This window comes from Lytechinus pictus, chromosome 16, assembly GCF_037042905.1.
Source record: "Lytechinus pictus isolate F3 Inbred chromosome 16, Lp3.0, whole genome shotgun sequence".
Taxonomy (NCBI): Eukaryota; Metazoa; Echinodermata; class Echinoidea; order Temnopleuroida; family Toxopneustidae; genus Lytechinus; species Lytechinus pictus.
The window spans coordinates 7,735,530-7,879,708 of record NC_087260.1 but is presented as its reverse complement, the minus strand read 5'-3'; the positions used below and the strand labels follow the sequence as shown (position 1 = coordinate 7,879,708).

At 36.3% G+C, this 144,179-nt stretch overlaps 7 protein-coding genes across 13 annotated transcripts; 5 read left to right on the top strand and 2 right to left on the bottom strand.

Annotated features, from left to right (window-relative positions):
* Positions 1–5,743: 5,743 nt before the first annotated feature.
* On the top strand, positions 5,744–10,825 carry LOC135157115 (uncharacterized). Its single transcript, XM_064111636.1, has one exon. The coding sequence runs from the start codon at positions 5,897–5,899 to the stop codon at positions 6,878–6,880; it is 984 nt and encodes a 327-aa protein (XP_063967706.1). The 5' UTR covers positions 5,744–5,896; the 3' UTR covers positions 6,881–10,825.
* A 3,274-nt stretch (positions 10,826–14,099) lies between these two features.
* LOC129278551 (uncharacterized) lies at positions 14,100–32,648 on the bottom strand. 5 transcript variants are annotated; one of them, XM_064111327.1, is made up of 13 exons: positions 32,503–32,648; positions 31,387–31,451; positions 29,377–29,574; positions 28,220–28,539; positions 26,548–26,653; positions 24,739–24,786; positions 23,336–23,547; positions 22,524–22,613; positions 21,591–21,744; positions 18,943–19,131; positions 18,131–18,427; positions 16,418–16,620; positions 14,100–14,640 (listed from the first exon to the last, which is right to left on the bottom strand). In XM_064111327.1, the coding sequence occupies exons 4-13, from the start codon at positions 28,520–28,522 to the stop codon at positions 14,482–14,484; spliced, it is 1,761 nt and encodes a 586-aa protein (XP_063967397.1). In that variant the 5' UTR covers positions 28,523–28,539; positions 29,377–29,574; positions 31,387–31,451; positions 32,503–32,648; the 3' UTR covers positions 14,100–14,481. The 5 variants fall into 5 exon arrangements, with proteins under 5 accessions (XP_063967397.1, XP_063967396.1, XP_063967398.1 ...); XM_064111326.1 differs by lacking the exon at positions 31,387–31,451 and having other exon boundaries at positions 32,499–32,599; XM_064111328.1 differs by lacking the exon at positions 31,387–31,451 and having other exon boundaries at positions 32,503–32,599.
* Positions 32,649–33,300: 652 nt separating this feature from the next.
* Positions 33,301–44,228, top strand: LOC129279075 (E3 ubiquitin-protein ligase TRIM33-like). Of its 2 annotated transcripts, none has more exons than XM_064111246.1 (2): positions 33,301–33,555; positions 40,643–44,228. In XM_064111246.1, exons 1-2 carry the CDS (start codon positions 33,534–33,536, stop codon positions 42,553–42,555), a joined length of 1,935 nt encoding a protein of 644 aa, XP_063967316.1. In that variant the 5' UTR covers positions 33,301–33,533; the 3' UTR covers positions 42,556–44,228. The 2 variants fall into 2 exon arrangements, with proteins under 2 accessions (XP_063967316.1, XP_063967315.1); XM_064111245.1 differs by having other exon boundaries at positions 33,332–33,642.
* A 7,813-nt stretch (positions 44,229–52,041) lies between these two features.
* On the top strand, positions 52,042–86,423 carry LOC129278909 (inactive ubiquitin carboxyl-terminal hydrolase MINDY-4B-like). Of its 2 annotated transcripts, none has more exons than XM_064111705.1 (13): positions 52,042–52,395; positions 61,784–62,007; positions 63,503–63,601; positions 65,032–65,151; positions 68,092–68,186; positions 70,512–70,701; positions 71,841–71,906; positions 73,053–73,123; positions 74,350–74,494; positions 77,036–77,134; positions 78,236–78,416; positions 79,378–79,459; positions 80,319–86,423. In XM_064111705.1, exons 2-13 carry the CDS (start codon positions 61,888–61,890, stop codon positions 80,365–80,367), a joined length of 1,317 nt encoding a protein of 438 aa, XP_063967775.1. In that variant the 5' UTR covers positions 52,042–52,395; positions 61,784–61,887; the 3' UTR covers positions 80,368–86,423. The 2 variants fall into 2 exon arrangements, with proteins under 2 accessions (XP_063967775.1, XP_063967776.1); XM_064111706.1 differs by lacking the exon at positions 52,042–52,395 and adding an exon at positions 58,168–58,316 and having other exon boundaries at positions 80,319–83,588.
* Positions 86,424–90,049: 3,626 nt separating this feature from the next.
* On the top strand, positions 90,050–101,917 carry LOC129279235 (acetylcholinesterase-like). The gene is made up of 9 exons (XM_064111703.1): positions 90,050–90,715; positions 92,095–92,254; positions 92,855–92,932; positions 94,109–94,227; positions 96,568–96,729; positions 97,661–97,954; positions 98,841–99,199; positions 99,786–99,976; positions 101,237–101,917. Exons 1-9 carry the CDS (start codon positions 90,323–90,325, stop codon positions 101,329–101,331), a joined length of 1,851 nt encoding a protein of 616 aa, XP_063967773.1. The 5' UTR covers positions 90,050–90,322; the 3' UTR covers positions 101,332–101,917.
* Positions 101,918–103,186: 1,269 nt separating this feature from the next.
* On the bottom strand, positions 103,187–120,477 carry LOC129278619 (tripartite motif-containing protein 2-like). Its single transcript, XM_054914764.2, has 7 exons — positions 120,067–120,477; positions 111,423–111,887; positions 110,394–110,660; positions 109,006–109,731; positions 107,125–107,394; positions 106,244–106,516; positions 103,187–105,320 (listed from the first exon to the last, which is right to left on the bottom strand). The coding sequence occupies exons 2-7, from the start codon at positions 111,846–111,848 to the stop codon at positions 105,036–105,038; spliced, it is 2,247 nt and encodes a 748-aa protein (XP_054770739.2). The 5' UTR covers positions 111,849–111,887; positions 120,067–120,477; the 3' UTR covers positions 103,187–105,035.
* A 3,810-nt stretch (positions 120,478–124,287) lies between these two features.
* LOC129278917 (mucin-2-like) lies at positions 124,288–142,255 on the top strand. Its single transcript, XM_064111592.1, has 11 exons — positions 124,288–124,413; positions 127,523–127,553; positions 128,179–128,348; positions 129,361–129,469; positions 132,192–132,274; positions 133,271–133,292; positions 134,705–134,751; positions 137,767–137,818; positions 138,536–138,790; positions 141,113–141,238; positions 141,960–142,255. Exons 1-11 carry the CDS (start codon positions 124,372–124,374, stop codon positions 142,253–142,255), a joined length of 1,233 nt encoding a protein of 410 aa, XP_063967662.1. The 5' UTR covers positions 124,288–124,371.
* The last annotated feature ends 1,924 nt before the right edge of the window (positions 142,256–144,179 follow it).

Below are 144,179 nucleotides of genomic sequence, written 5' to 3'. Positions count from 1 at the left end.
CGCAGCGCTAGCTAATAATTTTCGACAATGTGACCTGAATGGGGATATTTTGAGAACATTATGGAAAACATGAAAAAACAGGTACCTGATAAATTGAATTTTGCGAGCGCGCAGCGCGAGCAGAAAATTTTAATATTCAGACAATAAAATAGAATTTTTTACAGAGCAAGTTTAAAAATTGATTTGTAAATCAAACAAAATAATGAAAGTTCGATTTCCGAGCTGTAATATGCCTTGTATATTGATTTCAAAACTTGGTAATTTTAGCTCCATATTGAGCAAGATATGCAAATCACCTAAAAGGCAATGCGAGCGCGAAGCGCGAGCGAAAATTTTATATAGTGACATGAAAGATTTTTAAAATTATTTCCCAAGTCTTCCCCTCATCTTATTTTATTCACTCGTCTTCCTCCTCCTATGTTTCCCCTTCTTTTTCTCCTCTTTTCCCCCCTTATAATTATAATACACTAAATGTTCCACCTAAACCTAACATCGAATGCAGTTTCAGAAAATTCTTTCAAATTATTCTTTTAAAAATGTACTTATTATGATACTATATGTCAATTTTCACCTCACATTAGCGTCATACACTATTACGTATATAAATGCATTTCTATTTTCATCTTTTCTTACTTTTCATGTGGAAATAACTGAAGGGTATAAGATTATAGTATAATCTTATACCCTTCAGTTATTTCCGGATAGTATTTGTAATCCAATATTCTTGTGTATGATAACCCTTACTTATATTTTCTTTATTGTAATATACAATTCCCTTATCCCTCTTAAACATTGATGTTACGTTGTTATTATTTGTAATGATCTTAACCCTTTGATATTTTATAGTTTTAGACAAAGTACATGTACATTGATTATAACTTGTTTTTATTTTCCCCAATTTTCTATATATTTCCTGTAATGCCAAAATTAATTCATTACTATCATATCAGTGGTTTTTTAACAGTTATACAATTAGTAGTTTTATAATCAGTAACTGTTCCGTTTTGATAACTTGAATATTTTAGTCTTATTCATGTTATCATTTAACTAAAAATATTTGTTTGTTTATGTTACCAAGCATTGTTATTTTTTACTCAGATTTTTACTTTATTTTCATGTATGATATGATGAGTTTTGTTGTTCTTTATGTTTTCATCAGGTCATTGATGAAAAACATTTGATGCTGATCTTTTGTACTTGAATAAAATATGTTCTAATAAATGAATGAATAAATAAATAAATTTTCAGCTCGCGCTTCGTGCTTGCGTTAATTCTTTGGTTAGATTATCTCGTTATCTTTTTCATGATTACAAGAACTGCTTGGAATGTTTAATTTTCATTTCTTTATTGAAATGTCCAAAACTTTGAGCTTGCGATTAGCGCTCGCAACATCTCGTGCGGGATGCTCTTTCACCAGTAGGCATAGGCGGCGGAAGCGGGGGGGGGGGGGACCTGTCCCCCTAAATTTGAGGTGGGGGACGATCCCCGCCTAAATTTTTTGTTAACAACCTTTTTTGTTGCTTGCTTGCTTGTCAAAAAATGTTGCTCTGGTCCCCCCTAAAATTTTTGGCTTCCGCCATCAATGTCAGTATAGGCCTATGGACTAATAAAAACTTCAGATTTGAATTTTTTCAATCCGCGTAAAAAAAAAACCTAAATATAAAATAATGATTAAAAAATCACTTCAAAAAGGATTTGCTCAACTTAATTATTACAAAACACACAACGACATCTCACAAATGATAATTTTATGGTGAAAATATCACCAAAAGGTCAATTTTGACATATAGGTGCCCCTTTTTTGCTTTGCCCCCCAAGAAAAATACATTACATCGCCAGCACTGGCTTAAATCCCGGGGGGATGGGGGGGATATATCCCCCCCACTTTTCGAGGAGGGGGGGATAGCCTGTACAAACATCCCCCCCCCCCCAGTTTTTACGAAAGAAATGAAAAAAAATCACAAGAGATAATTGTTTTATTGGTGAAAATTCTTCCTAAAATACCGCTTAACAAATAAAACAATATTATTGAATCATAAAATGCAAATAAAGAGCCAGTTCACCATTTCCAAACGAAATACTTATGTACTTATTATAACATTGAAGAGAAACCCCCGTTTCTTCCAATTCATCAATGTTGGGGTCTTTGTGAAGGGATTAAGATGGAATGTCAAAAAATTTTGAATGTTATCTCTAATAAAACCATTAAACCATCATGGGGTAAAAAAGATAATAATATTGGAGGGTATTTGCCATATGGACATACAGTGGCGTAACTACGGGGGGCATGGGGGGCACATCCCCCCATCGGCTGACCCCCCCCCAAAAAAAAAAAAAAAAAAACGGGGAAAGTGGGAAAAGGAGAAAAGAGGGAGAAAGGAAGAGAAGCGAAGTGGGAAAGAAGAAAATATTATTCATTATAATGTTATATCATATTATAATTATGTTATGTTACATTATACATAAGAAACATTTTTATCATAACTTTATGAAACATGATTTGCCCAGGGCCTACGTCTTTATTGTTCCTGGTGCTCGCATTGTCTGTTTAACGAGATATATAATCCTGTTGTACTATAACATCCCGTTTTCAAGTCAATAGAAACCAAATATATTTCCTAGCACTTGAGTTATCGTTGTTTTACGTAGTTACATATGCTTCTTTTTCATGACTCAAAAAGTGATTGCCTCATGTTAAGGTCTTCGTATGTATGAAACATTTCCTGTCCGTGATTACGTTCGCATTAGTGGATTGGTGAGATATGTCTGCTCTTCATGAATTCCTAAAATCAGTCCTTAAAATGTCCCTTCTTCTGATCTGAATATCAAAAATTTTCAGCTCGCGCTTCGCGCTCGCATCATTTGGTTAATGAAATACGTATGGTCCTAGTTAATTCCTACAAAGAAACCTTAGAATGCCCCACTTCAGGTCTGAATTATCTAAGTTTTCAGCTCGCGCTTCGCGCTCGCATTGTTTAGCGAGACAGGTACCTATCATGATTACATAAATTTGATTATAATGTCCCTTTTTAGGTGTGAATATAACAGAATTTCAACTCGCGCTTCGCGCTCACTTTGTTTGATTAGTGAGATACATATCCGTTTAATGACATTGTCCTTAAAATGTCTCTATTCGGTCAGTATAACTGGCAACTGAGCGCACTCACTCAGTGATTCAAAATTTTTACTGGTGCCCCCCCCCCCTCCCCCAATGCCGTGACCCACGGTACGCCACTGTGGACATAATTATCAATGACAATTCCTTGCATATCTAAAAACATGATTGCAAAAAAATGCCAAAATATTTCAATTATCCCCCCCACCCATCAACACGGATTTACGCCAGTGATCGCCAGTAAACGATTCTAATTTATGCAGCGTTGGACCCCAAACTAACGGCACTACAACATTGCAAAAAGTAGCCATATAGGGTAGTTAAAACATATCTGGGAATGTTTTTTAAAAATCTTCATCTTGTTACGAATAACGTATATTCAGTGAGGTAGTTTTATGGCGCCACATTTTGAAACACACAAAACTGTTTTATCGTCTTAATTTGTTCATATCTACTTGAGATGGAAATGGAAATTGGCCATGAGTGTATTCGTCTTTTGAAGCTTTGATTATTTACATTTCCATTTTAAATGTTGCTGTAATGTTAAAGCTATCAACCATCAGCATTCTGATACATCATTGGGGTATTTTTCTATGCAGGCGAAGATATGGCAACCTACATTTCACCTTCCCTTTAAAGGTTATTGATTTTTTATATTTTTTGCTATTTTACGTCGCTGTTAAAAAAAAAATGATACCACAATTTGAGACCTAGCAGTAATCTAGAGGGTCAATGTGGTGTCAAACCCTTTCTGTGGTGTGAGTTGTACGAACTCATTTTTTACAGGTCCTTGCTCCTGCACTGACCGCACAGAAGCGTTGTTAGCGCTAAAGTAACAGTCCGCTAACAAAATGCCGTGTTACAATCGGGAATGTGGCCGCGACGCCTTATGTTACAACAATGCATTAATTTCCTTCATATAAATGAAAGTTTTGATCAACGAACGTAGAGGGCAGCAACACACAAGCGTGTCGCTATAAGGAAGGTCAACTCGATACGCGCACGCAGCTGAGCTGCGCGCGTATTTTATTGTTCATGCCAACGAAATCAAATGCCGATCCAATACAACAACAAATTAATAGTAGCGATCAAAAAACGAATATGAAAGAATATGACTACAACAATATCAAAGATAACTTAAAAAATATGTTGAGGAATATACATACATATAAAAACATACTTTGATATTTAAAACTTTACAAATATAAGTTTCAGGAAACTAAAATCATTACCAAATCGGTGATTGTTGTTATCAGCGATTTCACCAGACGGCTGTATTAGGTGATGTGCGTCGAGACGATTTTGTGACCACTCGCAAAGCATTTCGGGATTGAATATAACCACCTTATTTTCTCTGAGCTCTTCGCTGAACCCATCATCACAGTGCAGCTGCAGCGCAGCGCGCAGCCAATGCAATGCATCCGATGCATGGGTTGTTTTTTCGCCGTCCATGCCATGGTCTCGGACTAGAGTTGAAATTTAGACCCGGATTTCGGGGATACAGCGCCTTTATTTCAGATTTATAGACTTAAAAGTCAAATGACATTTAAAATTTGAAATCTAACCTTGAACAATCATCGTTGATAAACATCAGCCCTGAAGCCATTACACTTCAAATCAGGCCAGGCAAATTAGACGTCATATACCGTGTTTACACTTAATCGGCATTTGGTTCTGAACCAAATGCCGATGCAGAATCGGCATTTGGATTGCGTTTACACGTTGTTACAGCTCGCGGTTCAGAACCGCGAGCCGATGCAAAAACCTGAAATGATACGCATACCTACAATATACGTCATAATAAAGACAACGCTGGATCAGTGCGCTTACAATTACGTCACAATGGTAAAGTAATTGAAATGCGCACAAATTGCCGGTGCAGAATCGGCTTTTTGTTTACACGTAGTAAAAAAGCCGATTCTGCATCGGCTCGCGGTTCAGAACCTACTACTTTGGTGGTGCAAATTGCCGGTTCTGAACCGCGAGCCGATTCAAGTTGCTCGCGTTTACACGCTATGAAAAAGCCGATGCTGAATCGGCTCGCGGTTCAGAACCGCGAGCCGATTCAAATGCCGATTAAGTGTAAACACGGTAATTGTCTAAGTTGCTAGATCTATGACGAGTCGCCTGAAGCCCCAGCGCATCATCAACGTCACTAGCTATCTGCGCGACCGGCCCAGACTCGGCGCACCCAGGCCAGAAAAATGACCTCGATTATTATACGGTGGTTGTCTATGCATTATTAGTGGTGCAGCGAAATTCAGCAGAAGAAAATAAGAGATATGAGGTATCCTCGTCACAGGCTTAATATTTCAAAATGAGGAAAAAGTCAAAATCATGATTATTTAAGCTAAATATTTTCTGTAAAAATGAAAGTAATATTTTTAATATTTATACCCAGAATAACCGATCTAATAATTGTTCATTAAAAAATATTTGAAATTAACAAATGAAAAAAAATCAACTCGACAAATTTCCCAAAACCCCACCTTATTTTTTAAAGTGGTCACAAAATTCGAGCGGAGTTGACCTTCCTTAGAGCAACACGCTTGTGTGTTGCTGCCCTCTACGTTCGTTGGTTTTGATTTAACGAGGATTGAACAGTCCAGTTGCCGTAGTGAGCGGAGTTGGAGGCTTGGGTTACCATATAGCCGTTCCCATGGTGACATGCACTCATTTTCATTCATACTCACCTTATTAACACTACGTTACCGGGTAAGAGACTAATTTCAATTTATCAATAGGCCTACAGATTATTATGTTCTTGTAAAATAAGTAATTATGGCGAATAACCTTTCGATATCCTCGGGCGAAGAGGATTATTTAGCAGCAGCGAGTAATAGATTTAGGCAAGCGCCAGATGAATTAGTGGTATCTTCCGATGATCATACTGTCCATGATGAGGACAGTTATGATGAATCGAATTGTTCTTGGAAAACGGCGATCAATAGAAATTCTATCCGATCGGCTAAGAAAAGGGCAAGGGTTAGGAGCAATAGCGATAGTACTCTAAATACGAAGAACAGTAAAATGCCTAAATTCTCTACTCCCACGCATTCAAGCAGGAGGGTAGTCATTGTTGGCCTTGAAAATAAGAATATTTGCAGAGCAAACCCAGTACAGGTGTTCAAAGAAATTCATAATCTGGTAGGCAATCTGAATGGGAAAGAGAAAGTGAAAAATATGATGATTTTGAAATGTGAGAATGACATACAAGTCAGGAAATTGTTGGAACTAACCAAGCTTGCTGGTATAGACGTTAAAGCAACGCGTTATGAAGATAATCATGATTTTACAACGAAAGGTGTTCTTCATAGAATAGATACACAGATAAGTAATGAGGAAATTGCAGAAGTATTGAAAGATCAGAAGGTAATTCATGCTAAGCGTTTTATGAAGAAGATCGATGGTGAAATAGTACCAACCCCATCAGTTCTCATCACCTTCAAAGGCAAGAATAAACCCGAGACAGTGAACTTTCTGTATGAGCTTAAACGTGTGGACAACTTTAGTCCACCGGTGCCAAGGTGTCACAAATGTCAACTTTTTGGGCACATGAAGGAAAACTGCAAGGGTAAATTGCGCTGTGTGAGATGCGGAGGGGAACATGATTTTGAAGAGTGCCCACAAAAGGAAAATCGAAAATGCTTTAGATGTGGAGATAAACACTCGGCGGCGTATCAAGGTTGCAAAATTTACATAGAGGCAAAACAAATACAAAAGGTTAAATTGAAGGAAAACATATACATACGCACAAGCGACTAGGGTGTATCGCACTCAAAAAAATGAAATAGTGGAAGAGGAAAGTAAGACCATTAGAACTAGCGACACTAAAGAAAACACTCAAAGGAAACTAAAGAATGTTGGTCCCATTTCAAATTCAATGGCATCTGACCACGAATCAATCCAACAATCAAAGATTCCGCGCCCAATCCGAGTACAAAGGAACAATGAAGGAAGGCGGGAAAGAGATAAGGAGTCAGGGCAAGGAACTGAGTCGAATAACCAAAAGAAAGATACCGTCAACACATTAATGAGTGTAGCACCCCTGGATTTCATTATGTTTATTCTATTTGTGATACGTAAGTTACCACAGTCTGAAAACGATGATCAGTTTTTGGAATCTGTTGTACATGCTAGTCGTAATTTCTTAAAGACAGACATAACATTGGAAATGGTCAAGTGCCACCTTTAATAAAACAGTCTGTCTCTGATCTAGTAATAGTCCAGTGGAATGCTCAAGGCATGGTTTCGCATGGGTCGGACTTTCTAACTTCTCTTTTTGATAATAATTTATTGGGTTCCAACCCAGACATTATTTGTATTCAGGAAACATGGTTTAATGATTTTAATGTATCGTTCATTCCTAATTATTTTTGTGTTTGTAGAAACAGACAGGATGGTAGGAGAGGTGGTCTGGCTATGTATTTTAAAAAGGACATCGCTTTCCAGGTTATGAAAGTTCAAGAGTTAATCGAATATCAAAGGGTAGATATTTTTTCAAAGAAAGGCATTATTTCCATTATCAATTATTATAATCCCTGTAAAAAGATTGAACTAGAAGAATTAAACTTCATGATTAGAAATGTGCCAGGGAAGCTTATATTTTAGGTGACTTTAATAGCCACAATCCTCTATGGGGGAGCAGCAAGCTCGATTCCAACGGAAAAACTGTTGAATCTTTCATGGAGTTTAATGATCTAGCATTACTCAATGACGGATCACCAACAAGACTAGACCCGCACTTTGGTTCTTATTCCATGTTGGATTTATCTATAGTCTCCAAGGAACTAGCTTGTAGTATGGAGTGGCAAGTATTGACCAATAACTTTGGCAGCGACCACAATGCAATCGTGATCAAATTAATACAGACAAATAACGTAAATATTAAAGAAAACGCAACTATAGGTTTTAGATGGAGTTTTAGAAACGTAAACTGGGAAGAGTATAGAAAAGCAATTACAAATGAATTACTTAATCTAAATTACAAGAGACATTACTCGGCATGTAATTTGGATATTCAAGGACGATATGATATAATAGTTAAGGTAATCTTGAATGCTTCGAAGAGGTGTATTCGTCGAGTGCGAATAGGAGGAGAAAACAGAGGTAAAATAACTCCCTGGTGGAACGAAGCATGTCAAAAAGCGGTGGCGGAGAGAAATCATATTAAAAACAGATTACGAAGATATTATGATAAAAATGATGTTCGACTATACTTGAAAAAGAAAGCATTTGCTCAGAAGGTGCAACGGCGAGCACGATATGACTATTGGTCTAAATACTGCGGTAAAATGAATAGATTTACAGATATCGGAAAAGTATGGAAACAAGTAAAAGGAATGAGAGATAGCGCAATGAACACTCATATTTTCCACAATTTAATCGTTGACGGCAATATCATTAGTGAATCTAAAGATAAGGCTAATGCGGTCGCCCGTTTTTTCAAGTCTATTGACAGATCTTTTTATAATAATGATCATGATGATGGTGAAAATGAAGATAATTTATGTAAAGAAATGTCGAATGATGACTGCATTAATGACGATTTTAACATGAATGAAATGAAGAATGTTTTACAAGATTTGAAAAACTCAGCGCCAGGTAAGGATGATATTCATGCGATTATGTTAAAAAACTTACCCCAAATAGCGCTTGATGTCATATTAGATCTGTACAACGACATATGGAAAACTTCACATTTCCCTTGTCAGTGGTATGAAGTTGTTCAAATACCTATTTTGAAACCTGGAAAGGATCCTAGTTTAGTGTCGTCCTATAGACCAATTTCTTTATTATCAACCCTGTTTAAAGTCATGGAGAAAATGATTAAAAACCGTCTGAATTGGTTTTTAGATAATAAGAAGAAGTTAAACCCACTTCAATCAGGATTCCGCAAATATCGTAGCGTCAAAGATCATTTAGTCAGGATTGAAACAGATGTTCATTTAGCATTGAAGGAGAAAAAATATACCGTGGCAGTTTTTCTAGACCTGGAAAAGGCGTATGATTCGTTATGGAAAGGAGGTCTCTTGAAAAAATTGTCAATGTTAGATATTAGTGGAAAATTATTTTTCTTTATTAGAGCTTTCTTAAGAAATAGATATTGTAACGTGAAAGTTAACAATAGTATGTCAGACAAGTATGTATTAGAGCACGGAATCCCGCAAGGGAGCTCATTAAGTCCTGTCATTTTTACATTGATGTTAAATGACTTAAAGATTAAAGAAAGTGGAGTAAAGCTATCATGTTATGCAGATGATATCGCGATTTGGTTTACTAGCTCAAACTTAGATCTGGTTCGCCAAAAGCTGCAAGAAGCCCTCCATGAAATCGAAATCTGGTGCTGGAGATGGAAATTAAATATTTCTCACACAAAGTCTGTAGTTTTAGTTTTTACCAATAAACAAAAGAAAGATATTACTTTGAAAATAAATGGGCATGTTTTGCCTCATTGTGAGCAGTTCAAATTTCTTGGTATGTGGTTAGACTCAAAACTAACTTGGTCTTACCACATTAATGCGATTATTGATAAATGTAAGAAAAGATTAAATTTATTACGTTGCGTTTCGGGTACGTCCTGGGGGAATAGGTATGACATTTTGATGATGATATACAAAGGTCTTATTTTATCTGTTTTATACTATGGAAGTGAAATGTATGATTCTGCCTGTACATCTCATAAGAAAAAGCTTGACTCTATACAATATAGAGCTTTGAAAATCATTACAGGAACGATATACAATGTATCATTAGAGTCTTTACAAGTTTTGACTGGTGAATTACCGTTGTATCTTCGGAGAAAACTGTTTAATGATAAATTTAGATATTATTTGTTGTTTAGCACTTTATGCCATCCAAGTAGAGAAAGTTTCATTGAACATACGAACAGACACGAATGGAAGGAAGGGGAAAGACCTTTCAAACTTCGAGCCTGTAGTGATGAGGTACTTGTAGAGAAGCAAGACAACTTATTAACAAGAATCCCGGAATGGCGTTTGTCCCGCCCCCCTGTGTCGTTTTGTGCTCATCGTATAATTAGAAAAAAGGATATGCTAACGGCCGAGATGAAAGCTATCGTTCTAGAAAGAATTGGAATTGTGTGGAATGGTTATTTACATATATATACTGATGGATCCAAACAGGAAAATTTTAGAACGGGGGCAGCATTTTATGTTCCTCAATATAAAATAAAAAAGTATTTCAGGTTATCCAATGTAAGTATCATGAGAGCGGAACTCCTGGCCATTTTAATGGCACTTGAGTGGTTAGAATCCTTTGATAAACCATGTTCAGTTGTAATTTTTTGCGACTCTTTGTCAGCGCTGAATGTGATTGATTCATATTTCATAAAATGCACCATTGTTAATGAAATTTTATTTAAAATTCATAAACTCTGTATGAAAGATATCTGTATTAATTTTGAATGGATTCCCTCACATTGTGATGTTAACGGCAATGAGATCGTCGATAAAGCTGCCAAGAAAGGAGCCGCGAAAAATTTTGTAGACATCGTTTTACCAAACACTATAAATGAACTCACATGCTCACGCATGACATTTTATAAAAGTGTCTGGCAAGCAGATTGGAATGCGTCTAGAAATGGTAGATTTTTATATGCTATTCATGATAATGTTTTTAAGCAGGCATATAGAAAAGGTTTTTCTCGGAAAGAGGAATGCCTCCTTCATCAAATCACAGTAGGTAAGTGCAAATTAAACTATTATTTCAAATTAAACAGCACTCTTCCGGCCTCTGTGAGGTGTGCAAAGAATTTGAGACTATTGAACATTATGTTTTATTTTGTTCAAAATATGTAAAGGAGAGACGCATTATGTTTAATAAACTTAAGATGAATGACCCGAATCTTAAACAATTGTTAATTAATCCCGATTATACACGGGAACTACTATGTTTTATATATGCCACTAACCGTTTTTACAGTTAGGTGTGTGTCCTTTTTTTTTTTTTTTTTTTTCTTTTTCTTTCTTTCAAACACAAGAAGGATTACAAAAAAAAGAAAAAAAGAATAAGAAGGACGTGTAATTGTATGTGATATCACATTTGAATTGTTATTTGACGAATATTTTAAGAAATTCTATAAATATGTAACTAGTAGCCGATTGGTTAGCTGGTGTGCCCTTTTTCACGAACAATCATTTAGCACGCGCGATATTTAATTTCTCTATTTGTATTGAAGTATTATTCCTCGAAGATGTTTAATCTTGTAGGACCTACTAATATAATAGGTGGATGGGTGACTAATCTATATTAATATGTCATATAATCGTCACCAATGGTCTAACGTCGTATGGATCTCCTTTGCCGACGACGTCCTACTTACGAAAGTGACTGGCGCGTATAATCTGGAGAGATTGAAGAGCGCCATCATATTCAACAACAACAACAAGTCCGAAAGATGTGACTGGGCTTTCTGTTACAGCGCTCCGTTAAAGGAGAATGAAACCCTTGAAACCAGCTGAATCCATATCAAAGAGAAAAATCAAAGAAACATATTGTTGAAAGTTTGAGGAAGATTGAATGAATAATAAGAAAGTTATGAGCATTTGAATATTGAGATCACTAATGCCATGTAGATCCTCCTATTGGCAATGCGACCAAGATCTGTGATGTCACACACGTACAACTCCCTCATTGCTTTAGTACTTATTTCACTTATATTCTCACTTTTATAGAATCTATCACAAGGTGAGGTGTTCTCTTTATGAGAGGACAAGTACAGAGGTTTCACAACATTATATCATTGATGAATCGTTTGTCATATGATTAGAAAGAGCAAAAAGAGATGTTTTGGGGTATATTTTCAGTGTCCAAAAGGGGAGAGTTGTTCATCTGTGATATCATAGATCTTGGTTGCGTTGCCAATGGGAGGATCTCCATAGCATTAGTGATCTCGACATTCAAATGCTCATAACTCTTCTATTGCTAGTCCTATTTTACTCAAACTATTGTTGATCTTATTCTTTGATTTTTCTGCTTTCACAAAAGCTAACTTGCTCCAAGAGTTTCATTCTCCTTTAAGTTAACAACGTTTCTATGCGGTCGGCACTGGTCTATACAGGGGCATACATTTTTAGGGATGACGCAGGCTGCTGGATTCTTCTACTCTCCCCTCACCCTTATTTCCATCCACTGGCGGATCCAGGGGGCACAGCGGGCACATTCCCTCCCCCTTAAGAAGCAAATTAAAATTTGTAATGTAAAAATGCCATTAAAAAAGAGGTGTGCCCCCTCTTTTGAAATGAAGACCTTGTGTTTTGTTTGTTTTTTTTTGCTTGTCATTTTTTTCGGTACGAAATATCCTTAATTTGTGATTGAATTTTTTTGTTGGCGTGTAAAAAATTTTCCCCCGAAAAATTTGCCCTCCCCTTTTTTTGGAAAATCCTGGATCCGCCCCCGTTTCCATCTGTGATATTGGGACACGAACAAAATAGGAAGAGGAATGAAAAGGAAATGGATCGGGAAGAGCTCACTCTCCCTGGGGGGGGGGGGGGTATAATGAATCAATGCTGGTTATTTTCTTCAATATCGTTTTCAACCTTTTACCGTGTTCGCTGATGGTGCACGGGGACCCACATTTTCGACTAAACTGATACCTATCATGTTTATGGAAAAGGGTATTCCATTGTCTTTGTCCGTCTATCACTCCCACTTCGATCGCTTTGTCTCTGATCTATTCCAATCATACATACAGGCCGAAGAATATTTTCATAAAGCAGCCACCCCCCCCCCCCCCCCCACACACACATAATTTATCTTGCTCTTTTTGATTTGGGATGTCTCTCATAACCGTCAATCCTCTCCACCTTTCGTAATATTAACACAAAGTTTACCATAAATCAAATACAACATTGTTTTTATCCTTGTCTCAAACCTGAAAGACGGCCCACGAGTCCTCTCTATTTCCTTCACACAGAAGCGCACATGGTTTTTCCGTTGTGAATACAAACAAGATAACAAGCAAATGGTCGAAGCGACCAAGACTATTCAAGGGGCGTTTCCTTTCACATTGAAATCAAAGCATCTGCTGCTAACTTCTGGTTATTTTTTTTGGTTTTGTTTATTTTAGCGTTCATTTTTTTTCTCGAAATAATTGGTCAAAAAAAACAAGTTTAAAAACAAAAATTATTGTGGGCATGCAACAGCTTTTTACATTATTTTCACCCACTACAGGTGCCATGAGCCTAATTACATCAGGAGGGCTAAAGATATTCGTTCGACCCAACCCATTCGATTTTTTTCAATTTGCTATTGCTGATTGACAAAAGTGTATGAATATGATTCAAAATCTAACACTGATTCTAGAAATGGTAGCTACAGAACTTCCTTTGCCCAAATTGGGAAGATATATCAATGATTTGGAACTATTTTTTGACTGGCGGAAGAATTGGGGCTATTTTACTGTTTCAGTTGATGAATTTGATCCCATCATAGTTATCTTCATAAATGGCGATTTATTTTTTAAATGAGCTGGCTACGATACCCTTCTCTGGTCAGATATGGAATGTCAGATATATATCCTATCCAAAGGTAGTAAACATTCGACCCTCTAATTTCACATTCAATTTTTATGAATTTTTCAAAAGTGCCATTTTAACACACAAGTCTATGGGGAATGTTTTACGCGCGTGACGCCTACAATCATTTATGATGTAGTAACAGGCTTTGGTGGCGCTGTTCAACACGGAGTTTAATTAAAAGCCGGAAAAATAAAGATTAAAAGAAAATAAACGGAAAAATGCTACCGGTGTTTTAATTTGCCATATTGATATATTTCAATTTGTTTTGATCTTATTCGGATCAATTAGATGTTAATAAACGTTAATGATCGATGCGGCCGGTCTTCAAATTCATCTGCAATCGGATCTTAATTAGACATCATAGCAACACTTCAGGAATGTATTTGTTACCGATTTCATAAAAAAAAACCTGGAAAACAATGAAGGACACAAAAACCGTAAAGTCAGCGTTTTAAAGTTTTAATCTTCCATAAATGATTTCCTTTGTGAGTTTATTTAACGGGATCAATAATTGCAATAATAATGGTCATAGATTTCCTGTACTGGTCTTCACACTTCATCTGGTATGGGTTCGTAGTAGCAGAAATCAAGAAGGATGTTGCCATCATAGTCACCGGGATAAGGATGGGCGCCATAATCCTTCACACTTCATCTGGTATGGGTTCGTAGTAGCAGAAATCAAGAAGGATGTTGCCATCATAGTCACCGGGATAAGGATGGGCGCCATAATCCTTCACACTTCATCTGGTATGGGTTCGTAGTAGCAGAAATCAAGAAGGATGTTGCCATCATAGTCACCGGGATAAGGATGGGCGCCATAGTCCTTCACACTTCATCTGGTATGGGTTCGTAGTAGCAGAAATCAAGAAGGATGTTGCCATCATAGTCACCGGGATAAGGATGGGCGCCATAATCCCAGTCATCATTACCTTGATCATTGGTATCCCATCGAAAGTACTCTTCCGTGTACGTCATTCCAACAACCTGTAAAACGGGACATAATTTAGAAGTTAAAGGCAAAGACTAACGTGTAGACATGTTATTTAAAAAAAATCAAGTGAGATATGAAATATGTATATGAATGCCTTTCTATCAACCTAAAAACTCTGAAACCAACAAAAACATCGAAAGAAATGCTTTTGATAGGTTATAATTGAAGATTTTGTATAATTTCTATCGTGCTGATAATAATTCAAAACAGTTGCAACGGCCGAGTTAAAAAAAACGTTGTCTGCCTCCCTCTGTGATAAAAGACCGTGTAGGTCTGCCAATCAAACTCGCAGTTCCATGTTGTATCATTAAAGAGAGAGAGAGAGAGAGAGAGGGAGAGAGTGATATCGACTCTCTCGTTTGCATATCACTAAGTTTTTTATCTAACTGTTTTGTGAATAAAGAAGAAACCTTAAAATGTCATCGCTTTTTTATTTGGCATCCGATTTTTGATGAAATTTTCAGCGTTAATTTTTGTTTATTTCTTCTCTAATGATTCCAAACAAGATTTTTCTGCGGTGGACTTGACCTTTAAATGAATTTGGACAACTTAGAGAATGACGAGAGTTGTTCTTAAATCCTCATGTACGATTTTTTGTTTTTGTAACTGTCATTGATATTGTTCCTCCCTATCGACTTTGTTATGAGATAGACTAGATCATTAAAAAGTTGTTAACCGAGTCAGTTTGTTGCTACCATGAATATTGTGTAGATGTGTTGTGGTCTTGTGAATATATCTACGGACTAAAGATATCAAAGTTCAGAGTTGGATTCTGCAATAACGTCCATTTTGCATGTCTACTTTTGCTACACTCGACCCAGGTGCTAAAAAACGCTACACTATCAACAAATTTCGCGCTCTCATTAGGTTTATTACATCAATAAATACGATAATAACATTTTCATGAATTCCTAATAATTGAATTGTCCATTTTTCAGAAGGGAATATCGACAAGTATTATCACGTGCATAAGAAGATGAATAGGAAAATAGTCATCACATGATGACAAAATGTCCTAAGGATGTCCCGGTCCAAGGCATAAATAAAAACGGGTCTAATAAATGTTTTCCTTTGCTAACCGAGTGGTATAGATGTGTGGAACAGTCTCCCAGAAGATATGGTCACTGCTTGTTCAGTAAATGCGTTCAAGAATAGATTAATTAAGCATTGGGAGAAGATTTTCGAGTGTTTTTCATGGAATTTGTTGCTGTCTACCCCTCCCTGCCAACACAAGTAGTGCATTTTGTCTGAAGTAGAGCAGCAATGGGATCTCTAATTTGATCGATGAACGGGCTTAGTCCTACAACATCGTTGGAGTAAACTATGAACTAAAAATATCAGCTCGCGCTTTGCGTTCGCATCATTTATCAAGTGCGTTCCATATCCACTTCACTATTTTCCTACACAACGCTTGATACAGTGCTTAAATTGACCCCTTTTCAGATCTGAATATCAATTTTTTTAGCAAGCGTTTCACGCCCACATAATCGATTTTTACGATTTGAAAAATGTATTTAGCATGCCCAGATTCTAAGTTTAAATTGGGTTAAACTTAATTTCTAATTCAAGACATTCCGTAGGATATGAGCTGTTCCAAGCAAGCTTGGAACAGCTCTATTATTATTATTATTATTATTACTATTATTATTATTATTAGTAGTAGTAGTAGTAGTAGTAGTAGTAGTAGTAGTAGTAGTAGTAGTAGCAGTAGTATTAATAATATTATTGCTGATTATTATTTTTATCAAAATTACTATTATCATTACTTACTTCTTGACACTGATGAGTGAGTTTGTGAAGAAAGAAAGGTTCATCCACGGGAAGATAGATAGGGTTGTTGGTGAAACCATCGTTACGGCAGCAGTAATTAATAAGGGTATTGTGATCAAACTGACCACTAGGCATATCCCCAGCGAAAGTATTATCATTACCAGTGTCCTCATCATCCCAAAAGACGGCTCCTTCTTCCATTCCTTTAAAAGGTCAAATGTTCAGAGGTCAATGACTTACATGTGAGTATATTTATGTAATTTAATATTAATTAATAATTTTATTTGAGGGGTCCATGATTTACAAGCACAGCTTCACAGTGGACCTCTCCATTTCCAGCATGTTATTTTCAAACCAACGATATTTAATGATCCATATTAAGTTTCAAATGTATAATTAAGATGAATATATATGTATATTGCGTTACATGTTTCTGTATTACATTTCAATTGTTATAACTGAATTTATGATGGATTTTGTATACTGTTTTGTTGGAAATGAGAAAAAATAAAACTGAAACTAAAAACTGAATATTCAGGACCCCATCTTACAAAGAGTTACGATTGATCCAATCAATCGTATAACTCTATGGAAATCCACCTGTGTCATTTCTTTTCTACAGAAAAACTTGCAAAATGTCCTTTGTAAACAAAGGAGAGGAGAACACACCAAATTGTCAAGAAATCAATGAACTTATGGATTTTACATTTATATCTAGATTTTTTTAAATAAACAAATATGCATTTTATTTGTTGACTTTTCTGGCTTTCCATAGTTACGATTGATCAGATCAATCGCAACTCTTTGTAAGACGGGCCCTGATATATATATCATACACCCTCACATAATATCCCCCATTTATACGAATCGTCGATATTTATTATTTTTTGTTGTTGTTAGTTACCTTCCTTTGTTGTTGCAACGTTTTGTTATGAATCATTCAAATGTGGCATTACATGGAGTCATTTCAGTACGGAAAATATTATAAACTTATTAATGAAATTCTGAAGATGAAAAGAGATAAAGTCAATAAATACTAAACGTTCTTTTCATGTGCCATGACTTGTGAAAACATTCATTATGCAAATGGGACGATATATATCTATTATAGATATATATTGTCCCATTTACATAATGAATGTTTTAACAAGTCATGGCACATATTATGTATGACAGGTTAGATTGTACATGGTTTAATGAATGCAACATGGAGGTGTTTATTATTTGGTTTGTTCATCATGTCGTCGGTACGTTTACACTGGTAAATTAAAATATTAAGGATGAAGATCGAGTATTTTTAAATCTTCAAACGTATAAATAGTTAAGGTGCAAACAAGTACAACCCCCCCCCCCCCGGGGGATGCTCTATTATCATCTTAACATTAACTTGGTGTACACGATAGCCAGCACGCAGAAAGCTTCTGCTACTAATGTGGTATTTCGGGTGACATAGCGTGTAAGTCACTACAACACGCGCACCGATTTCAAAACTCTTATAAAGTGATAAGACTGGTCATTGTTTCTGATTATACGGAATCCATGAGGGCCATTGAGAGATAGTGGATTCGTTGGTTTTAGTTATGTTAGCATGAATCTACCGCAGATAGTAAGAATACTGTGGTAACAGTACTCAATCAAACTCAAGGTTCCCAAAAGCGGGAGGTAAAATAAAAGTTGTTAAGGCGAGGGTTGTAAGCAACTTGATTGATTTACCATTAGGACAGTATGATCCCTTCTTAGCCACACAGTACTGGCCGGGCTGGAAGGACCAGTTAAAGATATCCTTCTCCGCCACGGTCTTAGAGCAGAACCACCATTCCATGTTGTTACTCCAGAAGCCACCACTCAAATGGAAAGGATTACTCCAGTAATTGCCTGGTGCTACGTCCTCTGTATCGTGGAAGCGCCATCCCTCGGCCCATGTGAAGTGGGCATTTGGACATCCAATGATTGGTTTAGGTAAAGTGTAGGTACCCTTCGGCCAGGCGATCGGGATGATAATTTCGGGATCTTAGGAGGAAAGTAATTGTGGATGAACACGATGAAGTATAATGGCATGTCATGCGACTAAGAGAGAAATCGCCCGAAAACTATAAAGATTACCTCCTTTATCTAGAATATTTATACATGAAATTAAAAGACGTTTCCTTTCATGAAAGAAAGATCTTAATCCACATAGGATATAAGAAACGACACACAAGATCATCCACAGTGCATCTAAGTTTTTTTATGATTATGCACTGTAAAAAATGTGGTGTTAAAACTGACACCAGTGGGTGTTAATAGAGGACCGCACCCTCTGGTGTTAAAATTACACCCTAGAGATTGAATATAACACCAAATAGTGTACATGTAACAACCAAAGGTGTTGCAATAACACCTATAGGTGCTAAACTAACACTGTCAATTTAACACCGGTGTAAAATAACTGGTGTGGTCCTCTATGTACACCGGTTAACACCGCAGTTTTTGCTGTGTGTAGAATACAGAAGGGGGTAATGGTTTAGTATGAAGAAGCTTATTACCAACTGTCTCTTCCGCTCCTCTCCAGTCTGCGTAGTTATTTAGAGCCATCTCCATATTGAGTTGAATAGTATCTCTATTACTCATCCATTCTACTGTACAAAGCCTGCCCTTTATGTAGTCTGAGTACTGTTGCCAGTAGTCTTTGTCGAATACCTCATGCATTCCAATAAGTTCCACAGCGATCGGTTCTATGTACACAGAACGAATCAATATCCACTTTTTAATCAATCATCTGTGCATACGAACGTATTTTGATATCTTTTAGTGCAGGAAACAGACGAATAATCATTGTGACAATAAATAGAGATGTATGGTATTAGACTTCCAACGCTCTTATAATTCAAGGATTTCATAAAACTACTATTTCACCCGATGAACATAATTATTTCTGATTTCTGATCACTGTCAATTGTATCATAAAGCCTGCAGTTTAGATTGATTTGTAGCATCACAATCGCGCAGCCAAGATTTAATTTTTCTTAGGGACGTGTGAACTGCAGTGCCAACATAGAACGCGTAAGGTGCGCATTACCTTTAATCCGATCCAATTTATACCGTGTTTACACTTAATCGACATTTGAATCGGCTTTTTCATAGCGTGTAAACGCGAGCAACTTGAATCGGCTCGCGGTTCAGAACCGGCAATTTGCACCACCAAAGTAGTAGGTTCTGAACCGCGAGCCGATGCAGAATCGGCTTTTTTACTACGTGTAAACAGAAAGCCGATTCTGCACCGGCAATTTGTGCGCATTTCAATTACTTTACCATTGTGACGTAATTGTAAGCGCACTGATCCAGCGTTGTCTTTATTATGACGTATATTGTAGGTATGCGTATCATTTCAGGTTTTTGCATCGGCTCGCGGTTCTGAACCGCGAGCTGTAACAACGTGTAAACGCAATCCAAATGCCGATTCTGCATCGGCATTTGGTTCAGAACCAATTGCCGATTAAGTGTAAACACGGTATTAATTGACTTTGCTGTGATTATGAAACGTGTCCGCAAAAGATGGCGAAAATGAGAATAAGCCCTCTTCCCGCGCAAAGTTGAAAGTTTTGGGGTTTTTTTTTCATGTTCTTTCAAGGAAAGGGGTATACTTCTTTTCATATTAAATGCTTCCCTTGGTAGGATCAGATTGAAAAAAGAGCGCGAAAATACTGTGGAGCGAGATAGATGTATGGAAATTGACATTCCCTTCTCAAACGAAGCGCAAAAACCTCTGTGAACCTCGAAAGCAAATGAAGATGTGTAATTTCTTGGACTTATATTAAGCGCTTCCATAATGTTTTTATTATTACAGGACAAGTCCACCCCTACAAAAAAAAATCGATTTGAATGAATAAAGAAAAATCCAACAAGCTTAACACTAAAAAAATTCACCAAAATTGGATGTAAAATAAAAAGGTTGTGACAATATAATTTTCACGTAATTGAAATTAAAGGGACTGATGATGTCACCCACTGCACTATTTCTTTTTTTTTTCATTACATGAAAAATACAAAATATTCTGATTTTCTCCTCATTGTCCTGTGAATCAAAGTTTTTATTCCTCCCTGAACATGTGGATTTACCATTGTTTAAACATTTTATGTTTCAGTTAAGTTTTCCTTATCATGCTTATTGTCAAATCTGTAAAAAATTGTTGAATTCAAACAATAGAAAATAATAGGAAATGGTGAGTGAGAGACATCATCAACTCTCCCTTTTACATATTCACTGAATTGTTCTTTTAACTATATTCTGAAAAATAAGGAAAATTTTGAAATGTCATAACTTTCTTATTTTCCATCCGATTTTGATGAAATTTTCAGCGTAATGTTTATCTGTTTTATTCTTTACTTATCAAATCATCATTTTCATGGTGTACTTGACCTTTGATAAACTTAATGATATGCAATGTACGAATTGCATGAAACCATTAATAATGATAATGGTATTGTTTTATAAAGTGCACACACCGTTCGTAGATGCTATAGCGCTTTCCCGGTAACAGTTCATTATAGACAAACTACAAATACAAACAATCTTAACGCAAAATTCAATGCAAAAGATACAAAGAATACAATTTTTCATCACTCACTAGAATTCTTAGCTACATATTTTAAGATGTAGCTATAAAAAAATGCCTCTCCCCTGCTTGTTGCTCCGTTCATCTACAATTTAAGGGACAAGTCCTGTCAGCTCACTACTCACTTAAGCTCTTGCAAATAAGGGACCAGCCCCCAAAGGAAGCAATTCAGACCAAAGAGTGATGATAAAAGAAGATTTGGAGTGTACATTACATGATATACAAAAATATTTAATTTCTTATCATATCTGGGTTATATAGTGTTCGATGCCGTTACATGTTGAACAAGTGCTTAGATGCACATCGAAGGTGTCGTGCACTTAATGCTGCAAAAAATCTTATTTTTGCTCGATCGATATGATCCCCTGCAAACGGATGCCCCATTAACTGAATATATCATTGTAGGCATAAATCCCCCTATATCATGTTGTTAGTTCAATTGCTAATGCTCTCTAGCTAGATACCACATTTATTAATTTGCTGAAGAATTCTTAAATATGGGATTTTTTAAATAAATTTTTCTTTTCGTTGATTTTTCATTTTGTCGAAATATTTCTTTATCCAGCTTCCGAATATACCTGGTAGATCATCGCCCCCACTGGTGAAGTTGGAGATATGACTTCCAAACTTTTGTCCAGTTGACAGGCCAGTCTCAAAGATCTCTGTATTAACCTTCAATGCTCCACGGTATCCGGTGATTGCTTTGGTGCGAAATTGCACACTTTCCTCAACCTGGGTCAACAAGAAAAAACAGTACAAAAGTTTAAATTCTTTGCATACGCTTATGTCCAAAATTTACCAACAAGGGTGGGGGATGGGGGCACTCAGCTATTCGGGGAACATGGGACGGTTTTGACAGTTGGCAAGTGGGGCTGAACTAGCATAAAGAATCACAATATCTATGGGCCTATATTATAAATAGAATAAAAGCAATACTAAGACAGAAGAAAAAATTAAGCAAGTACAAAGTAGAAACATTTTAACGACCGAACCTTATTGCGGCGATCAATTTGAGATCTGTATTCTAGAAAGACATGATATTTCTATTTATATGATACGGATGGATTTGACTCGCAACACAGTACAATATAGGGCCTAGATTTATTCTTCGCGGCGGACAACTATCCAGCTCTATCTGTGTATTACAGGGAGCTTGTGAAACACACGCGACGACGGTAGATAAAGTGAAACTGCGAAAACCGATTCGCAGTGTGTGTTATAATACCTAGTCCATTTTGTGACGTCATGAATAAGGACCTGGCATCCTTAGACAGAAATCAAACTGATACATGTAGGCCTATACCGCATGATCTATGGTCCTTGACGGTTATCACAGGAGACCGGGGGAGAACTGCCCCGATCCGATTTCGAATTGTGTACGTTAGCCTACGGGAGAGGGTATAACAGTGGGACAAAATATATGTATAAAAAATAATCTATTAAAAGTAATGAATTTTAAAATGCCATGCATTCTATGGCAGTATGGAATTTCAGTATTGATTTTTACTCACCTCAGTTCGGGCGAAATGGACGAAATCTTCTCGGCTCTCTGCAAAACGTACGGTTGTCTTCGAACCAAGGTCAACCTTTGTTACTAAATGCTGGAGGGCAAGAAAGACAAAAAAGGGTGACTTCAAACTTTGACCTTTGGAAAGTTTATATCCACCATGACAAGAAATAGGCCTAGAAGTTTTACATTTGTATTTCGGGTTTCCAGTTATTTCATTTATTATCAAATTTTTGTTACAATAACAAACACATTATAAAAAAATGAAATGTATAGTGATCATCAATACTAATGAATTTACTATTTTGGGGGGCAAAAAGCGGGTATATACATTGGGCGAAACCGTGTACACTCCGCAACAGCTTTTCGGGGGCCATTCGGTGTCGATGGGGGAAGGGGGTCTCAAGATGTATAAACTAACAATTTGATTGTCTTTTTTTCAGATATTCAAATTTATTGTCATTCAAAAAGTAATTAGCACTGGCATATTCTGGCTATTGATAAAAACAATACAAATATATGGAAACACAGTTAAGGACAAAATGTTTGGGGTTGGGATGCAGCCACTACCCCCCCCCCCCCCCCCGGCCCCCTCCACCTCCAGCCCATGCTCCGGCCAAAAGAAAACGCGGTTCTTATGAAAAAGCACCTCCTTTTCTTTCAAAGGGATAACAGTTTTAGTTTACTGTAAACTTTTCAAAGGCAACTGCTTTCTTTTTAAGGTAGAAAAAAAAATTCTTTTACGCGCCCCTATGGATGAAATCCTGGAGCCGCCCCTAAGTTGTTTAAGATATTATAAAGTATAAATGTACATACCGTTCCCCAACTGTCAATGAACTGCATGTAAGTTTGTTCGTCGTACGCCAAAGGGAGATTACAAGCGGAGTAAACAAAACCAATATCAAGTGGGTACTGTTCATAAAGGGCGAGCTCACTGCGATACCGGGCTTGACCCATGTTGCAAACCGTACGATCCTCGTAATATACGTAACGGTTTTTCTCCACACCGCGGTTGACCTCATCGTAACCTAATTAATAAGATGATGATATATTTTTTTCAACGATACATTTATTCAAATCACATCTCTCAAGTTTGCTAAATAGGTACATGGACATGTGATCGGAAAAGTGAGACAAGAACCAAGATACTATATGTGTTAAAATAATCTAAATGTGTAAGTGGTTTTATAAAATGATGTTGGAAGTAATTTTAATGATAACATATGACGAACAAAACAAGGGATACGATTTAACAAAAATTTACATTACAGAGAAAATTCCTATCACGTTGATTGCCTGAAAAATATCAACAATACACAATATTAGCTATCATCTCCCCTTCCTCTTCTTGTTATTGTTGTTGTTGGAGCCCTCTAAATATGGCGTCGTTTCTTTTACACTATCCTCCGCGCTCTCTCTCTCTCCCATCAGTACAAATCATTTATCACTTGCTGATAATTTATAGTGCAGAAGATGACCGTTCAGGCGATGCTGATTTTGTTAGGAATCTTGTATTTCACACAGTTTATATTTATCAGTTGATAAAATAACATTAATAATCATCTTTAATCAGGAGTGCAGAACTTTTATTCATTTATTTATTTATTCATTTATTTATGTCATTTACTTTTGAATTATTTATTTTATATGTATTTTAAATGTGCTTGTCATTTTTTTCATAACAATAATTACAGCATTCTGGAATCAGAATCTCTTTGTCTTTTTTTTTCTTTTCAACATTTTCTGGCAAATATCACCTTTATTCGGAAGTAAAAACCTTATAATTTGTCATTTATTTATCTATATATATATTTATTTATTTATTCATTCATTCATTTATTTATTTGATCATTTAATTATTTGTTTTTTCATTTATTTTTAAAATCTGCTTGTCAATTTTATAATAAGAAAAATCACATTCATTTTTAGTCAGAACCTCTTTTTTTTCCTCTTTTTTTTCAACTTTTTGTTGGCAAATTTCACCTTTATTTGGATTTGTGAAAACCTTAGATTTTGTCATTTATTAATTAGTTTATTTATTTATCTATCTATTTATTTCTTCATTCATTCATTCATTCGTTCGTTCATTCAATCATTCATTACTTATTTATTCAGGGAGTTTGTCGAATTCTTCTAAAGAAACAAAATCGTTTCCAGGCCCCTTCTTTTGATCCATCAAACAATCGATCGATCGATCAATGTTATAGTCATATACTTACGTGAACTTTTTGAGAACTTGTGTTTGGAGAATATTGAACCAACGCGACCTGTAAATATCAAGCCACAAAAAAGACAAGAATTACAATCAAATATAACAAATACTTTTATCCATAAGATTAAGGTAATTTTAATAGGGGCTCAATTCAGACGATCTGAAAACGAAGTGAAGGCATGAACTGGAAGCATAAACACACCCTAAGTCATTTCGAGAACTTTACACATGATGTAGGCCTACCTAAAACTACTCTCGTAATTTCACCTTACAAATTTAAACTGTTTTCATCTAACTCCACTCGCTGACTCAAGCAAGCCTTCTCTCACTCGTCTATACGCAAGCCCCTCTCCAAACTCAAGCCAGCCTTCTACTCAAGCCATAGGCGTTAATCCTGGGGTTGGGGATACAGCCCCCCCCCCTTCTGAGTAAGTGGAATTAGCATGTAAAATAATTCACCGCATGTTTCAAGGCAGAACGGTATAATACTACTACTAATGCGTTTTGAAACCGCGAAATTTCTCGCGAGAATTTATTGCCTTTTCTGTAAACATGCATGTCAACGCATCCCGTCACAAGCTTGAGCTTTTACGCCTTTTTCTATAACAATAACTTGTGTATTATATTCTTTATGTTAAATACATTCAACCGAGTGAGGTTAATGGAAGTGGTAGGAATTTATTCCTTGAAACGCAGCGCGCGTAACCGTGACAGCTGTTCTGATTTGATGGTATTTTTTTGTCAGTAAATATTAATGTCGAATTTTCTAACACACATGTGTGTGTATATATATATATATATATATATATGTATAACATCATTTTAGGAAGGGATGTGTGTGTATGTGTGTTAACGCATCTAGTTTAATTTAATTCAGCCAAATTCGGGGGGGGGGTTACAATTACTTTCATCTATTTTATATATTTATTCCGACGTTGTCTCAATGCAATTTTTATTCTGAATTCCTTCCTTTCAATATTTTTACGCTCTTATTGTTGTCCTCTTAAAATTGTATGCGTGAACCAAAATCTTGTGTTATATGACAGTTTACAATCATTGCATATTGTGAAAACTTTTTTCAATAATATGATAGCAGCCGAATTCATTTAATTCATTCATTTTTACGCCACTGACTCAAGTCTCTCATATTGCCTTCTACTTAACATTTCTCCTTGTTGTTTTACATTGCTTTTAAGGACTACGCTCATTTTCGAAAAATTTTCTACTTTCTAACTTCCATTTTCTCGCCTTTTCATCTCTCTACCTTCTCTAAATCTTTAGACATTGTGTTTCGTAAACCACTTCCACCATGCAAACCTTTAAAAAAATGCTATACGGAAAAGGACACATATTCGTGGAATTCAAGAATAAATTGAAATCATCGACTATTATGGAAGACACAACTTTAAGGCCCTAAAAATTGAATTAAAATTGAAAATCATGAAAATCAAAGCATAATCCAAACAAACAAAAGTATGGATTATAAAAGAAAATATTCGCAATGTTCAAAATGGCTGTTAACTACATGGTCACGTAAGTCTGTCTAAGATTTGTCATTATTTGAAATTGCTTTATGTATGTCTTGTACGTGTCACCGAAGGAAACTGAATATGGTGTATTAGAACACCGCAGAATACGGATTTAGGGCTTTTAAACACAGGGGGCCCGTAACACAAAACTTAGCAATGATCGTAGAACATTTTTCTACGATTGATTCCATTGACTACACTGTACAATCAATCGTGAAAATCAAGCGTACGATCAATTGCTAACCTTTGTGTTACAGAACCCAGAACATATCAAAGGGTATACAAACCTGATTCTTTCACGTCTACCGAGATTTTCTCAACATAGGTCTCTGTGCCGTAGAAAGTTTGCTGAGTCTGGGTTGTAACGCAGCTGGACCGAGGAGAAAATACAACCTGGAAATTGAAAGTTAATACAAATTTAATTTCATTGAAACACATACTAAAGAAAGATCTGAATTTTCAACAACAAAAAAACCACCAGAATAACCAGATGAGAATATCTCCATTACAAGCCAGTACGTCAATGAATGATGAATCTTTTGCTATCAATAATGATGAATATTCTTCTAATATAGTGGTAGTGGTACTGTACTGAATAGACAATCGGCGCCTCATAAATGCGCTAAAAACTATTATTATTATCTATCACCCTCAATTTTTATATACATAATATAGAATGAATTGATGATGCCGAAAAAATGTCTCTGCTGGGAATCGAACCCGGGCCCCCACCTTTGAACGCCGGTGCCTATGTGAGAAATTATGCATGTACAACAACTTTGGCAACTTTTGTATTTAAATATGTTGTGAAAGAAATGAATGAAGAGAACAATGGTAGGCGTAGCTTTAATCAAGGTTCCCCAGAGCTATCTGGCAGCTTGTCATTGATCAAAATTCCCCTTCACCCGACAAAGGAAATTTAATTGGTAATGTTGAATATCTGTTTATCTGACGGCCTATCGGATCGGGGTCGCCCTAACCACTAGCGTACCTAAGGGGGGGGGGGGGCAGGGGGGCAGACTGCCCCCCCTGACGAGTCACATCTCATGCAGGGGACGTATCCCTGCCCCCCCCCCCCCCCTCCCTGACGATTCACAAATGATAATAAAAACAGACGTGTACCCCCTTTTTTTTAACCTGAAGACCTTTTTTTTTTTGCTTGTCCAAATTTTTTCTGGTAAGAAATCCTTTTTCTTTTGGGTTGAAGACCTTTTTTTTTTTCAAATTTTTTAGCGGACGAAATATCCTCCAAAAAATTTGCCTCCCTTCTGGAAAATCCTAGGTACGCCAGTGCCACTAACCCGCCTCTGTGGTCTAGTCTTTGGGTTTAGTGGTTAAGGCACCGGCGCGCCAGCTTTGAACGCCGCGGCATTCAAAGCTGGGGGCCCGGGTTCGATTCCCGGCAGAGACATTTTTCGGCATCAACAATTTTTCCAAAGGACAGATAGCTCTAGCTGGGAACCATGATTTAAGCTACGCCTACCATTTTTATATATATATGTATACATATATATATATTGTTAATGACATTGTTTTTACCATTCATGTTTTTATCATTATTAAAATCATCAATTGATTAATAATTATTAGTATTTAGTAATAAAGTTTATAACATCATCTTGAAGACTTGTTCGGGATTCTTGAGAAAGGTTTTGAAAAATGCCAAATGGAACTAATTTTAGACTTTTTTACGATAATTCAAACAAGGTGAAACATTGTCTTAGTGAAAGTAGTAAGAAAACAAATTGCGATGTCCTGGTTTGTAAAGAAATACATGTGAATGGTCTAAAATAGCAGTTGGAGATGAGGAATACGTCTGTAACACATTAACTATGGAACAAAGTTGGTAAAGTAAAGAATTAATCTAAATCCTAGGCATAATAAACAATCGATGCATATTCAAATATTAAAATAATTTTAACAACCTTTTTTAGATAAAAAAAATACAGTATAATGTACCTGGTCTGGGACTACGTACTGCCGATCCGACGTGAGCTGGTTATCCTCATAGGTGAGTTTAAGAATTGGCCTTGTCACTAACAAACCTGGATCCACTCCACCGAGGTAAATATCACCACCTTCAGGGTTTCCATCAATGATGTTATACCCCACACCAATGAAGTTTCGAATACCGGTTGGTGTAGGTAGTGGTTCGTCGTCAACGATGTCGGGAAGGCCGTCGTCGATGTCCGATAGCTCACCCGTGGGCACTGCCACCAGGAGGGCTGGTAGAGCGCAGATGATAGCCAGGTAATTTAGCATCGTTGGACGTTGTTTGCCTGAGACGCACAGCAAAGGGTCCAGAGACGAATAATATATTTTGTTTAAAATGATGAAAATTTTTCTTATATTTACTACACGTTAATTATAAAACTGAAAGCGCATTTATAGTCTAAGATCCTTTAGGTAGTCTTGTATAATGGTGTCACGTTTTGAAATGAGTCAAAGACGAACTGGTTTTTTTTTTTCTTCCTACAACCATGTTTACCTTTCATCATTTTTGTTTGTCTTTCTGCACCATAGATTACCCCCTTTAAAGTATAACGATTGTTAACATTATAAAGATTATTCGTTGCTATATGAAAGTGGCCTTATCATTATAATTGATTTCGAGATTTTTGAAAGTCTATACAGTGAAAAATCAAAATATGAAAAGTAGAGACTTATAAAACTAGACATAATCAGCTTATTAAGCAAGTATCGAAACACATACAGAAAGTAAAGAGATGAAGAAACGAGAAGTGAGATTGTAAAAATGAAAAATTTTCTTCACCGTAATGATACATGTATGAAATAGTGATATAATTCAGTATTATACATTACGGGATTAGTGTATTATAATTAATACGTATCGCAACCGATTGGCTAAAACATTCGACTCATGATGGTAAGATTGAGAGTTCGAATTCAGGTTCGAGAGCAATTCATGTCTATACTGTATAATGTCAACTACTATGACTGATGAGTTTAACCGTAAAGTGCTTTCTAATAATGATAATAATAATAATAATAATAGTAATAATAATAATGATAATAACATAACCCTATGGTAGCCACTTCAGTTAGGAAACTGCTCTACCAGCGGGCCCTGCATAACATAATATGTTTATTATTACCCTTCTCCAATCTAAATATGCTGAGCGCCTACATTGTAGCAAGAAGGCAGAAGGTCCCATTTTTATAAGTCTTTGGTATGACTCGGCCGAGGATCGAACCCACGATCTCCCGTTCATGAGGCCACTGAGCCACCATGTCTGGTTCTATGCGGACAAGTTTGGTGTAATTCGGAGGAAAACTTGGCTGTCGAGTTCTCACTGGAATTAACGAAACAGAAACAGAGACAAATATGAAAATATTATTATTTTGAGACACTTACCACAATACTGAATCCCGAATATTCAGGTACCAGTCTGTGCTTGTGAACATTTTAATTCCATTTTTATATATTTCCACGCGGATTATCTTGTTTTGTAACAATATCTCTTCCAAATATTGGGACAAGGGATCAGTCTACCATTGATGCCATGATTGTGACGTCAAATAAAAAAATCCATAATGATTGTCTTTATGGTGTCTGTATTTTAGATGATGTAACTAATCTCGTCTTATCTTTATCCGGATTAATTTCATACCTTATCTCTTACACACAGAAAAACAAAAACGGTATTTACTAACCCAGTAAAAAATTCATGTGTATCAACCACTGTTTCATTAATTTTAAAGACCCAGACCGGAGCTAAAAATGAAATAATAAAACATGAAAAAAAAAATATATATGTATATCTAAAAAGTACAAGAATGTAGGTTTTATGCATATTCATTCTAGGTTTCACCTGCCTCAAGACCGTGACGTCATGTGTCAGAAGTGTTGTGTTCCCATTATAGGTTTGTACAAAGAAAAAAATAAGTGATTTTTTTTTTCTGCCTTTCATGTTATGAACTCATTGGGGTTTTTTTTTTTTTTTTTTTTTTTTTTTTTTCAATTTGCAGAAGAAAATGGCACCGACATTATTTAGTGCTCAAATGGTTGGAAATCGACTACTTTTTCCTATTTTTGTGATTTATTTGTTTGGCTTATGTAAAAAACAAGTCCAAAACTGTATATTTCATCAATTCAAGCGTGAAGAACTACATATTTATGATTTCTCTATACGTGAAAGAAGTTTAGTAGTTTAATAGCTTTTGATTTTGAGTCACTTCAAGCGAACGTGAAGCGCAAGCTGAATTTTTTTATATTCAGACCTAAGAAACGAGGCATTATAAACAAAATTTTGTAATCATGATACGTACCTGTCTCACGAAGCAAACAAAACGAGCGCGAAGCGCGAGCCGAATATTTTGTATATATATTTACCCCCAAACGGACATTTTAAGGACTATTTTTCCGGAATTCATGAAGAGCATACACATTTCACAATAGTCATCTAATGCGAGCGCCAAGCGCCTGCTATTTTTGTTTAATTACACCTAAAGACATGAATCATTTTTTAAAGTCATTGTTAATGCGAGAAAATATATTTGGTGTATATTGAATTGAAAACGGGATGCATTATATAATGCAATTTAATCCCCTTGAACAAGATTATCTTATTCAACAGACAATGCAAGCACCTGAAGTGATGAACATGTACGCACTAAGCAAATTATCTTTCATACAGTAATGAAAAATATGTATTACAATATAACATAATATAATTTGGTATACAATAATTTTTCTTCCCCTAACATGCCTAATACGCTTCCCTTTCTTTCTCCCTCTTTTTCTGCTCCCCCTTTTTGTCCAGCCGATTGGGGGGGGGCACGTGCCCCCACCCCCCCCCGTAGTTACGTCACTGGATTACAATTCGTTCGGCACCTGGCCTTCCTCGGTATTTATTTGCTGGCAAAAGTAAAGAAGCAAATTCTTGCGATGTTGAGTTGTCTACCGTGACCTCGGAGAGGACTATACCTTATCGTCCAAAGCGATTACCGTAGGGGAGGGTAGTCGCGTATTGGAACAGCCACTTTGTGCCTACTGTATGGTTGTGTCTGCAGGTTGTCACAGAGCTGTTGATAGTGAGTCTTATGCAATTAAGGACCAAATAGATAATTGAAAATAATGATATAAAAACTTGTTTTTGTCTCACCTGCATAGCAGAGTGAGGCTATAGGCGCCGCTTTTCCGACGGCGGCGGCGGCGTCAACACCAAATCTGAACAGAAGGTTAAGTTTTTTAAATGACAGCATAATTAGAAAATATATGGACCTAGTTCATGAAACTTGAACATAAGGGTAATCAAATATTACTTAACATCCTGCCTGAGTTTCAAGTCACATGACCTAGGTCAAAGGTCAGTTAGGGTCAATGAACTTTGGCCATGAAGTTTTGGTATCTGTTGAATTACTATCATAACTTTAAAAGTTTATGGATCTGATTCATAAAACTTAAACATAAGAGTAATTAAGTATCACTGAACATCCTGTGCGAGATTTAGATCACATGACCAAGATCAAAGGACAATGAAATTTGGCCATGTTGGGGGTATTTGTTGAATGACCATCATCACTCTCTAAGTGTATTGGTCTAGTTCATAAAACTTGGACATAAGAGTAATCAAATATCACTGAACATTTCATGCGAGTTTCAGGTCACATGACCAAGGTCAAAGAACAATGAACTTTGGCCATGTTGGGGGGTATTTGTTGAATGACCATCATAACTCTGAAGATGTATGAATCTATAGTTCATAAAACTTGAACATTTCATGCGAGTTTCAGGTCACATGACCAAAATCAAAGGTCATTTAAGGTCAATGAACTTTGGCCATTTTGGAGGTAATTATTAGATTGCTGTCATAACTTTCAAATTTTATAGATTTTACCGCGTGATGCAGGTGAGACTCATGTGCCTTTGTTGTTCAGTTTTATGAATGTGTATAATGGTTCCAGGCCCTTTCCCTAAGATTCGTCAATCCAGACATCCAATCAAGTTCACAGAAAGGCCTACTACTAGTGGTGGGGCTTGGGACAACTAAGTTTCTCTTTTTTTTCTTTTCTTTGTTTCAGTGTAAAATCTTGGTTTATTTTGTGAAGTTAAAAATGCATGGTGAAGAATACATTATAGATATTAAAACTCATATTGTACTTTAAAAAAAATGTAAAACCGAGTATGCCTGCATCACTGCATGTCCCTGTGTCAGAATTAGATAGCCTACATACCCCCCCCCCACCCCACACACACACACGCACACCCACTTACATACTGTTACAATGCAGATTCAGCCAATATGAAAAGGAAGACATGAGGTGTGTGATCAAAATCCATTATAATCCACTGCAAGTCATGACCAGGTCTTGTATGGTGACTTGAGGTTATTATTGTCTGTTTTCCTTTCGACTTGAAGATGATGATGACACATAATATAGATTTCCGTATTTATATTACATATTTCCTTGTCTCAAGTTTCACATGAACTGCTATTTGGCCTGCAAACACATGGCTGTTCTAATACGCGACCACCCTCCCCTACCGTAATCGCTTTGGACGATAAGGACTATAGGACACTCTGAGAGGTCGAAAATCAATAGATCATGTGTTCTTTCTATCGGAGGTCATATAATACAGATGTTTAAAGAATGCATCATGGATAAAGAGTTTGTATCACCGTAAGAAAAAGCAAAAATATAAATTTTGAGGGTATTTCATAGTCCATCAAAGGGAAAGTTGTTCACACTTGACATCACACATCCTTGTCGCATTGCCAATAGGAGGATCTCCATAGCATTGGTGCTTGCAATATTCAAATGCTCATAACTTTCTCATTATTTGTCCGATTTTTCTCAAACTTTGTTTGTTCTTATTCTTTGATTTTTCTGTTTCGACACAAGCCTACTTGTTCCAAAGGTTTCATTCCCCTTAAATGTTAATTAGAATCAGGCCTACAGCGTACAGTAAAGCAAACAAACAAAAGGGGATAAATGACAATAGTGAACAGATAGTAGCTATTGACTTTGAACTCATTAAGGGGTATATTTCAGTTCTATATAGACGATTTTAATTTAATTCTATCATGTCTATTCTCCATCGGTACTATCCCGTGCGTATGCCCAAGCCGAGTGAGCGCGCAATTTTGTGATAAATTTTGACGTTATATTCAGAAAACAATATATTTCACCCTTCGCTTTCTCTATTTTTTTCTTTGCCGTGATTTTTTTTTTCGCCACTGAGGTCAAAGGTAAGAGAAGTGGGAAAACCCAAGCCTACAGCGTGATTAGCTGATCAAAGATTGCTTATATGCCAGCACTGAAACAGACAGGTAATGTGTCGTTGACTTTTTGCAGCATTGAATTTTCAAATTTACGGACTCATAATATAAGCAGTATAATCTTTCAAGCAACAAGCGGTATGTATATGCACATACTAATCACTTACTTAAAAGATTGTGTCTTAATCCTGATTAAGCTTACTTTGTTTAATAAGTAACGGACCATATTCTTATATCACAACAATATAGGACGTTTAATAACCATAAACCATACGTGACTCCATCTGTTCGAATTATCAATATTATTGCTTATCGGTGAAAGGACATTGATCACGATCATCGATTTAATTACTTTGATCATAACATAACGAAGGCATAACATGAAAATAATCATCTTATACTGCAATTGCTGATTATTTGGGGGGGGGGGAGGGGGTGGCAAAGCTATCATAAAGGGTATTGCAACCTGCTTTCATAGAAAATGGTACAATCGGGTAGTTAGACAAGAGATATATTGGGAAAATGTGAATCCTAGAGCCATTTTGGGGAAAAAGTTGGAAATAGGTTTATTTTACATAATTCAAATGTGGTTAATCTGATGAGACATGTCCCCAAGTCGATTTCTGATGCTTGACCACCTAATTTGCATAAACAAAATGGCTACCAAATTGACAATATTTAGTCATTTTTCTACAATATTCTTTTATATATATCCACTTTCACAGACATGGAGAATACAAAATCTTGCATGCATAACAGTTACCATGCAGACAAATTGGTTATTCTATTTGGAGATTAATTAATCATGCAAATTTATGCATATTTTGCAATATTATGCTATAATTTGGAAGCTTCAGCTCAAAACTTTATCATTTTTGGTACAAATAGCATTCCCGTCATTAAGAATAATTGTACGGCCTTTAAAATATAGTACCACATTCAGTGCTTATGTATTTTATTGTTCTTTGAATTTCTTATGTATTTCTTTGTATTTCTACCATTTGTTCTGTACATGTCTTGTTATGAGGTATTTCAACAACTGCTTATAGACAAATACTAAGCTTCAAAGATTAAATGATTCGAGTGTTAAGTGTTAATTTGTTTTCAGGAATAAACACACACACCCACCTACACCCACATCTGTATCCAAAAGTAATAAGCTTGCAGGGTGCATTAGGCGGTTCCATGACATTTGCTCCGGCGACAATTGCTCCGATGGAAAATCTACACATTAAGCAAAACATAAAACCTAACCTCCAAAACTAAATAAACCCTAATCGTAATATTTACATTATTCTGAACCAAAAACTCTATCACAATCCTAACTCTAATCCTATGCCTTTTGAGATATTAAGACCTGAACAATTGTCGCAGGAGCAGATGCCGTGTCACCCATTAGGCACGCCCAATATAAAAGTACACTGATGCTGATCCTATAATCAGGACAGTGACCAAATTTCATAGAGATTCAACAGATAATGCAAATTAATAAACTTATAATCATGCTAAAATTGTTTTTTTAAACAATTAGATGATTAGATAGTGCAATCTATAATGTCAATCGGATTAAGTATCATACTTTTGTTGTAGGAAAATAGTGTTCAGTTCCCATCAGATCTGCAATCATTACAGCTAACTCTGCAAAGAACAATTTTTAATTAAGGCAAGGGGTCTGTATTACCGGATCACTCACTCACACTGGCGGATCCAGGGGCACAGCGGGCACGTGCCCCCCCCCCCTTGAGAAGCAAAATTAAAATTTGTAACGTAAAAATGCCATTAAAACAGAAGTGTGCCCCCTCTTTTGAAATTGAAGCCCTTTTTTTTTTGCTTGTCAATTTTTTTCGGGTACGAAATATCCTTAATTTGTGGTTGAAAATTTTTTTTGCGTATCAAAATTTCCCTCCAAAAATCCCCCCCCCCCCCCTTTGGGAAAATTCTGGATCCGCCCCTTCTCACTCATTTCCTTGATCATTACCCTGCATGTTATGTTTTTTTTTTTTTCTGAGGATACATTTAAACGAGTCAACTATCAAAGTGATAGCTGAAGACTAGAGATTCTAGAGCAAGCTATTATATAGATTGGGGAATAATAAAAACATGGGCAACAATAAGCAGGTTTCAAGCCAAACTTGTGCTGAACAAATGTTCACATCGCGTACTCTGATTGAAAAGTGTTAGGGATACCAGTGGGCCGTTTCATAAAGCTGTTCGTAAGATAAGAGCGACTTTAAGAACGACTGGTGAACCTTTCTTACGCGCTAAACCATGACCAATGTATATACCATTTACCACAAGAAAGGATCACCAGTCGTTCTTAAAGTCGCTCTTAACTTACGAACAGCTTTATGAAACACCCACAAGTTTCCCATTGCAATGACCTTTATTGATTTCAGCAATGCATAAATTTGATAGCATAAACAGTGTCATAGCTGAAGGTGCTCACTTCCTTCGGTCTCCCGTAAACCATGCTCCCTACATTGAACACAATTTGAGAGTTGTTGGTGTTGTGAAAGGAGAGAAGGTGGTTTTAATGACTGGTTTAAGGTACTTACAGAAGTGCGTCAAGGTTGCATACTTTCGCCGATTCGTTTCGTCATGTGCAATGACTTTGCTTATGAAGAGTGTAACTACAGTGCGTATCAAAAAAAAGTTTACACTTTGAAAATATCCTGTAAAATTATAAATTTGTAATATCCTGAAGATTTGTCCACATTTTAACATGGGTACAGATCCATTTAAGCAAATGACGATATAACTGTCGAAAAATATTTCCGCTTGAGTGAGCACGACTTACTTTTGAAAAGTTAGTGAAAAATGATTTGCGCAGAATTTTGAAATAGTTATGCGAATAAAAGTAGACCTTAATCATGAAGAACACGTGGAATTTAGCTAGTAAAATTGATTTGAAGATATCTTTTACATTTTTTGACTTGTTTCCTTGCCCAAAACACTTCGAAGAGTGCATTTCGCCCCATCCCACTCCCCCACACACCGAGGCCATCGTGACGATATTTGTTAATCATTGCCAAGCTTGGGAAAAGTGTGGAGAAACAAGTATTAAATGAAAAATGAAATGTAAACCCCACTTTAAATGATAAAAACTTAGTGAAAAAATGCTGGAGATGTCTGATATAAACTTTTGTTCAGATTCAGGTATGTCCTCAGATCCAGCTGGCACAAAAAGGGTATTAAGGTTGTGCTTACTAAGTGTTGAAATTTCAATTTGGATGGCAAAATTGTTACAAAATGCTTGAATGTATCCGTTTTATTTCAATTGACTAAAAGTGCAAGGGAAATGTATGAGAAATGTTTCGCATACAGGGTAAGTTTGATTTCGCCTTTCCCCTCGACACAGTGTGAAAACGAGCATTTCTGCGCAAACAGATTTCTGCGAGCTTTACAAAAATGGACAGTGCTCACTCAAGTGTAACATTCTGACAAAACTTTTACTTTCATTAGATAGATGAGACCCAATCCCAAGATTATATGTGAAAAAATTACCCAAATGTTGTATATTTTTTAATTCCCAGGGCTTTTTCGAAGTGTAAACTTTTTTGATACGCACTGTATAGAGAAAGGGATTTCCTGGATCTACATGTATGATCGAGGAAATTCCCTTCCTATAGACTGTCATGATGATATTGCAGAACCACAGGCAACCTATCATAGCTAAGAAAGCTACTGGATGAAGTTGGGGATAATGCATGACAACAAAAAAAGTGGATTGACAATCACCCACTAGAAGACCAAACATGTCAGGAACCTATCACCCTTCAAAATAACCTTTTTATTAGCTAACAGGAAAATCTGCTATCATAATATGATGATGTCACCTATTTGTAGTTCGATAAATGACCAAGGGTATACACAGATTGGAAAGCTGCGCTACGGGAATTTCAACACCTTACAAAATCTGGTCAAACAGCAAAGTCTCCCTCAAGATTTAAAGGTGTGTTTTTCTCTACGGATCTGTAATATGACGATTGAAAATGTCTCAAGAGCACAAACTTGATGACTTGGGTACGAACTGCTTCCGCAAAATACTTTTTGAAGGGCTTAAAAGGGCTTCTTGCCTTAGCAATAAAGCCATCTTGTGGAACCCCTGAGGGAGGAGAACTGGCAATTTTTCATTCAGCAAGACCCAGAAGAATACCTATGTGAATACGAATGACTTTATGAACTGGTAAAAAGTAGAAACAACTGGAGGAAAGAGGACAGCAGCAGGACTGCATTCGTAAAATAGTATGTGGAAATGCACATGCAACCCCTCAATGGAGTCCAATTATCAAATCTCGGCTTTGGCAGTACATACACTCAAAATTATTGGGTAAAAATGATCCATAGGGTAAATATGTGTCTAAACAACATTGGGCATTTCTTTGGGGCATTTTTATTTATCTAGTGTGATGAAAATTTTGCCCATTTTAAAGTAATTTCTGCTTATTTTTTAACCTTGGCATGCCTAGTGGACAATATGCTTCCTGCATTGGGTAAAATACTGCCGGCGAATTTGGTTGGACACATAAAGCATGCTGGTTAAATTTTACCCAATACTTTTTTTACAGTGTAGAGTAAACTGTTCATTGTGGAACTTAGACTAAAAAAAATTGGTTGTGGAACATTAAAACATTAGAGTCCGGCTTTTAAATTGTCTACTTGACAGGCTAAATAAAAAAATAGTTGCTTTCAAATCTATGTGGGTTTAGTTCTGAGAGGTTTTAACAAATAGGGACAGTTTGACCAGAATAATGGAGAAAAAAAAGAAAATTTCATTTTCAGCAGAATATTTTTCACCCCATACTGCTAAATAGACACTAAATGTATGTAATCAGATTATATTGGACGGCAGAACATACACATCAAAGGATATTAAATGCAACTGATTTGGGTTAAACAATAATAGGAATGGGGAATTACTCAACGATTTTCTTGATGTATTTATTATCTAAAATTCTAAATATGAATGAATTGTTTTATCAATATATTCAAGAAATCACAATGCAGTCAAACTGAAATTGTATCAATCGATAAACACCTTCGCTTTGAATAGAGACATGTACATGAAATTCGTAGGATCACAACCAGTGTGCCTTTAAATGGGAAGGCCCACCTTGCAAACATTTTACTTCGTATTCAGATGCGGGTGTGGGCGTCGGTGCAAGTGTGTGTATGTCCCCGAAAATATACTAAGGTTGTTGTAAAAAAGCGTCATTAAATAATTTAATCATTGAAACAATTCATTTCTTTTGTCTTTGATAATCAATACTTTAACAGATCTCACTATATCAAAACATGTGAAAAACAAATGGTATAAAATATACAGAAATAAATGAGAAATTCAAAGAACAATAGAACACATTATAATGCTGTGAATGCTATCTGTACCCAAAAATATTAAACATTTGAGCTGAATTTATCAAGTAATATCATGCATGATTTTGCAAAATATGCATACATTTGTACCATTAAATAATTATACATAAAAATATCAAATTTTCACAAATAATACATATTATTTACGTAAGATTTTGCATTGTCCACATTAATCCATGAAAAATTAGACCCAGTATTTTTTTAATAGAAAGAATCTTGTAGAAAAAAGATCATAAATGGTCGATTTGGCAGTCATTTTATTTATGCAAATTAGGTGGTCAATACATGAGAAATCATCTTGGGGACATGTGTAATCAGATTCAGCACATAGGAATTGTGAAAAATGGCCCTGTTTACGACTTCTTCCCCAAAAATGTCTCTCGACGTTTATACAGGCCTCGATCTCTTCAAAATAGCTCTAATCTATAATAATGTTGGTTAGAAAACACTTCCTTACTGGCATACTGTTAAATAAGACATTTCAGAGAGAGAAAAAAGTTGCAATAAATATGAAATATTAAACAATCTATATAATAAACATTATTTCAAGTATAATAACCCCGGGGGGCACTTCCATTGACGAGTGGATACCATGCGCGACCATGGAGTCTCGAAAAGCACCCTAAACACGTATTTTCCATATTCTGAAAATGCACCCCTTAACAAGTATTGGCGTGTGAAACCCTAATAATAAATAATAATAATCCGCATTTATATAGCGCTTAACACATCGGAACGACGCCTCTAAGCGCTTTACAAATATATTATTACCGCGGTCATCGGATCCTTGCATGCCCGCATACAATATATGCACCTTCTCCACTCCCTGGGGAGCATTCCAACAAGAGTTCCAAGACGCAATTGCTAGGCATACTACATAGGCTTTCGCATCCTACCGGGTACCCATTTAACACCTGGGTGGAGAGTGGCAAATTGTGGATTGACGCCTTGCCAAAGGGCGCTAGGCCATGGTGGGATTCGAACACACGACCCTCTGATTACAAGGCGAGAGTCAGAACCGCTACACCACGGCGCTTCCACCCTACCCTTAACAAGTATTGGAAACAAAACGATACTATTGGCAATTCCCTGAATTGAACACCTGAACAAGTACAGCGATATTTCAATTTTTATGTCAAGGACGTCGGTCGTCGGTTTTACCTTTACCTACATCATTGGGTTTAGTACAGCCCCACCTCCCACACCTCGCGCAAATCGTACTCTAAACACGCAGTGTTGACTCTTGGGGCAAAAAGTACATCCTTTATAAAACATTTTAGTCTTAATTTTTTATACCCTCGCAAATTTGATCATAAACACGTAGCTTTCCTAGCGAAAATAGATACCTTTTTTCATTATTTTAGCGTTTTTGACACCCTTATTACGTTACGTACGTAACGTGCCCTATCTTGAAAAAGAAATCCATTTTACGTGTTTTTTGGGTCGCGCATGGTATCCACTCGTCAATGTTAGTGGCCCCCGGGATAATAACTCAAAATATAACAAATGAGATATCATAAAAATATATCAATTTCTACTCTACAACTTTGCAACACAATATTTTTGTTATGATCAAGCAGTAAAAAGTTATAGCAAGTTAATTTAGGAGACTCAGGGACGTACGGTCTACCAAAAATGCGCATCCCTGAAATAATATGTGGCAAAGACAGGTTTTTAAAGTGGCACGTAAAGAGTGAAACTACATCAGATGGGAAAGGAGTACAAGAAAGATAGTTAATCACTGTTCAATATTATCTTACAGAGGTCAGACCGAATGTTAACACAATGGCGGATGAAGCGAAAGTCACACACTCTATGCAAAGCCTGACGTGTTTGTTATGTGTTGGCACAATCATCGATGCTACAGATCTTTCTTGCGGACATTCATTCTGCAGAGCATGTTTGAAAAGGTACGACGCATCTTATCCAGAACGAGACCACATCGTGTGCCCTGACTGCAAGGAACTCACACGGTTATCAGACAATCGAATCGATGGCCTCCCTTCCAATTCACCTATCAACGAACTCGTTGGAGAGCATTCCCGCAAAGCGGATGATGACATCACAGGAGCCAATCCACAGTGCAACACCTGCGAACTTCAGGAAAATGCCGTTTGCTTATGCAGTTCATGCAACAACTTCATGTGTGAGCAGTGCCTTGAATGTCATCAACATCTGAAAAGAGTCTTTGGGAGCCATGATATTATTTACTTTCAGGATACTAACAGCAATTCACCATGCGGACAGTACCCATCTCGGTTTTGTTCGACTCATATTTTAGAACTTAACAGCATCTTCTGTGAAAAATGTGTCCGATATATTTGTCTGAAGTGCGTATTTAATCACCGCGATCACAATCTGAAAAAGAGTGATCAATTTGTTAGTGAACTGAGGGAGAAAGTTGAAGACCTCAGTGAACGAACTAAGATGAAGAAAGCACGTTTACAAAGGAATATGAAACAAACAGTATTGCAAATGCAAAATGTGCAGTCACTTGTGAAGGAACTCAGGGTAGCTGAGTACGATGCGTACAAGGAGAAGGAGAAGAAATTGAGAGAAAATCACCAAGTACTAGTTGCGGAAATAGATGCGCTGGAGCAGGATTTTCTTCGCAATCTAAGCTCTCTGAAAGAAAGTGATCGGCAGAGAATTAGAAGCATTTGTAGCAAGGCATCATTGATCAACAGTTGCATAGTCGGTTGTCTTGAGACAAACAGTTTATCTACTCATGCCTTGTTTTGCGAAGAGCTAGAAACCATGTTGGAAACGGGTATTGATGACGATACTGCTGTAACGGTTGCAGAGATGGCAAAGAGATATACATTCCAGTCCTTGAGAGAGGATAACACACTGGAACTTGGTCATATAACCATGACATCATCCCCCACCCAGTTGCATGTGACAAAGTCCGTCAGTCTTTGTGGCCAAACGTGGGGAATCACCAAATATTCTAGCGAGGACATCGCTGTGGGGTACTGGGGTGATCACTGTGGTATTGATATTATTGATTCTTCGGGGCATTCGAAGCAGTATCGCAAATTTCCACCTTTTGTAGAATGTTGCGACTTGGTGTTTCAAGAAGATGGCACGCTGTACGCATCAACTACCAAGAATGAAGTGTGTATGTATTCGGCAAAGGGTTATTGGGAATCCACGATTGCAATGGAAAGTGATGGGTATCTCCTTGCATTAAACAGAAGCCCGTCAGATGAAATACTTCTCACTAATGGGTCAAATCAGATATACATCTATGATTCGACGGGTACCAATGTAGAACATACAGTGCAAACAAAATACGTTACCCTACAGGTATCTGGAACAAGTACTGGTCTTGTGGTGGCAAGTTGTTCCCGTACAATAGAACCTGATGTGGTTGTCGTATACGACAGAAACGGCAACGGTGGCAAGCTCCTAGATGCTCCTAAGAATAGCTGCCTCTACCCTACAGTTGACCAAGAGGACAGGGTGTATATAGCAAGCGTTAACTGTGAGACTGGCAGAATGAAGATCACCCGTTACGTCATTGAAGGTTTGGACCTTAGGGAAACATCGGAGTTTATCCACACTGACTTTGTTCTTCTACAGCATGGATGGTGTTGTCTTGTAGCCCTGTCTCCAAATAATCTTGCATTTGCCTGTAATGACAAAGTTCACTTCATAACTGTTTCGATTTGACATCGATGTAACAGGTTTCTTGATGATTATTTGGTCGTCTTCAGTCCAGACGGAAAAGCTCTTGTTTTACGTAGCCAGAGGTTTGTTCTTGAGTGATTATAAACTAAGATTGAAACACTATCGGACGTGTTAGTTTTAAAGCCTGATTTTAGCTTTGGTGAAGACTCAATATAATTTGTGAAATGTACCAAATCTTATTGTATGTAATCTTATAATTGCAAATTTGTTATATAGACCTGGCTTAAATTTCATGCGGTATGATTCATTAAACACAGAGCTATGAGCCTTCTTTCAGAACTCATCAGAAAACCTCTCAATCCAAGTTTCGTTATTACGTTGAATAAAGTATGTAATCCAATTATGTCTTCATTCACTCTTATTTTATTTCCTTTTTGAGATTTGGGCCCATGACTTGAGGGCCCATACCTAAATTTGAAATGATAAAGGTTTAAGAAAATTGACATGATATTTTTAATTGAACATTAAAACTTATATACTTAACAATAACGACAAGGAAATGAATTAAAACATGCATGATCTGATATTGAAAAAGTTCCGTATTTTTCCACTTCGAGCTAGTTGATACTTATATTTACTTTATGTACATTCATTCTTTTCACGAGCATTTACGTGTTGAAAGATTCATTTTATGTACTAAATTATGGCCCATCTGGGCCCCGTCTCACAAAGAGTTACGATTGATCCAATCAATCGTAACTCAATGGAAATCCATCAGTGTAAAAAAAAAAATTTACAGGAAATTTGCCAAATGTCCTTAGTAAACAAAGGAGTATACACCAAATTGTCAAGAAATCAATAAATTTATGGATATACATTCATATCTAGAGATTTTTTAACAAACATGCATTTAATATGTTGCTTTGCTGGCTTTCCATAGTTGCGATTTATCGGATCAATCGGAACTCTTTGTAAGACGGGCCCCTGATCTGCCTTCAACTTGATGCCCGTCAAGTCGCAGGTATGTTCGTATAGTGACGTGCACGTTCATGTGGAGGAGAACTCGACGGACAAATATTCTTATCCTGACTACTTAATACAAAACTTTGGTAGATAGGTTTCCTGATGTGTAATAAGAAAGTGTTTATATTTTGTAATTATTGGAGTATTTGATGTAAAATTTCATGCAGTTGTAAAAAAATCAATTTTAGTTTACGGTGCATTTATATAAAGAATATAATGTTGTAATTTTAATATTATATGCATCTAAAGTGATATTAACATTTTTGTGGGACACGCTTTATACTTGATTATCATATAACATTCATATCTTGAAAAAGAAAATTATAGTAGCCATTTTATCTTTTTACATCTGACGTTTATATCAACAAACTAGAGACGAAAATTATATCCTGGAATTTTCAGCCCAGTTCATGGTTTGGAATATGTTTTATAACAAACAGAAAAGAAACACCACGAGGGCAATATATACGTATATGAATATATAATGTAACCAGAAACCGTCACGCCTTAACTTAATTCCATTCACTAGCAAGTGTTATATTATCTCTTCAGTATAGTAAATGATTACTTCTTGTTTTCTTCATTGTTTTTTTTCCATCCATTAGAACAATTTGAAACATAACATGAATTAAAGTTCAGACCTTTGTAATGTATTTGCTTATTGTCCTCCATATCTATTTCCTTATTGTCCTCCATATAAAAAAAAATTAGAAAAGTTTGTTTACAGTAAAACTATTAACTCTTTGAAAGTACACGATATTTTCTCCGATTACCAGTTTGGCTTTCGAAAAAAAACATAATACTGAACATGCCTTATTAAATTTCATTGACAAAGTGGCACATGCTCTCGACAACTCTTCACATATGGTAAGTATCTTCCTGGACTTCTCCAAGGCCTTCGACACAATCAATCACAATATATTATTACGTAAACTCGCTCACTATGGCATGTATGGGGTGCGTGGGAAGGCCTTGGAGTGTACGGAGTCCCACAGGGTAGTCTGTTAGGTCCTTTATTATTTATAATTTATATTAATGATTTTTGTAAGTCATCCGATATTTTTTCGTTCATATTTTTTGCCGACGATTCTAATCTTTTCTATTCTCATAAAAATCCAAATACACTACTAAATACAGTAAATTCTGAGCTAGAAAAGGTTACTCAGTGGATAAGAGCTAACAAACTGTCCCTTGATCTAAAAAATATATGTTATTTAGTAACTCCATAGACACACTGTCCGCAAACATTGTGTTTGATGATACCCCTTCAGAAGTTGTTTCGTTTATAAAGTTCCTAGGCATAACTTTTGATAACAAACTTTCGTGGAAATATCATATTGAAAATATTGTAAATCGATCTCACGCAACATTGGCATAATAAATAAACTGAAATTTCATTTTCCACCACGAACCTTATTTATGCTTTATTCTTCTTTAATCTTATCATATTTGAACTATGGCATTCTTGTTTGGGGCAATACCCACCAAGTTTTATTAAACAGACTTCTTATATTGCAAAAGAAGTCTCTCCGTATAATTAACCATTCTTCATTTCTTTCACACACAGACCCATTGTTTGCTGAAAACAAGCTGCTAAAAATAAATGATCTATATCTGTTTCACTTAGGCCAATTTATTTATAAATATAATAACAATTCACTTCCTCACATATTTGATTCAATGTTCCCTCAAAATCGTTCATTTCATCATTACCCTACGAGACAGTCTAACGAGTTTCATTTACCTCTTTTTAGAACACTGTTAGCTAAAAAAACATTTATAAACGATGGCCCGAGATTCTGGAACTCCCTTAGTGAAGATATCATTAATAGCCCATCCCTCTGTTCTTTTAAAATGAAACTTAAAAATAATTTTCTGAAATCATACAGGTCATCATTTCCTCAATTTTGAATAATCATATCATTAAATTCACCATTTCATGCCTCCTTAACTTATTTTCTTTTTTTTTATTATTATCCGCGCGTTGAAGTCCTGCTCTATTATCTTTCTTTATCTATTTTCCCTTTTATTTTCATATCCCTTGTGTGTGTTTCCATTTGTCTTGTTTCTTGTTCTTTGTTTTTTGTGTGTGTTCTGCTGTTCTCTGTTTTGTCACTTCCGTGTCCGTCTTCGTAGGCAATTCTGAAATAATTATATTTAAAGGGGTCCACACAATACAAGCACTGCTTTTTAGTGGATCCCTCCATTTTCTCAGAATTTTATTTTATAATGTTTACGATATTTCGCTTATATATAATAATCTGTTTTGTTTTACTTTACTTACAGATAAATATCATATAATGTACATGCCTCAATTTATTTGTTCTGTATAAGTTCATTGTAATTATTTCGACCACATTACTTTGTGTTCTGTTGAAAAAATGAAATAAAATATGCCTTTCACTTAACAATTTAATATGTGTAATTATCATAGATCTTGAATTAAGGGTTGCTAGTAATCTGTATCACAATAATCGTTACAAAATCCAAAGTAGCATCATCGAAAATAAAGTCTAACATTTACCCTTTCATGATTGTCTTGGTGAGAATAGGCACGTGCGTTATAAGTTCAAAAAATCACAACAATTGTGCAAATTTTGACTAAAGCATGAAACTTTCACAAGTAGTAGTATATGCCGTAAGATTTATGTTAAAGATGGGAGGTAAATTTGTAAATGCCATATTTTCGGCCATTGCCATGTTCAATGGTCATTTGTGTTCGATGGAGTTATTTTTTAAATTATCATATGAATGGTGCTATTTGTGAATAATAATTCAATTGTTTTCTTCAAAGACAGCACTAACGTTATATTGAAAGACTGGCAAAGGCGTTCCACTTGTCTCCTTATTCTTGGTCGTGATTTTTATTGGGCCCATCCCCACCCCCACCCCCCCCCCACACACACATTTGTACTTCAATGTCATCAGAAAGCCCTCATTGTAAATTTCACTTAAAGTATGGGGTATATGCCCTTATACAAACTATAGTCCCTCCCCAATTAAAGGTGCCGGTTGCGAAGGAAACTAGAAACATAACTGAACATGCTGAAGGTGATTACACCCCTGTCCTAAGGCGTTACAATCGTAATGCAATGCAGTTTCCAAAACATTTATAAAATTAATCTTGCATGTCTTTACCCCGAGATGAATATGTGTGCCAATTGAGCACTGGCTAAAAACTGGGGAATTACTTCGATCCGCAATGAGTTTTCCTGGCTTTTTGGCCATAGTATGTGGTAATCATGGCAACACAATTTGTGACAAATGCGAAAAGTATGCGTTTCCTATTTCTAGCTCTAGACCTATGTGTGTACCAAATCTAACAAGCAAAGGTTGTATAAATGATGAAGTAGTTCATGTTTTACAGATTAATTGTCGTAATATGCTGTTACCATGCATGGCAACGCAGTTTGAAAAATGAAATTTATAGGAGGTTTAAAATCTTAAATGCTATATTGCATCATAACCATTTAATATCATTGGTCCATAGCCATCATATGTACTGGCTGCTAATGAAAATACGTTTCCTAGCAACCGTTGCTATACTATTTAGAATTCATTTAGGCACCACCCCTGAAAATGTTTAAAATGTTTCGAATGTTATTTTGATCATGACTTGTGTGCCATGTGTCATGCTTTTATCACAATCTTAAAATTTTTTCACCAATCGCCTAAATGTTTAATAGCAGTTTATATATAGTTTAAAAATATGTTATATACTTTTATTAAATCAAATAAGATTTAATTCATTTTAGTTTTATGTAATTTCATTTGATGATTTTTTCTGTTTTAATATTTGAGTTTTATTTTGTATTTTCTTAATCAGAGTCCATTTATCGCTCGAAAAATATACGTTTATAAACAAATATTTATTGGCTAGTAATTCGATATCAAGCAGAATTGCAGAATTAATTGACATCTAATCTGAGAGTGAAGATAAAGTTACGAGAAATGTATAAATCAATGACTACTTCAGTGGGCCTAATCATCAGGGTTTTTTGTGTGTTTTTTTTAGAACGCTGTGAAGAAAATATTAACAAAAACATGAGATTGCATGTAAACTTTTCTCAGTCCAATAATCCATCATAGAATATCTTGTGAAATATTATTCTCTTTTATTATTTTAATATGACTTTCTTTCATTTTATTACAGTTAAATATATTGTAAATATATATCTCCGTGAGATTAAATTGAGGAAGAGAGACAATAAAGGCTTATGCTCTTTCATAGAAATAAATTATCTTTTATGTACCCTTTTGGTAGGCTCATGGATGTGTATCACTTCGCACCATAGTAAATATAGTAAAATAATTTGTGCCATTAAAGGGATGTTCCGGGCTGGAAATATTAATATAAACAGAGTAAAATGCACACAGCAAATGCTGAAAATTTCATCAAAATCGGATCACAAATAACGAAGTTATTGAAGTATAAAGTTTAGCAATATTTTGTGAAAACAGTAATATGCACTTTGGTCTTAGATATTCATTAGGTGGGCTGATGACTTCACATCCCCACTTTCCTATTTTATTACATGAAATCATAAATGTTTCATTTTTTTTTTTTACATTTGTGTGAATGATATGTCTTTCTTATAATGAAATAAGTTGCAGCAATAAATATCTAATGCACTAAATCAGTTGTCAATCCAATTCTTTTAGTTTTTGGTAGAAAAATTTGAATAAACCTATTTTTTTCATAATAAAATACAAAATAACAAGTGGGGATATGACACCATCAGTTTGCTCAATGAATATTCATGAAGGCATGCCTAGAACTGTTACACCGGAAAATTCAAAATTTTAAAATTCCATCTTTATTATTCCTCATTTTTTGTCCGATTTTGATCAAATCTTCAGTGTTTTGTTTGTCTGATTTGTATTGATAGTTCATGAATGAATCTGGGTGGGGTTGAAATTGATTGTGATTGATTGTGGGTGAAGGTGTGTGTGTTGGGTGATAGGGTGGATGGATGTATGCGAAGTCCTCTAATGTGTCACGAGGTTTGCAAATGGTTCCAGGTTCCTCTTCTCTTTCTCAATTTAACTTAATTTGTAAATAATATTTGTTAATAAATTGCGTAAAGAACTGCCATTGTCACTCTTTTTTTTTTAAAGCTTATTATATGCAGCTGGTCGTATTCTTATCAGTTTTCGAATTTTTTTATCAGTTTTGATTTATTAATTTTGATGTAACTTTTTAATATTTTCAGGACCTTGATGTAAAACAGTGTTTTTATACTGATCTTGATTTCCTGAATAAATGTATTTCAATAAAATAAATAAATATTAATCTATAACAAACTATTCAAAATCCCCTTTTCATGACAATTTATCAAAGATTTCGGTTCGTGATTTGCGCTCGCATTAAGTGTTTCTCTTCATTGGGCTTATTTGGCTTATTAAATAATAAAATAAAACTTTTCATAAATTCCTAATATCGTCAAGATTCATTTCGCGCTTAGGAAGAGCAATAGGAAGATGAACATTTTCATATGATGACAAAATGTCCTTAGAATGTTCCAGTCCTAGGTTAAAATAATTTAAAAAATATCAGTTCGCGCTCGCATCATCTATTACGTGCGATCCATATCCAATTCACAATTTTCATTTTCAGTGCTTGTATAGTGCTTAAATCGACCGTTTATCAGATCAGAATATCAAAATTTTCTGCTCGCGCTTCGCGCTCGCATTATTAATATAGGAAGATATCCTTTTCATGATTTACAAAACATGAAGAGAGTGTCCCGTTTTTAGGTCTAAATCTCAACAACAAAAAATCCGCTCGCGCTTCATAGCGCTCGCATTGTTTAAAGGAGAATGAAACTCTTGGAGCAAGTTAGCTTTTGTGAAAGCAGAAAAATCAAAGAATAAGATCAACAAAAGTTTGAGTAAAATAGGACTAGCAATAGAAGAGTTATGAGCATTTGAATGTCGAGATCACTAATGCTATGGAGATCCTCCCATTGTCAATGCGACCAAGATCTATGATGTCACAGATAAACAACTCTCCCCTTTTGGACGCTGAAAATATACCCCAAAACATCTCTTTTTGCTCATTCTAATCATATGACAAACGATTCATCAATGATATAATGTTGTGAAACCTCTGTACTTGTCCTCTCATAAAGAAAACACCTCACCTTGTGATAGACTCTATAAAAGTGAGAATATAAGTGAAATAAGTACTAAAGTAATGAGGGAGTTGTACGTGTGTGACATCGCAGATCTTGGTCGCATTGCCAATGGGAGGATCTACATGGCATTAGTGATCTCAATATTCAAATGCTCATAACTTTCTTATTATTCATTCAATCTTCCTCAAACTTTCAACAATATGTTTCTTTGATTTTTCTCTTTGATATGGATTCAGCTGGTTTCAAGGGTTTCATTTTCCTTTAATTATATAGGATCCATGATTACAAAAACTGCTTTGAATGTCCCTTTTTTTTTTTTTTTGATTGTTCTAATATTATATCGTCTTCATGGTTAACTGCAAACAGTCACTAGTTGGCTTAACAAGTCCCTTTTCGATCAGGCCAGAACGTCGGACCTAGGCCTAGTAGAAGTTTCTGCTCGCACTCGCAGTATACGCATCTTGTTCAGGATCACAAACATTATCCAGAATCAGGAAAAAAATATGCTTATGAAATTTTTGATGATCAGCTCGCGCGCTTCGCGCTCGCACTACTGGCTTACTAGTTTAAATAGGGCTATTCTGAGATTATATGTTTATATGTTAGGACTACCCCCCCCCCCCTTCAAAGAAACAAACAAAAATCAACTTCCGGAGCGGTCGATCGGGGGAAAATTTTGGTGGAAAATGCAGCCCCCCCCCCACCCCTATCGGGCCCCTATTGCATGGCGAAAGCTGCATGGATCCACCCCTGAATAATTCCTCTTCCCGGTACGAAGATAACAAGTTCATAACATTTTGAGAAAAGAAAAGGGCATTCGGCTTGGAGTGGCATGTCTGATAGGCCTATGCCTAACAATAAATGCTTAAATGATCTCTTGAGCTTTCTCAGACCAATTTAGTTTCTTCAACAACCTTATGCGGCTAACCTTAGGACCCCGAACTAACGGGTTATAATGATTGAGCCTTCTCTGTTCTCGCCTCTATCCAATGGAATAAATTACCATCTTACATTGATAATGGCAACTCTTTCGATCAATTCAAGACCTTGCTAAAGACCAACCTATAGCTATTTTAGCTGGATATCTGTTGTGGGTATTTGGGAGGTACTCAACCTCGTTTCATTTTGTTTTGTTTCGTTCTTATTAATCTGAGGTTTGATAATTTATTAATTTATTGGTTTTATTGATTACATTTTTATTATTACATTCCTGATAATCAATTAATAACCAGAAAATATATGTGACAGTTTGAAACACCAAAAAATGGACCTATACTTTTTGGGGGTGATATACCAACCGTGCTCTACTATTTATACAAACCGCGGGATCCAAACTCGAGGAAATATTCGTCATATCATGAAGGGTATAGTATCCTGAAATAGCAGAGGTATTTCTAAAATGGGTCCATGTAATATTTTCAGCTAATTAGCATCAGTGCACCGTCTTACAAAAATTTACGATTGATCGGATGTCAATCGTAACTCTTTGTTAGACGGGGCCCCGGATCTATGACAGGCCAAGTGTCCGCCAGTATATTTTTAGTTTCGTCGAATTCACGCCATTCCGTACACAAAATATGTTTTTATTCAGACGAAAATCATTTTGTCATGACGCAGTTTTATTTCGTATACGAAAGTTATTTTTTCTCACACGAAATGAATTTCGTCGAGACGAAATGTAATTGCGTCTACAAAATTAATTTCGTACCATACGAAATGAATTTCGTTGAGACGAAATGTAATTGCGTCTACAAAATTTATTTCTACCAAACGAAATGAATTTCGTCTCGTAATTGCGTCTACAAAATTTATTCTGTACCATACGAAATGAATTTTGTAGACGCAATTACATGTCGTCTCAACGTGACAAAAAATAGATTTCATATACGAAATAAAACTGCGTTTCGACGAAATGATTTTCGTCTGAATAACAACTTTTTTGTGTACGGAATGGTGTGAATTGGACAGAATTTACCGTCGGATACTTGGTGCGCCATTTTGTTTGATCAAAATTTATTTTGTTAGTACGAAATAAATTTTTGTGGACGCAATTACATTTCGTATGGTACGAAATATATTTTGTGGACGCAATTACATTTCGTATAGTACGAAATAAATTTTGTGGACGCAATTACATTTCGTCTCGACAAAATTGATTTCGTGTGACAAAAAATAAATTTCGTATCCGAAATAAAACAGTGTCATGACGAAATGATTTTCGTCTGAATAAAAACATATTTTGTGTACGGAATGGCGTGATTTGGACGGAAAATACTGGCGGACACTTGGCGCCCCATACGGATCTGCCGTACGTTAGAAAGAATGTAGGGGAGGGGGGAGGTAATCACCTGCACCTCGGCCACCAGCCGCGGCGCGCCGGAGATCGGAACTAACAGATCGGAAGGAAATTTTGTACCGCGCCGCAACTTGTGTCATGAAATACTGTAAATCGCTACTTAAACTGTTGAAACTGTTTAAGCCGAAAATGTTTTGTATCACGTATCGAGCACTGTAATAACAGCACTTCTGCCAGGGTAGAACGGAAGAAGAGGATATAAATACAGCCTTGACAAATTTCCCTCGAACTACTCCAGCTCCATCGCCTCGGACCACCACCTGTGCCCCGATCTTCATGGGGGTGACTGCCGCCCAACAGCAGCCAACTTTTTCTGCAGTTGTTGAGCCCAGGCCTAGGAGGGATCGTTTCATCATTTAAATTCAGGTTGGTATGCGCTTGACTTGCTCCACCAAGTGGTGAGTCTATGCAACATCCACAAATTTCACATGCACAACGCCATTAAAAACAAGTATAGTATCAGTTTTCAGGGGCCGCGGAAGTGGGGGGGGGGGGGGGCTTCAGCCCCCCACTTTTTTCCAAAACCGTGTACAAAAACGCAAAAATGACCATACAATTGTGATTATTAGCATGGTCAGCCCCCCCCCCCATTTGAAAACCGTTCCGCGGTCCCTGAGTTTTAGCTTTACCCGATTATATCATATTTTTTTCAGTTTTTGCATGGGCATGGGGATCATTTTAAATGGTACAGGCATAGCCACAGACAGTGCTAAAAAAATATTTTTGAGCATAACGTTAACACAGTGGGCCCCTCTGAAATGCATGATCGAGCGCATGTGATTTCATGATTATCCATAGACATCAGTTTACTTAAGTCAGAAATGTAAAGATGCTATATTATGTTCTGAATGAAGCCTAGTCTAGTCAAACCATCATTTGTAAATATTTGAATGGTACGCGCCCTTAAACGCAAGATAACATTTAAGTGCTAAAAAGCGCTTCCCCTTTCAATGTTCTATTGCGAGAATAGTGAACAGAGGTTTTGATTGCAGTTCCATCCAGGTGAGTTGGAGTCCTAAAGGAAGGTAAAGTAATATAAAAAAGGGGGAAAATATTGAGTGGAACCGGAAGAAGGCCTAGTCATGCTAGTGTAGGTAAGCCCTACACCAGAAGTCTCAACATCCTTCTTTTTTTTTTGGCAGAGGCATCATATAGAACTCTTTCCTGTTTTTGTCAATTGGGGTTTGAGAAAGTGTACATGTAGGCCTACTGTTTTGATATGTAGGCTACTGAATTATAATATATATGATGTGGAACTACCAACTATTGTTTCATAATGTTTATATGTACATGTTTTTTCTTTCGTTTGTGTTAAACTCTTCTAGGCCCACATGAAATGTTTATTATTGTACATTGTAATATTTTTGTTATGATATTTATCATAGGAAACATTGAACTTTACATTTATTGCAGGTTCTAATTTTCAACATTTTCAGAATCTTCATTTTAATTTTTAAGAAATTAGGCCTAAATATTGGATTTTTAAGAAATTTTAATTTTTAAGAAATTAGGCCTAAATATTAGATTTTTAAGAAATTAAAATGAGACTTGTATGTAAATTCACAGGAATTTCAAAATGAAATTAAACTTTCAAAATCATGCTTCTGTGTGAAGTCACACATGTGACCCACTTCTTTTGACCTCTGACCTTGAACCTACATATTGGAGACAGCAAAAAATATTTCCAAATAATAGCGAATTAAACATGTTAATGTAATATAACCTTTGAATTAATAAATCTCTAAAATTTTTAGATTTATAAGTAATTAAAGTCAAGATTTGTCATGATTTTGGTCAAACACGTGACAAAGAATGGCCGCAAAACGTTACTTGTGAACATTTGATTTGACTGCATTGGTGTAGCTCAGTTGGTTAGAGCACCTGTTTCGGTTAAGATTGGAGATTTCAATGTGAAAGGTTCAAGACTTCGAGTACAGCTCATGCAGAAACATATCTTGCTCTATGCAAGCTAGGCTCCACACTCTACCAAATCATCAATTTCATATTTTTGGTGGCCGGTAAAGCAAATTTAGTGGCCCTAAAAGAAAAAAAAAAACAGAATTTATCAAAACTTTGGTAGCCCAACCAGGCCACTAAGTGTTGGCTTTAACAGAATTGTTGTGGCCCGACTCTCATTTTTGGTTGCCCCAGGCCACTGCTAATGTCGTGCCATGTTAAAATAGATTTTGTAATATCCTACACAATGCAATCACCAAAAACTTTTGTATGTGTGTGTTCTTTCTCTACATTGTTAATCAAATCAATCTATTATTCACCTGTAAATAGTGGGTTAAATATACAGTACTACAAATTTTCAAGTGATTGAAAACTATTTTTTGCAAATTAAATTGTCTTTATTTGCATCAATGCATTGATAAGCATTTCATGATAAGTTATGCAATTTTCCACCACATCCTAAAAGATTTGAATGTCCTTGTGTGCGATGAAATATTGACAGAGCCAGGCCATTCTGAAATAACGATTTCAGAGTACAGTAAAACTAGGTATACAGATGTACACTTCAACCATGAAGTGAAGTTATTTCTTCAACAGCAATGTGGCTTTTAGTTGATCCAACGGTTCAGAGTACCAACGCTGCTCTCAACCCATTCTTTCCTATTATTTTGTTTGTACAGTTTGATCTGCAAACTACTGCATCTCACTACAAACAAAACCCTTGATGAAAGGATCCTATGTATTGATTTCCGAACCTTTGTTGCCCCTGTCTCTTTGCTGTAGAGTTTAATTGTATACAGAGAGAGAGAGAGAGAAGACAGGTTTAATAAAAGGACACAATGGATATATGGATAAATGAACCCTAGTTTAATCTCAACTCAAAAGATGATTTGCCTGGAAGACAGTCAAGGCCAATTATAATCAATGTATTCCTCTATTTATGAAAAAAAAAATGATTTGAACGCGCTGCAATACAGAATGAATATATAGAATTAACATAGACAATTTATTGTCAATTGACCTGAAATTTGGTGAATCGAAACAGCAGTTTAGTCCTGGACTCTATATTTGCAAAATTTTTGTTAGCTCTAAAACTTAGGACGAAACTGCTGTCCCGATTCACCAATATTTGACAAAGACCTTCCAGCTGTTCAATGTCATTTGATGGGCATTTTCACTACAATTGCTGTGTCCTCAAATTTGTTCTACGTGGTAGTTGAAAAAAACCCTTGTCAGTGCAGTTACACTGTATAGTTTATCTGAGAGAAATGAGAGATAGAGACAGATCTACATGCTCAACCAAGGCTAGTGCTATTGAAGGGCAGGGGCGACTAATGGGGTGGGGGGCTGAGTTTGACCATGATTTTTCAAGTGATTAAAAAAAAGCTCAAGATAGGAAGAAAAGAAGAAAATAAGGAAAAATTGGGAAATAAGTTAGAAAGACTTCAACTTAACAACTTGGTATTTTCATTGTTAGCACTTTGCACAAGAATGTTGCAAAATTGCACATCATCTGTACTTTATAAGGGGTACCGGTACTTAAAATGTGATATGAATATATCAGAAAAAAACAAAACAAAGAATATGACATTTAAAGATTTGCATTATTTCGGTGAAATAATTCTATGCATGTCTTAGAGAATATTCAATGAGCAAATTGATGAAGTCACTCACACCACCACTTGTTCTTTTTGTATAAAATACCCCCGCCAAACGAAGTTTAAAGGAGGTACATGTATCTAGGATTAGGAATCAGTGTATGTTCGGTCTGTTGCAAATCTTGCGCATCGAACTACTTCCTCAGTTTTTAATCAATTCTCATGAAACTTGGCACACATATTGGTTATTGGTGTTTGGGTAAAGATGTGCAAGACACATTTTTTGTATGTGCCGGATATTGTGTTGCCATGGTAACGGTATATAATGTCAAAAATAAGGCAAAAATCTTTCATTTCAAATTCAAACTACTTCCTCAGTTTTTAACCAATTCTCATGAAATTTGGCACACTCATTGGTCTTGAGGTTAAGATGTGCTAGACATTATAATATGTGTGTCAGAAATCATGTTGCCATGGTAACAACATATTATATTGTGAAAATCTTGTGGTTTGAATTACTTCATCAATTTTCAACCAATTCTCATGAAATTTGGCTCATGAATGCATTGGCTTTGAGGTATAGATATCGGAGATACATATTTTGTGTTTGTTGGAAATGGAGTTGACATGGTAACAACACATGCCCCAAATTAGGTAAAACTCCTGTGGTTCATACTATTTCAGTTTTCAACCAATTCCCATGAAATTTGGCTCACACATTGGTCTTGAGGTAAAAATGTACAGGGCATATTTTTCCTTTTGTTGGAAGTCATGTTGCCTTGGTAACAACATATTATATACTCTGTCAAAAAGTTAGTCAAAAATCTTGCAGTTTGAACTACTTCATCAGTTTTCAACCAATTCTCATATTTAGCTCACACATTGGTCTTGGGCCTTGGGGTAATAATAGGCAAGCCATATTTTTCCCTATTTGTTGGAAACTGTTGCCATGGTAACGGCATACAGCAGGGGTATTAATGACCTTCAGGGACAGTACTACATGTAGTTTATTCTCTATGTCCAAATTTTGTCCTCCAAGATCTAAAAGAAATTTGATCGACTTATTTTGTTTTAAGGGAGACATACTTGTATACACATTGAAATAATAATGATTTTACATACATGTACAGTAATAACATTTATGGTCATGTGTCATGAGGTCGCCTACTTTGCGTTACACGTTGATTTTTGCTGTTGCGTCACCTTTTTAGCTTCAAAAGTCCCTATCTCACTAAGTATAGTACACCCTATGATAGCAAAAGTATATATTTTCTGAAAGGAAATAGCCCAATGAACCCAATATGCACTCATAAATAGCATTAGATGTAAGGCATGAATGTTACATGTATATTGTGTTGAATAGATAAATATTTTTTATTTCATATTTTTATCAAGATAATTTGTTAAGTCCCCCTATGACCAAAATTATTATATTTCTGTACAGAACAGAGTCAAACCTTTCTAGCAATGTATAATTTTATTAGGTTATGGTCAAGAAATTAATTTAATTACTTTTTTTTTTGGGGGGGGGGGTGGGGGAATGAAGAAATATACTTAATTGTGTGTATTATTATTGCCAGAATTACCATTTCTTGGTGGGTGTATCTGATTTATTCATCTGATATAAGATATAGAACAATTTAAAATGAATTATTATAGCATTAAATCATCAAATACTGCTTCTAAGATTCTTCACATATTGTTGTTCTGAATATCTTCAATCTATGTTGTTTTAATACCCATGGGCGGAAATTCCAGGGGGATGCGACCCCCCCCCCCCCACCCAAAATAGTAGGGGGGACACAATATCAAATGTCCCCCCCTTGTACACTTGCACTGTGCGCTGCCTGGGCCTGCCCGAGATGTCGACCCCAAAGTTGGAATTTTGGCCTGTTCGCTGCAACCGATAGATGGCGCACCATATTGTGAATTTACCAAATTCACTCTTCACTCACCCAAATCATTCTCTCCTTTTCCCCAAAAAGAGAGACAGACAGACAGACAGACAGTGAGTGAGTATAAGGGAGAGGAGGGAGGAGAGGGAGAAATGAGAGAAGGAGGAGAGAACGATAAGCATTATCCCTCGTCAATATCAATGCTCGCGCTGCATATTCGTGCTGCATACTAAATTGAATTGCTCTTTGCATAATCAATTTTAGAAGTTGGAAAATATTTGCTTGACAGTCCCTCTGTGCCTTTGTCGACCCAAGCATGGATTATTATTGGCTGCTTTTTAACTGATATCTTCCACATTCAACTGATTGACTGCCAGTACAAGTTAAAAGGAATTAGATTACTGCAAAATGGTATTCCCATTATATGCACATCCTAATTTTTTTAAACAAAAATACAATAACGTTTGAATGATGACATAGAGGAGAGCATTAGACAGTTGATTAAATAATCATTTTGTAAATTGAATTTCATTACGGCATAGCCGCGTACTATGGTAGATAATCCTCATTGTTATGGATATATTTGCTTCTTCTGGGTGCAAATCCAGTGCTTGTTTGGCGGTTGCCACGGTAGCGCGTTTCCCCTCATCTACCTTTCATCATGTTAATGAATATTTCATTCTACCACTACTAGTAATTGAAAAATAGTTGGGGATAGATAGGAGCTAAAATAGGATCAGCACTTGACAGGTCATGCCGTTGCTAGAGAAGTTGATATTGGGAATTGTTTCTGGATAGTGGTTATTGTGAGGATACACTATTTTGGAGCTCTTAAACAGTAAGCAGTATTTATATGCGTTCTTGATCTTTCCATGTCGATTATTGCTTTTTGGACTGGTTTGAAATTTGTTAGCTCTTTATTTTATTTTTTTTAAAGATGGTTTTACTTGTCTTGATTTGAATGATGTACATGTGTGTATTTGTATAATTGAATGAATTCACCAATTGAATGCCCAACACTTTGTGACAATCATCTTCATCATGATTTTTCTCTCTTTTTTTTCTTTCACCATTTTTTGTCTCGCCTGCATAGCAGAGCGAGGCTATAGGCGCCGCTTTTCTGACGGCGGCGTTGTCAACATTGAAATCTTAACCAAGGTTAAGTTTTTTAAATGTCATCATAACTTAGAACTATGAACCTTGTTCATAAAACTTGGACATAGGGTAATCAAGTATTACTGAACACCCTGCCTGCGTTTCAGGTCACATGATCAAGGTCATTTAGGGTCAATGAACTTAGACCATGTTGAGGGAATCAATATCAAAATCTTAACCTAGGTTAAGTTTTTGAAATGTCATCATAACTTAAAAAGTATATGAACCTAATTCATGAAACTTGGACATAAAGGGTAATCAAGTATTACTGAACACCCTGCCTGAGTTTCAGGTTACATGACCAAGGTCAAAGTCATTCAGCGTCAATGAACTTAGACCATGTTGAGGGAATCAATATCAAAATCTTTACCAAGGTTAAGTTTTTGAAATGTTGTCATAACCTCTAAAGTATATGGACCTACATGTAGTTATTTAAACTTGGACATAAGGGTGATAGTGTATCACTGAAGAAACTACCTGAGTTTCAGTTCACATGAGTGAACAAGATCAAAGTTCACTGAGGGTCAACAAACTTTGACCTTGTTGGGGGTATCTGTGGAATTGTCATAACTTTGACATTTTATGGATCTATTTCATGAAACTATAAGAGCCATTAAGTATCCCTGAACATCCTGTGTGAGTTTCAGGTCACATGACCAAGGTCAAATGTCATTTAGGATCAATGAACTTTGATGATGTCAGGGAATTTGTGGAATTGTCATAATAACTGACATTTTATGGATCTAGTTCATGAAACTTGGGACATAAGAGTAACCATGTATTCCAGAATTTCATGTGCTTGTTTCTGGTCACATGACCAAAATCAAAGGTCATTTCTTAATAGGATCAATGAACTTTGGCCGTGTTGGGGTTAATTGTTGAATTGGCATCATAACTTTGAAAGTTTATGGATCTAGTTCATGAAACATAGACATAAGGGTAATTAAGTATGAATAATTGTTTTGCACAGGTCTGTCGTAGGTCACATGATTATGGTCAAAGGTCATGTTGGGTCAATCAACATAGTATTTTATTATCATATCATATGAGTGTTTTATTTTGTGAATAATTATTTAATAGCTGTGTTAAAAGTCAGCACTGCTGCTATATCGAATCGCGTAATGCAGGTGATCCTGCCAGAGGCATTCCTTTTGTTTTGTCTCTTTCTCATCTCCATATCTTTCCTATTATCTTCCTCTGCTTTTTCTAATTCTTTCTACTTTCTGTACTTTCTACCTATCTCAATATTATCATTTTCTTCTTCTTTTTGTGTGCCTTGCAGAGTGCTAAAAGGCACTCTTACTCTTAGCTTTCTTTTAGATGTATACTATTCGTAATCATTTTATTTTTTACTTTTCTCTTCTGCCATTGACTCTTCCTCATTTGTTCCCACCTCCTATGCTATATTCACAATCACTAGTACATTGTAATCCTCTAAATATTGTCCTCAGAATCTTATCAAATTTAGTCATCATCTCCTTACTCTGCTTCCTTCATTTCTCTTTGCCACTCTCCTCGATATCACAATCATGACCACCATCATCATCATCATTGTCACCAACAGCAATATCACTATTATCACAATCATCGCCAATGTCGTTATCCTAGACCAGCAGCACCACCATCATTTTCATGATCATCAGCATCATTATTAAATCCATCACCACCAAATTACCATCATTGCAATTGTCATCAGCTTCAGCATCATCTTCACCATCATCGTTGTCATTATCATCATCATCATCTTCATAATCACCATCATCACCATCATCTTCTTCATCATCATCATCACACTCATCATTTTCATCATCATCTTCATCACCATCATCACCATCATCATCATCAATATCATTCATCATCATCATATTCATCATCACCATCATCATTAAGAACAACATGACTGATATACACAACCTAATAATCACCTTCCACCGTCATCACACAGTGATCATTATCAGTATCACTGCTAGCAGCCGCAGTCACCATCATCACAATCATTATCATCATCACCAGCAACAAATTACAAAATAACAATAATTATTATCTTGGAATTTCATGGTTGCTAGTGCAATAGTGCTACCACTGACACCACCTCCTTGCCCCTGTGATCATCGTTTCCACATTACCAGTGAAAATATTTGTCTTGGCATGTGGGTCAGATAGAGAAAATGCCTGAAGATCTTCACCTCTGATCAAGATGTCAACTTGGATGACAGCACTGTCTTATCTTCCTCTTTCTCATCATATTTTCCTCTTTACCTTCTATCTTTTGCACCTTCTAATTTTTCATTATCTAAAGGGATGGTCCAGCCTGGAGATATTTATATCTCAATAAATAGAGTAAAATTCACAAAGCAAAATGCTGAAAATTTGATCAAAATTGGATAACAAATAACAAAAGTTATTGAATTTTAAAGATATGCATTATTCCGGTGAAACAGTTCTAGGCATGTCTTCATGAATATTCATTAGGTGGGCTGATGATGTAATATTCCCACTTGTTCTTTTGTATTCTATTATATGAAATTAGGTTTATTCAAAATTTTTCTACCAAGAACCAAAACAATTGGATTGACAACTGGTTAAGTGCATTAGTTATTTATTGCCACAACTTATTTACTCATAATTGAGACACATGTATGAAAAAGTGAATCAATTATGATTTCATGTAAAAACATAAGAAAAAGGAAAGTGGCAATATGACATCATCAGCCCACTTAATGATTATTCATGATGATGTACTTATAACTGTTTTCACAAAATATTGATAAACTTTAGAATTCAATATCTTCGTTATTTGTTGTCCGATTTTAATGAAATTTTCAGCATTTTACTCAGTGAAATTTACTCTATCTACTTAGATATAAATTTTCAGCCCAGACCATCCCTTTAAAATAATCTATAGCTTGTGCTCCCTCTGTTAACCACTTTTATTTCTCAATATCCCCTGAGGCAGCAGCATCATTCATCTCATCATCTGCATTACCATCACTTCAACAACCACCACCACCGCCACCTCCCGCATTACCATCACTTCAACCATCATCAATGAATTTCATTCTTGCTGCCACCACCATCTTAGCTCGCCAACCCCCAGTCATCTCTCTGTTATGATTTATGTAGACAATCCTTTCCCTTTCATCTCCACAGGACGCCCGCCGCTCTAGGTATCCTCTTCACGTGACCAGCGAACGTATTTGCCTTGACATGTGGGTCCATGAAACTGCCTGAAGAGTTTCAGCCCTCCGTTCAAAATGTCAACTGGGATGACAGCCACTAAGGGAGGCAATCAACAACCAGATCTCTTTAAGTTAGCTGCTGCTTTGGAGAATGCCACACCAAATAATCTCTTTGCCTCTGCTGCAAGACCAAAAGTAAGAAAACATTCCAAATGAAAATGTCAAAGGTCGTGTAATGTGTTTGTCTCAATAGGGCCGTCTGCACAAGCCTGAGTTTTCAAATCAGCGCGCTATTTCTGATCTGGCAAATTAACCCGATCTGAACAATCTCAAAATAATTTGTAATGGAGACGCAATTATCGCGTTAGTTCGCTGGGGTAATCTCAAGACTGCTATCCCAAGTCAACTTGGGATTATTTGCAAGATAGCGCGCTATTTTACAAATTATTCCGCTAATTCGCAGGTGCAGATTATTTTGATATTCATGGCGTCACACCATAATGCATCGATGCCTCGCTCAAACACGAATTGCTCTTCTTGCGATGGTGGAGACAGGGTTTTTTTAATCTCGAGATTAATCGCGAAGAGGGCCGATCGCGCTAAAATCTCAAGATAGAGCAAACTCGGGCTGGTGCAGCACCATCTATTGTGTGTCATACTTTAAACTACAAGTTCCAGGGTTTAAATCCCACTGCAGGGCTCATATTGTCTTGCAAGATGCTTACCAATCTCCACTGTAAATGGCATTGATGTATTGAGCCAAACATTTTGCGGGGCCTAGACGCATCGGAAGAGTTGAATTAAAAAGCTGCAAGCAAGCCAAATTTTGGAACTTTTCAATAAAAAAATCAAATGTTGTAATAGATATGACATACTTTTCAGAAAACACATTATTTCACTCATTAATTTTCTTTCCTATTATTTTTTTCACCTTTTTTTTTCTTGGTTATGAACATTTGGGGGGGTCCATACTGACTCCATGGCCCCCATAAGACCCAAGCCCTCTCCCCCTCCCCATCTGTCCGCCAGTGATAAATGGGTATCAACATGTATGTTTGAACACCTAATTAGGGTAGCCATGCTAAAGCCAGGATAGTACAGTATATAGCGCGAAAAAACATTGTTGCATGCTATTGTTATCATTTTAAAATCGTGTGTACAGTGTATATTTAAGAAAAAAAGAAAATACTAATAATTATTATTTTGAGCTCAGAGACTAGCCTTTTGATCTTTTCAAGTTATTGGAGAAAATATAAACACTTGTACTTAAAACAGATCAATAGTTAAAAACAAACTTGATAATTTGAAACCCAGTAGTCAGGAAATTGTAAGCGTCTCAACCTTATTTTCCGGAAGATCCTTGTATGCATTGGATTTCCCCCCCCCCCCCAGTAATATTTCATTATCCTGTAAGAATGTGAGCCAATTGAGCCATGTGCCTGAGATTATTGAGGCTAGGGCAAATGTTTAATAATGGATGCTGAAGTTTGAATTAAAATGGGTTGAAAAATGAATGAAGTCAAAATTCTTAGTGTGACCTTATGGATATTGCACTTGAAGTTGCATGCACACAAAGTGACTTATAATTAATATGTTTGTCATGATAAATAAAACAGGTGCATTTTTAACTGTCTGTAACAAAGTTTATTCATGTATTTTGTTTAATATTTCTTTCCACTTGTTGATACAGACATCACAAGAAGATTTCAAAATCACAAAGACCAAGGAACAAGTAGAAGAACAGGATGGGAAAGAAGCCGGTGATGACATCACAATGGAAACTGCTGAGGTAATAGGCAGTGTTAAAGTGCAATAGTCATTGTTTGGTGCCAACAGACACTAAAGGACGTTCCACAGTTAAAGTGAAATCCATGTCATTTTCACCAAACTTTGCACATAGATACTTTAGAACCTGAATATTCGAAATATGCAAAAATTAACATAGGTCCATGTGCTTGATTTTTTGCTATAGAGCGTCAAAGTTCACCTAAATGAATGTTCTTAAGAATTGCGCATTCAAAAGAATTTGGAATTTTTAGACCTCGCAATATCACTACAATGAGTTTAAACCTATATTACTCAGTCAAGATACATGAAAAAGTCATCAAATTTTGCAAGAGAGTTAATCATTGTATTGTTAGATTGGAGAATCTATTTAAAGTGCTATTTGTTTGCAGTTTTAAGTCTTACAGCACTGTCAGTTTTTAAAAATGGCGTAAGAGATAACAAAAACCCAATCTCAAAAATGTGAAATTTCAATAACAAACTACAAAAGTACAAAAAATGCTGCACTTTATTCAAAATCCATGTCATTTTCACCAAAATTTGCAAAGTTGTAGAGGAAGGTATACATAAGAGGTGCAAACATTAAAAAATAGGGGTTCATGTGCTTGTTTTCAAACTATCAGTATTTTTATTAGAGAAAATGTGCTTTCTAAAACACCAAAAATGTGCCAAATGCTTTGTATCTATGTGAAGACAAAAAAAAAAAACACTCTACCATTTATTCAAACTCGGGGTCATATTCGTGATTCTTGGCAGCATTGCAGTGTAAAGTATGTAAAAATTGTAGACATATTTTTAAAAATGGTCCATGGAATAATTCCAGTTTTTTAGCTTCATAAAATAACGCATCGGATCTGTAGTTAGCATGCAGATGATGAGAAAAATCAGCTCATAACCACAGCTAATTAATCGCCTGTTCATCCATTGTGACGTCGGCGCGCAGAGTGTAAAATATGCGCAGATCATAATGCGCACAAACATAACTGTGGAACGTCCTTAAAGGGGTACTCCGGGCTGAAAATATTTAGATGTAAATAAATAGAGTAAAATTCAGATAGCAAAATGCTAAAAATTTCATCAAAATCGGATATAACAAAATTATTGAATTTTCAAGTTTACCAATATTTTGTGAAAATACATGACAGTAGTTATATGCACGTCATCATGAATATTCATTAGGTATGTCACATCCCCATTTTCCTTTTTCTTGTGTTATTACATGAAATAATAATTGTTTCATTTTTCACACATGTGTGAACAATGTGTCTCCTTATAATGAAATAAGTAGCAGATATATCGCAAAAATGTTGAGGGGGGGGCTGAAAAAGCCCCCCCCCCTCTCCCCAGGTACATGTAAATTAGGATTAAGACGAATGAAAGGTGAAACTTGCCTGAGTGTTTTATATGAAACCCACAATTTGTATTTTTGTACAGGGAATCAGAGATGTGTTGTTTGGTAGAAGATCGTTTACTATCGGCGATGAATGGAGAAGGGCTTCATTTGTACGGTGTCCCCCAGATGGGCCATTTCCATATGGGCTACTTACACCAAGGGTAAGTATAACTTGATGACTTAAAGGCAATGATTTGACAAATCTGAAAGGCAAGGTATCATTTGTCACCTGTGCCTGCGATAATTTCTTTTAAATGAAGCTCCAAAAAATTGCAGCCCGAATCTATTTAGTGCTTCAAGATGTGAAAAATGAAGTGACCGAAAATACCATTTCAATTTTATTCAATGCTACATGAATTTCACTCCTTAAGAGATAAAATATACGATAATCTTTAAGTCAGATATCTTGAAAGTGTCTGCATGAATTTGATTCTATTTTTCTTCAAGGGTGTTATTTCATCCGCATGAACATTATTATATTTCATGCACATCAGAGGGATTCTTAAGCTCCCTGTAATGTAGACTAATGTCTTAAGGTGAAATTTACAATTGGAAAGGTTGTAATGCAGTGTATGCCACATTACCCGGAGTGTTGATAAGCAAAACAATTAAAGCCCTTTTTTCGAAAACTGCTTAATTATTTTCATAGGCAAACGCCTCGGGTGACTATGGGTTTATGCATTAACTTGGAATGTACTCTCAAGATTGGTTAATACAAGACTTTGATTTGTTAATTTCACTTTTATCTTCAGTGGGGCTAGTTGCAGCAGACAGTCATTACATGAGAAAGTTCTTAAAATCAAGGTTAATTGTCAAAATATCATCATATATCTAGATCTGATACATTAAAGTAAACTTATCTTTGGGAAATCATGAAATCTTAGCTCAAAACAGATAATTCTGATGATCACTAACACAGAAAAGCATATGTGGGACAATGTATTAATATTGTTTGGAAAGATACCTGACATTTGATGGAATTTCGAGCTCATTTTGTTGATTTCTCAGCAATTACACATTTTCTTCCAGAGCCACTTGGCACATATTTGTATTCAGAATACATACAAATACTTGGGTGGTAATTTTATTGGATTCTGTTCGAACTCATTTTGAGATCGTTACCAAAACTGGTATTTATCTTTAATCTGTTGATAACCTGAATTGAATTCACATACGTACATGTACCAGTAGACTTTTTATGCAGATTCATAATAGTATGGATATTGCACTGTGCCCGCTCCTTAAAAAAATCATCATTTAGGTATTTATAACTAGGAATGGAATCATTTGCATCAATGGCATTCACAAAGAAAATTATGCTAAATATTGTTCTGTTTCCACTAAAACAGAATGAAATTCTTTCGGAATATTGTGGTCCTTGTTTTAAAACGGAGTCGATGTAAATTGAAAAATGCATGGCCAGAAACTCTATAGGACATTACTGAAGGTATACACTGTATTGTGTACAGTATACCATTAGTAATTTCCTATAGGGTAGAGTATGACTTTTCATCATTTCATCATTGCCATTAGCCTGATTAAGTAGCAGACTTGAATATTTAATCATCTTTCAGAGTAGTTTGTTATCATGTTCCTGTTACTATAGGTAACAGTGGCGCATGATCAAGTTTGTTTATTTCTAATTATTCCTCTGTCTATTTGCTTTTATTCTTTGTCTATTTTTTTTCTCCTTTTTCCCCTTCTCATTCTATTTCTCTTTGTCTTTTCATTTTTTTCTCTTCTCTCTGTATTTCTCTTTCTCTCTTTTCCCCTTTTTCTTTTTTAAACTTATACTATATTTCACTTTCTCTTTTCAACTACCTTTTGATATCATTGTCTGTTTCTTTTTCTTTCTCCTTTTTTCTTTATGATTCCTTCTTAATTTGGTCTTTACTCCTTCCCTCATTATTTTACTTTTCATTTTGATATAACCCCCCCCCCCCTTCCTGTCAATTTCTCTTCTCTCACTTTTTTGTTTGTTTAAAAAAAAATGTTCTAAAAATCACCTTTCTTTGTTTTGCCCTCCTCCGCCCTCTGATCATTTTTATTTCGTTTTCTTTTTCTTTTCTTTTTTTGCTCTGACACTGAGTTAGACGTTCTTTGAAGTGAATGGACTGATTTTGATTTTTTAGGAATAGTTCATTCGGTTTTTTTTAATCTTTAAACTGATAATATGAACATTTTTCTCATCTTACCCTGATACCGTGCACAGTGTATGTTATTTCATTCCTAGTTTTATGGTACATGTAGGTTGGCAGATAAATGTATCATAGTGTAGGAGTGCTGAAGAAGAGAACTAATGTGAAACCATTTTTGGTGTGTTATAGCATCCAATATGTACATTGAGTGGGGTACAAAACAGTTTGATTATAGAGAGATAATTAGAGTAATTATCAGGAGATAATCCTTTCAGATATGCTGACCACCATTAAAGCAATTAATTAAGAACACTGTATCCATGTCTAATTATGAGTGTTGCATCGATCCCAATAATTAGAGAAACAGAGTATAGGATAGCCAAAAAGCAAGGTAAACTAACTAATTTCCGCAAATGGAATTTGCTGTGAATGTTCATGGTTATCTTTATGAATCTCTATATGATGTAATTCATGTCGCTCCTTTATTCCTTTTTCTTTTTTTTTATTCATTTTTTGTTACATTGTAATGCTATGTGTGATATTCTATGTAATTGTTTTCTTGATTGTTGTTGTATGATTATTTCATCAATAAAAACTGAATTATAAAAAGAAAAAAAAGAAAAAAATTATAATTAGTAGAGACATACTTAAATAGTTTATTAGTTTAATTTTAACCAACAAAGTTCTTGTGATTGGGTGTAAATTTCCATCTCGTGCGAAAGCTTTATGAGATCTATGCTTTAGAGTTACATCTATTCTTCTGATTAGATTCATACTTAACCTCATTAGTAGTCCAGCAAATGAAATTTGATTAGTAGATTTCTGGTGATTGGATGGAGTAAAACACCCCAATTGAGTGGAAAGGCCTATTGGAATTTGTGGCAAGAAATTTATCCACATTGTGCTGCTCTTGACCCAGGTGACCATTTTCGCTAATCCTCTATTTATCATTTAATCTTTCAGGATAAAGCGAGAGGACTATTAATTGCTATTCAGGCACAGTTCATTCAAAAGATACTAGAGGGTGATGGCAACCAGTCTACACAGGATCCAGCTAGGTAACAATTATACAAAACTTTCTGGTACCTTTTTTTAATAGAGAAAGAATTAGAGGAAGAGGGGAAAAGGAAAAGACAGAGGCAGAGGAAATGCATTTGGGAAAGTAGTGTGCTGTTTTTGATAAGAAAAAAAAAGAGAAAAAAAAATGAAGAGAGAAAAGGAGAGGAGAGGAGTGGGGAGATAAGGATTAAAACAAATGGAGAAAGAGGGGAAAAAAAGCTAAAGCATGTGGGTACATGTACATTTCCTTTTAATGTAGGAGTAGATTGAACAAGACGAAAACCTCTATTTGAGAACACTAGACCCCTGTTTCCCTCTTCATCAATTCTCTTCTCCAAGTACGACAAACCCTAACTGCCCCCAAGCAAGCAATTTAGATATCAAAACACCTGTTTCTTGACCTCGGTCCGAAGATAACACAACAGCCCGGCATATACAGTCACAGCAGGGGGCCACACATGATGGGATGCATGCGCAGCGCTGAGCGCGGTCTCTGCAAAACATGCCATCATTTTTATTCGCTTACTTTCCTTATTTCGAGGTCGATTTTCTTCGTTCGAAATTGAAAATGGACTAACATTGGATTTCTGAATACAATATGCCTTTGAAAACATGATTAAATATCGAATACAATAATTTCATTCCGAAGGTCCTACTACAGGCAGAGAAGTCTTACGTAATAGCACAGCTGTTGTTTATCATTTCGTCCTTTGCTCAACGCTCATATACTGGCCTGTGGAGGTGAAATTGAGACAGCGGGGATTATCTGGCCAAGCAGGGTTGATCAGGGCTTGGAAATGATTTTTGGGATTTCCAAGCGTAAAATGGGGTATAAAACCGCAGTTTGCAATCTGAACTGCGGTCTTTCTCCAAACGGGGGTTTGACGTTATGGTGAGAGAGAGACCCGGGGGGCCACTTACATTGACGAGTGGATACCATGCACGACCGAAAAAACACGTAAAAAGGATTTTTTTTTTTCAAGATAGGGCATGTTACGTACGTAACGTGATAAGGGTGTCAAAAACACAAAAATGATGAAAAAAGGGTATCTATTTCGCTAGGAAAGCTACGTGTTTAGGGTCAAATTTGCGGGGATGATAAAACAAAATTAAAATGTTCTATGAAGGATGTCCTTTTTGCCCCAACACTACGTGTTAAGAGTCCGATTTGCGCGAGGTGTGGAAAGTGGGGCGGTACTAAAGGTAAAACCGACGACCGACGGACCCGTGACAAACAATAAAATATCGCTGTACTTGTATAGGGGTTCATTTTAGGGAATACTTGCCAAGAGTATCGTTTTGTTTCCAATACTTGTTAAGGGTAGGGTTTCAGACGCCAATACTTGTTAAGGGGTGCATTTTCAGAATATGGAAAATACGTATTTAGGGTGCTTTTCGAGACCCCATGGTCGCGCATGGTATCCACTCGTCAATGGAAATGGCCCCCCCGGGAGAGAGAACAAGAAAGAGAGGGAGAAGCAGAGGAAAGGAAAGTAATAAAAGTAATAATACATGTAGTCAGTTTTTATAAGGCGCATGTCACATTAATATTTCTCTATGTGCTTCAGTAATAAAGAATGAAAAAGATGTGTGGGTGAGTTCTATTGAGGTACATTTTGAATAAGTAAGTTTTAAGAGCCATTTTTGAATTTGTCAACTTGAATAAATGTTGAAGTACATGTAAATGAGTGTCTAGATTTATATACTGGGCCAGTATTCAATTATGTATTAAACCGTTATTAAACTGGAGGGGGGTCAATCAATTTGACCCCCTCCCCTTGACAAATTTTTTCACCACGCCATTGCGCGATTTTTTTTTACTGCACCGCTCGCGGACTTTTTACTTTCAAGTCTTGCACATCTTTTGAGACCAAATTTTACAACATCCAGGTACGCGGTTCCGAAATTGCGCAACATTTCAGAAGTGCATGTCAGACCCAAAATTGCAAAAAAAATGTGATTCCGTGTACAAAGTCAATGCAAATTGTGTTTTTCAACCAAAAATCATAAACATGTGATTATTTTTAAATTTGCTGGTTTAAATGGATTTATTTCATGCTACATGTATTGCAAAAGGGACCCCAACAAAGTTAATCGGTAAAAACAATAAAAAGCAAACTAAGGTTAAAAAACAATTTCAAAAACAACAAAATACATAAGAAATAATTCCTATTTTTGCAATTTTTTGGAGATATTTGTTAGAAATGTGAAAATTTATTCTCTCACTAAAAATTTTAAAAATCTTTTTTAACTACATGTCCAAACTAATGTTGCATACACCATGGAGGTAGAATGCATACACATATTTTCCTCATGTTTTTCAGAGCCACAGGCCAGATTAAAGTTCGCAAGTCACTTACAGCTTATGCCCAGAGGAAGCAATTTATTAGCACGCTAGTTACTATTCTATGGCGAGCAGGAGAATGTAAGAAAGCTATTGTTGTTCTACACTATCCAAAGTATGCTGCCTTGCTGTACTCACAACAAAAGAGACTGGAGCATTTTATTCAGGAGGTGAGTGCACCGTGATTAAGGCACATTTCACTACTATCAATAATGATTTGTTTTAATCAATGTTAACAATTTTGCATCAATATTTTTTAATTTTTGTTTTTTTGTTGGAGGGAGTGGTGGGGGTTATAACAAACTAATAGTTTGAATTATTGAAGGCAATTTTGGATCTGTGATCCACGTTCATCAGATTTGTCGATCAAATACCGATTTCTGCCTTTTATTATGCTTTGTGTAAAGGCATCCACAAGTTTGTTAGAGAACCTAGAAAAATGTTGATTAAAATCAATTGAGAAAAATCAAACAAACGTAACGCTGAAAATTTCATCAAAATTGGATGTAAAATTAGAAAGTTACGTCATTTCAAAGTTTCACTTATTTCTCACAAAACAGTTATATGCACAGCTCAGTGACATGCAAATGAGAGATGATGTCCCTCACAATTTCCTTATTTTTTTAATCATGTTAATTTTTACGGATTTACCATTAAGAATAAACCATAGAATTTTAAAACAAAGTTAATACCACATGATCAGGAAAGAATGAAACTTTGTTTCACAGGTCAATTAGGAGAAATTTAGAATATTTCATATTATAAAATACAAAAGAAATAGTGAAATAGGTGACGTCATCAGTCCCCTCATTTCCATACTGACCAGGATGTGCATTTAGCTGTTTTGTGAAATTAAGTGAATTTTAAAAATGTCATAACTTTCTTATTTTACATCTGATTTTGCTTAAATTTTTAGTGTTATGCATGTTGGAATTTTTAAATGATTTTTATTCAAATAATAATAATAATAATAGCTGGATTTATAAAGCGCTTTTTGCCAGAGGATACAAAGCGCTGATAATTATTACCCTGGATTTAGCTCGAGCTACCATCAGTGCATGCAAGAAATTACTCCTGCAGGGTACCCATACACCTCACCTGGGTCAAGTGCAGCACTGTGTGGATAAATTTCTTGCTGAAGGAAAACACGCCATGGCTATGATTCAAACCCACGGCCATCTGTTTCAAAGGCAAGAGTCAGAACCACTAGACCATGACGCACCCACAAATGAACCTTTTTGTTGGGGTGGACTTGTCCTTTAAACATCTTGGACAAATACTTTTATACTTTCTCACCTTTTCACCCCAGATAAAAGTGATAGAGTGTGTTAGTGAAAAGCAGCTTTACAAATTGCTGGACAAGAAACTAGGAATGGTGAGTGTATACATTTTACTTAACTCTTTTTTAAGTGAATCACATGATTTTTTTTTCCTTCATAGGAAAATATGTAATCTATATTTCATATTTGTACATGCTACTCGACTGAGGTTTGTTACTGATGTTGGGTTTGGAAGAGAAGGTACTATAGATCCGATGGCAGTGACAAACGCAGTATGTTGGGTGTGTTTAGGTGGGATGTTGATCATGTTTTGAGAAGGGTTCTTTAAGGTTTTCAAGCCTGAAAACAGCAATGCCTGGGGGTAAGAAGGCACTATTCTTCAGCTTCTTCACTCCCAAGAGATGAAAAAAAAACAGAAAAGTAGGAAAAATGCTTCACACTGTCGGCCTGATCATAGAAGAAAATGAGAACTGCCAATGTAACAAGTGTTTCCATTTTGCCTGGGTGGAGAGGGGATTGGAGATTTCCAAATGATAAACATTTTAAGGCCTGGTCCCACTAGCGGACGGACACAAAATGTATTCATAGCGGATACAGCGGACAAGCAAAATTTTGGGGTGGCTCCTTTCGTTTTCATTCACTCCATACAATGGATGAAATGGACAAACGATGAAATCACTGTGGATGGATGCTTGATGGATAAAGAGCGTATGGAACACGTATGCAAAGAGTGCACAATGGATACATGACGTTTTCTAAAGGGTGGCAAGATTCTTTTCCGTTTTACATCCGTAAGTGCAGTGGGACTAAGCTTTAACTATTGCACAGGGATTTGAATCCAGGAACCAGTAGCCTTTAGACAAGGCCTTGTGTCCGATGTGATATGTCAGAAACAGAGGGACGAGTAAAGAGAGACTAATCGCTCAAACCGGGGAGAACATATGCCATCCACTGAAGTCCCTCGATCATGCGTTCACCCAGGTCTTGCCAACTGTCTTTGGCTGCGAGTTTCATTTCATCCACTACGTTACATAGCCAGGTAATGAGGCCTTGTCAACATAAGACTAGACACCTTGTGGTTCAAAGTCTTGAATCTATTCACTGTGCCACATCACCTAAAGAAATTGTTAGGACTTGTCTCAGAGAGTACCCACGTACTGTGATGTTTATTTACATAAGCCTCTGTCAATAAAATGTTGCCATTCTTTTCAGTTTAGTATTTTTTTATTTTTTTAATGCAGTTTGAAGACCAAGTTGGAGGAGGCCCTCTAATGTTCCTTCTCAGTCTCATCCTTTCAAGAAGAATCTCCAAGTAAGTAAGGGGGTCTGTTTCATAAAGAGTTACAACTGTTGTAACTTTGCCATTATGGCAACCACCATGGCAATGAGGCTCAGCAGCCAATCAAAATCAAGGTTACCATGGTAGTTGCCATAATGACACAGTTGCAAGTCCTTTATGAAACGGGCCCCAGATTAAGAACTGTGTTTTATGAGTTAAATCTCTGTATCTTTAAGTCAGATACAGTCTTTTTTTTTTTTTTTTTTTTTTAAGTCTTTAGGATCAATGTTAAATGTCATGATTATATAGTAAATTTCCAATGTAGATCTCATTCCCTTGAATACACCTAATTCTGTGCAATCACGCTATCTGAGCTAAGATATGATCACGCTGAAGACAACCAACTCAGATATTAAGCTCAGTGGGACAGTGTATTAATACTTTGAAATTTCCCAATCCCTACATGTAGGTGGAATACCAAATTTATTGGGAAATTTTTCGGCATTGACCCATTTTCTACCCAAATTATTTGGCACATATTTTGTATTCATGCATACCGGCAATTGAGTAGTCATTCTGTAGTATTCTGGGCCCCGTCTTACAAAGAGTTACGATTGATCCAATCAATCGTAACTCTTTGGAAATCCATCAGTGTCATTATTCTTTTCTTTCTACGAAAAACTTGCACAATGTCCTCTGTAAACAATGAGAAGCACAGTGAAATTTCAAGAAAACAATGAATGCATGAATATACATCATAGCTAGAAAATATTTTGACATGTTGATATGTTGACATTGCTGGCCGTCCTTAGTTGCGATTGATTGGATCAATCACAACTCTTCATAAGACAGGCCTCAGGTATAAGACCATGGCCCCGTCTTACAAAGAGTTATGGTTGATCCAATCAATCGTAACTCTATGGAAATCCATCAGTGTCATATTTTTTTCTGCAGGAAATTTTCAAAATGTCCTTTGTAAACAAAGGAGAACACACCATATTGTCAAGAAATCAATGAATTCATGGATATACATTCATATCTAGATTATTTTTTCAACAAACATGCATTTTATATGTTGACTTTGCTGGCTTTCCATAGTTGCTATTGATCCGATCAATCACAACTCTTTGTAAGATGGGCCCCATATGTAGATCACTAGACCAACTGCTTGTAGAACAAGTGATTTTAAGCCTTTAATTTTTACTACACTCAAAGGAGAATATATATATCGTACTTGTTCTTTTCTCTTAACGTTTAAGACTCAAAGATGATCTTCAAGGAGAGTATCTATGGACGGACACAGACCAATGCAGTCTTTCACTCATCAATCTTGTACTAAGTGGACAAGCCACACCTTACCTCTTCAATGGAAAACAGGAGTATGGTCTGGATTCCAAACCATTGGTTAGTAGTCCCAAGAATCAGAAGAATACTGTAGTAGTATTATATGACACCTAGATAGATCCTTGTGATTTGATTGGTTGTTTGATATCATTCATTATTATTATTATTTATTTCGGCAATGAAAAGTATAAAAAATTGGTACAGTGTAGTACAACACATAATAAACATAACAGAGTATAGATTGAGCACCCACTGGACTGCCAGGGTCAAATAAAGTTAACTGAATTACTGTAGTCAATAAAGACCATTTGACCCTATCCAGTGGGTGCTTACATAAAACGGCAGCGGATAAAAGAGTGAGTATGAACAAAAAGGTTTAAGATCAATTATAATAGAATAACATAGGTCTACTTGATATCACTTCATCTTAACTTAGAATATCAATATTAATGAATTTAAATTTATAAATGAAATAGTCGTTACGAAAATGTAAAAATAACAAGGATAACAGCCACGATAACAGAATTCTGTAAGTTAATTATAAGTATACCTAAATCAGCCCATTTTGCAATGATGACATCAACCATGCAATTTTGGATCCATATGATTTTGTCCAATGCATGCGCACACCGAGACTGCTGCAGCACCAGCAGTGCGCGTGTTGTAATGACGCAACAATCAACAGACCGAACTCGCACTGCACGAGCATGTTTTGCATCGAAATTCATAAATTTCATATGAAAAAAAAAATCAATTTTTAGGTGTCATATAAACCAAATAATGTTTTTTCATTTGTGCAATGGACAGAATACTTCATGAGGTGAAAGATGAAATAATGATCCATTCAACGAGGCATAGCTGAGTTGATTGGATCATTTCATCTCTCACCTCATGAAGTACAGTGTATTCTGTCCATTGCACTCATAAACATTCATTATTTGTATACTATTAATGTAAAATTGCTATCAAATGGTATCTTCCATGGAATCCTTGATTTTGATTGGCTGTTGGGAATTGTTATCGGTTGGGTGTTTCATAAAGCCGTTCGTAAGTTAAGAGCGACTTGAAGAACGACTGGTGATCCTTAATTTGTGACAAATGACATTGGCGATGGTTTAGCACGTGAGAAAGGATCACCAGTTGTTCTTAAAGTCACTCTTAAAGGGGCCTACCATTGACAAATCATGGGGAAATAAGTACGAAATTTGCGAAAGGCCAATTGACTTGCATAATATAATCCGTCCATCATGAGAGCCCATTGGACCAATGGGATAAAAGTATGGACAGCACAAATTTGACCGAACTCCTGATCGTTATTTACTTCGGGTTGTCGCACTTTTCAACAATCCCAATTCCTAGTCCCTTAGCAGGTCTCTTGATTGCCAAACCAGAGCAAATATCCTCTGTGAAGTAACATGTATCAAAGTGAAAACATGCAGTTTACTTCTGGTTGGTTAGTCTACTACCTATCGCTCTCCTATAAGACCTCACAGACATGCCAGCGTCTATTACATTACACCCCCACGCAGTCTGGAAGCAGGCATTGTAATTGCTCTTCCATATTATAAGCTGTTTTCTCATCAAGCAAAATTTGAAACAGGGCAACAAATCATGGCACTTAGAACAGACTATCCTTGTAGTGAAAGTAAGCCGAGTGGAAGGTTGAATCCCTTCTCTGTTCTAAGATAGGCCTTGATTTCCCCATGATTTGTCAATGGTAGGCTGCTGTAACTTACAAACAGCTTTATGAAACGGCCCCAGGAAAGTTACCATTGAAATTTGAAACAGGGCAATAATCATGGCACTTGGAACAGACTATATCCTTATAGTGAAAGTGAGCCGAGTGGTAGATTTGAATCCCTTCTCTGTTCTGAGATAGGCCTTGATTTTCCCATGATTTGTCAATGGTAGGCCGCTTTAACTTACAAACAGCTTTATGAATGGTCCCCAGGAAAGTTACCATTGAAATTTGAAACGGCAAAAATCATGGCACTTGGAACAGACAATCCTTATAGCAAAAGTAAGCTTAGTTGGAGACTTGAATCCCTTCTATGTTCTGAGATAGGCTTTGATTTCCAAATGATTTGTCAATGGTAGGCGGCTTTAATTTACGAACAGCTTTATGTAAAGGAAAGTTACCATTGAGTGGAAAGATGCTACACTTAATAACTTGTATCAAATGGTGATATGGTATGGATCCTGATCAAATGATTGGCTGAAACCCATCATGTATCCAATCTTTGAATAGCTACTGATTTAATCTTTGATTTTGTATGAATCCAACATTATATGTAGGACATGAATTTTCATCACCAAAAAATTAATTTGGATTTCAAAAGATACAGAGAATCTCAAAATGGATGAATTAATCAGACTGAATCCAAAATGGATAAAATTATCAGAATGAATCCAAAATTACACTAAGAATTTCAATCCATAAATATTGATTTTATTTCTAGTAGATGGAGATATTCAATTTTGATTCCCTTTTCATTTAAAGTCCTTTTGTAAACAAGTATGGTATCCATCTTGGGATAAGAGTAGCATATTTTAGATAATTAGTACTTTGTAATGTGTTTCTCTTTTTTATATTCCTTTTAGGATGTACCTCGTTATGGCATCCAAAAGAGAGCTGAAATTGGTATTCTTGTGGTTGACAGGCCCGAAGGAAAACAAGTCAAGAATGCCAAGAAAATAACAGTGAGTAGCCTCGCCTTCCTATCCATTTTAGTTAATGTAATGATATTCTCTAACGGAGGTTCTCGATAAGTGCTGTATATGCAACTCCTAGCTTAGAAAGTTTATGGATCTAGTTCATGAAACATAGACATAAGGGTGATCAAGTATAAATTATTGTTTTGCACACATCTTAGATCACATGATCATGGTCAAATGTCAAAATAATCCAATAAGACAAAGTTTGGGTCTACATATAATTAAAACTGTCAGAACAGCCATTTGTGTTGTTTGCCAACTTGCCAACTTGTCCACTCAACACATAGTCATAGTTTACCTTCATTTAGTCCATCAACATTTTGTCTAATAGCCATTTGGTCCGATAACCATTTGGTCCAATCATCACTTTGTCTAATCACGAGTTCGTCTATGACCATTTCGTTTCGTAACCAATTGGTCTCGTGTCCATTTTATTTTCTCTTATATCACCCAATTAACACTTAGTCCAATTAGACCAAGTGGAATGGACTAAATGGCTATGGACCAACTGGTTATTAGACAAAATGGGTGAGTGGACAGATGGCAATTAGACCATGTGGATAGTGGACAAACTGATGGTAGACCAAATGATAGACAAGTTTGTAATTGGACAAAAAGTTAGACCAATTGACTTCATGTGAATCTGTGAGTTTGCCATGTCTTGTCACAAATAGGGAGATTGATGAAGACTGTCGTTTTCCCTGTTTGGGTTTTAGGTTAATATACAAATATATCAGGCTTTGAGAAAGTATAGTGGGAATTATTTATCCGAGGTTGCACTGGCAATTACTATTTTTCCCGAAATAGTTACATTGCCAGTCCAACCGAGGATTAATAATTCCCACTATGCTGTCTGTATGAATAGTATAGTGCAGTATGCAAGGTTTACTCCATTATTTTTATATATTTTCATGTTTCTACAAGAAAACTATACTGTAGCTAATTGCAGCAATGTGTTTTCCTGTTGAAAATAATTATACTTTGTCACATGATCACGAATTAACAAATCGTTTATCTAGAATACTCATGAATATTCATAAGAGGGATATAAAAGGTTATAACTACATTTTATTACCCCTTCTACAGATAGGGAGCATGTTGAAGACGCCTGTCTTTCCTGTGTGGGTGTTGAGGTTAAAAGGACGCTATTCACTCTTCTTCTGCTGTAATCTTAACCTGAACCGTGATTGGAGGAGTGAAGCTAAGTTTAACCTTTATTTCTACACGGGTCAGACCGAGCAGAAGGAAGAGGTCAGGTTGACAGTCGGTTAGTATCTTGGTTCTTGGGTCCCCGGGGGGGGGGGGGCAGTCAAATATATTGCCCTACACATGTGTGACCAAATTATTTCCAAACGCCTTTTAAACAAGTTTTTCTCTGTGTGCAGAATAACCCCCCTAAACAATTTTTTTGCAGGCTTCATTTACACATTTTGACCCCTAAACAAGTTTTGTCTACTTGCTACATGTAACAATAACCGTTTTCCCTTTTCCCCAGGCCCGTTTCCAGGGTCATTGCTTACACTCGGGAAGAACCCGAACACTTGAGAAAAGCTTGGGGAAAAAACATACCCTATACATATTGGTTAGTCTTGAAAAAAAAGGTTTGGAAAAAAAACGTACCCCAAATACGATTGACCCCGCGACTGACCATTGACCAGTCTTTCAAAAGCACCCCCTTTTTTTGCAAATCGGTGTTTTTGATACCATTAACGAGTGCACACAAGGCCGCATCCAAAACTGAAAAAACACCCCTTTAAACATGTTTTTTTGGTCACGCATGTGTACAGCAATATATTTGACTGCCCCCCCCCCCCGACCGGGTTTGGACGTTAACCCTCAGCAGCTGGGGGAGGGGGGATGATTCGACCCCCTCCCTGATATTTTGCTTGACCATTCCGCCATGAAAATTTTTTCAACCCCACCGCTTGCTGACTTTCCACTTTCAAGTTCTGAGCATCTTTTGAGAACAAATTTGTGATGCCCAGGTACAAGGTTGTGAAATTACGCAACTTATGCAAGTGCATGTCTCAGACCCATATTGCTCCAAAACGTGATTTTGTGTTCATAGTAGTGCAAATTGAGTTTTCTCATATGATTCATAAAGATATGATTAATATAGCTTTCATCTCCTGAAATTGATTTACCAAAACTAAAGATATGCTATAATCACATTCATTGGTGCTTTCAATCTAGTAGGACTTATGAGTGTAATGTTCTGTTGTTTTCAGATTCCAGACTGAGGCTTATGGAGGAGAAAAAGAAAAAGGACGATAAGAATATTCCTCTTGTAGATGAGTGCATTCAATCAAGGTTTGTGATTGGTTGATTATGATGATGATGGTGATGATAATGGTGATGATGATGATGTTGATGGTGGTGATGATGATGGTGATGATGATGATCATGATGATGATGGTGGTGTTTTTGATGATGATGGTGATGATGATGATAGTGGTTGTGATGATGACATGGGTGGTGTTGATGATTGTGATGATGATGGTGATGATGATGATAATGATGGTGATGATTATAATGTTGGGTATGATGATAGTGATGATGATGGTGATGGTGATGATGGTGAAGATGATGATGATGATGATGATAATGAGGGTGATGATTATGATGTTGGGTATGATGAGAGTGATGATGATGGTGATGATGGTGAAGATGATGATGATGATGATGATGATGATGATGATAATGAGGGTGATGATTATGATGTTAGGTATGATGATGTGATGATGATGATGACGATGATGATGGTGATGATGATGATCATGTTGATGATCGTGGTGATGATGTGATGATGATGTTGTTTGGTATGATGATGTGATGGCAATGATGATAATATAGTCCAGTAGAATCACATGACCATCAAGTTGGGTAGATATTCTTTTCTTTTTTTACTTTTGCTCAGAGTGGTAGTATAGGGTGTCTTCTTTAAAAATTTGAAGGGTGATCGAACATATTAAAGCCAATAAACAGTAATTGTAATGATGGTCACAATTATTATCATGATAGTAGTTCAGTAATGATTAAGAAGGAAAAACAAGTAGTAAAAATCAGATAAGAAGGAGTAAAAGACAACTCATTAATATCTTGATGTTTATTTCACCTTTATCAAGTATATAATTATTATTTTTTATTTCATTTCCTCCCTCTGAAACAGATGGCCTGGTGCCCATATAGACTGGAATGGAACATCCCCTTTCTTCTGATGAACCAATCAGCAAATCAGGATGAGTAAAGATACTCCCTAAGTGTGCAAAAAATAAAAAGTGAAATGTATTCTGTTTTCTTACAGTACCATATGTAACCTTTATTTATAACACAGGTAAGCTTATTGAGAATAATTCAATTCAACTTTATTTCCACAATTAAAAATATATAAATATACAAAATCATTGACATGAAAGGTATTATATATGTGGAAGGGTCAAAGGAAGCACAATTGCTTGTGTAAATTGGCCTTATAGCAAAAATCAAATCAATGTCAAATTTACCTAAAAGGTAACAATATGGTGATACATATAACATGTTACCTTTAATTCTTATTTCCATATGTTCCCAGAAATTGTCTTGTATTCTATTTTGAACCTGAGTTCTGACAAGAAGTGAAATGCTTCTACTCTTGTTTACTGTGCCATAATTAGTCTTTTTATGAAGTAAAGGTAAGCTCATTTAGAATGTTGGTACATGTACCTTTCAATTATAATCATTTTCAGAAAATATGTTGTTTCTATCATGAATATGCCAACTGAAAATAAGATGAATTTTATCCTGCCTTTTTACAGTGCCTTAAGGACACTTCATTTAGGATGTAAATGTAGGGAAATTTACAATCACATTCCTCTTAGTTGTAATTTTTTTCATATATTTTTCACAAGATACCATGGCTACGTATTCTATTATGAGCTTATGAATCAACTGGATTGAATCATGTATTCTTTTACAAGATTATCCTCAGTAACTTTTCTTCATGTGATCATTCTTCATGCTTACTGTAAAACAAATAGAGATTGATGTCTTAGGGCCCATCTTACTAAGAGTTGCAATTGATGCGATCAATTACAACTATGGAAAGCCAGCAAAGTCAACTCATAAAATGCATGTTTGTTTAAAAAAATTCTAGATATGAATGTATATCCATAAATTCATTGATTTCTTGACAATTTGGTGTGTTCTCCTTTGTATACAAAGGACATTTTGCAAATTTCCTGTAGAAAAAAATTATGGCACTGATGAGTTACGATTGATTGGATCAATCGTAATCTTTCTTCTTTGTGAGACGGGGCCCTGACACATAGTGGCATCCCAGTGGCATGTAGTTGATTTCTTTGCCGCAAAAAACAATGTGCTAAAGGGGCGTCGAGTTGAAGCGTCTTCTATGTTTATATACTATAGTGCAATGTGAAGTTTGTGCCATACTGGAACAATCTTTTTTTTAATGCCTTATATTTATTACCTATAACAAATCAGTAAGGTGCATATACATGTCAGATTAGTATTAAGTAATGAACACAAATTCAAATTTACTTGGTTGTGACACCTGGGGAGCGTTTCATCAATATTTTCATCCGACAAGTCAGATCTGACATCTTTCCATGATTTTGATTGGCAGAGAGGCACTGTTCCTATGGTAACTGTCAGATAAAATGGGACTTGTCAGATAAAACGTCCGACAAGTCCTTTCATGAAACGCCCCCCAGGATGTTTGAGCCAGCCGATGCCAACATTCTGTATGTGTTTTCTTTGTTAACCTTATTTCTTGATATAAAATAAAAATATCGAGAATTAAAATTCTTTGTAAGAGGGGTCATTTGTGACCTGCCACCGCCAGACCAACAAAGTTGCCTGGAATGGTTCTCTGTAAGTAGCCAAATGATAATTTGGTCTTCAAAAGGTAGAAATTTGAAAATGAGCTTATTCTGAAGAATAATTATTTGTTTCAGTACCGTCAAAATTTGAAGTTGTGAGTTATATAAAAGATGAGAGACAAAAATTTCTTTTGACACCATTTTTTTTCTGGACTGGTGTTACTGTTGATCAATTTCGATGAGATAGATATCATTTTGATGTTTAAGATGTGCTTTTTTTCAAGCTCAATAAAATTATCAAAATTAATGGTTTAGGGGTGACAGATCACATTCAGGGGTTCGACAATTCCCAAGATAATTTGAACAAATTTATGAACAAAAAGTATATTTTAGCTATGCCATGGTGGCAATTTTTGTCATGATTTGATGATCTAAACGAAAAATACATTTGAACAATCGGTTGTTGCGGATTAAAGAATATGAATGTTCTGTATTTTGAATCAAAATGTTTAACTTCAAGTTATATGAGTATAAAATGTTGGTAAAGTTTAGAAAGGGTTTGTTAATTATGAAGTACTGGTACAGATGTTGTTTATCTAGGTATTCAATAACTATGATTAGATGTAAATTCATATTTTAACATCAGTAGGTAACCGTACAGCACCTTTTTCGTTTATTCTATATTCCTTTACTTGTCTGATTATGCAATCTACCATGTTGCATCCTTCTTCTTCTTCCAGGGTAAGTGCTGCTTCAAGATGGTGAATGAAGATCCAACTTGTAATGATTATTAAGTATATGAATGTGACCAAATGAGATTTGCAATGAGATCTCAAATGAGGGCAGGGTTGGGGATTCAAGCCTAAAGCATGGCATGGTTTAGGCTTTTCTCATTGTAGATTGTGTGTATGCAGGCAGAGGTCTATGAAATATGTGTCATATTATAATCTACAACAGGTTTGTGTTACATTTACTTTTACATTCCCTTACCTTTTTATTTTCTTGTTATTTAATTTTGTAGCAGGTTCGACTATCTTAAATACATAATAGAAAACAAACAAAAAATTTTATGCATTTTAGCAACCATTTCGATCAAATTAGAAAATTAATAGAATGAGGTATTATTCAATTCAGCATTTATTTCCAATTCATTAAAAATACAAGTTGATATCATGATCATGTGCAAACAAAGAGACAATAAAAAATTAAAACATATCATTAAAACATAAATAAATACAAGCGAAAGTGATAAATCAAAGTATTGTTGCCAGATCATTGAAACATTATGCACTAAAAAAGCCAGAAGGCTTGTTAAGACGCACACACCCAAAGTAAATTGATTCTTAAAATAATTGTAATATATCGATGCGGCAAGTAGCAAACGAACAAAGTTTTAGTATTTGATCAATGATATACATTTTCTAATCCTGAATGTTAAGAAGATAACTTTCTATTTATTACTTTTCAATATTATATTGTGCCATTAGATCATCTTTACAGACATTCCTGTAATATTTAACTAGTTTTGATAAAAAGTTGAAAAAGGTATTTCTTTAAATGCAACTGTGCCATATGAATATATTTTCAGTATGTACTATGAACAAGTAGTTAACCACCTATTTAAAAGAAAAAAAATCATAAGAGAAAATAATTATTCCTGTTTTATTTATTATTAGTAGTTGATTCATTTGTTATCAATGTAAGATCAAAATACATTGACTTGCAGTGTGTACTGTATTTTAGCCATCTAGAATTATACAGACCTGCCAACCAGTACGTTTTAGGCTTATTTAGTACGGTTTTGCAACCAAAATACGACAGTACGTTTTTCTTTTAAAAATACGTTTTTGTTTTTTACAAATTGTAATTTATTGAGAAAAATCATCTCTATATGTCTCTATTTCATAAAACTTACACAAATGTGGTAATTAGATCAATGTAATTTCAGGTAACTTGTTTTTTTCAATCATTTTGTTAAAACCAGGGTGAGATATACACATGTTTAAACGTTTGTTTTTTTCATCTGCAAGAGCATTGCGCATTTTGGCTTGCATGCAGCTTGAGCGCCGCGATGAGCAAGTGCGCTACGCATTGTATTATGAGATACACTTTTTTGGGGAAAAATACACTTTTTTTATCACGGAATACAATTTTTCATTCCCAGAGGTTGGCAGGTCTGGTTATATGTCAGATTCTATAGTTTTGCCATGTTACATTTTGTCATACAGGAACATACATCATCCTACATGTATGTGAACAAATTTTTGAATGGTCAAAGAAAGAACACCTTAATCACGAAAGAACAATCAAATAATTTATTTAGGGTCTACATATATTTTTTTAATTCTACACTTATACTCTAAATCTCTGTAATCATGTTTGATTATTATCTATTGTATTCTTGCCTTTGGTCATTATTGTGTGTAATTTTGCCATGAGACTTCTTTCAATATGCAATAATTATGATCATGTGATTTTATGAATTTTGTACTAACTGTATTTAAAAATACAACAGAAAATGGGTCTATTTTCTTTCGTAACACTGGGTGATTTCAAGTCCGATGTTGGCATTGGCGTTGGTGTTGATGTTGAAATTTTGATTGATTCTCGTAGCTCCAACATCTATTCTGAGTTTTGAAAACAGATCCAGATCACATTATTGACATCTCAAAAACTAGTGAGTGACTTTTCAGGACCATCTTCATTTTATGTTTGGTGTTATAGATGCTCATGTGAAAATTGACTTAACACCAACACCAATATATCAACACAGAACTTGAAATCACCCTCTGTAAGACACTGTTTAAAATTGTGTTGTTTAAGGCTGGTACTGCACTTAAGAACTATTGTTTGAAACAATTGTTAAAAGTCTCGAAGTTTCGAACAACTTATTTAAAAATGTAAGCAACTTGTTTGAAAGTTAAAACAATAGTTGTTAGAGTGTTACAGTTGTTCCAGTGTATTCCATTTGTATTTTTATCGTATCTCATAACATAATTTTTGTTATATCTATCATATAGTCATGAGAACTATTTATATTTCCATAAAACTAGTCGTATTTTATGCTATTTATAACATAATAAATGTTGAGTAATCGTAGGATACATTTTCTTCTGCAATGCTATTTGTATTTCTTATTCTACTTCCATTACTGTTAGATCTAATTTACATGTAATTAGAACTATTTATTATGTAGCTTCCTTTAGGAGCAAAATAAATGTACTACCTGATATTGAATTTCAGTTTTCATTAAGTGTTGCCTCTGTTATGCTGCCATTATGTTGGGTTACAGTGTATGTAAAAACTCAGTTTGTTTTTATGAATATTATCTTATAACATGCTTCATGTAGTTTTTGTCTTGCCTCCATAGCAGAGCAAGACTATAGGCGCAGAGCTTCTTACGTCGGCGGTGTCATCATAACTTAGATAGTATATGGTCCTATTTCTTAAAACTTGTACATTAGGGTAATCAAGTATTACTGAACATTCTGCCAAAGTTTCAGGTCACATGACGAAGGTCAAAGGTAATTCAGAGTCAATGAACTTTGGCCATGTTGGGGGTACTTGTGGAACTGCCATCATAACTTTGAATGTTTATGGATCTAGTTCATGAAACTTGGACATAGAGCAATCAAGTATCACTGATTATCATGTGTAAGTTTCAGATCACATGACCAAGGTCAAAGGCCATTTAGGGTCATTAAACTTAGACCATGTTGGGGGAATCAACATCAAAATCTTAACAAAGGTAAAATACTTGACATGTCATAACTTTGAAAGTAAATGGATCTAGTTCATGGACTTAGACGTAAGAGTAATCAAGTATCATTGTAGCATCCTCCGTATTAGTCTCAGTTCACATGACCAAGATCAATGAACTTTTGCCGTGCGGGGTGTATTTTTGAATTGCCATCATAACTTTGAAAGTTTGAGGATCTATATAGTTCATGAAATGTGGACATAAATAAGGACAACTTCTACCGGTACTCCTACTCTTACTACTATACTACTACTACTACTCGTACTATTGCTACTACATGTATTGTAGCACTACTAGTACTGCTATTGCTCTTTTTACTACTTCTAATGCATGCTGATACGACTTCTGCATTCTACTGCCATTGTCGCAAAGGTAGAATTTTCATATTAATTTGATTTTTTCAGACCACTTAAATCAAGGGGAACATGATTATGTTTATTTCCCATTTTATTTGAGGGGTTTATGTCATGTAATGATTGTGAATGGCAATGACACTCATTTACCTTTTGAATTGTTATTTGTATGTCTTCTGTGCTGTATTCTTAGAACTTCATTGTTATTTATTTATTTCATTATTTCATATTGAACGCAGATGGCTCTATAATACTTATAGTTTTAGAGGAAACAGACTGTGTTTTTGTGAACTGTTACATTGCAAATTATGAATGAATAAATTACATTTAGATTTCAAATCAAATTTTCTAGACTTTGTGTTGAATTTAGGGTATTTCCCTTGTATGCGTTTTAAGGTAAATGCTTTATTCCTTACTAGATCTCAGGAAAAAAATCAAACTACACAGATTACATGTTGATCATATTTTATTATTTTGCAACTTAAAATTCATACGCTATGATAATCGGGCAGTTAATTGCATAAAGTGTGATCAACATATAATTGTACTTTGAAGTTATTATGAAAGTAGTCTTCTTTGGCATATAAAGAATACAATAATCACAATTGATATTAGTGGAATGCCGTAAGAATACCAGAATTACAAATTTAAATTAAAAAATGCCGTAAGAATACAAGAATCACGATTGATAATAGTAGAATGCTGTAAGAATAAAATCGTAGATGTAGATTTACCTTTTATGTTAGAGAGCTTTGCTTCTCAGAAATCTACGATTTTATTTTTAAGGCATCCTATTATTCATATATGTGTGTATATCAGGGTGTGAGAGTTCATAATTTCAGGGGGGGGGGGTTGTTTTTACTTTCAGCTTAATTACAGCTTATTTTGGCTGTCCTCTGTGCAAAAAGTATGATATCCCTTTCTTTCAGGCATTTTGAACACTCTTCAGCTTTTTTCAGATCTGTTTATTTGTGACCACTCACACCCCTGGTACATACAGTCTATACAGGAAATATTTGTACACTGTAAATTAAAAACACTACAAAATGAACGGATGAACTATGCAGGAAGTAAAAACACATAACCAGGCTATCCTAAAATCTAATGAACTATATATCATATGAAAGAGAATAGCCTTTGTATTTTCCACCTAATTGCACATTGTGATCAGTCATCTATGAATGATTATTTTTTATTAATTGTGATATTAAATATTTTCATACCTTTCTGTGATCATTGAAGCGTAACTTTTTACAATGCGTCAATGATCATAACTTATTTCTCTTTTTTCTGGGAGTTGAGATGAAATGATTTAATTTCATATAAAATTATGATCCTTCTAATGTTTATTAATTTTGACAAGAAAAGAAACTGAAAATGAACCTAATTACACCCCTGTTCAAAAGCCAATGAGGCAAAACCAGTCAGATATCAATTCGTTGGCGAAAATGCTTAAAGGCCCCCTCACAACTCACCGAATTGCCTGAAATATGCCTTGCGATGGCTGGCGAAAGGCATTTTTTAAGAAATCGCTTTCAATGGTAACTGATAGTAAATCATATTTACCCTTCGTGTTTGGGTTCGTACACCTTCTGAACTAACAGCTGCAATTATTCAAATTCGCGCGGAAATTTTGAACATGAATTGAGAAATCGTTGGTCATCTGTTTGAATTCGCATCTCTTATTCAGTCTGCGGTATTGATTGATTTTATTTGGCAAGTCACCATAACATATATACAGTAGCATTAAAACAACATGCTTGCACAGGATGACCATCGAAAGCTTATTTCCAGTGGGGTGCTCGACATACAGAATAAAGATAATAAAATGGTAAAATTATACTATTTACATATTTAAAAAATGAAGAAAAAAATCAGAATTTACTATTACCAATAAATAAGATATATAGATAATATGTACAAGAATATAACGAAGAAGAAGAAGAAAAGAAGGAGGAGGAATAGAAGAAGAAAGGGGAGGAGGAGGAGAAGGAGACGGAAGAAAAGGAGGAGGAAGAAAAATAATGAGAAGAACACCAGCAAAAACGGCGACAACAATAACATCACGAAGAGGAGAATAGAAGGAAGAGATAAAAGAAATAGAAAGAATAGAAGAAAGGACATATCGGAGCTTCAATCAAACTATGTAAAATAAATAATAATACCTGGTAGAGAAGAGAAAAGAACGTGGTCAGTATTCAGGCTAAATCATCGGTATAACATATCATTTGCATCTTCTCTTTGACTCTCAAGTGGAAGATATTCTTTAATCATTAGTTTATCGTTCGTGTTTTATTGTCGCGCATAGTCCCCCATCGCGCTTTTGCCAAAGTGGACCGATCTCGAAAGAACCCGTAACGAAGCAACACGATGGCACAACGAACAAGATTGCCCGATCTATTCCCTCGTCTTTGTTTCTAATCGCACGCCATATCAAACCATTGCTCACTGTTCGTTCGTCTTTAATATTGGGATATATCAACCCTTCGCTCGCCTTCGGCCGCAATTTTCTCAAAGAGGTGAACCGAAAAATCTATATCCTTCGCATGTCATATCTATCCTTCGTTTACCGTTCGTTGATAAAATTTGACAATAGTTACTGATCGCATGATTTGACGGAAATTTTATTTGAAATCGTTGAATTCGCGTGCATTTCGTTCATTTTTCCCATTCGTCACCCATCGTCCGCCTACATTCGGTCAGGTGTGAGGGGGCTTTAATACCGACTGAAATATTGATTGTATATCAAATGAAAGCATATCATCTCATCTCTCAGAAAATTATGAAATTAGTCATGGTCAGTGACGCATTACGCGTTATGCTGTAATAATCACAAGGTCTGAAAATGCATTGTTGCATGATTATAAAAATTCATAATCATTCATGCATGACTGATCATTATTAGGAACTAGGTGCAAAACAAATGCCATCCGTTCTTTTTCATGTTTTATATTAATTTTGACAGGAAATGAAATATGAAAAGTGAATTTATTTGCACCCCTTTAAAAAAAGTCAATAAGGCAACAGCAGTCAGATAGGTTTCGTCTAAAATCGTTTTTTTTTTTATAGCGGCCCTAGCGGGCACATGTGGGCTAATGCGATTGGGTTGTACGCCCTACGTGTACATGTACAATCCTTTCACCCCGCTCCTGAAAGAACCAATTTTAGTCATCACGAACCATTAAAAAATTAAAAATATGATTTTTTTTTAGATTACATAAAATATAGGGCATGTGGTCGTATATGACGTCACAAATTTTCTACACTTTGGTGGATTTTCCTCAAACTTTCACCAATATATGTTTTCTTCTATTTGCAAAAAAAAAATCTTCAGGACAAACTTGCCCTTGAAAACAGGTCGATGCAATGTTCCCCCATAAAGAAACCTCTATACATTTTAATCCGTGATTCGGTAACCATTTCGAATCACAGGCGGCACCGTTACCATAGCAGCTTGACAACAGTCAGCTCAAGAAACACAACTTATAGGGAACCTGATATTCACTAGCTGCTTTATTTGAGAGTATGAGTTATTGCTGTACCAAACTGAAAAATAATAATTGCTAAATTACATTATTTACATAAAACTATACGCGTCGTATCATAATTCGTTCTTGAAATTGATCAATTATGATGTGTTATAAAGAAAATTACTTATCTTAAAAAAATTGTTCTGATATCCATGATCATGTATAGCTTTTTCTTAAGAGGCTCTGTTCACACTGGCGCGTATATTATTGCGGAACGTGTCGTGAATGGAAATCTTGCAAGTGGAAGTATTTCACCTAAAATTGAACGTCATTAATTTTCGGCCATGGAAAATTTTGCAAGCAAAAAAGGGTCCTTACTTTCAAGGGGGCACAGTTGGGTAAAACGGCATATTTACATTTAAACAAAAATTGATTAACAAAAAGGGGAGATCCGCCACTGGTTATGCCCTATTCAGGAACAAAGTCCATGTCGAAGATGTGACCTCACAAACAGTGCTTGTTCTTCAAACACCGTCTAACAATGCTATCTCAATATGGATTCAACGCCCGCGTTTGCCCGATCGAAGTTCAATAAAATATAAATGATATCAAAACATTGATAACTGCTCTATTCTTCCGCTCCAATCTTTCGCAAATTACACTTCCTTCCAGCCCTAGAGATCAATCTAAATCCGGAGCCTGCTCCGACAAAAGTCACAATCTTTTAATACTAGTCTTTAAAGCAACACGAGTCCACTGAAATTAAAACAAAAATGCATCTGGCGTGGTCCGTGGTTGTGGTGGCCATAGTTTATACTGGACTCAACACTCCGACTTTATCTGCTGCCGAAGGTGGAGATCGTCCCACTGTTCAAACCACGAGCGCGACCATTAGGGGTGAGAGGCGGAGTATACATCATCGTCAACTGGGCGCTGATTTCCAAAAGAATGTAGCCGTGTTTAAGAACATTCCCTACGCCGAGCCACCGATCGGGGATCTTCGATATGCCGAACCGGTACCGAAGAATGTCGAGGGAGAGTTCGACGCGACAGGCCTCTATAAACTCTGTCCACAGTTTAAGAATCCGTTGATGTATGATGATACCGAGCCTCTAGAGTTCTCCGAGGACTGTCTTTACCTTGATGTATTCGTGCCAGAGCCTAAGGTAATTATAGTTTTTTATACAGGCTAATCTTTAAAATATTGCTGAATCAGCTAGATTGAGTGTAATTAAAGGAAATCAAAATACAAGGAGAGAATCCATTTTATCAGAGAGAATAACATGAGAGGAGCAATCTGAAACTTGTTTCATCAAAATCGATTAGGCCTATACAGTGTGTATCAATAAAAAGTTTACACTTTGAAAAAGTCTTGGGAATTGGTAAAGCTACAACGTGGGGATGATTTTTCACATTCTGTATATTCTTGGGTTTGGGTGTCATCTGAAAATAAAATATTTGACAGAATGTTACACTTGAATGAGCACTATCCATTTTTGTATTAAAAGTTCGCAGAAATCGGTTTGCGCAGCGATGCTCTTTTTCACGCCGCTGTGTCAAGGAAAAACGGCGAAAACAAACTGACCATGCGGTACATTTCTCATATTTTTCTTTTGTATTTTCAGCCAATTGAAATAAGAATATTCTAATCAGTGTCGGTTTATAGCTCCTAACGTTCGCATCACGTTCGAATCAGATGGCAAGATCTTGGATCTCGTCATGTCTGCATCTTTAAGAGATGATCAGATAGCAAGATCTTGGATTCGAGATCTTGCCATCTGATCAGATGTAGACATGGCGAGATCCAAGATCTTGCCATCTGATCATCTCTCACACAAAATGTAGACATGACGAGATCCGAGATCTCGTCATCTTATCCTTTTTTATAAGAGATGTAGACATGACGAGATGATTATGAACATCTGGGTGGCACTTTTAAGCTTCCATAGTTGGAAGATCCATGCCTGAGCGACAAAAACCGTGAAAGTCACAATAGACCTTTCCTTTTATCAAATCCACCACTTGAAAGTCGTACTTCTTGAATACTTTGATAGAGGGGGGGGGGGGACTAAACAACCCTTTTACCTCATGTGAATGGAAGGGGTGATATAAAGTTACTCGATTAATACTTTTCCCTTTGATGCTCTAGTCTCTTGGTTTTTTTTCTCCTCTTTTTTTTTTCGCTACAAGAAAAGTCAGGCATAGAAGTGATCCCTAACCATGAAGTCAGGTAATAGAGCCTATTTGAGTCACTTTCACCGAACAGGTACCATCCGAGTCAAAATTAATGTCACTCCTCCGAAATGAGGCTGTTATGGATGATAATGAATAAGAGGCCTTTTTGTAAGATTCTTAATTATTTGATATTAATAGATCGTATAATGTTTTTTGTATTGTGAATAATCATCTGCCTATACGTTATTGTCAATTGATTCATATTGTTATAATTTGTTATGGACATTATACAACTTGTATTATGTGAATTGAATGAATGTGATAAATATTACAACATAACAAAAATTGTTGAAAATGGTTTTATCTAAAGCCCAAATCAGCGGCTGTGATGGTATGGATCCACGGTGGAGGTTATCACTTTGGGACTAAGAACTTAGAAAGGCTTAATGCCATGCCCTTGGTGGCTGTCGAAGACGTCATCGTCGTCTCAATCAACTACCGTCTCGGTATTCTCGGATTTCTCTCTACCGGTGAGTAACCAGTAGTCATAGATAGATATAGATAGATAGATAGATACATACATACATACATAGATACATAGATAGATAGGTAGATAGATAGATAGATATATAGCCAATTTTGGATTTGACATGATATTTCAATTAATTTTATTAATTCGTTAATGAGGAAAATAATGCTTCATTTACTTTCATCATATTACTTGTATTATTATGATATAATGACATTCCTTTTTATAATATTATGGGGGCGCCGTGGTCTAGTGGATACGACTCTCGTCTTTTAATCAGAGGGACGTAGGTTCAAAGCCCAGCCGGCAAGTTTTTCATGGTTTATTTCCAATTCGTCTGATGCCAATTAGTCCAATTATCGACTCGTCGACTATCATTAGGTATACCATCAATATTCTCGTTCTTTTGCTGTGGGTGTCTCAACCATTTGGTGTATCTACCTGAGAGCAGATATCACACAAAACCTGCTACTCTAGCGTAATAAAATCATATTATTGAATCATTATTTTTTAGGAAACATGATTAGAGAGTATAATTTTATATCGCCATCACTGTTTCTCTTATATATTTAGGCATTTCCTTAATCTATGTTTTTATTAGAGGATGGTGCAATACCGGGAAACCTCGGACTTCTTGACCAACGACAGGCTCTACTATGGGTGAAGGAAAATATTGCAGGTAGGTAGCTATTTCTTGTTTGTCTTTAGATCAAACGAGGCGCTGTATAATTGTATACGACTCACTTAAATCATGTAAAAAGGTAATAAACAACTTCGTCATCAACATCATTATAATTCAGTATATTTTAGTAGTGGTAATGGTAGAAGTATAAGTGACAGTAAAAGTAGTAGCAGTAGTAGTAGTAGTAGTAGAAGCAGTAGTAGTAATAGCAGCCGCAGCAGTAGTAGTAGTGATAGTAGTAGTAGTAGTAGAAGTAGTAGTAGTAGTAGTAGTAGTAGTAGTAGTAGTAGTAGTAGTATTAGTAGTATTAGTAGTAGAAGAAGAAGAAAAAGAAGTAGTAGTAGTAGTAGTAGAAGAAGTAGTAGTAATAGTAGTAGTAGTAGTAGTAGTAATAGTAGTAGTAGTAGTAGTAGTAGTAGTAGAAGTAGTAGTAGAAGTAGTAGCAGTAGTAGTAGTAGTAGTAGTAGTAGTAGTAGTAGTAGTATTAGTAGATGTAGTTAGGATATTTATATATATGACGTATTTCTTTTCTGTCTTTAGATCAAACAAGGCATGTTATATGTTTATACAACTCATTTAAAACATGTAAAAAAAAAGGTAATAACCAACTACATCAACAGCATTATATATATTTCAGTATGTTTTAATATCGGTAATAGTAGAAGTAGTAGTAGTAGTAGTAGTAGAAGAAGAAGTAGTAGTAGTATAGTAGTAGTAGTAGTAGTAGTAGTAGTAGTAGTAGTAGTAGTATAGTAGTAGAAGTAGTATAGTAGTAGCAGTAGTAGTATTAGTAGAAGTAGTAGTAGTAGTAGTAGTATAGTAGTAGTAGTAGTATAGTAGTAGTAGTAGTAGTAGTAGCAGTAACACTATCTAATGTTCACTGTAAAAAAAAAATTTGGGTAACATTTTTACCAGCACGAGGGTAAAATTTAGGGCAGTATTTTATCCAATGCAGGAAGCATATTGTCCAGTAATGTTAAAAAATAAGCAGCTAATACTTAAGAATGAGCAAAATTTTCATCACACTGGATAAATCAAAAATGCACAAAAGAAATGCCCAATGTTGGTTGGACACATAATCACCCTCACAGAGCATTTTTACCCAATATTTTTTTAAGAGTGTAAGGTATATTATTAATTGCCTCCTGAAATGACCTGAACTTTTACTTCTAGCATTTGGTGGAGATCCTGATCGGGTGACTATATTTGGTGAGAGTGCTGGGTCAGGGAGTGTAAACTGTCATCTTCTGTCCTCGATGAGTCGTGGTCTATTCTCAGGTGCAATCATGCAGGTAATTCAACCAGCTATAGGGAGCGACCATCCCCTTTTTATATTTCTATTTAAAAAAAAAAGAATTTAATAAATATTCAAGATTCTTTTATGGCTCAGCTTGATCAAACTATTGCTCAAGGGGCTTTCACAATTACTCTTGCGATCGTTTGCGATCATTTGATCACATTATATGTTGCACACACTCGCAACGGTTGTAAGCGGTCGCACCACCAATTTTGAAAGGGGCTTTAGATATAGTACATGTATGGGACAAATTATACAAATGGCGGCTTGTCATTGTTCAAAACTCACCTACACCCGACAGAGGAAATTAATTGGTGTTGTCGAACATCTGTCTATATCTGACGGTCAATCGGATCGGGGTCGACCTAGCCACTAACCTGTCTCTGTGGTCTGGTGGTTGAGGCCCCGGCGTTCCAAGCTAGGCGCCCGGTTTCGACTCCCGGCAGAGAAAGTTTTTCGGCATAACCAATTTTTCCAAAGGGCAGGTAGCTCCGAGGAACCTTGATTTAAGCTACGTCTACCATTGTTCTCATCATTAATTCATTTCTTTCAAAACATATTTAGATACCATAGTTGCCAAAGTATAATTTCTCACATTTGTATGTATATATATATATATATGTGTGTGTGTGTAAAGTTATACATGTACAACAGCATTGGCAACTCTTTCTATTTCATGGCGGCTTGTCATTGTTCCAAACCCACCTTCACCCGACAAAGGAAATTATAATTGGTATAGTGTCGAAAATCTGTCTATCTGACGGTCAATCGGATCGGGGTCGCCCTAGCCACTAACCCGTCTCTGTGGTCTAGTGGTTAAGGCACCGGCGTTCAAAGCTGGGGGACCGGGTTCGATTCCCGGCAGGGGCATTTTTTTGGTATCACCAATTTTTCCAAAGGGTAGATAGCTCTGGGGAACCTTGATTTAAGCTACGCCTACCATTGTTCTCTTCATCCATTTCTTTACAATATATATATATATGTATGTATGTAAAAATGAAGGTCCTGCGTCGGTTGTGGTAGTATAAAGCAAAATACAAGGTGAATAAAACAACCGTAGAGAGAAAAGTTAAATGTATGTATATGTATATATTGGAAAGAGTGAAAGTGTTTCAAACGATTCTATTTTATACGGTTGTTTTTTGTACGCTTTGATTAATTTATGAAATGTTAATCAGTAAGATTAATTCTCCAACTACATACATTTTAATCCTAAGGTTTTTTCAACAATTCAGTAATCAAATGAGGAGAAAGCTACACGAATAAAATTGAAGTCATTAAACTGAAAGCAATGCAAAAGAGTGGATTGAAATAATTGTTCAAATTGGAGTTAAGCCATGTTTTACTTATGTTTAAACCCTCTCGAGCCGAGCATGGAATTGCCTGAAAATCTCAAGATGTAATTATTATTTCTCAGAAGATTCTTATTATCCAATTTAAGCCCCCCCCCCATGCTTATCCACAGAAATAGAAACATGGGACTGTGGTTTTTTGTAAAAGATAGTATTGAAATCAGCTTCATTTCATTGTTTGTTCATTAATCAATCTGCAATACTTCTCGAAAAGTAAAACAAAAATTAGGAAAAGAAATAGCACTGTAATGTACAAGCAAACTTTGATTTACATATTTATGTTTGGGACGGCAAGCAAAGGCTTGCAACATTTACTCACGTAATCACGTCACGGCGCGCTATCACGTTTTGCGTACATTCGTAAAATACATCCATCTAATCTACGAGTGTTGGGGTATGTGATCCAACGATTTGGTGAAATGCTACACGCAAAATATGAATCATTACGTAACATAAAAAATAAATGTAAATTGTCATTGAGAACAGACTAGCACCCTCGTTGTATACGGCCGACCGCCGGGCACAGGCACTCTTGTTAATCGAATCTGAATTTAAACTAAATTGCTTCATAGGTTATCACCTTGCGAAGTTTTTTTAAAGGGTGGGAATTTGGGACCTGCATGCTTTTGTTGCACACAAACAAAGCGCTCTTTATGCGGGTGCATTTTGATGTATGACGTAATGATTGATCTTTCCAACAAGCGGTTGCAAATTTAAAAAAATCTTTAAAGAACTGTTGGGTAAAGTGCTAAAGACTCATGTCATGTATGTGCAAAACTGTGACTTTTCATGATTAACCTGCTTGCAAAATACCAAAGTGTAGACCTTACACTTAATATAAGAGGACGCGTTTTCGCGAAAGTACTCAAATAGAATACCTTCATGAAAGAGGCATATGACCGTAATTACTACATTACTACTGTACTATGTCTGAAACAGAAAAAAACAATTGTGACATAAAATTATCTTTTGATTTGCATCAGAGTGGGGCCATGTCACTAACATGGACATACAAAACACCGAAAGCGAATGCTGAACTAACACTCGCGTTTGGAAAAGCAATGGAATGCGAAACTGACAGTTCCACAGAGCTACTCACTTGTCTCAGAGGAAAATCAGAAGAAGATATAAAAGCATTGCTCGATGTAAGTTTCGATTTCTTACTTTTTAGAATTTACCTGTTGCCCTTTTAATCAAGTGAAACAGGTTAAATGTGCAGCCATTTAAATGTTTAAGCATAATATTTATCAACACCCAAAACCAGTGCGTATAGATATGCTGAACTGGACAGGACTCGTGTGACCTGAGAATATGAGGTACGTATATTAACCAAGTCATTATTATACATGCATATGTATGATAATGACTTGGTAATTAATAAGTGTTACAGTCAGTCACCATTTTTCAAGATGGCAATAGAATCATGGACCTATTCAGGAAAACTGCCAGACGGCACACTGAATGTTAATGAGATGCTACCCGGGAGAGCTTTTCATCAACATGATGACGTTTGAGCAAGTTGTTAGATCTGATAGTTTTGATTGGCTTAAAGGCACAGTAATTTGTTTGTATTTAAGAGTTTACAACTCTCGTCTTTCAATCAGAGGGACGTGGGTTCGAATCCCAGCCATGGCGGCCTCTCATTATCAGGGCTTATTTGGTAAGCCTTGAATAGGAGGGTTGCCTGCTAAAAGCGGGGTTCCCGGCATTTTGCCTGCATGGAAAACATTGCTATGTATATCATTACAGCAATGAATTTCCTACATTGTGCTGCACTCGACCCAGGTGAGGTGAATGGGTATCCGGCAGGAATGCACCAAGCGCCTTTAGCAGCTGGGGCTAAAACCGGAGTAATATATTGTATACTGCGCCATTGAATAGACAACTAGATAATCGGCGCCTAATAAATGCCACATATCATTATTATTATTAGTAGTAGTAGTAGTAGTAGTATTATCATCATTATTATTTATTATGAAAAAGACTTTGATGAAAACATCCGACAAGTCATTTCAAGAAAAGCTCCCCATGATTAATTTCCTTTGTCTGTAAATGTACATTTTTTACTTCGTACAGACCGGTACAGCCGCAATGCTCTACCTTGTAGCTCCCGTCGCTGATGGCCACTTTCTTCCTGTAGACCCCCTCCAAGCCCAGGAGGACGGAATGTTCAACCCGTCTAATGTGATGATCGGTAGTCTAGGGAACGAAGGCACTGTCTTCACCATCCCAATGATGTTTGGTTTGGAAGGATACGACAAGCTCTCAGTGAACAAGACGATGTTTGATGCTTACACTTCCCAGTTTACCCGGGTGACAGACCAGTTGATATTGGATATGATCAGTGTCACTTACTTGTCAGGAGAGCAGGTGTGTGACACCTAGCTTTTTTATTTAGCAACCTTGATGATCAGCTTTTCGAAAATAATATGAATTCAGAATTTGCAGAAGTCCCATCGGAACATTTACCATCGAAAACAGCAAGCGTTTCAAAAGAATGGGACTTACACTTGTTGTTAAAAAAGGGGGGCCCGTGGAAATCATGGGGGGACTTACGGGTTTAATGATGTATTCTGAATCCGATTTCGGTCATAATTATTAAAGGCGTAATTGTCAATCAAATATTCAAACTGTTGATCAATTCTACTCTCTATTGAATGCCAAATTCGGGGATGTCATTTAGTTTTAAACACAGGCCTGAAAAGAAGCCAGAAGACACTAAGCATGAAAAGCCTGAAATGGGTTGTTGTCAGAGCCTGAAATCAGGGGGGAAAGTCTGAAAATAAGCAGGTCTGGTTACTCAACATCGAAATCAAAGATGCTCGCCCCTCTCATAAGAGTTCCAGATGGCTTGGTACACAGTAATGAATATTATCTTGACTAACATGAGTCGATGTTAATGTTCAGGGATTTCACGAAATGAAAGTATAATTCTATTTAATAGTTTATAGCATATCAGTGCGGGGAAATAAGGGGCAGGGTCGATGATTTTCCAAGTACGGAGAAGGGAAGAGTGGGAAAAGGGGGAAAGAAGAAATAACAGGGGGAGAAGGAAGCAAGACGGGAAAAGAGTATGAATAGGAGAGATCTGGGCCGTGTAGCTCAATAATAATGTGACTTTTAGGTAGTTTTGTACGTCCCAACCCATCAAAATGACCTTGCGTCGCCCCTGCCTCATGAACATGACCGTCCGCAACATTTCCTCCATGTTGATTCACTCTCTCTTTCTCTCTTTTGAACATTACACACACGATAGCTAACATCGGATGACGACGAATTGGACCTCTCGGACAGGATGGCTCAGTTCTTCGGAGATATCATCCTTCTTTGCCCTACCTACGGCGCCGCCGAGCAGCTAGCTGCCGCTGGGATACAGACCTATACGTACTACATGACACACGTGCCAACTTATTCGATCTGGGGTAGGCAACTTACTTGGCTAAAGGACACGCATGCTGAAGATATCCCTTATGTGTTCGGTTCGGCTTTTCTCTCCAAAGACGGTGAAGAAGAGCGGGAGGATGAGGACTGGCGGATGCGGGGCCGTCTCGCCGATGATGAAGTGGTGATCGCAAGAAGAATCATGAAATATTGGGCTAACTTTGCCAAGTCAGGGTAGGATTCCTAATTCCTTTTTTAAGTCTTATTTTTTAACAACAAAAAATGAAAGCTCACAGGCATGAGATGACAGTCTTCTTCATTTTCATCACGACTTCTTGATTATATTCATTATTCTCATGAAGATGAAATGAACATGAAATATTTCGTATTGAGAATATGTGCCTGGTTGTATTTCATCTATTGTCTTCTCAACTATGTATGGATAAATGTTCGTACTATGATGATAATAATAATAATTTAATTATATTTACCCAGGGAAGGCGCTTCCGTTCTGAAAACTATTCTCCCAGCGGGCCCTTGTATTATTTGTAACCCCGGCTTTGGCTGGGCTGCCTAGGCGCTCAATTTCTTCCTACCGGGTACCCATTCACCTCACCAGGGTTGAGTGCAGCGCAGTGTGGATAAATTACTTGCTGAAGGAAATTACGCCATGGCCGGGATTCGAGCCCACGGCCCTCTGTTTCAAAGTCAGAAGACTAATCCACTGGGCCACAACGCTCCACACAATAGATGTCATGTGTTGCGTATTTAATTAAAAACACATCAAGTAATATTTGCCATTTGTCTTTTTTCTTGGTAGAAATCCTAACCACGGGTCCAATGGAGATCAAGAAACTGACAGCCAGTTCCCATCCTGGCCTTTGTTCACAAGTGACACCAAAATCTACAAGAATATCTCTAATACCATGGGCAATCTATCTGGGACTTTGCCCAACTCCAGAGAATGTTACTTTGTTGAGAAGCTGCTCCCAAAGATGAAAGACAATGTAGGTTAGTAAATCTTCTTGATATGCTTCAGGGGAAGTGGCTATCCATGTTGAAACTAACATATCAAAACCATCATTTTACATGCATGAAGCCAGAGAGTAACAAATGTGGCGGCATCATTCAAGTATGCCTCGGAGACGACAGCATGTCTGATACTTTAGTGTGTACCTCAAAGCTTACCTTGGTCTCGAGACAATTATGCGACTGTCCCTGACCATGGGCGTCTAGTTCTTGACCTCGGTGTTCTGAAGTCATCGACCTAGGGCAGTCAGTTCTTGACCTTGTCCTTGGCATTAATGGCTCTTGCTTGCTGGGTGTCCAGGCATGCGCGCAACAATCCTACTTCCAGGCTACGTTGAACGGCGAATTTAGTTTGTAACACAGTGACACAATATATCTACAGAGAACTTTCCCTGGAGACTTATATGACCAGTCACTTCAAAACTAAATAACTCGCTATGGAAGGTTCGTTCTCTGTACAAAAATAGCCAAATTACTTTTAAAGGTGAAACTTAGGCAATTAGCTTATATGACAGAGTAATTCTTCTTTTTCATATTGATCAAATCTGAAGAAAAATACAAGGAGAGATCGTAAAATAGTTTTTATGAAACCACCATTTCCTGACTGTTCAGTCAAATATTTTGCATTGAGATTGCGCAGTGTGCACATCTCATGCTTGACTGAACCTCGAACTTCAAACCTTTTTTTATTGTCTTTATCGTTATTCTTTAAATCTCGCAATGTTCTGCTTCTACATTCAGTCAAGTACTTGTGCGGGTTTGATGGGTAAATTACCAATTCGTCTACTGCCAATTCGTCCACTCACCACATGGTCTATTTTCATTTAGCCTAACGCCATTCCGTCCATCAACATTTCGTCTAACAATCATTTTTGTCCATTAACCATTTGGTCCAATCATCACTTCATCTAATCAACATTTCGTCTATTCGTCTCATAACCAGTTGGTCTAATATCCATTTCATTTTCATTCATTTTGCACAATTTAACACTAAATCCAATTAGACCAAATGGTATATGGACTAAATGACAATTGGACCAACTGGTTATCAGACGGAATGGCATAAGACTAAATGAAAGTAGACTATGTGGTGAGTGGATGAACTGATGGTAGACCAAATTATGGTAGACGAGTTGGAAATTGGACGCATTGGCATTAGACGAATTGGAAATAAACCAATAAATCATCATGTCATTACAAGCTGTATTAATGTTTATTGAATTTCCTTTTCCCTTCCTGCAGATGAGATTGCGCGCCTGAAATCTCTCTTGGACGAGAAAGTCAGTGATGATAGTGAGATGAGCTGCGAAGATCAAGGCTCCTGTCCTGAAGAATAAATTACTCTTATATTTCCGCATTCTCTGTCTCCTGTCCTGAAGAATAAATGACTCTTATATTGCGCATTCTCAGTCCGCGAATACGACTCAAGACTTATTAAAACTCTTTCAGTTTTAATAAATCATAATAAAAATGAGTTTATCTTTTCTGATTATATAAAACCCGGAACACCTTTCCAATAGATACCGCTGCCCGAAGCATAAAGTTTCAACGATTTTCTAGCAACAATTTTGACATTAGGAACACGTGTCTTACATGATCAGTTTGGGAACTGTTACAACATCAATTCACATTATAATTTCAACTTTTGAAGTCTAAGCGATCAAACTTCCGAATAGTAGGACAAAGTAATATTAAACTTTCGAGACTCCATCTAGCAACAGGGACCCCGGGTAAGAACAGGTTGGCTATTAATAGCCAATCTGAAACGGGTCTATCCCTACGATTTTGTATTACATGCATTGTTAAGTTTGATTATTGTTACATTGTTATATTATGTGATCATGTAATGTTTATTTTGTTTATATGCATTTTTAATCGTGAATAAAACCAACCAACCAATAAAAGAGTATCCAATTCCAAATAGTAGATGCATTATTTTTGTTTTGTTTCGTGACATAGTCTTTATTAATTCCATTATGTTCAAATCATACAAACCATCATCCATACGCAAGACTGTTTCATTAGAGGGTCCATTTAATTGAAGAAAGCCCCTTCGATGACCTGGCTCTTTCTATATTGGTCTGACGAAAAATTAATAGAACCTTAATTAATAGAAAGTGTGTAAGTGTTGAATGATATTTTTAGTACATTTTATTTATGATTCACGCAAAAAACAGTAAATAATATTATGTTTTATACGAATTATTTGAATATATGCAGAAGAGAACAATAAATCCAATTAAATTATTTCCAATGACATACCATCGGTCGATTTGAAATAGGTTTCGTTGTGTGAGTGTATTAAAAAACACAGCTTGGTGAAACCTAGTCGTGTGCTGCACTTACATCTACGAAGCTGATTCCAAACCAACCAATAATATGCCTTTTATATCGTATCGAATAAAGATCATCTTCATGATCATGGTGACGACTATGGTGGTGATGATAATGCTAACAGATGATTATCATCACCATCATCATTATCATCATAATCATTATCATCACCATCATCATCATTATCATCATAATCATCATCATCATCATTATCATCTCCATCATTATCATCACCATCATCATTATTATCTCCATCATTATCATCACCATCATCATCATAATCATTAGCATCATAATCATCGCCATCATCATCATCACCAATACAAACCACGGCGATCACTACCACCACAACCATGATGATAATGATTATGATGATGGTGATGATGATGATGATGGTGATTATGATGATGATGATAGTGATGATGATGATGGTGATGATGATGATGACGATGATGATGGTGATTGATGATGATGATGATGATGATGATGATGGTGATTGATGATGATGATGATGGTGGTGGTGGTGGTGGTGGCGATGATGATGATTATGATGATAGTGGTGATGATAATTATGATAATTATGATGATGATGATAATGATGACGATGATAATGACGATGATGATGGTGGTGGTAGTGGTGGAGGAAATGATAACGAGTTCATGATTATTATGATCATGGTAATGACGACGGGTAGGGGGTGATGAAGATGATCATCATCATTGTTATCATGAAAATACTGTTGTTATTGATGATGACCATTTCCATACTAAGTAGACTGACTCCTAGATTAAAATCATTATGCCCTAAAATAACAAATGATGGTAATTTGATAATGCCAAGGCATCGCAGGAGAAGAATTGATAATACATATTTCATTATTTTATTACTTTCTCGACGAAAATACGAATACAAGCGAAACCAATCCATTGTTAATTATGAATACGAAAAGAAAAAATCTTACAAATACAAGAAAGCGCCAAGTCTTTTGTTTTCTTTAAGTTCAATAGCAATTCTATTTTGTCTAATGCAGAAGTGGGGTGTGAACAATATATTGAATAGCTCTCAAATTAATTCTTGTCTCCATCAAAACAAGATATGTCTAAATGGAGTAAATAATACATGACGATTTAATCAAATATACAAATCTTTCTCAATAAATACCGACTTCGTATTCTACCCATCATACTTTTATGTATTTAACGGTCCTCAATTATTATTATTCGCCATCTTGTAATTAATCGAAATCAAGGCAATAATCATATTCAATGAAAAAAAAGGTTGACATTGATTTGAATTTTAAAGAATTGACCTATAGGTTCACCTGTGGTTGTAGTATGTGATATAAATTAAACCCAGAAAAATCGCGCCCCAAAAATCAACATTTTGAGGGGGCCCAGATATGATGTATCGGGCAGTTATTTAAAAAAAAAAGTCGTGAGCGATAAAAAATTTAGGTATTTTTATTACAAAAATCAAATTTTGTGATAGAATTTGACATAATATTCAGGATGAGATATATCATATGTCACCATTCTCTCTTTTCCTTTTCTTTTTCTTGGTCCTTCTTATTTTTTTTTTTTTGGGGGGGGGGGGGCAAGCGCCGAAGGCCCCCCCCCCATCTATACGCCACTGATCTTAAAAGGTTTGTGGAATGCCGATTAAAAAAAAAATTCTCCAACCAAGAAGAAACATGTGTATGAGCACATGTTTTAGAACTAAGAAAAGTACATATAGTGTATGCGATTAAATTTGTATGGTACTTTCGGTCACTATATTTCACTTTTTTGAAGCACTGAATGATTATTTTCGAACGCAATTTTTTTTTCTGGGATTCATTTTTGTAAGATATCACAGACTTTTGTAAAAAGTTGAACCTTGCAGCTCAGAATTATAAAAGCCATATCAATGTTAGCCTACTATGCTTTAATCTCCAAGGAGATTTAGTAAATGATGATTTCCAGTCACAGATATCTTAACAGTGTCTGCACGAATTTGATTTTTCTTTTCTTACTGGGTGAGTTTCTTCCTAATGAAGAATATTAAATACGACATGAATAAAAGTTTAATATTTCATCAATGAGACCTTTGTAATGTTGGCCTATGATTCCGAGCTGTCAAAAAACTCAGACTAATCATCAATTTCATCAGCTGCCTTTGAAGAAAATTGACAAGATTTGCCTTTGGTAGAAGATCACCTAATCACACAATCACATACGATAATACGATATTGAATATCAGTGATTATCTGTATAGAATGAATCTGCGTGAAATTAATTGATTTTCAAAATTCCATGTGATTAACTGTGGGGTAGAATAAATCTGTCCTGATTCCGCTTCAGTGACATTCGTAAGCAACGTATGCAGGAGTTCGACTGAGGAAAGAACTCTGTTCCTATTTCTTTCAAGTAAACACTAAAGTTATAAACATTGACCTATATGATGTCGTCATTAGTCCCTAAATAGAGAAGCAACGCGTCCCTCAATTCTCAAAGATCTGTGCTTCGAGAGGTGAGCATTTGGACAGTCTTGCAGGTAATGTAGACATCTATAGACGTAATGAAAATTGCGTTGGTATTGCAAGCGAAATTGGTGCACAAGGACGAAAAAGCTTACTAAATTGCGTGCGATACATTGCGATTCTTTGGAATAAATAGACAGGGCTTCGTGCATGTACATATGTCCTAGAGGCAATTTTATCACTTTCTTTTATGCAAAGACCTTGACGCAATCATTGCCGTAATCAACGACCACTACTTTGCCATCATCCGTGACCGCAATGCCGTTCGGGTAACGGAGACCGTCCTCGTCGCCGTCCACGCGTTTTATGAAGGTCCCGTCTGGCGAGAACTTGAGCACACGGCCGTTCCAGTCGTTGCAGACGTAGATGTTGTCGTTGAGGTCGGTCGCGACGCCCGTCGGATATTTGAATTCGTCTTCTCCCTCGCCTGATGGTGTCACTTCGAGAAGGTACTCGCCATCCGTATCGAAGACCTTAGAATTGGTTTGTAATAATTTCAAAAGATGCAAAGAAACAAAATGTCATATTAGACTTCGAGCAGAGACTCGAAAGTTTAAGAAAAAATGGACCAAAGAGAGAAATAGGGGGGAAAATGACTTGAGAATGACAGCTACAATGGCTGTTTGTAAAATGAGGATAAAAATAGTTGGACGATGGAGAAAAGTAAAAGGGGAGAGGAAAGGACCAAGATAAATTATTACAAAGAAAGATAAATTGGGGAGAAACGAGTACATTCGTAGTTGGAATGGGCAAAGGAAGAAGAATGTTAGCAGATATCAAACTTGGGTCCCTTTCATTAAGACTTACTTTCGTAACTTTGATCATTGTTGTACCAACCATATAATGCTTTACTGTGATTGGCTGGTGAGCCCAGTTACCATAGTAGGCCTAGTTGCCATAACAGCAGAGTTACCATAATTGTACCTTCTATATATGAAACAGACAACTGAGCCCCATTTCACAATGGATAACAACTAAGGTAAATTTGCCATTATCACAACTTCCTTTGGAACCTTGGTTGTCATTGGCAACTGAGCCATGTTACCATGGTCACCCGCTTGTTGTTATTATGACAAATTTACAATTTTTGTGATTATTTGTGAAACATACACCTAGGCTCCGTTTTCTAAAGACATACAATGATGTGAATCTGACATTATTGTAGGCTACGTTATATTGATACCTTGATTGTAATTGGCTGCTGACTTCTTTTTAGATAGGTGTTTTGCTACAATGGCAAATTTACAACGAAACGGACCCTGGGGCTCGTTTCATAAAACTTTGCCATTATGTCAACTACCATGGCAACCTTGATTTTGATTGGCTGCTGAGCCCTGTTACCATGGTAGTTGCAAGTCCTTTATGAAACGGGCCCCTGGTCTGCATTAATTCTCACCTGAAGTCGGTGGTTGTCACGATCGGACACAATCAATTCGTCCTTGCTATTAACTGCCGCAGAGATGGGACCTCTGAAATACCCCAGTGTGTTTCCATATGCTCCCATATCACGCATGTGCAGCCCATCAGGGTCATAGACGCGCACACAATGCGATTCATGGTCCGTGACGTATACGTAGCCGAGGCTGTTGACCGCGACGCCGCAAGGTCGCCGGAGTTCAGCCGCACCGAAGACTCGAGTCAACGTCCCGTCCTGGCTGCATACTAGAACCTGTCAAGAAAAGTGGAAAATCAAAGACTGTTAATTCTTACATCTTTGATGTTCCGTTATAAAATCAGGCATAATGGAGAATGGCAGATGTCAGGGTGATCAATGATTTATCGGCGGTCTCGCAATCCAGCTTCCACGGCTTAAACCCGAATCAGAGCACTTATGCATTTCGGTAAGGCATTAGGCTATCGGTCCTCTGGTTGCTCGAGCATTCGTGCTTACTTATCAGGTAGGTGAAAATAACTACTGGTGGATCGGGGGGTGGATGTGCACATCCACCCCCCCCCCCCCCAGACATAATCAAAATAGGTAATGTACATACGCAGCTTTTTGAAAGCGAGGGCCTTTATTTTTCTTTCTTTCTTTTTTTTGTGCTTGTCAAATTTTCCTCGGGAAAATATGTGCCCCCCCTCAATTGAGAAAATCCTGGTTCCGCCCATGAAAATAACTACCACCCTTATTCATGATCATATCACCATCACGTTTCATATAATAGCTTTCTCTTCCTTTATAAAAAGATTATTTATAAGTATTAAACATGTTTGAAGTGAAAGTCTGGGCCCAATAATTATCCCAAGACCAGACATAGTCTGGGAATTAGCACTTGCCTGTTGATTTCTGTGGTCAGTGATAACCAAATTGTCATCGTTGTTTAGAGTCAGATCGACCGGCTCAAATCGCTGGGCAAAGTTCGGGAAACCTATCTGTCCCTTCGCGTTACCGTCGATGTCGAAAACTCGGATACAACTGTTACCGGTGTCGGCTACGTAGATAAGACCAGTTCGATCCGAGACCGTAACGCCCCACGGCTCACGTAACCTAGCATCGGCCATGTAGGGATTCACGCCTGACGTTGTGAGATTTCCGAAAGTGATTACCTGTATGAAAGAAGATGATCAAAAAGGAAAGTAAAAGGAAATGAATAATTGTCCATATTTTATTGTTCGAAGTGGAAATTTGCAATTATGATAATAATAACAAATATACAACATTAAAGCGCTCAACATGCTCAATACGCATTGTTTCTAAAAAAAGAAATGTGTTGAAAATCCATTTGCCCAATTGATCGTGGGCCTGGCAACCACTAAGCAGCGCAAGGTCGACGTGGCTCTAACACTGAAATCGTTGAACACTAATTGGGCGTTGCAAGAAACTTGCGATCAATTGCAAGTCTATTTTCGTTCCCGAAATCAAGTATATGCCTTGCAATTAATTTCAAATTTTCGATTGATTGCTAATCTGCTCCATGAAACAAGGAGTGTAATCTGATTTGCTTAAGTTAAAAGTGACCAATCAACTGTAAAATTGCAACAGAATATTTGTGATTGATTGCAAATATTTTCTTGCAACACCTAAGCCAGCGTCTATCGCGGGCAGGGATTTAACTCAGGTAGACCAGGTTGTCACAGTGTAGGCAAACGCTCTACCAACTGAGCCAACACACATACACACACGCACGAGGGAGGCTCAAACAAAGACGTAAAACAAAAAGAGATGACATGTGGAAGGCGACGATATGATATGACGTCACTCACGTGCACGTCGACTATGATTTAGGAGAACCGCAGAATGGATGTGCGAGGTTCTCGATTCTGATAGTCGACGTGTGTAAGGACCTGAGGCATATGGCAGGCCAAAAAATGACGTCATCTAGTACCAGTAGTCTATGTCGACGTACGTTTCTAAAAGTGCTCAATAATAACCGAAGACACCAGGGTAGAAAAACATAGGTAAGCAAGGAAACGTAAAGAAAAAAAAAAGAATTGAGAATGAAAATGTATATAACAACGCTCAACATAAGGTTTTAATGTCTATGATAATAATAAAAGGGTGAGAATGAAAATTCATAGATAAGTAGATAGTAACAGTATATCGTCATATCGTGTTATTCTACTTAAAATACTTTAAGGGGGTGTTGAATGTTCTATAGACACTACATGATAGGGAGTGAATCAGTTGATTGAGTGATAGAAAGATCTCAGTAACTACCATTTCATGTCTATCGCCCTTACTGCATACACATCGTTGTCAGAGCACTTGATTACACAACCTATAGCTTCCATACATTAACTCATGCTCAAGTTCCTAAAATTGACTTCAACGTAAATGTTAACCTTGGAAAAAGTCTGAGGTGCAATGTTTCATTTGTCATCTTTGTTGTAAAGACTAAAACAATTAAAAAAATTTCACTCGAAAATCATTGCTTGGTGCTTTAAGAAAACGAATGACAATGCAGTAGCGAGAAACACCGCCATCAAAATATCTTTCCACAAGCTAAGTTACATATGCGACAATTGGACTCCAAAACAGAGATAAATCAATCAATGTTTTTTTTTAAGTCACAGATAATTCATGTTGAAAATGTCTCCATGAATTTAATATTTTTCCAGGGTGCTTTTTATATCCATATAAACAATATTAAATACAACACACATCGAATTTTAGGACTGTTTTAAATAATATATTTGTAATGGTAAGAGCAGTATCACCTGTCTTTCTGGTTGCATGACTTCAAACTCAAGAGGGCTCTCTCCGATCTGTTTTCCGAAGACAGAGACGAGGAGTCGATGTTTTCCCGCGCAGTTTGGTCTAAATGTAATATCATAGTTGCCATCCATGCGGTCACGTACCCTAGCAATGCCCACCTCACCAGCCGGCGAACAGAGCTTGGCCGTCACAGGAGCCCCACCCGTTCTTACCCGCTGTCCTCCAGCATTACGTGTGGTCACTGTAAGACACACGTCTTCACCAGCTGAGATGACGGGCGGACACGACGGCTGAAGTCCGATTGCGATATGCGACGTCGAGGTCATGGTTGGGCTCTGTACTTGTCCGAACGCCGCCGCACGGTCGTAACTATCCTCGCCCACATTAAATCCGATATAACCGTTATCCTCGGTCTCGACACCGGCGGTAAAGTTAATGGATTCTTCCAGCTTCCAGGTAGTATCCCGACTAATATACAGCAATGCATGATCATCTCCTTCGCCATGAAGGTTCTCTAGGACGTTGCAGACACTGACAGTCTTGTCTAATAATCGCTGCTTCGTCTCAATCTCTTCCTCTAGTTTCGCATCTCTGGATGAGAATTCTTCGCCAAGTTCAGCACCGGCTTCTTGTTCGAAAAGTTCAATCATTTCGATCATCTTCTGTTTCCTCTGTTTGATCTGGACGTCGATACGATCTCTGTTCATCTTGAGACGACGTTGTGTCTCCTGCAATGCAACGATTGAGTAAAGATTTAGCCGATATTGGGTAGGGAGAAGCATTAATGTTTGTTGGGTAAGGTTTGGTTCATTATTGGGCAAAATACATTTTATGGGTAACTTTCCACAAAACACTGGGTAAAATTCACAGAATTTGGTAGCAAAACAGGCATGTTCTTTTTTTTTTAGATTAAAAATTCTGAAAACTGAAAAGTCACAACAAAAGGTTAACAACTATCAACAGTACCAGGTACAATCAATGTGAAAGAATTCAAAGAATGAAAATAGAATGAACTTTGCTTATTGATGCAGACATTAACCTTATGCCATAATTGATAAGGCGGTATCTGGAAAATATTTTTACTAGAAATCCTATAAGAGCACCTGTGTCAACCGAGTAGGAAAAGTCATTTGGACTGGTATAGGTATGGTCGAAAAAAAAACATCTTGTGGCCTTTCCTGACAAAAAATCGTCTTCACTCCTGGTGAAGAGCGCACTTGTTCGAAACGTCGAGACAAACTGTCGTTTAAAGAACTATTATCCGAAAGATACCCAACAGTCTTCTCAGTACAATGCTTTTCATGACTATTTCCCTTACATGGTGCAAACGAAAACATCGTTACCTAGTTTCATCATCGAGCAAACCTTTAATTTATCTATAAAATTCTACCTTGAGAATGGTGACCGAGTCTCTGAGACCGGACACCTTTTCTTTGGCCGTAGCTGCGAGGGTGCCAAGGGTCTTCCGACGACTTGTCGCTGTCTCCTGCAGCGTAGCATGGACGTGTTGCGTTGGCGGGTGGTCCTTAAGCACACAAAGACGACAAATGGGAATGTCACATGAATGGCAGAAAAGCTCTAGGAGATATCCCCGATGACTCCGACACATCTTGTCATCCTGCTTGGCGAAGTCACAATCGACTCGCATACCGCTCGACTGCAGGACAGACCAAATAATACTCATTTTATAATTGGTTTCTAAGAATTCTCTTTTTATTATTTGCGGTATATTTGCAATCGTTTATCATTTATTCATTGTAAAGAAGTACAAAGCCTATCTCTTAAAATTGGAGGGGGTTCTAACTTGTTTTAACTATAATTGATTGTCTTATTAAATACATATGCCTGTCAATGTTATCAAAGGAATCTATTTCACGTTTAATATTTGTTTACTAGTATCTTTATATCACCGTGAAGAAATAATGTGGTGTCGAATAACCTGGTTCATACTACCAACTGCAGTGGAACCCATTGTAAAATCTCTATTAACCAGATGTTGCTGGAAACATATGCATTTTGGTAGGTCCAATATCGACAAAAAAGGTGAGTAGAGGTAAATGAATGGAGATGCGTGAAAGTGAAAATGGACAGTCAACTTGCACGAAAGGTCGAGACTTCTCTCTTCCACTGGCTGACTCAAGCTAGCCTTCTCTCATCTGCCCAAACACCCAAGCCTCTCACCTTTTCTGGTTAAGGACTACACTCATTTAATAAAAAGAATACCCTCCCTTCCAACCTAGCTTCCACTTTCTCGTCTTCCACTTCTATCTCTATCAGAGTCTATTCTATTTTCATCTAGGACTCACTAAATGATGTACTGTCAACATTTTCCCGCTATTTTACATATCATCCCGGATATCATCATGGAAACCTTCAGACTTTCAAACATCATCTTACGAGGTGTCATCAACATTCTTACCTGGTGTTCGTCCAGCGTTGTCAACTTGTGGTTCTTTGTCATACGTAGACGACGATGGGCTCCTGCACAGTCAAAACACAGCTCTTCCTCGCAGTCTGTACAGTAATGCGATGCTTCATTCTCGCAACCATGGCACGTCAGGGCGGTGGCCGACGCCTGTCGTTTCCGGCCAATGAAGTCGATGATGCTGTTGACAAAGAAGTTATCGGGGAGAGAGTGGACGCCGCCTTGGGGAAGCTCGTACTCGTTGCGGCAGACTGGGCAGGATAGTTGGTCATTGTTCTTGGCCACCCAGAGCTCAAGACATCCGACGCAGAAGGTGTGTTGACAGGGAAGAACCTTTGGTTTCTGGAGACGGTCAATGCACAATGGACACTGAAGGAACTCACGGTCGATGTCTTCGGCCCGTACTACACTACTTGCCATGCTATACTTGGATTGTGGTCAGATGATTGGTGAGTATACCTGGCGATGGAGAAAGCATGTGGGGAAACACAGTAAGGAGATGATTGGACAAATGCGTTTTAAAGGGAAGCTCGACCCTGATATCGAAATTGCGTTATCAAATGCGGGAAAAAATAAAAGGCATGCATGAGTAAAGATTTAGCGAAGCTCCATCTCAGAGTTTTGATTTTACATAAAGTCTTAATTCTGTGACGCACCTTGTGAATATCTTTCCGCTCATCATGTGATGTAAATTCCATTCTGTCGGATAACTGAAGTGATTCCAGTTCAATGATACTAATGTAATTTTTTTATCATATGATGGACTTTCACTAAGATTTCGTAAATGTGTGGAGTATTTTTACTATTTTTCTTAATAAAAAATCGACTTGATGCAAGGGTGAAGTTTCCCTTTAGATAGAAAAATCAATAATGTTTTCTTTTTTATTACTAGTTAAAGTATTGTATTTTTATTTTAGTACTAAATTCATCTTCAGTTTTTTCCAAAACAGTAGAAAAAACAAAACAAAGAAACCCTTATATTTTCTTTTCTATTCGTTCATCATTGCGGTGATTTAATTTATTCCTTCATTTATTTTAATTACAAAATCTATTTCCAGTCACATCAGCACTTCTTTCAAAGTGAAATCACATGAGATGCACCTTTGGCGACTTTAGATTCCAAGCATTGCCCTAGAGTTCCGGAAAGATATTTGGTGCCTCAGAACTCAATTACACGATATAGACAGACCACAGTCATTTGAGATGGATCACTTTATAAGAGGCATCTGAAGTGGCTATGGAGGGGAGAGACAATCAATTGCGCACTGATAAAGATTGGGGCAATGCCCCCCCCCCCCCCCCCGGGAAAAAAATCACAACCAAGAAAAAAATGAAAGGAAAAATATTGAAATGTGAAACTGCTTTCTAAATATATTGTCACATCTATCACAAAATTAACTTTTCGTTTTAAAAAAATTCAAGATTTTTTGCTTTGCTTGCTTCTTTGACTCATACACCGTGTTTAATTGGTTCTTCAATTTTTGGCCTATTCAGCCACTGAACATGTTGAGGACAATGATCATTATGTGGAAGAGCTCACTATCAGCGGTGGGATGACCGAAGTTGTCCCTTGAATTGTTGGTGAACGAAGCAGGAGGGCACCACGCCCCCATCAAGATATAGCTATGAACGAGGGGTACAAATCGTTCCTAGTTACTAGCAAATGTTTGTAACTTTTGAATACTGTAAGAGTTTGAGATTAATGTGTAGAATTGTTAGTCTATTACAAGAGAACTGTTGATGGGCTAGCGCCCTTGACGTTTTTAAAGTATCATGCGTTCTACAAATCTACGCTATTGTCATTATTGCTAATTTTTCCCTTGCCATATTAATCATTAAACTTGAAATAGTAGAGATTTAAACAAATGTATGTCTGATAAAGATACCTAGAGCATCTATACGACATACACCTTTTGAAAACATGATCACTGAGTTTAATTACCCGTACGTTCTAAAACACAAGGTTGTATAAGGGCCCTGGAAATGATTTTTTTACAGGGGGTGCTAAAGTAAATTTATCAAGCAAAAAAGGTATCACTACAAAACGGAGGCCACTTTGGTCCAGAGAAATTTGACAAGCAAAAAAGGGGGGTTTCAAGACATTTTTCTGAACAATTTTCCAATTCCCACAACTACCAGAATTCAAAGGGGTATGGAGAATAACACACGCAACACCCCTCCCCCATAAAAATGTTGGGGTGCTCTTTGCACCCTCCCGCTTCCCAGGGCCATGGGTTGTATGCGACTTGTTTCCCTTCGATTCTGTTCATGAAAATTGAATATATTCATGGTATTTGAAGATGGTTGGATAAATCGCGTTTTGGGTTTGTTTTGGAAGGGGTTATGAACAGCAAAAATGATTATTAATCAAATATCTCAATCTTTGAAGACTTGTGTCACCTTCCAACTTCATCTAATACTTGCATGTACATTGAAAACAGATTTGGGTATGATTTCGTTAGAACAAAAATTCAGAACATTGACAAAATAAGTCCTGGAAGTTTGCATGATACTCTAAAAAGAAATCCTGCAGAGTTTAAAGGATGCAGTCGTTTCGGAACTCTTTTGAATACATCAATACACCGACTGGGCAGATGAAAACTTCCAATGGCGATGGGGCGAGGAGAAACTTTAGATGAGTATGAGATCATCTCCTGATCATTCTACCTAAACAACATGACTCATACTCTCATTACAACCAAGGTCACTTGCCTCAGATTCACATCTGGTGAAGATACTTCCTGACGGTAATGAATCATGATAAACACTGGCGTTAGGGGAACAGCTTACCCCCCCCCCCCCTCCCCCCTCAAAAAAAAAAATACTCATGAAATAAATAAATGAATAATATTCATAATAATAGATAAATAAATAAATAATAATAATAATATTAATAATAACAAATAAATAAATGAATAGATAAATAAATAAATAAATAATAATAATATTGCATTTATATAGCTATCTATACTTTGGTTTCAAAACGCTTTACATTGTAATTATTATTACCCCGGTCAAAGGATCCATCATTGTTCCACACATAAATGGCCCCATCTCCACTCCCTGGCATAATAAAAATAATAATATTTAAAACAAAAAAATAATATAGTAGTAAACGTAATACTTAAATCTCTCAATGATTAAATATTCAAAATAAAAATGAATCACCAATAAATTGATAATAATAGAACATTGCATTAATATATCATATTAAAATCAACGAAATAAAACTAAACATAAGATAATAGAATGAAATAAATAAATTTGTGAAATGAAGTTAACAAAATAAAATTATTGAAATAAAATAAATTAATATACGGTATAAATGCCAAATCCTTCTTAAATGCCAAATCCTTGACAGAATTTAAGAGATGTAAATCTACAATGTTACATAGATGATGGAAAATGCCTGGTGTTGTAAATTGCTCGCAATATGTTTATATTCTATCGTTAATGGTTTGATGTATTATGTTTATACATTCATGATTAAAGGATCGTATTTGATTTCTCATACGTGATAACAAGACATAACTGAAATGTCAATCGATGGCCGTCAAGTGCGTTGACCTCTATCGTGATTCGAGATGTATTTTTTTAATTGAATCTCATCAGGGGTCGTCGATGCATCTTGCTACACAGTGTGAATAGGGTAGACGGGTCCAATTTCAATAGTTAGGCAATTATCTTTTGTGTAAGAAGTGTTATTTTCATCTGTAATGAAGTCCAAATTTGAACCTATTTTTTAACGTAAAATATTATACACCCTAACAGGGTGTAAAAAAAATTGAATGAAAATTATACACCGCTTACAAGATTGCATCCCTATAGGTACTGCCAGTTTGTGTTAAGGGTGCAAATTTGAATCATAATTTCTTTGTGTGTAGCATGCTTACCATAAATATGTCACAATGATGTTCAATGCAAAGCCTCTCTCCGATAACTGAAATGCATGTAGGCCCACAATGTCAATCGTTTTAGACAACCCATGGTGCTCATCAAATAGACATTTTATTCTCGAGATCTATTTTCGTCAGGGGATATAATGGTCCTCTCTCCATACGTAGGCTTGCACACATAACTCGTCTAATAACCGATTAACCTCTGTCCAAAATACCAGTTCAAAATACCAGGCTATTGTGCTGTACACAGAGACGCAGCAATGTTCAATGTGGATTGTCGTCTCAAAGCTTATCCATAACTATATCCGCAAGTGAGCAGTACTCTTTAACACTGTCAAAAATATCACAAAAATCTAAAATCCATGTTAATTTTCGAGACAAGATCAGAAACAGAAATCCTCCAAAAATCTTCCATGAACAAGAAAGAAATAGGAAGGAGAAAATGGAAAGGTGGTACTTTCTTGAACATTTTGTCAGAATCTATGACAGATTTTTTTTTTAAATAAAGCCAAAGTTTTTGCTTACTCTCTTCGCTCGGTTGCAACTTTGTAAAAAAAAATTATCACATGTCTTTTCTTGTGCCCTTTTTTTTTGGGGGGGGGACTGGTTATGATACTACTCCTAAATTTTAATAAGAAATTAATTCGACTACTTTTAACAGTTTTCTCTTATTTTAAATGAAACGATAAATGAAAGAGTGAATGAAGTAACAAATTAAATTAATGCACAAAATAATAAGTGCCTAATCCCCCCTCCCCCCTCTCTCTCCCTCTCTCTTTATGTTCATCTATCTGTTTTTCTCTTTCTTTATCAACCCATAATATCATAACGTGCGTGGATAATATATCTTCAAACCGGGTGCATGGTATATTATACTTGGTATATTTATTCCTGTATATTAGCAGCTGACGACGTGCGCTGTGGTTGATATAGGAACCAGTTTTATGTGCAATGACAGGCATGCGATGCTGGTGTATGGCCTTGGTATGATCTCTACATGCTTCCAGCAGACGAGAAGGAATTCCAGATATATTCATTTTTTGCGTTGGCTAGGGGGCGCTTTTTTAAAGATGTGATTTGGTGTGGCAAATTTCAAAGTAATGTATCCAAATTACCAAAATAGGCAATTAACAGTGATTGTACACTGTAAAAGTCATAACTCTACTTCCTTCAAGCCCAATGATGCCCTGCTCCTTACTCTTTGGCAACCCAACAAAAAAATGTTTAAAAACATTATTTAAAATCCTTTCTGTTTTCTTCTTACTTTTGTTCAAAGCAAACATTTTTTTTGTTTACCGTAATCCCTCTGCGCCACGGAATAGTTTACAAGATAGATGGCGCATAATAAATGCTGTGTTTATTATCATTATTATGAACCCTATTCCATGGAACTTTGATTTTAAAATATGTGCTAAAATTTGATTAGTTTCATAAGAAAGGTGAAGATTTTAATATTTGAACGTGGATTCGTAAAAAAATATTCTTTATCAGAAGTAAACAGTGCTCATTTCGTCGCCTGTTTGTATTTGTTCTTGATTTTTTTTCTTCTTCTAACTTCACGAATACCAGCAATGGAGGCACCAAGGTTTTCTGATAGAGGAAAAGACGTGATAAAAGTGACGTCATTTTTTTCAGTTGAATCACAGGGGTTATAAAGTTCTTACACTTGTTTTAGCCGAAATGGCGTTTTCATCAAAAAGGTCATTTTCGCTTCAGACCCCTCTTTTCCTACTGTTCTCTTTTCTTTTTTCTACCTCACTTTGACGTTTCACTTTTTTCTCACTACTCAAAAAAACTCTAAGGCCCATATTCTGAACTCGGGTTTAAATTACACCCTGGTTTAAAGTTGTGGTTTAACTAAGGAGAGCCAATTGGGGCTCAAATCCCTAATAGTACAAATCCAATCTATTAACTCATATGATACCCAAATTTTTCATAATTTGTCTGGGAATGCTAAATTAAGTATTTTAATGGATTTTCTTCATTATGAAAGCAAAACATTAAACATAAGAAATATAATATAGAAACAGAATTTTGAATATTTGGCTCCCCATAATTTTAGCACAGAGTTAGGCCATGGTCTAAGTTAAACCCGTCTTCGGAAGACGGGCCTTTGGGTTGGTTGTCCCCCTGTCCCGTGACAGTCAAATCAAATGTGACTAGATACTCTTGAAAGAGTATTCGGACTATCCATGGACATTCGTGTGTCCTCCTAACTCATGTTTGCAATATATTGTAGACCTACTCATGGCTTTATTACAGAACAATTCTACAGGGAAAAAATTATTCTTCCCCGAAAGACTGAAATTTGCAAGCAAATCAGGTGAGCATTTTACAAAGATTTTTATTTACAGTGATCATCACCGACAGGACAAATGTTATAAACTACTAGAAATCCTTGCATCTGATTGGATGAGAGCAAATTAGTCAGGACTCGAAATGGCGCTATTGGTTCGTATCTGCTTTAAAGGTCAAGTCCACCCTAGAAAAATGCTGACTTGTATAAATAGAGAAAAATCAAACTAGCATAGTGCTGAAAATTTCATCGAAATCGGATGTAAAATAAGAAAGTAATGACATTCTAAAGTTTCGCTTATTTTTCACAAAACAGTGATACGTACAACTAGGTGAGTCAGTCGATGATGTCCATCACTCACTATTTCTTATGTTTTGTTATTGTTTGAATTATACAATATTTCATTTTTTATAGATTTGACAATAAGGACCAACTTGACTGAAACATATAGTATTAAACAATGCTAATGCCACATGGTCAGGGAGGAATTAATCGTTGTATCACTTGACAATGAGGAGAAAATTAGAATATTTCATATTTCCTATAATAAATAAAAAAGAAATAGTGAGTGGGTGACGTCATAATCTCCTCATTTGCATATCAGCAGAATGTGCATATAACTGTCTTATGAAATTAAGCGAAACTTTAAAATGTCATAACTTTCTTATTTTACATCCGATTTTGATGAAATTTACAGTGTTATGCTTGTTGGATTTTCCCTTTTTATTCAAATCAACTTTTTGTTGGGGTGAACTTGTCCTTTAATGACATAGCTTATGAGAACGTTATTACGCAAATAATAAGCTCATTTTTGCAAATGAATTTGAACAAAAAAGGTCATAAAATTTATAATCTCTGCCTCAAGACTTTAAGATCTAGTTGTTCGACCAGAATTTGTCATGTTTTGCAAACGATGGAGAGTATCTATGAAAAGGGTATATATCCATTGCTTTATTTCATCCTCTCGAATCATTCAACTGACACGTCACTTTAAACTAACAGTACTTCTGTAAAATGCTGCCAGGCTATTAGTATCTTTAGGGACATACTTATTTCTCTTCATGCATTGCCTGTCATAGCACCATAATACCCGTTCCTGTTTTCACCCTTAATCTTAATCTTTGTGGAAGCCTCGTGATGTAGCGGTTCTGACTCTCGTCTTGTAATCAGAGGGTCGTGGCTTTGAATCCCACCATGGCCTAGCGTCCTTTGGCAAGGCGTTAATCCACACTTTGCCACTCTCGACCCAGGTGTTAAATGGGTAACCGGTAGGATGAGAAAACCTATGTTGCATGCCTAGCAATTGAGTCTTGGAACTCTTGTTAGAATGCCCCCAGGGAGGGGAGGAGGTGCATACATTGTATGCAGGTATGCCAGGATCCAATGAGCGGGGTAATAATGTATCTGTAAAGCGCTTTAATAGAGACGTCGCGAATCGGCTGAAAAGCACCATTGTTACATAATAGACTGTGTATTCAAAACCACTGAAGCGAGACCAATGACATTATTTTATAGAAGTTAGAACATGACATGAGCTCCTTAGTTCCATACGTTTCATTGAGAATAATCTTTATAATTATTAATTTAGCCGCATTTCATCGGGACATTTTATGGGACGCGCTGTATGATAGCAAATAACACATTTTACAGTTTTCTTCTTCTTTGTAATTTTTTAATCTTTATAATGAAACTTCGAGCCACCCCCCCCCCCCCCCACCTGCTGTATGAAAGCAATCGTCGTCCATTTCATGCATGAAGATAATTCTGATGAATATAATCGGGAACAAAATTATTGTATTTCTTTTAGCATTTTATTTTAGTTTTGTGGGGAGGGGTTCGGCGAGACTTTCGTATAACAATGTTAAATGATACTGCCCTTCCCAAATAATTTTTAAAGTACATTGTCATGAACAAACTTTTAAGACTGGAAACAACTTTTTATGCAATAATTGCTACTATACAGTCACTGATCATACTTTATTTACCCTCAATATGTATGTAAGGGGGATTTTTTTTATCAATTATCAATGCGTTTCCGAGAGGAGTAAATCAGAATGATAAGAAATATAAACAAACGCGGTGAATGACTAGTATTCAAACAACAAATGATACATAAATCATTCACTTAACAATACATTAAGAACTCGATTAAGACTAATCTTCGACGACCCCTGCCCCCCCCCCCCCCCCCCCCCTCTCTCTCTCTGTCCCTGTTCTAGACTCAGACGTCAGGTAGATGCAAAGCGAAGAACGTTCAGATGACTTGAAATGATAATTTTTCACTTTTGATTATTCTAAGTATCTACAATAAGCATTGACCTATGTATGCATCCAAGTTTAACTCGGGTTATAGCTGCATTACCAAGAGATATATATCCGCGCACTTCCAACTAAGCGTGTTAGTATGTTCACATCTACATACGAGAAGAATATACGTACTTACCTAAGATTCTTGAAGAAATTATTCACATCTGCCGCAAAAGAAGTCAATTACATCCAGGTTTATATCCATTATATAAATACAGTACAGTCAGTCATTTAAAGGGATATTATGTACACACACGCACACACAATCCAATATACAGACTTGATTATGAAGTATATTAACTATGTGAAAACTATATACACGGAACTAGTAAGTTCCAACGCGGTATCAGTCTTCCACCTATGCTATACCATGTCGATGTACGTTATCCACACTCGCATTATCTACCAGTATACATGGGAAGTCAACATCTACTTTTGTCGTTGTTGTTTAATAGATTACTTTAACCCTGGAGCTCATGGTGACTTGGAGTGCGGTGGATAGCCGTGACATACGACTCCGCTCGGGCCAGATGAGAGACGATGAAGTACGCATGCGCTTGAATTCGCGGCACGTGAATCACGCAGTTGATTTATGTGTGTTTGAAACTATCGTCTGCAAGATGGAAGTGAGGGGATGAATTCGAGTGCCAATGGGTCATATGTGCACACTCAATTTTCAGGTAGTGCGATGCTATATTGTCTTCTGTGATAAAATGTTACGTATTTGCTTAATATCTTGCAAGAGATATTCCATGTATAATACATGGCATACATTGTTCCGCCCGGCAGGGGGCAAAGTATAGTACCTAGCAACCCGCCCCCCCCCCCCCCCCTGCACAAATAACACCTAACCTCAACACACATTAGCGCGCGCACCCTCACACACATACACACACATGTAAACATCCACTGTGCTTCCTAGAAATAAATATGATTAATAATAGCATGAGTCTTCGATTAATAATGGTCTAGACTAGAAAATTGAGTGAAAAATTCACTCTTTGGAGGGAGTGAATTAGATTGAACTAGATTAAAAATGGCTTTCATTTGATGAGTGAATTCCCCAATTTTGACGTAAAATTTGCATGAACATTTTTAATTATGTTGACTGTAAATTCACTCCAAATTTAGTGACCATTGACGTGACTACCAAGGGGAGTGAAACGCGAGTTTGAATTCCCTCATTTTATTTTAAAGTACAATGGACTGAGATCATCAGCTGTATGCCATAACGAGGGAGAGAAACATCTCATTTTTCCAGAACCATTTCCAAATAAATTACCTTTATCATTAAGCTTGTTCAAGTCAAAGTGTCACATTCTCTTTCAATAGCATCGGCTAAAGTCCTAAACCATGAATTCCCAGTTTCTTACCCACAATGCAACATCTTTCCTGTAATTTTAATGTTTATATCCACTTCATTGATAACACATAAATTTCCTCTAATTTTTACCACACTCATATCAAAGTATATTCATAGAAAATATTTTTGTAAAGAAATCATAATTTCAAAGAAAATAAATTATAATATTCCAGTTTTTCGACACAAACCTGACAAAATGTTTTTGTCTCACCTGACGAAGTTCGACAGAGACCTATAGTAATCACTTTTCCTGTTAGTCTGTTAGTCCGCTAGTCTGTTCGAAAATGTTAAAGTCTGTGATTAACTTGCTCCCATTTTTTTTTTCACATTGCAGTTTAATGAATGAAGACAATGCTTATTCATTTTTAATTTTCTTTACTAAAAAACGACCACAGCTGAAGTAAGGGTTCCATGAGCCTAATCACAACAGGAGGGCTAAAGATATTCGTTCGACCCAACCCATTCGAATTTTTTTCAATTTGATATTGCTGATTGACAAAGGTGTATGAATATCATTGAAAAAATCTAACACTATTTCTAAAAATGGTAACTACAAACTTCCTTTTCCCAAATTGGGAAGATATAAAATGACTATGACTATTTTTTGGTTGGCGGAAGAATTAGGGCTATTTACTGTTTCAGTTGATAAATTTGACCCCATCATAGTTATCTTCATAACTTGCGATTTATTTTTTAAATGAGCCGGCTACGATACCCATTCCTGGTCAGATATGGAATGTCAGATATGTATCCTTTCCAATGGTAGTAAACACTCCACCCTCTAATTTCACGTTTATTTTTTATGAATTTTTTAAAAGTGCCAATTAACACACAAGTCTATGGGGAATGTTTTACGCGCGTGACGCCTATATATTTTTTTTTGAATAATGGAGAAGAGAATATATGGAGAAGAGAAATATAGGAGAGCGCCATCTTTATAGGCTCGAAGACTGACAGTGATTTAGGTCTTGGACATGTCGGAAGGACGTGATAGAGAAATGATTACCGAGCCCGTGGATGATGATGGTGACCATGAAAGTTGTGATGATTTTTTATAGTGTTATAGTGACAAGTATTCCATTCATCAATCTTGTAGCACTGAATGCTCGGCTTTGAAATCATTTTTTTAATAACATGTTTACATATTGTGCCTGTACATATTATTTATTGCTGTATTATATCTTGTTCATTACTTACCTATAATATTTTCAATATTAATATTAGTTGTTGCTCTTTTGTTAACAGGGCCACATGGAAGACCACCAAATTGGTGATATGTACCACCCTGTATAAATATCAGAAAAAATAATAATAATAACAATTTATTCATTGCCGTGGTATCCGTCGATAGCATTTAATTGATTAATAGGCAGATGAGCGCAGTTCATTTTTTTTAAATCTACTATCTGTATGGTCTTTGCCTAGACATTCAGGAGCAGTGCTTATTGCATAAAGAGTTACAGCTATGGTAACTTTGCCATTTATATGGCAACTACTATGGTAACGGGACTTATCAGCCAATCATAATCAAGGTTTTTGTGGTATTATTACAATGGATAAGTTAGAGTTGTTGTAAGTCTGTGTGGAACGGGCCCCTGATTGACAAATAAATTCTATAAAAAAAATCAACGATTTTACGCTTAAAGTCTGGTTGCAAATTTTGCAAAGTGGGTCTTCACACAGGACTAGCACGTAAAACTTGCTGTTCCAATTTCAGAGAGAGAGAGCAACTTAACTCGAGTGAATTTCAATTTTTTTTTCAATTCAATTCTTTATTCCATTTCCATTCAAAACATAATACAAAGTAATATAAAGTAATACAAATCAAATACAATTTTACAGACGAGCATTCTTACTTACGTCGTAAAACAAAAAACAGTATAATATTGAGCATAAATGGAAATGAGGGGGGTCCACTAAAAAGCAAAGCTTGTAAAGTGTGGATCCCCCTTGGAAATGAAGAAAATATAATCGACTAATTCATATATGCGTTTATATACAGGAAAGAAAAAAGAGAATGAACAAAAAGGTCGAAATCATATTGATGTAAGCATAATTACTGAATCACAATTAGTGAATGGTTTGCACAGCAGGCCAGTTTCAATATGCCTCCATTTCTGGAGGGAAATAAGAGGTTTGCTTGATATAGCATATTTCATGTATTTGTAAACATGGTAAACGATATCTCAAATGTAAAGCAAAATATGAACCATTATTTGAATCTTTATTTTCCTTTTAGAATATTTTCCCAGTAAAGATTCAATGAAGTTTTAATAAAGGATGATTCAAAGAAATTCTTTTGTGTTTGTTTTTTGGACTTAAATATATAGCATGGCTGGAAAATAACATCAAATATTTCTTTATATTTTTTAAACCTCTTTCCAAACAGGTACTCATGTATTTTCTTTTTCATTTATATATTTATTTCCATCAATGTTCAGTAATAATGCAAACAAAGTAAAAATATATATATTCAAAAATAGAGAAGACAGGAAAAAAGTGGAAGAGCTGTATAAAAAGGTGCCACATGACTAGAGTACAAATGAAATATGCATAAAAGAGACATGAATATGGAATACATTACATATTGATACTGAACAATGAGTCAATAGCGGTATAACTTTATTATAGAAAAATATTGGAAATTAAATATACATAAATGTAAATGGAAAAAGCAAACATGACTAGAATGTAAAGCTTGACAGAAATAGAATGCTTAGCGCAAAGACGGTATAGCTAGCCCTCCAATCACGTTGGAATATGGACCTCGCTACTTCATATGCAAATATATATCTAACAACATCAGCCAATGATCTATGATACATTTTCGCTTTGCCACCTCAATTTTCCTCCCAGCCGCAAAAGCAACGTCAGAGAAGGCCAATAAATTGGGGGAATTGAACAGTGAATGAATATGTTTCTGAATCAGTTTCTTGGGCCGCGGTAGAAGTGCTCAACGTAAACTCGCTTTTGATAGCTGAGAAAAAACGGAAGCTAGCTATTTTGAAAATTTGTTAGCTGTTAAAAACTTGGATTAATATTTTTTGAGTTTTCATTCGGAGAGCTTTCTCAACTTACATGATGGGGCGTATCCCCGGTATTTCGTTTATCATTTTTATGGTGAGTGTGTGTCACGTTATTGTTATAATACATGTATGTATTGGTTTTGTATTATATCTGTTTCTGTTGGAATAACATTGAATTTCAGGTGTACAACTTCATTCACTCGTGTGGAAGCTTTGAAGTACCATCAACTTGACGAGATGGCGATATATTTTATCTTGCCATGTCGACATAATATCGTTATTATGACATAATAATTTTTATAAGTTGATGATTTTTATCCGTTAAGTGTGGTTAAAAAGTCGTGACATTACCAGTTCTATAATTTGCCATCTATTCGAGGGACACCTAAAAGTAAAAGTTCATCCTGACGAAAAGTTTGTTGTAGAAATAACAGAAAACAATAATAAAAAGCATTGGTGAAGGTTTGAGGAAAATCCATCAAAGATTAAGAAAATAATTTATATATTTTTTGGGGGGACGTAATACATGAGCAGATGCCCCGCAGTGGCGTACCTAGGATTTTCCACTGGGGGGGGGGGGCAAATTCGTCCGCCAAAAAAATTTTACAAGCAAAAGAAAAAGGTCTTCAACCACAAATAAAGGATTTCGTACCAGAAAAAATTTGACAAGCAAGCAAAAAAAAAAAGAAAAAAAAAAAGGTCTTCTAGACTCGTCAGGGGGGGGGGGGGCAGGGATATGTCCCTTGCATGGGTTGTGACTCGTCAGGGGGGCAGTCTGCCCCCTCTGCCCCCCCCCCCGTATGTACGCTGGTGATGCCCCGTATGTTATGTTATATGAAATGCACTAATTTAATCTGTTTAATTGTATTGTATTTATTTTCCGTCAATTAAGAATAATAACAATGATAGATATATTTACAATTACAAAGAAATGATCATTAAAAAGACGGAGGGATTGCCCTACTCAGCGTTGATAACATTTTTTTTTAATAGTATTTTTACTTTCTATGGTAAATGTAGGACCCCAAGGAAGAACAGCAGTATTTTGTAAATACAGCTGAATTGGGTGATTCTCCGTTATTGTACATATCTCTCTTGTATATTGTATATATATATTTTTTTAATCTGATTTCGGAAATAAATACAAACAAACAAACAAACATATCAACGCTGTTTTACAGAGGGGTCCCTTGCATAGATATGCATGTAAACACTAGCGTACCTTTTTTTTTGCTTGTCAAATTTTTGGGCGGACGAATTTGCCCCCCCTGTGGAAAATCCTAGGTACGCCACTGCATGTAAACATAATACAGGAAAGGAAAAACTTAGTTGACTTACGATAAAGACGTTGACAAAATGTGAAAAAGTAAGAAAAACGTATTTACAATATAAGTATATACAAGATAACAAAGTAAGAATGAGGGATCTGAACTAAAAGTTACAAATTTAATGTTTCATGATGACAACAAAAAAATATTTAAGGAGCGGGTGTGAAATGATTTCCCACTTGATTTACTGAAGGTAAAGTAAAAACCAATTTCATTTTTTTTAGAATATGACATTTTATTGAAATTTGAAGACATGTGGGACAGCTGCTCGCATTATGACGTCACAAATAAAAAAAAATGAAAATTCTAATAACTTTTTGATATTTGATGGATTTTCCTCAAACATTCATCAATATTTGTTTATTTTTTGGACCATTTTTACAATGACATTTTGGTAAGGGTGAACTTCCCCGTTAATGCGTGCACTCGTCTGACCTTTTTTTTATTTATGGTTTTATTTTTCACATTAAGTATAGACGTACAATGATGCGTAATTCATATTTGTCACCCACCATCTCCTACAATCAACAATAATTCGCCAAAAATAAATTTGAGTCTAGATTTTTATTGAGCAGCATGATAAATCACATCCTAAGGCTTCAGTCATAACTCAGAGTGGCGACCGACGCCATAGGAATTTAGGCATCGCCCAAAATTTTGTATTATTATTTTTTTTTATGTCGAGCGGCTGGGCTGTAAAGACTTATCGGTGGCCGAGCAGTGCCCTGTCGATTATACCTCAGTCGCATTTCCCCTACGGTGACCGTACGGCGAGTCGAAAGCAGACGTTTTATTCATCTTTGTTCAAACCATATAGCTGGTACAAAAATGTTACACGGCTGTCTTCGACTCGCCGTACGGCCGCCGTAGGGGAAATGTGACTGAGGTATTACCCATTTTGATCAAAGCCGAATCGGGGGAACTGTTCTGTTTGGCGTCCGAGCAGCGTGGCCAGCGAAAAAATCCAATTATGCGAGAGGAGCAGCGAAATTATGCTAAATCGCGAAAAATTATGCCAAACCGTTTTTTTTTTGACAAGCAAAAAAAAATGTTATCAACATAAATTTTAGGAGTGGCTAACCAAAATTTTATGTTGAAAGGGGTCGAAATTATGCCAGAAAGCATAATTATGCCAGTTCTGGCAACGTTGCGTCCGAGCAGTGATCGGCTGACGACCCATACACCAATTCCCGGGCGGTCTCCAACTAGCCACCGGCCTATTTTGAAGTAATCGCCGGCCGATCTAGAATTCGCCGCAAGATCATCGACCGAGGGGGAGATATCATAGGGGAAACTGCTCTCCAGAGTCTCGTTCAGGGGCGAACTGTCTTCAGGGGGCGATGTCCTGTGGAGGAGGTGTCCTCCAGGGGAGCTGTTTTATACTGAGGAGTTGTCAGGAGGACAATTCCTCCCGGGGAGATGTCCTGATACGATGATTTACATTTTTTAACTCTTGCCAAAGCTTTTATTAACTGCCCTTTCACACGGTTAAAAAATCGTAATTTGAATGATGATTCCAGTGAAAAATAAGGCTAATGACGAATATTTAGCACAATTATGTGAAACCAAACTAGAACTAACTGCTAACGCTAATCATGCACAGTCACGATTACAATAGCAATCATCATTACAATGATGATTCAAGATTCACGTGTGAAAGGGCCCTATGTTATAATGAATAATGAAGGAATACAGAGCGATTAAAAACACTTTGGACTCGTGTATAACTTTACTGATGAAAGACTTCATTTAAGCAAAAATCTTACAACGCCACTAGATATTCAACGCAATTATGTTAGCATAAATGTACAAAAAGTAATTGACAATAATTTCATTCATATTTCATACATTTTGTATTAAACTCATTGCCCACAGGTATCATACGTCATCATCCTGCAATTGAAAGGTGAGATCCATCATTCTTAATAATATTATGAAATTTTTTTGATCCATCATTCCTAATAATATGAAATATTGCAAGGATGTTTATTTTTGTCACAATCATATGTCAGGTAGTTTCACCCTTTGTTCGCCTCTCATTCGTGATAAGCGCGATTATCATTAATCTCTCACTATGTTTTTATTTTTCATATTTGAGGATGTGAAAGTACCAACCTGTTATGTAAACTACCCGAAGTAAATTATGAACTCATTGTTTACTTCATTTTGACGCTTTACATTGTTTTACAATGCGTTCAACAGTATGTTACTTGAATTGTGTTTGTTGGATTTCTAAATACATGTAAATGGAAATGAAATTAGTTATTAAAAATATCACAAATATTCTTCAAGTTCCCTTGCCCCCCCCCCCCCCCTCGCGGGATGCTTTGAAAATCTCACATCTTATTTTGCATAACATTCAAATTGCTTTTTCATTGTTCACTTCTTAATTCAAAGCTGACGTACATGTATATACATAATGTGATTGAAAATGGGTTTGTGTTCAAGCATTGCTCTCTGTAACAATTGAGGACGAATAATAGCGAAAACTCCAGCCCTGGTCAAAACTTCTGATTTCGTTTATTATTTAGACAGCACTCCTAAACTGTTGAGGCAGTGTGAAAAGGGTGACAAGAGTATAACTTTCGAGTTATCATGCCCTACAGACTACAATATCATCGTTACTACTGGTATCTGTGTGCGCGTACAAGATTGTGATCATTTTGATGCATCTTTCTCGTCATCTTGTAATGGGGACAAGGTAAATTACAAATAATTGGAAACATTTTTAGACAGTTATTTTATTTTCTTTCTTCTTCCCTTCTTATTTTACATTCTTATTTTCCTGTTTCGGTTCGTTCTTTCTTCCTTTTCTTCTCTTTTTCCTTCTTCTTCTTCTTCTTCTTCTTCTTCTTTAATTGTCTTCCTTTCCCTTTGGTCATCTGCATTGTCTATTTCTTTTTACTCTTCTCTCTTTTTTTCTTCTCCAGTTTCATTTTCCCTTTCTCGTTCTTTTACTTCTTTATTAATCTGTTATTCGTGTTGTCTCACTTTTTCTTAACTACTTTTCTTCTGTTTCTTCTTCTTTGTATGTTTCCTTTACTTCTTCTGCTTCTCCTTCCTCTTCTTTTTCTTTCTCTATCATCTTTTTCCATTCCTTCTACTCCGTCTTCGTCATCTTTTATCGCCTTTTTTCCCTCTCTTGTCCTTCAGCATCCCTTTTTCCTTTCCTACTTTTTTTGTTTCATTTTCATCAACACGGACAGCATAAAGACTATTGAAAAGCTCATCAATATATTCATTATAATTGTTTGTTTTTTCAATTTATTATCATCTATTTTTGTTATAGACATTTCATTATACTTATTATTGTAGTATAATTCTAGCAGTAGCAGCAGCAGCAGTAACATTAGTAGCATAATAGGAGTAATTGTATTAGCATTATTATCGTTGTTATCTTTATGATTGTTATTATCATTATTGTTATTATTATTATCAATATTATAATTATTATTATTGTTATTATTATTATTATTATTGTTGTTGTTGCTATTATTATTATTAATTATTATTATTATTATGAAGATGGTGGTCGTGATTATGATGAGGATGAGGATGATGATGTTGATGATAAGATAACAATAATGAAGATAATGATGATTATGATGATGATAATGATGACAATGATGATGATCATGATGGTTATCTATATTAATTGATCATGTTCGTTTTACGTAGCTTCATAGACGGTGTCTTTTCCACGTTTGTTTCAGTCTGGATCCTGGGGTTTCCTTTGTTCCTTTTTTAACCCATGCATTATAACGTGTACGGGGTCGACACACTGCTCCGGCGATCAATCATACGTTTATGTGGAATATCACTGTAAGTACAGTTTTATTTTGACAACATTAATGTATCTTAAGTACAAATAATTCTTTTTTTAACTTGAATTTGACAATAAAACATCATAAGATTTAAGTAAACATGATATATAAATCAGACATGGCATCATGCATCTAAATGAATTAATACAGCGATTTGAAATCTAAGGTAATTTAAAATAAGGTAAAATATGAGGGAACCTGCATAAAAACCAACGCTTGTTTAGTCTGCAGGATCCAAAATCAAATAAGAAGTCTTAGGAGAGGACAATAAAAGCAATCGATTACGTAGGGAAATGTCAAAATATTACAATTGTCGGTATCTAAGGAGAGTACATACAAAATGTGTTTGCCACTTTTACTCGGCCAAAGCGTATTTTGTAAAAGTTACTATTATAATAACTTTTACAAAACGTGTTTATACGCTTTGACTGTGTAATAGAGGTGAATATAACCTACACAGTAGCAATGTCGGAATTGTTGTTATGGGTCTATTCAAAGTATTTTAAATGGAGGGTCGAGTTACTACCGTACAAGTATTTTATTACTTTCAACTTTATTTTTTAGTAGGTTCATGTTATTTCTTATTTAATTATTATGGTAACATATTACAAAGACTTCATTGTGACGTCTCACCCGACAAGCATGGATGTTAATTCATGTACTGCATTTATTCTTTGCGCGCACGGAAGCTTGACATAAGAATGAATGAGTCGTGACAATTTAATTACACTAATTCATATTCACATTGACTTTCAGACACTGGATAATGCTGTTTACTTGATTAGATTGATGAATTAAGCTGAATTTATGTATTATGTAGGAATTTTCTATCAATATTTTACCCTCGCACTAAAGTATTAGACATTTATTAATTGGGAATTCGGTGGCTAAGCCATGCGCAAACATTAGATAAAAGATTCGACAATTATTATGAGAGTGTTGGTCGGGGTCTATTTTAACGAATCCCTCCTTGGCACTAACGTAAGGCTTTTATCGACATTTGCCACACTCGACCCCGGTGAATAAAATGGATATCTGACAGGTATTCATTCCTCAAAATGCTGTAAAATCCCCTTATTAGCAACTGTGCTAGAGCCAGGGTAATATGCAAGCTTGGAAACATTTAAATATATTAGTAGTAGTAGTAGTAGTAGTAGTAGTGGTAATAGTAGTAGTAGTAGTAGTAGTAGTAGTGGTAGTAGTAGAAGTAGTAGTAGTAGTAGTAGTAGTAGTAGTAGTAGTAGTAGTAGTAGTAGTAGAAGTAGCAGCAGCAGCAGCAGTAGGAGTAGTAGTCATGGTGGTGGTAGTAGTAGAAGTAGTAGTAGGAGTAGTAGTAGCAGTATTAGTAGTAGCAGTAGCAGCAGTAGTAGAAGTAGTAGTAGTAGTAGTAGTAGTAGTAGAAGTAGAAGTAGAAGTAGTAGTAGTTGTAGTATATAGTAGTAGTAGTTGTTGTTGTTGTAGTAGTAGTAATAGTAGTAGTAGTAGTAGTAGTAGTAGTTGCAGTAGTAGTAGTATATAGTAGTAGTTGTTGTTGTTGTTGTAGTAGTAGTAATAGTAGTAGTAGTAGTAGTAGTAGTAGTAGTTGCAGTAGTAGTAGTAGTATATAGTAGTAGTTGTTGTTGTAGCAGCAGCAATGGTAGTAGTAGTAGTAGTAGTAGTAGTAGTAGTAGTAGTAGTAGTAGTAGTAGTAGTAGTAGTAGTAGTATATAGTAGTAGTTGTTGTTGTTGTTGTAGCAGCATCAATAGTAGTAGTAGTTGTAGTAGTAGTAGTAGTAGTAGTAGTAGTAGTAGTAGTAGTAGTAGTGGTAGTAGTAGAAGTAGTAGTAGTAGTAGTAGTAGTAGTAGTAGTAGTAGTAGTAGTAGTAGTAGTAGTAGTAGTAGTAGTAGTAGTAGTAGTAGTAGAAGTAGCAGCAGCAGCAGCAGTAGGAGTAGTAGTCATGGTGGTGGTAGTAGTAGAAGTAGTAGTAGTAGAAGTAGTAGTAGTAGTAGTAGTAGAAGTAGCAGCAGCAGCAGCAGTAGGAGTTGTAGTCATGGTGGTGGTAGTAGTAGAAGTAGTAGTAGGAGTAGTAGTAGCAGTAGTAGTAGTAGTAACAGTAGCAGCAGTAGTAGAAGTAATAGTAGTAGTAGTAGTAGTAGTAGTAGTAGTAGTAGTAGTAGTAGTAGTAGTAGTAGTAGTAGTAGTAGTAGTAGTAGTTGCAGTAGTAGTAGTAGTATATAGTAGTAGTTGTTGTTGTTGTTGTAGCAGCAGCAATAGTAGTAGTAGTAGTAGTAGTAGTAGTAGTAGTAGTAGTAGTAGTAGTATATAGTAGTAGTTGTTGTTGTTGTTGTTGTAGCAGCAGCAATAGAAGTAGTAGTAGTAGTAGTAGTAGTAGTAGTAGTAGTAGTAGTAGTAGTAGTAGTAGTAGTAGTAGTATGATTTGTGATGTACCGATTATTTCAAAGGAGAATAATGACCGGATAATAGTGGTTCCACAGTGCTACATCAAACGCCTTTAGCATTGCTGCCATCAAGGAGCTTTTTATCATGTAGGGGATCTCATTGGATACCCACTTCCCTCACATGGATCAAGTGTGGCAAATATCATGAATATATACATCAACGCCTTGTCAAATACTTTCAGTCTTAAGAGTGCTAGCTTTCATTCTGAGATTTTTTTGTCGTATAAATCATGATCACAAAGTCATCAAATCCATTTATGTTTTTTTATATCCACGTCTAGGTGAATGGGCTGGGGACGGCGATCCCCCGGCTGGAGTAAAGACTACTCCTGAGACGACTAAAGGGCTGACAGCTACAACACCAGTAAATATCCATATAAATATACTCCCAATATACTTTTCCTTATATCTGAATATGTTTCTCATTATTCTCTTTCTTCTTCTTTTTCTTCTTATTCTTTTTCTTGTTCTTTTTTCTTGTTCTTCTTCTTCATCTTCTTCTTGTCTCCTTCTTCTTCTTTCTTCTTTTTCTTTTTCGTCTTCTTCTTTTTCTTCTTCTTCTTCTCCTTCGTCTTCTTCTTCTTCTCCTTCCTCTTCTGCTTCTTCTTCTTCTTTTTCTTCTTTAACCTTCTTCTTCTTTTTCTTCTTCTTCTTCTTCTTTTTCTTCTTTTTCTTCTTCTTCTTCTTCGTCTTCTTCTTCTCCTCCTTCTCCTTCTTCTTCTTCTCCTTGTATTTTGTCTATAGGCGTATCCCGCCACAAGCCTCAGTTTTTAGGGTATACGCCTACTTATTTACACCCAAAATGTACATATTTATATTCTTCATAGCAAATTGATTTTTGTATGAATTAATGTTTACGAAAAATGTAATGAAATGGAATAAAATAAATGTTTGAATTGAATTTGAATTGAATTCTTCTTCTTCTTTTTCTTCTTCTTCTTCTTCTTCTTCCTCTCATTTATCTTTGTTTCGCACGTCCTTTTATCCTGTATCATACTACGACTTATGAGGAGACTTCTCCACTATATTCTGCTAACGCCCGCCACCCCCCCCTGCCCACACTCTCCCCCTCCCCTTCCGTCTCACTTTCTGTCTCTCTCACTCTCTTTTTGTATTCCTTTGCCGTTGCTTATCTTCATAAAATACTTTTTTTTTCAATTTCATTCTCTTCTCATCACTCAACCTCTATCATTTCAAGACACCCCCCCCCCCCCCCACTGTTATTTTCAGCTTTACCATTAATCGGGGCGAAATTTGTTTGCATAATCAGTACAGTTTGGTGTTACTGTATCTTTGAGTACTTTTGTCATATTCAGATTTTTTTTTTAATCAGTTTCTTTATAATGCCATTTTCTTTCAGGAACCTGTTACAAAACCGTCGGGTAAGACAATTATGATCTATTCATCTTCTTCACATTTCATTCAAAATTCTTGAATCTTGTTAATCGCAATTTCCCGACATATTAAGAATGAATATACCATTTATATTCATATTTACCATGTTTACATTTTAATATTATAACCCGTGTCTCGAGCGGGATATTGAATATTATATATTTACTAAAAATGATTTATAATGATCTATAATCATAACCTTTACAATTTTTTTCATTAAAAGGGTGCTCCGGGCTGAACATAATACGATGTACGGTATAAACAGATTAAAAAAAAATCAGACAAACATACACTTAAGATTTGATCAAAATCAGACAAAGGATAACAAAGTTATGGCATTTTAATGATTTGCACTAAATATTCCGGTGAAACAGTTCTAGGCATGTCTCCATGAATATTCAGTGAGCAAATTGATGATGTCATATCCCCACTTGTTCTTTTGTATTTTATTGTATGAAGTCGATTTATTCAAATATTTTTTTCTACCAAATACTTACAAAAATTGGATTGAAAACTGATTTAATGCATAGATATTCATTGCTGCAACTTGTTTCATTATAAAGGAGACACATTGTTCACACATGTACGAAAAAATGGAAAAAAATATGATTTCATGAATAAACTTAAGAAAACGGAAAGTGGGGATGTGACATCATCAGCCCACCTAATGAATATTCATGACGATGTGCATATAACTATTTTCGCAAAATATTGCTTAACTATAGAATTCAATATTCTTTATCCGATTTTGATGAAATTTTCATTTTGCTCATTTATTCAGACATAAATATTGTCAACCCGGAGCATCCCTTTAATATTGTATTTTGATTTGTAGTGTAGTAATACCAAAATGTTGTGATGTGAAATAATACATGCATAATGATATTAATATCATCAATATGATACTTCAATTTTTGCAAAATACACTGAATATAGCTAGGACCATTGTTATTGGTTTTTCATAAATAAATGATTTCATAATCATATGAACCAAATAGATGTATTAATATTCGAATTGATATTTTCTTCAACATCATTATCCCTCTCTGTTATTTTTTCCATACAATATAAGCACGTGCACTAGTATTATCCAACTGGTTGGTATAGTTCAGCATTTGATAATATATTGATGGATGTGCACTTCTGGGATAAGAAACGATGCAAGGTGCTATTCCGATCAAACTTGAGAAGAAAAAAAAGATATTTTATCGGTTTGTCAACTTTAAGGAGGTGCATTATTTCAAGACCTCATCAGTACAAGAATTTCAGGATTCCTGGATGATGTTCTACTTTGTATTTAGGTGGAGAAAATAGTCAATCATTAAAATAATAAGATTTCTTATCTAAGGTAATTTGATTTTAACATGAACCTTTCGTTTAATTTATTGTGACTATCAAGGTCTTCAAGAGAAAACCTCAACTACCCCTACAAGAATTGTAACAATGGTAAGTATTAAACCCTCAAATATTTGTCTATTCTATGTGCATTTAACTCAGAAATCTCTTGGTGTGTAGCCACGTCAGGATTTTCTAGATTTTATTGAACACAGTAGAATCGAAGTTGAATGAGATGCTGTGGAACTTGGGGTTTATCTTGACGGTGTTTGTCGTTGAGTGAAGCCAGGACGAAATCATTTTCGGCAGTTAGAACTCTTTGTAGAGTCAGTGTGGTGTTGGCTTGTATCACATTGGCAATGTGAACTCTTTGTAGAATCAGTGTGGCGTTTCTGGGGAATCACATTGGCAGTGTGAACTCGCTGTGGAATCAGTGTGGAGTTGGTGTGGAATCACATTGGCAATGTGAACTCTCTGTAGAATCAGTGTGGAGTTGATGTGGAATCATATTGGCAATGTGATTTTTCTGTGGAACCAGTGTGAAGTTGGTTTGGAATCATATTTCGCTTTGGAATCAGTGTGGAGTTGGTGTGGAGACACATTGGCAGTGTGAACTCGCTGTGTAATCAGTGTGGAGTTGGTTTCGAATCGCATTAGCACTGTGAACTCGCTGTAGAATCAGTGTGGAGTTGGTTTGTATCATATTGACAATCCGAACTCGCTGTGGAATCGGTGTGGAGTTGGTGTGGAATCACATTGGCACTGTGAACTTGCTGTGGAATAAGTGTGGAGTTTGTGTGGAATCACATTGGCAGTGTGAACTCGCTGTAAAGTCAGTGTGGGGTTCGTTTGTATCATATTGGCAATGTGAACTCTTTGTAGAATCAGTGTGGAGTTTCTGGGGAATCACATTGGCAGTGTGAACTCATTGTCGAGTCAGTGTGGGGTTGGTTTGTATCATATTGGCAATGTGAACTCTCTGTAGAATCAGTGTGGGGTTGGTGTGGAATCACATTTTCAATGTGAACTCGCTGTGTAATCAGTGTGGAATTGATGTGGAATCACATTGGCAATGTGATCTTTCTGTGGAACCAGTGTGAAGTTGGTTTGGAATCATATTTCGCTGTGGAATCAGTGTGGAGTTGGTGTAGAATCACAGTGGCAGTATGAACTCGCTGTGTAATCAGTGTAGAGTTGATGTGGAATCACATTGACAGTGTGAACTCTCTGTAGAATCAGTGTGGAGTTTGTGTGGAATCACATTGGCAGTATGAACACGCTGTGGAGTCAGTGTGGGGTTGATTTGTATCATATTGGCAATGTGTCCTTTGGCACCACCATCATCATCATCATCACCATGTTTTATGGTGATGATGTTTTATAAAGAGGCGCGATAGCTCAGTCGGTAGAGCGGGGATTCGTATTTCGGTGACCCGGGTTCGATTCCCACTTGGTGCGCTAGTGCCCTTTGGTAAGGCATTAATCTTCATTACCAGGTCCTTCGGAGAGGACCTTAAGCCGTCGGTCCTATGGTTGCTTGCTTACAAGCATTCATGCTTTCTTAGCAATCAGGTAAAAATCCCAATCAATCAATCAATCAATCAATGTGATCTCTTTGTAGAATCAGTGTGGGGATGTTGTGGAATCAGATTGGGAGTGTGAAATCGCTGTGGAGTTGGTTCGAATCGCATTAGCAGTGTGAACTCTCTGTAGAATCAGTACGGAGTTTGTGTGGAATCACATTGGGAGTGCGAACTCGCTGTGGAATCAGTGTGGAGTTGGTGCGGAATCACATTGGCAATGTGAACTCGCTGTGTAATCAGTTTGGAGTTTGTGTGGAATCACATTGACCGTGTGAACTCTTTGTAAAATCAGTATGGAGTTTGTGTGGAATCACATTCGGAGTGCGAACTCGCTGTGGAATCAGTGTGGAGTTGGTATGGAATCACATTGACAGTGTGAACTCTCTGTAGAATCAGTTTGGAGTTTGTGTGGAATCATATTGGCAATGTGACCTCCTTGTAGAATCAGTGTGGGGTTGGTGTGGAATCACATTGGCAGTGTGAACCCTCTGTAGAATCAGTGTGAAGTTGATGTGGAATCACATTGGCAATGTGATTTCTCTGTGGAAACAGTGTAGAGTTGGTTTGGAATCATATTTCGCTGTGGAATCAGTGTGAAGTTGGTGTGGAATCACATTGGCAATGTGAACTTTCTGTAGAATCAGTGTGGAGTTGGTTTCGAATCGCATTAGCAGTGTGAACTCTCTGTGAAATTGATGTGGGAATCACATTAGCAGTGTGAACTCTCTGTGGAATCGGTGAGGAATTGGTGTTGAATACCTTTGTCAATGTGAACTCTCTGTGGAATCGATGTGAAGTAAGGGTGGAATCACCGCAGTGTGGACTTTCTATGGCATTAGTGTAAATTATAGAATCATATCGCCAATGTGGTCTTTCTATGAAATCAGTGGGGTTGGTGTCTAGTGTGTGACGAGGCTGTCTTGCATGTACCTATTTTCATTACAAAAATCATTGTTATTATCATCGTTATTATAAACATTTATATTTGTGCTTTTGTTATTCTGTTTTGTTCAGTGTGAGTTATAATAGTAAGACAAAGAGATAGAAACGTGATAATAGAAAATGAACAGCCACACCTCGACTGAACCAACCGTGTGGTTCAGTGGCTAGAGCATTGGACTCATAATCGCAAGGTTGTGAGTTCGAGTCCCCACTCTGCCATTGTCTCCACTATGATAAAAAAATACCCGAGAGTAAATATATGTCGTCTATAACGTCAGGCACTATGACTGATTATCCTAGACTTAAAATGTTTCCTAGGTAATTGGTTACATACCGGCTTTGTGTTTACCAGCAAAAAAGCTGTCCTGCCGAGTTCCTACGGGAGTTACCATAAACAAAAACAAAAAACTGTAAAATATGTATGCAGCCAAGCTGATCGAGAATTTGCATTTACAGTCATGACAGGCATTGCAGCACCATACTTGAAATTTGAGTGCAATAACTTATCTATCGAGATCAACAGATGATGATGTCTATGGATGTTTTGTTGATGTTATTGTTATAATTCTGATTGTCATTATCATCTTTTTTTTTGCCACAGACCAGTCCCCCGACCACAGAGGTACTATCTACTGAGGCCACCACTCTAGCCGGTAGGTCAATGGAATGAGTTAGTTTGTGATATGAAAGGAATAGTGAATATGTCATTCATAATAGAAAGTTATACGCCTGAATGGTATATGTCAAAGATATATTTGTAAATGAGAGAATATGATTTCAATTAGCACAGATCATTAAACATACCAAGTTATTATCAACATCATTTCACAGAAATTATAGAAGGAATATAACATGTCCCCATGTAATAATAATAATAATAATAATTGGCATTTATATAGCGCTTTATCAATCTACGACTGTTCAAAGCGCTTCACAATTATTATTACCCGGTCACTGGATTCATAGCATTTCAAGCAGCCTGTTAGGCGCACACTTGCTTAACCAACCACAATGACGGTTGTTTCCTACCGGTAGCCAATTAGCACCTGGGTGAGAGAGGCAATGTGTGGATTGACGCCTTGCCAAAGGGCGCTAGGCCATGGTGGGATTCGAACACACGACCCTCTGATTACAAGGCGAGAGTCAGAAGCGCTACACCACGGCGCTTCCACTGCACCTACATGTACCTACTCCCCCATATCCACTGTGGTAAATGGTTGCACTGTGGTATGCGTTTTTAAGTAGCAGGAAAATCAGATACTGTTAATTTTAATTAGATATTATATCTTTAAAAAAAATATTCATATATCAGTGTTGTGCCAATGTTCTGTGTTACTTTTAAGCCATTCATCCAATTACTTATTTTCCAGTACCAACAACTTATGCGCAGAGAACTACTGGATCCACCACGCCTGAAATCACTACGACCTCTACTACAGCACAACGACCGTCAACGCAACCCACAGTGACATCAGAATCGATGACGTCAGAATCAGTAAACCAATCACAGCCCTCGATGCAAGAAAAGACAACTATCACCACTCCCATTACAAATGGAACACAAAGTCCGGATGTACTCAACGTTACCCAAAAATCTCTTGAAGAGATTCTTACAGCTTGCTTTGGTATTGAATTACCCCTCATTAAATAATATTAGTAGAAGAAGAAGTAGAAGGCGTAGTAGTAGAAGTAGTAGTAGTAGTAGTAGTAGTAGTAGTAGTAGTATAGAAGTTTTTGTAGTAGTAGACATTGTAGTTATGATGAAAAGAACAAAACTTTTACCCTATAATGAGCAAAAACAATGAAGCAATAACTAATCTGGAGACGGATTTACAAAAAAAAGGCAAAATTGGAAGCATATACAGTGCGTCCCACAAAAAACGAAACCGAGATTTATCAATAATTTATCATAACTTAATCACAAATACAATAGCCAAATGACCTACCATTGTAAAGCTTAGAATCTCCTCTTTCATCTGAAATTACTTGGATTATTTTTTTACGCATGAGTGAGCAAAAACAATTTGAAGAGGGGATACCAAAAAGTCATTTGGCGGGCTGTATCTGGGTTTCAAAACGAAAACCACATTTTTAAAAAGTTCAATATCTGCTCTTTAATTTGATACCTCAATTACAGAAAATTGTCAAGAAATAACAAAGTTCTGGTTATTTGAAATAAGGCATGAATTTCAATAATTTCATAAAATGAAGAGGTTTTACAGGCTAGCGTTCAAACTCGCTCGACACTCCGTTTTGTTGACGATCAGCCATGCATTAAGTCTTTTGTTAACCGTGCGATAGCTTCTGTGGGAAACCGGTGAAAACACGTTTATTTCATGAAATTATGGAAATACAAGCATTGTTTCGAGGGAACATAACTTTTTTACTTCTCGACCATTTTTTTGTGATTAAGGTATCAAATAAAAGAGCAGATATTGAACTTTTTAGGCATGTGATTTTCTTTTTGAAATTCAGATACCCCCGCCAAATGAGTTTTTGGTATCCTTTCTTCAAATTGTTCTTGCTCATTCATGCGTAAATGAGGATTAATGTAAGTAATATCAGATGAAAGAGGAGATTCTAAGCTTTACATTGATAGGTCATTTGTCTTTTGTATTTATCAATAAGTTATGATAAATCATCGCTAAATCTCGGTTTCGTTTTTTGTGGGACGCACTGTATAGGTCTGTACTGTGTCGACTCTCCAAACGGTGTTTTTTTTTCCCTTTCAAGCTTTTTGAATATTTTCCCCGATCTGATCCTCAAATCTATTGTAGTCTTGTTGATGAATGATGAGGGATGTTAAGTAATTGAAACACTCTCCCGACCTTTGTGGCAATGGCATAACAGATGAACAATGTAGTGTTTCTCTTGTTGGCTTTTTAATGGACAAAAGCAATTTCATTAACCATAGCCAGTGATAGTAGAAAAGAATGGAAATGGTGGCTGCCATCAGAAATAGATTTTAAATCACCCAAATGCCAAGAGAACACAAACGTAGTGTTTCTATTCTCACTAGATAGAATTCGTACATTATTTATGCCATTCATACACTGAATCATAAATGCTTCTCAATCAATATAATTTGATGAATTCATATTCTATTACTAGATTTTTACTTACTCCTTTCGATGGATTTGACCTCTGGTATATGACCGTATATGTTTAAACCTGAAGTCTTGTCATGCAAATTTTGCATCACCTGTGTGGAGGGTGGTAAACACATATTAATACCTTCCGAAGGGAAATTAGTGACGAGTTTGCGTAAATCACTGAATCTCTTATTTACAATAATTCTTTTTCAATTGCATTGGTAATTATTCTGTCAATCTCACAACTTTATTTTTTTTTCAATTTTGGGCACTTTTACTGGAATTATGTTTAGAGTACTTAAAGTTTGATTTTATTTTACCTATTCAAAATTATTACGGTATCCATGTGATATTTTGTTTTCGTGGAATTCGACTCAAATTTTGGATTGTATTTACAGCTGACATTTAAATATCTATCGTTGAATTGTGGAGGTACCGTGGCCGAGTGGCCTAATGCACCTCGTTATAGTAATAAAAAAGTCCGTCGTTCGATCCCCGGCCGCGGCACCTATGCCCGTGAGCAAGGCATTTAATCTACAATGCTCTTTTATCCTGATTTCAAATAAATGGAAATGCTATATGCATTATTGGTAACTTGGTGTGCACTTGTTTGGTTTTTTTTTAATGCGCCTCAAAGTTCGATATTGGCCTTGTTTCTAAATTCAATCTATCTAAAATAATTCTTATATAATATTTTGAGTGTCGCCAGCTACTAAATATACTTAAATATGCTATTCTCATAGAGAGAGACTATGAATGAAAAATAGATTTCTTGCATCTCGATCAGTCCAGGATATCTTGAGAGCAAATGAACTTCAAGTGATCTTTCCATTTTTCGTGTGTTTTTTTTCTCAGATAACGCCACCGAGGGGGAATCGAGCGCGAAACCTTTCCGACCATTGTCATTCTCAACTCCGAGTGAGACCGAAACAGACCGACTGACTGTAAGCTTCTACTCGCCATTTCTACAAACCAAACCAGGTTATTGATATATCTCCGCACGGATAACGTCTTTGCCCCCCCCCCCCACCTCCTCGCACACGCTAACGCACTGGTGCGCACACACGCGTAACAAAAGACACTAGTTTAAGATCTTATGTGAGAGAGTGGGTGTGGTGAGAGTTTGTTTGTGAGGGTGTTTGTGTGGGCATGTTTGGGGAAGGAAGGTGTAGGGATGAGGGTGACTGTGTGGGATATTCGTGGATGCGTGTGTATGTGGGTGTTTGTGTGTGTGTCAGTTTGTATTAACCTACTTCTGGGGACATTTTCTGACATCTTATCTGTCGGCGCACCGCGGCGACGTCCCAGTCCAATAAAAATCAGGCCAATCAATTCATAATTCAATTTCAAAACCGTTTCATTCAGAAAATACAGGATTTTTTTTAAATGTCCCCATTTAGACAATACAACTAAATGGGGGTAGGAAGCGTCCCCGATTAGCGGATTATGCTGGCATTTAGCCAGAAAATGAGCCCGATTAGATGATTAAATACAATTGGTGTGCATGAGTCCGCAAACACGCGTTGGCGAGGACGTGTAAGTTGGTGCTTGCCAACTTACAAGACTGTGAATGTGACGTGAGGGTGTGGGTTTGTGAGTGTGTCGATTTCTCCAATATTTATGAAGATACTAACGACAAAACTTGAAATCACTGATTCAAACTAATGGCATCTAATTACGTCATTATCTTTGTATATTCCAGTCAAGGTGGCCATCGAGGCTTTCCAGGACCCCAAACCGGGCTGTGACACAAGTCCTGCATCGAGCACTTCAACGACCCCGTCATCGGCCGGCGGTAAAGCCTCCGGATCGTCGCTGTCGTTGAACTCCGTGGTCAACGTAACCGTGTACTGCTACAACGGCGCTCCCTTACGCCTACGAGAAGGGGAATACGTGGATGTCGTCTTTCCCGCCAAAATTGTATGTAGAGTAGTCTTCAGTGGCGTTTTGTGGCGTAATGAGCAAACAAAAATGAGGGGGCACAACTTGACGTTTTGACAAAATATCTCATTATTCCCGAGAAAGTGAAGCGAACGAGCAGAAATTCGACAAATTTTAAATGGAATCTAATTTTCTAATCGATTTTGACGTTTTTAGAAAAATAACATAAAAAATATATATATTTTCCTTTCCTTTCCCTTACTTATTCTTATTTTCTAGTTCGTAGATATTTTGGGGACCATGGCCCTAAATTCCCAGTGGTGGCGTTGCGATATATTGTGGGGGGGGGTAAAGTAATGGGGTTGATGTCAGAGTGTGGACGGATCAGTGGAAGGACCGTGGAAGGGTTTTTGAAGTGGGAAGTCGAGCCAAATATAGGGGAATGTTGATCGTGCTTAAAATCACAATTGTTTAGAAAGAAATAATTTCGAGGTTTTCATTTTAAATGTTGTTAATCTCTCTCTTTCTCATCAATTTATTTTGCAGGATTTTGAAAATGAAGTTCCAGTCTGCACTTCCATGAAACAAGACAAGCAGTAAGTTAAAATCAATGCAAGGCTTAAATTTTACACACACATCTGCTCCTCGAGGCACTATTTTTTATCCGTCTTTAGCTCGGGTTGCCGTTCAGAACGCTGTGCATTCAATTAGTAACTAATTCCGCCGGTTGTCCATTCACCTCACCTGGGTGGAGTGCAGCACAATATTGGGATGAAGTTTCTGCTGAAGAGAAAAACAAATTATGCCATGTCTGTGGTTTAAACCCACGACCCTGGCGCAAAATCCAAACATTGATCCCCTGGGCCACAACGATCCACATAAAATGCCTTATACAAACGACTGACAACAGAAAAAATAATGCAGAAGGAAACTTTTTTATTACTTACTTCTTGATCCTTACCCAACCAGTGTGTTGGACCAGTTGGTATAGCATCCGTCTCACAACCGGGAGGTCGGGAGTTCAAACCTCGGCCGCGTCAGACCAAAAGACGTTGAAAGATGGGAGTTGCTGCTACCCTGTTTGGCGTTCAACGATTAAAGGTATAGAGCCTCGTCGATCTGGCGCTGCACAGCGGCTGCCGCGCCCTCAATCATGGGAAAAAAACAAATTTTCGGAGTATTTCATTTTATTTCTATTTCGAATGATAAAATATGGATTTTCATTTCTCATTTTTTTCTTTCTGTTTGGGATTGTGTGTTGTTTAATATTTTTCATGATCCGGTGCATTATAAAGGGAAACTTATTACAGAAAATTTCAGTTTTATATTCTTATGTTATCTTTATTTATTATTCAGTGGTTGGGAGTGGACATCAGAAGGCTGCAAGGCTGTTTATTCAAACTATACCCACGTGACCTGTAGATGTGACCATCTATCCGCTATTGCGCTCCAACGCGGCCCAAAGGTAATAAAATATGTTTGGATGGAGTTAATCATTACACATTTAAATTGGCAACACGGTTTAAAGAAAAAAAGAAAATAAAGAAAATAAACAAAATAAAAATATAACAGCTACTTAATTTTGACTCATTTTATGTCCATATTTAAGAAAATAAAAATAAATAGGAAATTACGGATCTCTACGAGTTATTTATGCGTACATTACCATTATTAATTAATGATAATCAGCCTGCTCTCAAGTGAGTTGATAATTAATCATTCCACAGTTTCAAGGCGGATCACAAGGTGGATCCTCCCACCCCAACTCCCCCCCCCCATCTTATTCGCGGCTCAAAAAAAGAAGAAAAGAGGGGAGGAGAATAAAAAAGGAAACAAATATTGGAAGAGGAAGTAATGTGAATAAAGCAAGGGAGGGGAATAAATTGAAAATTTAAAAACTTGGGTCATTATATAAAAATTAAAATTTCGTTCGCGCTTCGCACTCGCATTGCCTTGAGTGAGATAAGAATCTGCTAAAGAGGACATCATCCTAAAAATGTTCCTACATGGTAAACGTGATCCCCCACGGAACAGTATTCCA

Coding starts and splice junctions, on each gene's coding strand:
- LOC135157115 (XM_064111636.1), top strand. CDS start 5,897: ATGGCGAATAACCTTTCGATATCCTCGGGCGAAGAGGATTATTTAGCA.
- LOC129278551 (XM_064111327.1), bottom strand. CDS start 28,522: ATGCTAAATTACCTGGCTATCATCTGCGCTCTACCAGCCCTCCTGGTG. Junction 26,654..28,219: donor AGTACGTAGTCCCAGACCAG/GTACATTATACT, acceptor TTCAATTTCCAG/GTTGTATTTTCTCCTCGGTC. Junction 18,428..18,942: donor AGGAGCGGAAGAGACAGTTG/GTAATAAGCTTC, acceptor TTTCCTCCTAAG/ATCCCGAAATTATCATCCCG.
- LOC129279075 (XM_064111245.1), top strand. CDS start 33,534: ATGCCAGCACTGAAACAGACAGGTAATGTGTCGTTGACTTTTTGCAGC. Junction 33,643..40,642: donor AATCTTTCAAGCAACAAGCG/GTATGTATATGC, acceptor ATTATCTTACAG/AGGTCAGACCGAATGTTAAC.
- LOC129278909 (XM_064111705.1), top strand. CDS start 61,888: ATGTCAACTGGGATGACAGCCACTAAGGGAGGCAATCAACAACCAGAT. Junction 73,124..74,349: donor CTTTCAAGAAGAATCTCCAA/GTAAGTAAGGGG, acceptor TTAACGTTTAAG/ACTCAAAGATGATCTTCAAG. Junction 79,460..80,318: donor GATGAGTGCATTCAATCAAG/GTTTGTGATTGG, acceptor CCTCTGAAACAG/ATGGCCTGGTGCCCATATAG.
- LOC129279235 (XM_064111703.1), top strand. CDS start 90,323: ATGCATCTGGCGTGGTCCGTGGTTGTGGTGGCCATAGTTTATACTGGA. Junction 94,228..96,567: donor TCTCAGGTGCAATCATGCAG/GTAATTCAACCA, acceptor GATTTGCATCAG/AGTGGGGCCATGTCACTAAC. Junction 99,200..99,785: donor GCTAACTTTGCCAAGTCAGG/GTAGGATTCCTA, acceptor TTTTCTTGGTAG/AAATCCTAACCACGGGTCCA.
- LOC129278619 (XM_054914764.2), bottom strand. CDS start 111,848: ATGGCAAGTAGTGTAGTACGGGCCGAAGACATCGACCGTGAGTTCCTT. Junction 109,732..110,393: donor ACTCGGTCACCATTCTCAAG/GTAGAATTTTAT, acceptor GTTGCATTGCAG/GAGACACAACGTCGTCTCAA. Junction 107,395..109,005: donor TCATGCAACCAGAAAGACAG/GTGATACTGCTC, acceptor TCTTTCATACAG/GTAATCACTTTCGGAAATCT.
- LOC129278917 (XM_064111592.1), top strand. CDS start 124,372: ATGATGGGGCGTATCCCCGGTATTTCGTTTATCATTTTTATG. Junction 128,349..129,360: donor CATCTTGTAATGGGGACAAG/GTAAATTACAAA, acceptor CGTTTGTTTCAG/TCTGGATCCTGGGGTTTCCT. Junction 133,293..134,704: donor ACCTGTTACAAAACCGTCGG/GTAAGACAATTA, acceptor GTGACTATCAAG/GTCTTCAAGAGAAAACCTCA.